Below are 144,179 nucleotides of genomic sequence, written 5' to 3'. Positions count from 1 at the left end.
CTTTCTTTGCATATGAGCGAAAGAAATTGATTCGTCGAGCGAAGAGGGCTTCAAAGTGTTGATTTTTGCTTGTATACCACATTGAAGACCATCTTCGTATTTACGTTGAAGTGAAGCTTCATGCACATCTTTGAGCATGCGAAGGAGTAAGAGGCGTTGCCAAAAACTCTTAGTATATTGATTCACATTTTTACCTTCAATCCATGAGAATTTTAACCATGTAGGATGTGCATGAAGATGAAACTAAGGTGGTAAGAATGATTCTTTGACCTTCTCTTGGAATGAGTCCCAATTGGTAGGGCGATCAATGCTATTGCGGAGAATGTTCCACCATAAAGCAGCTTTATCATTCATGTGGTTGGTAGCGCACTTGCTTTTGTCATGCTCGAAAAAAATTTCTTCGACAAGTAGTCATCAACCATGATAAAACAATTTTTCCATCTTTGCAACCATCAGAGTGAAAAAGTAAAGGAGCGATGACTTATCTTTTGTTCATTGTGGGTTTGTTTTTTTGAGTGTCGAATGCGGCTCGCAAAATTTTAGCAATTCGGTCATCCTCAGTGTCCGAGTCCCACAGTCACTTATCGTGGTCTTATAATTGGTATTCAACATCTTGAAGTTGTTGTTGTAATATTGTTCCAAAGTAGCTTTAGGTAAAGGGCTATACCCATGTTGGAGTTGTGTTGCAACAACGAGGTGTCGCTTGAAGATGGCATGTGGATGTAGACGTTGGACGAGATACTCCTTGTTCTCCAATTTTCCTTTCGAATAAAGAAGAGAGAGAGAGATAATATACCTCTCCTCTCCGTAGCTGTATAAAGAAGAGAGAGATATATATACGTCTCTGGGCGTTTAAAAAAAAGAATATATATATATATATATATTTCTTTTTTTATTTTTTTTCTTCTCTTTTTTTTCTTTAAAAAAAATATGGGCTGCCAGCTATGTTGTAGAAAACGGCTATGTCTCTTCTTGTGTGGGAAAGAGACACACTCTCCTTGTGATGAGCTTGACAGGCTGTCGTGCTAAGGCTTTGTTTGCAAAAAACGGTGCTGGCCCGAGCCCTCGATGTCCTTTATGGATCTTCTAAGCCGTGATGTTGTATGCTAGTTGTGGTTGCTGTGCACCATTTATACGCCTCGTCTACACTGTGGCACACCTTCTCTTTGTTGTTTGTTGTGGTTGTACTTGGTGCACGACGCTGGCACCAGTTACACACTTACTCTCCTCATGCAGCTTTTAATTACCGATCGTTGTTTGTGACTCTACGTTGGTTGTTGTGATAACTATTGCACACATGGGCCATGGATTGCCCACCACTGGTTATTAATAGCTTGTACTTGAGGGTAGAGGAAGAGACCACTCTATCATGGGCATGAGAGTCTTTGTACAATGTGACAAGCTAGCCAATAGAATCTAAGCTCTTATACCAATGCCGTTAATTATCTTCCATATCCATAGCATCCAGGCTTTGTAAATAGACAAGAAGAAGATAAATAAAACAAACTATACACAACAAAGAGAGTGGGTTCAATCTCCCCCATGCATGAGTGAGCACGCTTCCTCATGCATGTATTTATGTATTAGCAAAAAGCAAGTGCTTAAAAATAGCTTGATACATTCCACTTTGGGCCATTAATATCAAAAAGTAACTTGGTCCCCAAGCTTGGCTCTTTACATTCAAATTGTAGCAATTTAATTAAATAAAACTATGGGCGGGCAATCATTGGCGCACACCAAAATCTGATGGCCGTGCACCGGCCAAAATCCATCACACCCACGCTACTTCGTGCACTGATTTGCTCACCAAAAACACAAGACACATTAAATCTCGCTTATCCGCCCAACACAATGCGACCACTGCTCCACGCTCTTGCGCATAGCCATTCACGACCGTGTGGCAAATGAGCATACCATAAATATCACATAGAATATTAATTAATTCCACAATTCACATTTCCATAACAATAGTAGTAGAAGAAATAACTTAAGCATTATGGGCGCGAGAGGATAGAATTATAGAGACTATGTAGTACAGACCGAGCAGAGGTAAGACTTCCCTCTACTTCAGATCCAATAAGGGAATGACATCTAGCATCCATTGGAACTAGAACAATTAATAAGCAAGAACTAGTGCCTATAGAGAAAGAACCGTAACATGGACCCTAATCACAAGCCTATCAGACCTACTCATTTAGAATGGGAAACTACAAGAGCGAAGAGTAAAAAACATAGATCTGAAAGCATACCAGTAATTCACAGAGTGCCGGTATATGGGCATCCCATGACATATACAAGCTTTGTGCCTTCCAAGCAACTAACAGAAACGTCTTATAGAGTACTAGCTTATGGGAACCCATGAGCCTCTTAGAGTTAAGCCAAGATATGCAATTGATATGGCTCTCAAGCCAATAGCAGAACTCATTGAAACAAGGGCTTGGGCTCACATAACTTTTAAAACAAGAAGACTTAGTGACACTATACCGACGGTCAAACCAACAAGATGAATGAGAGAGGAAGTAGAACATAGCTATCCTAGAATCAAACCTTCTCTCATAGCCAAGCTAATTTTGATGGTTGACAGAAGTAGAAATCTCTACAACCACTTTAAGCAAATCTATACCACAAAAAGGGTGACGATCCTCAAACCAAGATTGATGATTTTGGATTGATCCTAGAAAACAATGCTTTGCTTTGGTTTCCAATGCTAAAGGACTATGGAGGATTTAGAACTAGCATTCACAATTGAATTCTCCAAAATGGGTGTCAAATATAGCTCTATGACCCAACTATACCAATTTAAGCAGCTTGAACAAAAAACCATGAGAGATTCCATCAATCACCTTAAGGACTTGAATAGCAGATATCTTACTCTGAAGAGAAACCTAGCCAAACTAGGTCGATATCCTTGTTCTTGGAGGGATTGAGGAGCAAGCAATTGCATGATGCTTAATGCCAAGAGATATAAAAAAATTGGTAGATTGCTCCCTAGATGCCATAGACTTTGACAACTACTTTACGGGCATCCCTAACATGGAATACCTAAGGCTAGATCCATTGGGCAAGAACAAAGACTATTGTCAAAAGCCATGACTCAAAGAGGTCTAAGAGGCCAAAAGAACTAAGGACATATTCGAGGGATCAAAGGGCGTGAAGGAGTATTAAAAGCCACTTCGAGTGAAGTGGGCCATCCCCATTTTGCTCTTAGATGCAAAATGACGTGGTGTGTTATTTGTAGGAGCAACCACACTGATCATAAATGTCCAATTCACGGCTATAATTGATCGATGGTGTGGATATTGTAAACTTATGGAAATTATGAATCATCTAATTGCTACCATGCCCAATGAATGATGAGAATGCAAAGAGTGCCAACTCTACGACAACTCCTCACCATAAGCTTTAACAACACCACCTGACGGAATGGAAACTGCTATAGTTAGGAACCCAATTATTGCTAAGGAGATGGAGGTTCCACCTCCAGTGTTACCTCCTCAACCAGACCTACCAAGAACCACTCTTACAAGGTTGGTTGAGATAGAGCCAAGCATATAAGAATCCCCTAGCACACCAAACTTCTATGTGGAATACCATGGTTCCAGCTATAGGAGGTCCACCAAAAAGAAGTGAGTACCAAGTAGCATAAGCACGACATTTGATGCTAGATACTCACCAATTAACCACCTTAATGAAAATTGTAGTAGAAGCCTATTGACGAGTAAGATACATCAACCCACGAAGGCAAACTTTAGACGCCAAGGACCTCACCGGATAGCTCAATGCCCAATGAAATCTAGTTTTGAATCAATAACTACTAATCCACTCCCATTGGATAGATGGTGTATAAAGAGTGGCATTGATCATCTAGTGAGTGACTGCCCTTTTAAGCCAACAATGCCAAATCTAGCAATTAACATGCCAACACCCTCAGCAAGGTTGGGAATCATCAATGTTACATATCCATCTTCTTCTGATGAAGAGGAGGAAGTATTGTCGATGAATGTTGTGATGACAAGGGCTCAACAAAAACAATTGCAAAATCAAGAAGACATGTTTGCAACTTCTTCTACATCAGAATCTCTTAGAAGTAACAAAGGAAAAAGACTTTATCAAGGGAAAGGCTAAAGAACTCTCAAAAGAGTAAAAATTTGAACCAATTAAACCAAGGACTTCCCAATGTCCTGAAAAGGCTAAGGAAATTAGAGAGAAGGATCCCAAGGACCTTCTAGGATATTTTAAGGTTGAGGATATTCCAAATTCCTCCACTCAAAATCACTTTAGAAGGAGAATGAGGGTTAGACAACCTTGATGGGCCCATCCTTACAAACCAAACAAAAGAATAAAGGGAGAAAGCTAGGAGAGCTTCGCAAGCCCATAGGGATGAGAGATGTAAACAAAACATAGATCCTAGAGATAGTTTGTTTGAAGACATCATGGAACCTCCAATTCAAATCACTCTTGATGAAGAACAAGGTAAGAAAATCAATGATGAATCTATCTTGGTAGCCATGAAGGATGAACTCTTGGAAATGGCCAAGAAAGCAGTGGAAGGACGAACTCTTGGAGATGGCCAAGAAGGCAGTGGAAGGATAAACTCTTGGAAATGACCAAGAAAGCAGTGGAAGGACGTTACAAACCAAGACCGAAGTATGAAAAACCTCTTCTAAGGAAACTACAAGAATACCCTAACCCAAGAGAGGAGACCGTGAGACTAAACAAGGCACAAGAAGTGGTGCAACAAATAGCTAGAAATAGAAGGATCTATTGGGCCAATCTCCTTTGCTTTCACCAAAGATTCTAGAATAAATACCATTAGAGCTGATCTTAGAAGCATCCCATAAAGAAAGCGTCTCTAGTGAGGGACTATGAAATTATCTACCACACTAAAGTGACCACTCAAGTGAACCACTAAAAACTCAAGAAGCACTAAAAGAAAAAGAAATTGAGAAGGAAATCCATGACAAGCCTTTACAATCGGAATGCGATGAACGTGAGAGCACTACATAACCATATCGTAAGGGAGCAAATAATTTACGAGAGGCAACTTACACTCAAAGAATCCATGATGGGAGAATATTTAGAGGGGACTAATGCATGGGTGTCACAAAATTCAAAAGATAACTCCTTATAGACCATGCCTTTATACATCGATTCTAATGACAAGTCGATGACCATAGCGAATGTGCCTTCAATAAGGCCCGAACATAAGGAAGAAGTGGGAGCCTTGAGATTAATTCTCTCGACTCTTGTGACTATCACAATGGTTAAATACTTAACATGGAAGCTAGAAAAGCATGGAAGGATGTCCACCAGCAGATGAGAAAATAGTTCAAGCCATTAGGAGACACTAATGAGAATGACCAAGATGATGAAGAGAACCCACGAAAGATGTAAACGGATGTACCAGTCAGTGTAGTGGGGAAGTACTTCAAAGGTGACGACATGAATGCCACCATTCTAATAATCAAATTGGATGCCATGACCACTACTACAATCCTTTACGGGGGAGCAAGAGTGAGCATAGCTACCAATAGTGTGGGAAAGACGGGGAAGCAAGCCCCTAAAACCTTTAAATATTGTCTTAAAACTTGCAAACGGTAATCTAGGAACAACAATAGGAATCTTGAAAGAGGTAGAAGTAATGTCGTGTGGCCTAGCCTATGAGCACACCTTTGCCACTGTTGATTTTGGAAGGCCCACCAATTATGATGTGATTCTCGAATCCCCATTCATGTGTCAAATGATGCTAATCCATGATTGGGAGAGAGATGACATCTACCACTGTTGATAAGATGATTGCACCATCAAGATGAACTTAAAGAACCACTCATATAAAGTTGTAACCACCAGGACACCTATCAAGATGAACCAAGGTTGGATAGTACAACACATTTAAAAGTCATAAAAATGTGCCATATAAATGGGCATAGCTATAAGGGGTTCAAGGAGTAGGAGTATGAAACTTCATTGCTTGAATCGAGGAGGACGAAAACTGGATGCAGTTATTGGTTGGCTACTATGGACGAAAACTAGATGCAGTTATTGGCTACTATGGACACTTGTCCAAGGGCCGCAATTTTGTGACAAAAATGGTAACAACATTGCTTGAATTGAGGAGGAGGAAAATTGGATGCAGTTATTGGCTACTATGGACACTTGTCCAAGGGCCCCAGTTTTGTGACAAAAATGGTAAGAACATTGTTCCTATTAGAATTGTACTCATAAAACCAAAAGGTGTTGAATGGATTGAGAACTACAAAGAAAAATCCCTAAGAAATACATCATTACACCACTCATCAAAGGTTTCAGTGTAAGCCTTGAGCTGAGCTTCACCTCAGAGTTAGTTGATGATGATGAGAAAAGGATGAGGAGAACAACATCAAGCACTCCTTAGAGAGTTCCTTGAAAGTCAAGAAGCTTCTCTAAAGAAGCTAAAATAACTAATGCTGGGCCAGCAGAGTTTGAGAGTAGCACTGGTCAAGATGCTTGAGACACTGATTCCGTTGATGCTGATGTGCATGTGAACTTGCCACAAGCAAGTTTTATTTCTATGTCTGGGCCAGCAGAGTCTGAGAGTAGCACTATACGTCCATGGTCAGGATGCTTGAGACATGAGAGTGTGCACTGGGAGTAGTGCTGTGGATAAAGGAAAAAAGAAGGTTGAAGGAATTGGCATTACAAGTTCTGAGTCGTCAAGTTTAGAAAGTTTGGATGAGGAACTTGGCATACCAGTTTTACACACACCAACAAGTGCAAGGCAGGATAGATATGTGCCTCCACATGCTAGAGTGACAGGTGTTCATAGTGATCCGCATGCATTGCAGAGATCCAAAAGGGTCAGGTATCCAGTTGACAGGTTGACATATCGTGACTTTGCTATGCATTACACATATATGACCTCTTTGGTGAAGATCCCAAAGGGTCAGGTATCTAGTTGACAGGTTGACATATCGTGACTTTGCTATGCATTACGCATATATGACCTCTTTGGTGAAGCATGTGGAACGTACATGCTATACAGAAGCTATTGGGAAGCATGTATGGGAGAAGGCAATGGATATTGAGATGGACGCATTGGTTCATGAGATGAAACTTGGGATTTGGTTGCCTTATCCCACAAGGCAAAAATGTCATTGGTTGCAAATGGGTTTATAAGGTGAAATGCAAATCAGATGGTTCCATTGAGCACCATAAAGCGTGGTTGGTAGCTAAGGGTTATGCACAAACCCAAGGCTTGGACTATGATGAAACATTTAGTCCAGTTGCAAAGATGGGAACAGTGAGAGCAGTCATTTTGCTATGGCTGCAGCAAATGGTGGGGAAATGCATTAAATGGATGTGAAAAATGCATTTCTAAATGGTGATTTACAAGAGGAAGTTTATATGGCACAGCCAGAAGGATATGTACACGCGAGGTACCCCACTCATGTATGCATATTAAAGAAAGCATTATATGGTTTAAAGCGAGCACCTTGTGCTTGGAGTGATAAGATAAGCCGATATCTTATCTCCCTTGGATTTCAGGTTTCTTCAGTAGATTCTTCACTCTATGTGAAGAAAACAGATCATGGGATTGTCTTGCTTGTCATCTATGTAGATGACTTGATTGTCACAGGAGATCATGCTACAGATGTTATGCATGTCAAGAAGGCATTGAATGGGCAGTTTGATATGAAAGATGTGTGAATTGGGATATTTTCTTGGGATTGAAGTGATCAAAGACCATGCAGGGACATGGTTTAGTGCAATGCCAATATGCATTGAATATGTTGGCAAAATATGGGATGCAGGGTGTAAGTCAATGAGTACACCTTTGGAGTAGAATGTGAAGCTGCGGGGGGGCTGATTTTGGTGAAGAGTTGGATGATCCATCTATGTATAGAAAGATGGTTAACAGTCTTATTTACACGACTATCACACGACCGGATCTCAGTTATGCTATAGGGCTAGTAAGCCAATTTATGCAAAGCCCCAGAAAACCTCATTTGGATGCAGTGAGACGCATTATGCGCTATGTAAAGACCACTGCACATTATGATCTTCTTTATGAGCATGGTAAAGGCTTGGATGTACACGGCTATGCAGACGCAGATTGGGCAGGTAGCTCGTATGACAGGAGGTCTACTAGTGGTTATGCCTTTACATTTGGAAGTGCAGTGGTGAGTTGGAGCAGCAAGAAGCAACCTACTATTGCTTTATCTAGTACAGAGGCTGAATACAGGGGTGCAGCCATTACTACATGTGAAGGAGTATGGTTAAAGAGTCTCTTGGCTGATTTGGGTGAGCATATTAATGGCAAGGTTATCATTCATTGTGACAACATGAGCAGCATACAGTTGGCTAGGAATCCAGTTTTTCATGCACGGACCAAACACATAGAGATCCACTATCATTTTGTCAGAGAGAAAGTGTTGGATGGTACAGTGGATTTGCAGTATGTGAAGATTGAAGAGCAGGTGGCGGACATCTTTACAAAGCCACTTAGCAGGGACAAGTTTGAGTACTTTCGTACTATGTTGGGAGTACATGGGATGATCTTGAGGGGGAGTGTTGAGGGCTTTGATAGCCCAAGCTCATCTACATCTTCATCTATGGCAGTACATCATGAGCTTGAAAGGGGCTATTGAGATTCAAGCTCGATGTCAGCTTATGCCAGTTGCACTATGTGCTGGCATGTTAGGTAGTAACATGTGTGAGATATAAATGACCGCGTCCAGCTAGTCATAGTGTGTGGACATTAGTTAGGGTTAGCAGTGTGTGGATACAACACATGTAGTGTGTTGTAGATTATGGATTATGGCTTTCTGCATTGTGTGAGAAGGGAGATGGCTTCCCTCTATGGTTAGGGTTTGATAATACATTAGGGTTTGCTCCTGTGTGTGTGTCTCCTCTCCCTCTACCTGTTTTTCATCATGGGGTACTATAGGATATTCATCTTCATGTATGTGGAAATCGTAAGCCCTATTGATATGCTTTGTTTGGATAGAAGAATGCAAGGAAGCATTCCACAAGCTAAAACAAGCCTTAATCATCTTAGCTCTAATTTTGAGAGCACTAATATGGGATGTGATCTTCCATGTGCATATTGATGCATCTGCCTATGTCATAGGATGCATATTAGCTCAATGAGGAGAAAAGAACATGGACTTTCCTATTTGCTATGCTAGTAGACAATTAAATGAACCCACAGAGAGAAAAGGACTATCGATGGTCTATGCAATGAAGAAGTTTTACCATTACGTAGTAAAGGATACCTTAGAGGATGCAATCTAGCAACTCACCGCAGAAAGAACCGAAGACAAGGATCAAGGAGGCAGCCATGTCTACCCATAAGGTAGCCCTCTTGGAGGATCATCTTACAAGTTATTACAAAAAATCCAGTAACTCAAGAAAGAACTAGAGATAAGGAACAAGGAGGCGGCCATGTCTGCCCATAAGGTAGCCCTCTTGGAGGATCACCTTACAAGTTATTACCAAAAAAAAAAAAGATTATATCCAAATGCAGTATAGACTTACATGAAGCACGCTAACAAAACGAAAATAAAGGTAGAGCATATACAAAGAGCCCTTGAGCAGAATCCACATGATGATAAGAAAAAGCAGATGCAAGTTAAGGATGACCACATCAAGACTCTAAAGGTAGAGTTGCATGCCCTCAAGGAGAGCAAAAGAAGGACCTAGGGTCATCTACACCTAACACTCTTGCAGATAGCCAAGAGGAGAGGGATGATGTCTTATGGGATGTGGCTTTAGTGCAAGCCCTTGTAGCAATTGAAGAAGCAACCAAAGCCCTCACCACATTCCATGAGGAGTATAACCAAGATATGGCCAGGTGGGAAACTCAAGAAGCAACCTACCAAGAGCTCCTCCACCATAAAGAAGCCCTCTATCACCAGCTTGAGAAGTAGACTACCAAGAGCTCCTCCACACCATAAAGAAGTCCTCATCACCTAGGCACACACCAAAACCCATAAGCTAGAAACCATTGCCTTGGATGATACCCCTTTGGAAGTGTGTGACCAAAAGAATTTTCATTCCATGTTACCCTAGATTCCCTTGAGTATGACGTCATCCTTGGTGGAACTTGGATATGTGACTCATTGTATTCAATAGATGAATCCATGCAAATAGTCACCTTGAACACTCTTCAGGAAGTATACAATTGCTATGATGGGAGGAAGAGACCTTGGAGGAGCTAGAACTTGGATATGTGACTCATTGTATTCAATAGATGAATCCATGCAAATAGTCACCTTGAACACTCTTCAGGAAATATACAATTGCTATTATGGGAGGAAGAGACCTTGGAGGAGCTGGAACTTCCAACATAGCTTACTAAAAAGATCCCTAGGATTATGGTTGGATTGGAAATTTCAAATAAAATCACCACAGCTCAAGCACGAGAACACAATCTCATGACCCTCGAGTTATAGGATTTGTTAGGTCAATCAACACCCACGACTAATCCTAAAAGAATTCCCTTTACACAAGACTTGAACATGCCATGTTTGGAGTACTTTAAACATACAATGTATATTGCAACTAATCCCCTTACTTGCAAGTTTTTTGTGGTTAAGTATTGTGAGATCCCTGTTCCCACCGCGCAACGGATTCGGGGTACTAGCAGCGGAAGTAGCACTTCTTACGCGAGGCAGGGTCCCACACTCGGGGCCTCGTCCACGGATATCCGGACAAAAGACTAATCCGTCGGTTTTTCCAAAACCAGACCCGGAAAAACTTCCCTTATCCGGAAAGCACGGGCGATTCCACCAGGATAATTTTTACTCTAACGTAGTCAAAACCCTTACTGATCAAACAGATTCGACTGCATCTATAAAGATACTTGGTCAGATCAAGGAAGAAACTTGCACTTGGATCATTGGGATCAACGCTTTTTTCCCCACCAAGGAGGCACAGCCGTTGATTCCTATCCATAGAACAATTACTATCCGGGATTTACTTTATCTATCGTAATAACAAAAATTGAGTCTCGATTTACGGATCCATCAGTCCAGCCTAACCCCATCCGATCCCATGGGTTAGCCAACCGCCCAACCACTGTAGTGATGGGATCCAATTTGGAATTTGGTTAGGTTTTGTCCCGGGTACCAAGGAAAAGAGTTCCAAGGCCCCCTAGCCGGAATTTCATGCAAACATAAAACTAGCCACACCACTTACACACCCAATATGAAAATTGCCTTTTTCTTAGCATCAGCTAACTTTAAAACAATCCTTTAATGAAACCATAGTACCACTGATCACAATCTCCCAATTTATCCAGTTGATTCATAATTTCCCATCATTCCTTCATCAGAGTATCTATGGCATCATTGGCAACTAGAACGCTCACCACCTGTCCACACAGGGGCCTTTTCAATAGTTCCTAGTCCATGATACTCGGCAATATAATCACTTATAAAAATCAAGATGGACTCTCGTTGAAGATCAGCAAGATCAACCAACAGATCCATATAAAGAGCCATGGACTCATCCATTGAAGACCAGCAAGGTCAATCAACCAGATCCATGCCCGGTTTCACAAAACAACTCTTACTCCTTGTTCCAATATCTTCCTCGACGCACGCGTGGGTATCCTGGGCGACCCAGAGCCCGACCACCGTATGGTCAGCACCCTCTAGGATCCTTCGCAGGTGACCTAGCGCTTCACTCATAGGCCGCTTCCTTGGTCCCTCATCCACCGTACCGGAAGCTCACCATTTAAATCGAACCGAGGCTGGTCAAGACCTCGGTCGACCTTGCTACGCGAGACGTCCTCCATTGACTCTCCGTCAGCAGTTGCAACTTTAACAGTTAGGTCTTCATGACCTTAATCCACAAGATGGTCAAAATGCTTCCCCAGCATTCTTGACATAAAACAGTCATTTACAAACAGTCACAAAATACAGTTTCTAAATCAAACTCTTGTCTTTCCACATTATCCCTCCTTAGTCCACATTACTTATTCCACATTCCATTCAATGTGTACTCATTCTCATCCATTTCCTCATATCGACGACACATTAATTCACATTCACATTCATACATCCACATTTACATGGATACATCCATTTTCACATCCTCATTTATACATCCACATCCCATATCCACATTCATACATACACATCCATATCCACATCCATACATCCACATTCACATCCACATTCACATCCTCATTTATACATCCACATCCACATCCATATTCACATCCATACATCCACATCTACATGCATACCTCCATTTTCACATCCTCATTTATACATCCACATCCCTTATCTACATTCATACATACACATCCATATCCACATCCATACATCCACATCCACATCCACATTCATATTCACATCCATATATCCACATCTACATGCATACATCCATTATCACGTCCTCATTCATACATCCACATCCACATACATACATACATCCACATCCACATACATACATACATCCACATCCACATTCCCATTCACATCTATACATCCACATCTACATCCACATACATACATACATCCACATCCACATTCCCATTCATGTAACCCCATATGTCTTCACATCTAATCTTTTACATCACATCCATTCTCGCCCTATCACAACCCATATACATCCTATTCTATCACATACACTTCTTACCTCATCCCATACACATCTTATCACATCTTAATTCATCTTATCACCTCTTATCACCTCTTATACACCTCTTATCACATCCTATCACATCTCATATCTTATTTATAGAATACAAGAGAATTCTTATATTTGATATAAGATTTCTTTACACATTTACTTATGCATAAATTCCATTTAAGGAGATTAATACTTCCGAAGAAAAATCAATCTTTTATGCATCTTCCTATGCATAAATTCATGAAAATGACACTTTTGAATTAAAATTCAATCTTTTATGCATCTTCCTATGCATAAATTCAATTTAGATGAGAATGACACTTTTGAATTAAAAATCAATTTATTTATTTTTATATACATCTTCTTATGCATAAAGTCAATTTGGTAGGAATTACACTTTTAGAATAAAAGAATTTCTCTTATGCATCTAAGTTATGCATAAAATCCATTTATGATGAAAATCACACTTTTAGTATAAAAAGAATATCTTTTATGCATACCTCCATGCATGAAATCCAATTATGATAAAAGTAACACTTTTATAATAAAATAATCAACTTTTATGCATACCTCTATGCATGAAATTCAATTATGATAAAAGTCACACTTTTATATAAAAATTTTCCTTTATGCATACTTCTATGCATGAAAATTAAAAATGATAAAAGTAACACTTTTGATATAAAAATTTTCCTTTATGCATACTTCTATGCATGAAAATTAAAAATGATAAAAGTAACACTTTTGATATAAAAATTTTCCTTTATGCATACTTCTATGCATGAAAATTAAAAATGATAAAAGTAACACTTTTGATATAAAAATTTTTCTTTTATGCATACTTCTATGCATGAAAATTAAAAATGATAAAAGTAACACTTTTGATATAAAAATTTTTCTTTTATGCATACTTCTATGCATGAAATAAAAATGGTAAAAATAACACTTTTGATATAAAAATTTATCCATTATGCATACTTCTATGCATGAAATAAAAATGGTAAAAATAACACTTTTGATATAAAAATCTATCCATTATGCATACTTCTATGCATGAAATAAAAATGGTAAAAATAACACTTTTGATATAAAAACTTATCCTTTATGCATGATATTAAAATTCAATTTTTCCATGATTGTAATGAAATTCTTTCAATTAATCTAGGATGATAATTCCTAGAATATGGTAGGAAGTCCTCTTTTTATGCTTTGAATGAGATTATTTTATGCATAATTTTTATAAAAATTTTGCCATAGCTCCGCTGCTATGACTGATAAATCTCAATTTTTCTAAGGGATAATGCTTATCATTAAGGAAATAATTAAAATAATCTCTAATTGGATTATTAATCCATAATGGATTGAATCATTAATATACATAAACTAAAAGCATAGAAAAAAGCCATTAATTTGGCCTCAAGCATAGCTTAATCTTGGGTTAAGGAAAAGCTTTATGAAAAGCTTGATTTGGATTGAGAATGAGTCATGAGTATGACCATTTCTTGAGTGAGAGAGAGAATTTACATAAAAATCATTAGAATTTAAACATAAATGAAAATTAACTTCAATAGCATTATGTAACTCTTCACTACTATTCAAACTTCAATAGCATTTAAAAAAAACCATACCAATTAAACTTCTCAAGCTTGAGAGGGGTTGAGAAGAGAGAAACATTGAGAAGTTATAGAAAGATCAATATTCACTAATTACCTTACAACTTGCTTGATTCTTTGTTCACGGTAGAGGCCCCCAACCAATCAATTGGTTAAGTATGTTGATGGAACCACTAATGGATTGAAGAAAGAGGGAAGCTCCAAAAACTAGTGAATTATTAAATGAATTCACAGTTCTTGGCTTAGGTGGAGTAGAGTAACGATGCATAAACACTATATATTTTTCAACAAGGGGGAGGCTTCTATTTATAGGAAAAATTGAGCTCCTAACCAAACAAACTGATTCTAGAATTTTCTAAATCAGTTTGGTCAATATTTGACCATTTTTTGATCAGTTAAGCTAACTTTTTGGAACTAGACTTGAATGAGGAGAGAGGAGAGATGAAATATCTCAATTTTTATGAGTTTAAAACTCATTCAAGCATGTGAAATATGCACCTCCTTTAAAGAACTCCCCTTCCTTACATATGTGTCATAATGGAATCATTTTAATATTGCTCATAGTTTTTTTACTAATAAACCTTGTACATTTTCAACTCTTCATCTTATGTGAAATATGCACCTCCTTTAAAGAATTCCCCTTCCTTACATATGTGTCATAATGGAATCATTTTAATATTGCTCATAGTTTTTTACTAATAAACCTTGTACATTTTCAACTCTTCATCTTATGTGAAATATGCACCTCCTTTAAAGAATTCCCCTTCCTTACATATGTGTCATAATGGCATCATTTTAATAGTGCTCATAGTTTTTTTTACTAATAAACCTTGTACATTTTCAACTCTTCATCTTATGTGAGCATTTACTCATTTTTGGATACCCAAAATATCTCATATTTTTAATATTGCTCATAGTTTTTTACTAATAAGCCTTGTACATTTTCAACTCTTCACCTTATGTGAGCATTTACTCATTTTTGGGTATCTTCTTTTTACAAATTTGGATTTATCTCTTCCCTACACATGGATTGATGCTATTGGCCCATAGGAACTTAATTGGACCATAGTCTAAAGATTTCTGAAAATGTAGACCCTTAGACTAAGGTTCTTTATACCTATTTCCAATTAATTCCAATTGCACATTGGAAAATTCTTTTTGAATTTCTGTTTCAGGGGAACTCATCTGAATTATAAGAGATATTTTTCTATCCAAAAATATTCAAAATCTGAATATTCTCTCTCTAGAATATTTTCTCTCTCTAGGCTAAAATAGTTAGAAACAAGGTCTTTATATTTCTGAAGAGGGGTTGATTATAGGGGAAGATACTAGACATCAAAAAGGGGTTGGGAGAGGAATCTTACATTCTACCCCACTTAAAAAACGCGAGATGCCTTCATCTCGCAAACTGGGGGTAATTTCGCAAGATGCACAAGTATGAGACTGAGACAAATTTTTTTTAAAATTAAGATTAACCACCAATTTAAAAAAAAAGTCTCAAGAGAGCAAGATTCAAGATAAGAACAAGATTTAAACTTTATTCATTCTCGGAACTTATACAGTAAAGATAGAAGAACTCTTTACACTTCCATAAGCCCGTCCATCATATGATCACAAAAGCAGTCCTCACAAGCTGCACAAGTATAAGGTAACTCATCTATGGGAATAATTCTGTTGGTTATTGCTGCACCTATCTCAGTGGTATGAGGTGATCTAACAAAAGGACCTCTGAGAGGCAAGCCAAAAACGGGGTAAAGGCATATCTTCTCATGAGGAAGAAAACACGCCAGTAAGAAGACCCGCTCAGAAACCCAAGATGTCTTGATCTCATGACGTAGTAGTATCGAGGACCCAAACCCAAGGCTTCGATAACCATGGCCAAGCGGACATTGTTACGAAAGTGCTGCTGACCCCAGGGTGTTACCCTAGTTATGTTTTGATAGGTCCGCCATTTGGTTTGCGCTACAGAAGTTCCTAGGTGAGGAAAAAGTGAGCGCTCATACTGTTCTATAAAATCCTTCTTCACAGACTCACTTGCGTCTTGAAGATGAGGAATCATTATGGATAAAACTAATTCTTGTTGCCAAGCCATGAAGGAGATTAAGAAAGAAAGGAGATCGATGGGAGTAAGATTACTGTGAACGACAAGTAAAAGTTACGACTTATATAAAGGAAGGAGCTAGCGTAACTTAGAAGCCAATGGTATCTTGCCACTGAAGTTTTACCATCTTTCCATGATTTGGGTTTGGCACATATTTCTATGAAATACATTAAGAACTTTGAGATGAGGAGATAAAAGAAGCTCGTAAGCTAAGTCACTTACTTTCTTTGAATTCAGATAAGGCTCACAATATCTGGGGGATAACTTCTTAAACTCCCCAATAGATAAAGAACTTCTTTTGGGCCGTACTCGAATGAAGACCAAAACCTTGGTATCCAAAACACCGATTTTTACTTCTGAACTCATTGTTCTGAATCCTTAAAACAGTTGGAACTCCTGAGAAGTATTCTAGGGAAAGGGTCTTCCTTTTTTAAACAGAATCTTTCTTTTATTTTAGAGAGGGAATAATTATAAGATCAAAAAGGGAGATTCTTACTCCTGTATACCTCGAAGGTTGGGGAGGAATCTTACATTCTATCCCACTTAAAAAAGTGCGAGATGTCCTCATCTCGCCAAGTAGAGGACAACTCTTTTTCTTAAGATCCAATTTATTCTAGGGTTCCTTATATTCTGGTCAACCCAACAGAATACGGGGATAAATATCCCTTAGAACTCATCAACAATTCATTCAAATCATATCATTCATATCTTTAACATGATAATGGTCCATTAGATCGAAAAATTTCCTCATCACAGGGATTCATCCCATTCATCCTCATTAAGGTTTCGCTCAGCTTATTACATTTCAACCAAATTTCAAGGATCATCATTTTTCAATCAGAATCCAATTCAATTCATCAATTCTCAAACAGAATTAAAAATCATATCAACCACATTCAAAATCATCCTCTGGATAGCATTAACGCTTATAATTTCAAGTCTTAGATTTACTCATATATACTGTCAATAAAGAGCTGCAGTATACTCTCGGTATATACGGGTAGTCACGGCCCTTGGAATTATAAGGTAAATACCATCATGTCTAGGCCTCAAGCAAGTCAGGGATTCTATATAATTATGGTACTTCCATCTGAAGACCCAATTACCAAATTACGAATTTCAGTTTGAATATCAAATTGTATGAATTATATCACACAATTACAACCTTTTTGTGCTTCTTGATAAATTTTTGACATATTTGGCTTCTCAGTTGATCTTTATTAACCAATTCGCTCTGATACCAACTGTGAGATCCCTGTTCCCACCGCGCAACGGATTCGGGGTACTAGCAGCGGAAGTAGCACTTCTTACGCGAGGCAGGGTCCCACACTCGGGGCCTCGTCCACGGATATCCGGACAAAAGACTAATCCGTCGGTTTTTCCAAAACCAGACCCGGAAAAACTTCCCTTATCCGGAAAGCACGGGCGATTCCACCAGGATAATTTTTACTCTAACGTAGTCAAAACCCTTACTGATCAAACAGATTCGACTGCATCTATAAAGATACTTGGTCAGATCAAGGAAGAAACTTGCACTTGGATCATTGGGATCAACGCTTTTTTCCCCACCAAGGAGGCACAGCCGTTGATTCCTATCCATAGAACAATTACTATCCGGGATTTACTTTATCTATCGTAATAACAAAAATTGAGTCTCGATTTACGGATCCATCAGTCCAGCCTAACCCCATCCGATCCCATGGGTTAGCCAACCGCCCAACCACTGTAGTGATGGGATCCAATTTGGAATTTGGTTAGGTTTTGTCCCGGGTACCAAGGAAAAGAGTTCCAAGGCCCCCTAGCCGGAATTTCATGCAAACATAAAACTAGCCACACCACTTACACACCCAATATGAAAATTGCCTTTTTCTTAGCATCAGCTAACTTTAAAACAATCCTTTAATGAAACCATAGTACCACTGATCACAATCTCCCAATTTATCCAGTTGATTCATAATTTCCCATCATTCCTTCATCAGAGTATCTATGGCATCATTGGCAACTAGAACGCTCACCACCTGTCCACACAGGGGCCTTTTCAATAGTTCCTAGTCCATGATACTCGGCAATATAATCACTTATAAAAATCAAGATGGACTCTCGTTGAAGATCAGCAAGATCAACCAACAGATCCATATAAAGAGCCATGGACTCATCCATTGAAGACCAGCAAGGTCAATCAACCAGATCCATGCCCGGTTTCACAAAACAACTCTTACTCCTTGTTCCAATATCTTCCTCGACGCACGCGTGGGTATCCTGGGCGACCCAGAGCCCGACCACCGTATGGTCAGCACCCTCTAGGATCCTTCGCAGGTGACCTAGCGCTTCACTCATAGGCCGCTTCCTTGGTCCCTCATCCACCGTACCGGAAGCTCACCATTTAAATCGAACCGAGGCTGGTCAAGACCTCGGTCGACCTTGCTACGCGAGACGTCCTCCATTGACTCTCCGTCAGCAGTTGCAACTTTAACAGTTAGGTCTTCATGACCTTAATCCACAAGATGGTCAAAATGCTTCCCCAGCATTCTTGACATAAAACAGTCATTTACAAACAGTCACAAAATACAGTTTCTAAATCAAACTCTTGTCTTTCCACATTATCCCTCCTTAGTCCACATTACTTATTCCACATTCCATTCAATGTGTACTCATTCTCATCCATTTCCTCATATCGACGACACATTAATTCACATTCACATTCATACATCCACATTTACATGGATACATCCATTTTCACATCCTCATTTATACATCCACATCCCATATCCACATTCATACATACACATCCATATCCACATCCATACATCCACATTCACATCCACATTCACATCCTCATTTATACATCCACATCCACATCCATATTCACATCCATACATCCACATCTACATGCATACCTCCATTTTCACATCCTCATTTATACATCCACATCCCTTATCTACATTCATACATACACATCCATATCCACATCCATACATCCACATCCACATCCACATTCATATTCACATCCATATATCCACATCTACATGCATACATTCATTATCACGTCCTCATTCATACATCCACATCCACATACATACATACATCCACATCCACATACATACATACATCCACATCCACATTCCCATTCACATCTATACATCCACATCTACATCCACATACATACATACATCCACATCCACATTCCCATTCATGTAACCCCATATGTCTTCACATCTAATCTTTTACATCACATCCATTCTCGCCCTATCACAACCCATATACATCCTATTCTATCACATACACTTCTTACCTCATCCCATACACATCTTATCACATCTTAATTCATCTTATCACCTCTTATCACCTCTTATACACCTCTTATCACATCCTATCACATCTCATATCTTATTTATAGAATACAAGAGAATTCTTATATTTGATATAAGATTTCTTTACACATTTACTTATGCATAAATTCCATTTAAGGAGATTAATACTTCCGAAGAAAAATCAATCTTTTATGCATCTTCTTATGCATAAATTCATGAAAATGACACTTTTGAATTAAAATTCAATCTTTTATGCATCTTCCTATGCATAAATTCAATTTAGATGAGAATGACACTTTTGAATTAAAAATCAATTTATTTATTTTTATATGCATCTTCTTATGCATAAAGTCAATTTGGTAGGAATTACACTTTTAGAATAAAAGAATTTCTCTTATGCATCTAAGTTATGCATAAAATCCATTTATGATAAAAATCACACTTTTAGTATAAAAAGAATATCTTTTATGCATACCTCCATGCATGAAATCCAATTATGATAAAAGTAACACTTTTATAATAAAATAATCAACTTTTATGCATACCTCTATGCATGAAATTCAATTATGATAAAAGTCACACTTTTATATAAAAATTTTCCTTTATGCATACTTCTATGCATGAAAATTAAAAATGATAAAAGTAACACTTTTGATATAAAAATTTTCCTTTATGCATACTTCTATGCATGAAAATTAAAAATGATAAAAGTAACACTTTTGATATAAAAATTTTCCTTTATGCATACTTCTATGCATGAAAATTAAAAATGATAAAAGTAACACTTTTGATATAAAAATTTTTCTTTTATGCATACTTCTATGCATGAAAATTAAAAATGATAAAAGTAACACTTTTGATATAAAAATTTTTCTTTTATGCATACTTCTATGCATGAAATAAAAATGGTAAAAATAACACTTTTGATATAAAAATTTATCCATTATGCATACTTCTATGCATGAAATAAAAATGGTAAAAATAACACTTTTGATATAAAAATCTATCCATTATGCATACTTTTATGCATGAAATAAAAATGGTAAAAATAACACTTTTGATATAAAAACTTATCCTTTATGCATGATATTAAAATTCAATTTCTCCATGATTGTAATGAAATTCTTTCAATTAATCTAGGATGATAATTCCTAGAATATGGTAGGAAGTCCTCTTTTTATGCTTTGAATGAGATTATTTTATGCATAATTTTTATAAAAATTTTGCCATAGCTCCGCTGCTATGACTGATAAATCTCAATTTTTCTAAGGGATAATGCTTATCATTAAGGAAATAATTAAAATAATCTCTAATTGGATTATTAATCCATAATGGATTGAATCATTAATATACATAAACTAAAAGCATAGAAAAAAGCCATTAATTTGGCCTCAAGCATAGCTTAATCTTGGGTTAAGGAAAAGCTTTATGAAAAGCTTGATTTGGATTGAGAATGAGTCATGAGTATGACCATTTCTTGAGTGAGAGAGAGAATTTACATAAAAATCATTAGAATTTAAACATAAATGAAAATTAACTTCAATAGCATTATGTAACTCTTCACTACTATTCAAACTTCAATAGCATTTAAAAAAAACCATACCAATTAAACTTCTCAAGCTTGAGAGGGGTTGAGAAGAGAGAAACATTGAGAAGTTATAGAAAGATCAATATTCACTAATTACCTTACAACTTGCTTGATTCTTTGTTCACGGTAGAGGCCCCCAACCAATCAATTGGTTAAGTATGTTGATGGAACCACTAATGGATTGAAGAAAGAGGGAAGCTCCAAAAACTAGTGAATTATTAAATGAATTCACAGTTCTTGGCTTAGGTGGAGTAGAGTAACGATGCATAAACACTATATATTTTTCAACAAGGGGGAGGCTTCTATTTATAGGAAAAATTGAGCTCCTAACCAAACAAACTGATTCTAGAATTTTCTAAATCAGTTTGGTCAATATTTGACCATTTTTTGATCAGTTAAGCTAACTTTTTGGAACTAGACTTGAATGAGGAGAGAGGAGAGATGAAATATCTCAATTTTTATGAGTTTAAAACTCATTCAAGCATGTGAAATATGCACCTCCTTTAAAGAACTCCCCTTCCTTACATATGTGTCATAATGGAATCATTTTAATATTGCTCATAGTTTTTTTACTAATAAACCTTGTACATTTTCAACTCTTCATCTTATGTGAAATATGCACCTCCTTTAAAGAATTCCCCTTCCTTACATATGTGTCATAATGGAATCATTTTAATATTGCTCATAGTTTTTTACTAATAAACCTTGTACATTTTCAACTCTTCATCTTATGTGAAATATGCACCTCCTTTAAAGAATTCCCCTTCCTTACATATGTGTCATAATGGCATCATTTTAATAGTGCTCATAGTTTTTTTTACTAATAAACCTTGTACATTTTCAACTCTTCATCTTATGTGAGCATTTACTCATTTTTGGATACCCAAAATATCTCATATTTTTAATATTGCTCATAGTTTTTTACTAATAAGCCTTGTACATTTTCAACTCTTCACCTTATGTGAGCATTTACTCATTTTTGGGTATCTTCTTTTTACAAATTTGGATTTATCTCTTCCCTACACATGGATTGATGCTATTGGCCCATAGGAACTTAATTGGACCATAGTCTAAAGATTTCTGAAAATGTAGACCCTTAGACTAAGGTTCTTTATACCTATTTCCAATTAATTCCAATTGCACATTGGAAAATTCTTTTTGAATTTCTGTTTCAGGGGAACTCATCTGAATTATAAGAGATATTTTTCTATCCAAAAATATTCAAAATCTGAATATTCTCTCTCTAGAATATTTTCTCTCTCTAGGCTAAAATAGTTAGAAACAAGGTCTTTATATTTCTGAAGAGGGGTTGATTATAGGGGAAGATACTAGACATCAAAAAGGGGTTGGGAGAGGAATCTTACAAGTATGTGTTGAAAGCAGATTTGTTGATTTTGGGACATAAATGGACTATTGCTACCCAAGCACCACTGTGCTTTGCTTAGCGATAGAGTCATCATGATGTTCGACCACAAAAAGTTGACAATACCATATTGCAAGGAAGAGGATCCAACCTTAATGGATTTCTATGATGTTTAATGCAAAAGGTTACAAGCCTCTTCCACACAAGCCCTTCTACATAATGATCTACCATCTGCGTCAATGACCAACTCCAATAAAGCATATACTCCTTCAATCCCATTCTCACCAATGCAGTTAGATGCCAATACCTCGCAATCAACCTATTCCTGAAGAAGTTCCCACAGCGCAACCATCTATCTCTAATAAGGAACTCAAAGCAAAAACCCCAGAGCCTATGCATCTTCATCGACAAACCCCACCAAATAAGACAACCGCATGCTTGAAAGCCTCATCATCGACAGCCACTCCACAAGAGACTCTAGCCTCATCATCGTCAACAATGCCTATGAGTTTCAAACCTATAGCCTCAGTGCCCCAACCAAAGTCAAGAAGGGCCCCAAACCTTCCACATCACATCAACCCAAAAGAAAACTCTACCAAGAAAACCACAATCAAGGTATCTTAAAAGTATCAAGATGTAGGTGGAAAAGTAGCTAGTTGTAGCTCAAGGCTACTATGAATTTGCCAATCAAATTTGGGTGCCTCAAACAGTCAAAGCCTCTTCCTCAACGTAGTACTCAAAGGCCAAAGAAAAAGACAAATACTCTACCAAGAAAACCACAATCAAGGTATCTTAAAAGTATCAAGATGTGGGTGGAAAAGTAGCTAGTTAAAGCTCAAGGCTACTATGAATTTGCCAATCAAATTTGGGTGCCTCAAACAGTCAAAGCCTCTTCCTTAACGTAATACTCCACAACACCATCCACAAAAGCCTATGCGAGTTCTTCAAAGAACACCACCAAGTCAACAAGTGTGGGTACCAAAAGCACTAATGATGCAAGCACAAGGGTACTACCAAAGTAATACCAAAGCTTGGATTCCCAAGCGCATCACAAATTCCCCTAAGCTTGCATAAAGAAGGAAGCCTCAGCACCAAGCACACCAGTTTATAATGTTCATCAAAGATGGGTGCCTATGTAGGTGCTTCAACAACAAGGATACTATGATGGTAATCCCATCATATGGTTGCCAAAATTGAACAACGTGAAGAAAACCTCACCACGGACTTCAACCCCAATAGCTTCACCTAAAGTTCGACAAGAATGGAGGCCCAAAAAACACCAACCAAGTCACTTAACCACTCTCGTGCACTCAGCACCTACACAAGGGCTTGTGTGTTCAAGCAACCAACCAGCAGTCTTACTTACCGTTCAACAACATTTAAGCCAAAAATTCAAGAATCAATTCCCACGTCTGCAAAAGGGAGACTTATGAGCGCATCAAAGACAAACTCACAATGCTCTTGTCACCCCTCTAAATGTGAAACATTAGTGCACAAGAACTTGCTGCTCGCACGTCATGCCCTTGCTGACCTATAGAATCATTTCAAATGAAAAACCATCGAGGTCAAAACCTGCAACTTCGGGTCAAAACCTATAATTTCATGGAATTACCCTTCACGTAATTCCATTTCACGAAATTACCCTTCACGGAATTCCATTTTACGAAACTACTTTCATGGGTTTACCCCATTCACGAAATTTCATTTCACAGAATTACCCTTCACAGACTTCCATTTTATGGAACTAACTTTCACAGGTTTACCCCATTTCACGGAATTCCATTTTATGGAATTTTCATGGGTTTACCCCATTTCACGAAATTACCCTTCACGCGAAATTCCATTTCATTCACAAAATTCCATTTCACATAACTAACTTTCACGGGTTTATCCCATTTCACAAAATTACCCTTCATGTAATTCCATTTCACGGAACTAACTTTCATGTGTTTACCCCATTTCACATAATTCCATTTCACGGAGTTAACCCATCTCACGGGATTAGGCCATTTCACGGAGTTAACCCATCTCACGGGATTAGGCCATTTCACGGAATATCCCTTCACGGCCAAAAACCTGCAATCTCACGAGTTCAGGTCTCTCACGAATTAATAGTCTCACGGCTTAAGAACCTACACTTTCACGATTTAAGCCATATCCCGGATTGAGCCATCTCACGCATTAACACTTTCCCAATGATCTTCAATAGCCATTATATATTTGTTAAGCTTATAGCTTACTATTCTTTTGGCTAAATTAATGAAGCAGCTGCTCCATGAGTACATATCCATACTCATGCACTGGAGAATATTTACACCGAAGCCTCATCATTGACTACTTCTAGGTACATCTCTAGATGGGGGGAGCCATGGTGGGCCAAAGCCTGGTCAATGGTACAACCCATCGCCTGGAATTTTATTTCAAATTATAAACCTCTCCAAACAACAAACCCATCTTCACAAATCAATGATCTTCAATCCTTATTGAAGATATCTATATAAGCCTCGCAAGTCAATGTAATTATTTCAATTCTCACCAAGTGGCCACTTCAACACAGAGCAATTTAATAATAGTCTATATATGACTCAATTCTTGTACTTCATGTATATCTGCTTCATAAGAGAACTTAAATATACATAAAAACATAAAAAGCACATGGGTAGAAGAAAGCGAAATAGGTTCTACTCAACAACATTTGATAAGAATCTTGCCACACAAAGGGGTCACATCATCAAAGGCCAATTTATTCAAATGATGAATGTCGCTTCAATGAATCAAATGAGGAACTGAGAATCACCATCTCGTTTTGATGATTAAGTCTACGTTCCTCTGGATCCTTCCCTATCTTCTCTCCCATTATTAACATCTCTTAGCATTCCCACTAACACAAATCACATGTAACATTACTTATGATTTCCAAAAACAAAGTGAGAAAAAAGCCCCCCCAAAAAAAACATGCTCACACAAATATAAAAATGCAATCATTCACAAAAAACCCCACTCCCCACCCGGTTAGGAATTCCCAATAAACCACTAACCTTTTCATTCACTAACTAGATTTTCTTATTCCTTTTGGAGGGACAAAGACCATTGAGCGGCGTCAATCAACTTCAAAGCCATCGACAAAGCTTGTCCATTCTCCCCACATAAAGGTCTTCAACGTAATAACGAGGACGTGATCGCCATCAGGAAGGGAGGAATGTTAACCCAATTATAGGGTTAACAAGATCTACCGCCATTATCTTACATCAAGGAGTCACGATAGATACACCAAAGGGTCATACATTCAAGATATAAAGCAATAGTTTCCAAAGCTACAACTTGTACGGGCACCCATAATGGTGTGACGGAGTATTTATTGCGATTCCCGCTTCAAGAGCGTGTAGTAGCGATAGTATGAAGTCCTAAGTGATGTACTTCATGGATATGTTATGAGAGTAGTCAGTGTAATAGCATTAGGCCTCTTATGAGCCTAAAGTGCATGGCTGGCCACAGTTTAAGTGAGTGTAAACACTTATGGCCATGTATATAAGTGAATATCTCTCATAATACAACACACTCTCCCATTGTGCAATTGAGTCTTGCTCTTGCTAATCTCTCTCCCCTACTGCATGCTAGTGAGTGTGAGAGGAGGGACGAGTACCCATAGTGCAACGCGGCAATGTGACAATGCTCACGCAGGAGGCGCGGTGGAATTGCTTCTCAAGGAGTTGTAGAGCTTGGAAACCTCAAGGGTTACGATCTCGGCCATTGGAAAGCTCTTGAGAGTTGCGGTTCACTAGGTTTTCTCTTTTTGGATATGTTTCAAGGAGGGTTAGGGTGAGCCATAATGACAAGGTGGGTGGGTCGGTGGGTTTGTTGAGCTTCATAAACTCGTGGAGGTCTATGACTTCTGTAGGAGATATATCAGGATATTCAATATGTATTTTATCAAAGTTATAGACAACTGTTGGTCAGCATGGCTTCTAGATGTTTATGTAGAGATACAGTTTAAGAATGACATAGGGATGGTAGAGGGTAGATTCACAGAGGTTTAAATGTTGATGCATATTATATACTTCTAGCCACCCGTGAGACTGATTATCTACTAATAACTTCTAGCTATAACCTCGTAATTGGCTAGTGTAATAGGAACATCATCTGGTACAAACAAGTCAAGTTTATCGACACTGTTGTCCAAGATGTCCAAATTTTGCATTACCCGATACCTTACCCGATACCAATTATGTAGGTTGAGAACAATAGGGTGTAATGGATAAAAGAATACATCCTTGGGATCGATTAGTACTAGGTCCCCCCAGAAAATACCCATAATAATGGTAGGATCAACATCATCTTCTGTATTTTGTTTAATTAGTGTCAAATCTCCTACGCTTAAATCTTCAGATAGATTTATTTCATATTGAAGTAAAGAGAGCGTTAGTGTAGACAAAAAGAGAGTAAGAGTTTGAGGAGGGGCCCAAGGAGTCACCAGCCACCAATGAACCTATTTTCAAAGCTTACTCAAGAAGTAAGCGCAACTCGTCGTCGGTAGGCTCCCGTCTTTCACTTCATTCCCGGATCGCTAGTTGTTGCTCGAATTTTTGTATCCTTGAATCTTTGGTGGTTAGAAGTTCTGAAATGGTTGTTTCTCTAACCATCCTTGCTACATCTAATTCCTCAAACCTTCTCGTGGCAGCTTCTCGTGCTCGTCTAGTTGAGGCTTCCAACTCTTGAGTCTATGCAATCTTCTGAAGCCTTTCAGCTGTGCCAATGTTTGGATGGCTTGGAGTTTCTGGGTAATGTGTAGCATTTCTTGTTTGTGGGTTTTCATCAGTTTCTCCATCTCCAAGGATTTGGCATTGATGGTCTCATTCAGGGTCTGTACTTTCTCTACATTGGCTTTGTTTATTTGTTCCCTTTCTGTTTGAAGTTGGAGCACTTTGTGATCAACATCCTTGAGAGTTGCGGATATTGATGTCAAGTTCTTTTGTAATTCCTCCTCCTTGGCCTGGAATGTATTGTGGACCTCCTGAAGCTGTTGAGAATGGATGCTAGCTTGTTCCTTATTGTGTGCAACTTCTCTTTGCATTTGTTCGTTAGCTTGCTCCATTTATGCCTTTAGGTCTATATTTTCTTTAATTCTTTGTAGCAGTGTCTGGTTGAGAACGAGATTATTGCTTTCTCGTGTTTGATACCTTACTTCTTGCTCTTTGGTAGCCTTTAAGCTTGTTGAGATCACATCTCGATGGGTTGCTTCTGCTGCTTGTAAGTGCTCCTGGAGTGTTTGAACTTGGTTTGTGGCGTCCTGGACCTGTTTCCATAGTGTTGCATGTCTGTCTTGAAGCATGTGAGTGGTCAGTATATGGTAATGCCACACCCGCTTCTCTTGTTCCCAAATAGAGGCACTGGTTACAGCCGCTCCTTCCAATTCATAGTGTGGTAACTATAATAGACTGTCTAGGCCCTCTACAGTCTCATTGAGAAACTTCTCGTAATCCAGATTATGTAAGAAAGACTTTTTTGGAATTCTTTCTGCATCATCCAGCGTTGTCGTTTGCTAGGGCTAGTTGCTTCTTCACTTCTCTTTCTCTTTCTTGTATCCAGTCTTTCTTCGGGGACTTCTACCTGTATTGAGGTTGCCTCTTTGTGGCTTTGGTTCCCTTCTTCTCGCAACTTCTCTTGTTCTATGGCTTTTTCTATACCCAATTCAGCGGATGCATGTGTATCTGATATGATGGAATTTCGAAGAGGGAAAAGGTTTTTGAAAATAATTTGTGCTGGGCTAGGAGGTGGGGTTTATTGAAGTATTTCTATTGCTGTGCCAACTGGAGTTTCTGATAAACTTAATCTTTTTGCTTCCTTGTTTCTCTAGCACATCCTAATAAGATGCTATCTCCTGGGCTAGTTCTGCTTCTAGTCGATGTGATTCCTCCGCTACACCAAGCATTATTCCTCGCATCTTCCTGACGATTTTCTTCTTTTAACTCTTCTTGAGCTCCTTCATGATTTCCTTGGTGTCTTTTAATAATGCTTGTCCTTCTTGCAGCTCTCCAGCGGTAAGTAATGGTGGTTCTAGCTGTGCTGCTTGCTGCATCTATTCTTCGTGTGTATTGGATTTGGAAGAGTCAGCTGTGCTACATGATTCAACACATTTGTTAATAAAGTACGGATTGTAGACCTTTGACTAGCACCTTTAGATAGTTTTCCATCTCCCTACTATAAATGTACCATGCCCAATCATCTTCTTTTTCTTCATGCACTTTGGTGATTCTGTTAAGGGAAACCCTGTTGGAGCGATCTACTAGTTTCACCTACATTATAAGGGACACGACTCTATAAGATTTCTCTATCACCTCATCTCTGATATTGTCATATTCAGCCCTGTTGGAGTTGTAAGAGTTTTTCTTCAACATGGCATCTAGGGGCATCTTCTCGAAGCTGTAAGAGTGGATTTTGATAGGTGGTAATTGTAGAGCTTCCCATATAAAGTCCTTTGAGAGTAGGACTTGATAGGTGGTGGTAACTGTAGAGCTTCTCGTATCAAGTCCTCTAAGAGCAGGACCTGTTCTGTTGTTCCATCTGCTTTGGTCACATTTCCTCTCTTAGTGGCCTTGTCATAGGACTTTAGGTACTTTGCACACAATTCTGGATTGATTATACGGGGGAGACGTTCTGCCATTCATCCTAGGCCGACTTTTTCAAGTTTGTCTTTGACTTCCGATTCATCCAATATCGGCAAGCACTCCGGGCTATGGTACTACAGAGCTATCTTCCCATGCTTAGTATGGACATCCTTGCTTATGAGATTGATCCATGGAATGCTTGTGCATATTGTCCCAAATAGCTTAATTTTGGACCATGTGTTGGTCTCTTCTTCCTGCTTATTGGGTGACCCAGTTACACTGGCTTGTGTTCTTGTCGGAGTCTCCTCAACGTTCGGTTCAGAAGTAGCTGAGGTCGACATCTATAATAATGATAAGAAGGTCAATCCTACCACTGGTGAAAGCATGTGCCCATCATTTTTTTCCATCTTCTTTTTCTTCTTTTTAAAAATTTGGGAATGTGTGTAAGTGTTATATTTGATGAGAAGTGTGTTAGTGGTGTGAGCAATAACAAGGTATGAGTTTACAGGCAAGAAGGCACACATCGTGAGAGTGCAGGTTTATGCATGGTGAGATGGCATGGTATGAAACCCGTGAGATGGGTTGAAACCATGAAATAGTTAAAAACGTGAAGCAATTAATATGTGAGATGGGTTGAAACCATGAAGCAGTTAATCCGTGAGATGGGTTGAAACTGTGAAACACTTAATCCGTGAGTTGGGTTGAAACTGTGAAACGGTTAGAACCGTGAGATGGGTTGAAACTGTGAAACGGTTAGAACCATGAGATGGGTTGAAACTGTGAAAGAGTTAATCCGTGAGTTGGGTTGAAACTGTGAAACAGTTAATCCGTGAGTTGGGTTGAAACTGTGAAACAGTTAGAACTGTGAGGTGGTTAATCCATGAGATGGGTTGAAACCATGAAAAGGTTAGAACCGTGAGGTAGTTAATCCATGAGATGGGTTGAAACCGTGAAACGGTTAGAACCGTGAGATAGTAGGGTACGAAACCCGTGAGATAACAGGTACACGCACCAAGTTTTTTGTATTTTTTGATGAGTTAAATTGTGATCGCAGGGTTTCGTGAAATGGTTAGAGCTGTGAGAGTGCAGGTTTATGCACCGTGAGATAGCATGGTACAAAACCCGTGAAACGGTTAAAACCATGAGAGTGTAGGATACGAAACCCGATGGCAAGTGCACAAACCCATATTTTTTATATTTTTTAATGAGTTAAATTGTGATTGCAGGGTTTGATGAAATCGTTAGAACCATGAGAGTGAATGTTTATGTCTTAAGTGTAGAACAAGGGATCAAACACGCGCATGCAGCAATCATAATTTGGGTTTTTTGCAATAATTAATCATAACATGCAATTTGATTCTGTAAAAGAAGGAAAGAAACAAAAATTTGAAAAAGACACAAAGGCAAGGCACAAGCTTCTGCCTTAACTCGAAGATGCCGATTACGCAGGCAGACGATCAGTTCAAAATTGAGAGCGGGGAGATGCAATGCTTAGTGATGACAGGGGGTACGAACATAAAGCATGAACAATTCATCATATAGCCTTTCACAAGGCTAGGTCCTCACCCCCCCCCCCCGAAGGCCTATAAAAAAGAGGGAAAATATACTTCTAGGGGGGATTTCCTCACCCCTCTTAGCAACTCGAAGGCCTATACAAAGAGTGAAAATGTACTTCTAGTGGCTAGCACACATTTACTTGGGTAAGAGTCATTAAGATCCCCAACACTCACCATGTGACATTTGGCCTCATTTTATATTGATAACACTAGGAGGGAGCCTCGTATGTCCAAATATAGTCATCTAGATGTTGTCTTGTAGGCCACTTTGGCCTTTAATAAACATTAATAAACATTTTTACAAGCGCCCAAGCTCATTCACACTATTTCGCTAAAATTATGAAATACAAATAACGTAATGCATGCAAGTAACACAATAGTAACCACCATGAGTGGCCATATAGGATAGGGCCAGGGACCTGGGTGTAGGGGAACCAAGCATTGCTTGGGCACCTCCTCAAGGATAAGAACGATAAACTGGAAGAATTGGCATGTGACCATATAGGATCGGGGACCTTGGTGTAGTAGAGGTCATTAAAATTCTTCATTTGGAGCCACATCTCTATGAGTGTGTTTTTTCAGGGAGCTTTTGCTAGCAACCCTTCTCTCTTAAAGATGTGAACATTCTCTCTCTAGTCCCTCCACCACTAGCTCCTCCTGTCTCCTCCCATTACCTCCACCACCACCTCTCAATCCAACCCACTTTCTCCCCTCTAGCCCACCTTACCTCCTCCCTTTCCTCTCTCTACCTCTACTCTCTCTCTCTCTCTCTCTCCCTCACTTCATCTTACTCTCTCTCTCTCTCTCTCTCTCTCTCTCTCTCTCTCTCTCTCTCTCACTCACTTCCCTCCTCTTCCCTCTTTCCCTCTTCTCTCTTTGTTAATCCCTCTTCTCTCTTTGTTAATCCCAGTTAGGATTAACAATTATGCTCCTCCATTTGAGGACATTAATAAGTGTCATGCAAAGGCACTATGAAAGTTGTAACATTATGAGAGACTGGCTACCCAAGGCCTTAGTTAGTAAGTTTTGGGCACCCAAGTGTGAATAAGGGCCAATTGTACATAAGGTATTTTCTCATAATGAAGAGATAAATCCCCCTCTATGGTATGAGAGTTCTTGCTTTGTCTTGAGAGAGAGTGTGTGAGAGAATACTCTAGCACATGTGCCTTCTCTATACTTGTATGCTTGCATGCTTGTGTGGAGAAGTGTGTGTGTGTGTGTGTGTGTGTGTGTGTTTGTGTGATGAGAGAGAGAGAGAGAGAGAGAGAGAGAGAGATTGCCTTGTGTGGTGGTGTGAGCAACTCTACGTTGATAGCGTAGCTGTGAAGCTTGGAGGATTAAAGCTTCTCAAGTGAGCTTGGAGACCTCAAGGGACACAAGTTCAAAGCATTGGTAAGTTCTCTACGATAGTTGTGTTCTATTGCTTCTTCCAAATGTAAATGCATACAGTTTCTTCTTGGAGGTGTGGTAGCCCATAATATTTTGGCACTGCTGTCAGGGAAACACCTTTGTTTCTTCCATCCTCTTTGAGTTTCAGCTCTGATTACACAAGTTTCATGATTGCCTTTGCATTTTGGAAGTCCATTGTGTATGGAATGAATGGATAGGGTTTGAGTGGAAGTGAAGGTTTGTAAGAAATTGGTTGTTTTTGTTGTGTGGGTGAGTACTGGGGTGACCCTAAAGGAAAGCTACAACATTTTTTCCTTTCAATTTTGATATTTGTATCACCAAATTTGTGAATGTGAACGAGCAGGGTGATACTTTGTTTTTGTTTCTTCAAAAAAATCCCAAAAAATCATAAAAATAAGGAGCCATTGGTTGTGTTTTGAACTTGCATTACATTCCTTATGTCTAGCACAATCATTTTAGAGCATCTGGATAGGTAATTTGCACCAAATTCCTCTCTGTCGATTATGCAGAAACTTCACACGTGAAAGTGTAGGAAAACAGTTCACGACGTGAACTACTTCTTGCTATCTCACGGCGTGAACCAATCCCGCAAATCAGTGCCTCAAATCACAGGATTACCTTGCTAAAAATAGGTCGTCTTATCTTGATATCTCTGACACAACGGGTCCGACAAAATTGTAATCCGTGAACTAGCAGAGAATGCTTCACGACGTGAAACATTATATAGTTCACAGCGTGAACGATTTAGATCTCACGCCGTGAACGATTCTTAGACATCTCACGGCGTGAACCAATTAGATCTTATGACATGAACGGCGTAGCTTTTCACGGTGTGAACTGTTTACCATTTCATGACGGTGAACTGTTATCTGTAGTTTCACGACATAACTAGATTTAGTTCACGTGCTCCAATGATTACTGCCAATGATCAAGGTAACGTTGACTTGTAAATTGGAAGTAATCATTGGAGCACGTGAGAGTGCAGAAACTAGTTTATGACATGAACTACTTACCATTTCACGACGTGAACGATTTAGATCTCACGACATCATGAACTGTTATCTGTAGTCTCATGGTGGCCACATAAAACAAAGCAAAATCAAATTGAAAATACCTTACCAAAATTCATTTGGGGTAGCAAATTAGCTTATCAAATCACATTCACATGCACTTGAGGTATGGAAAACTCATCAAAGACGACCTCACTCCCATGGACGATAGTGCATCGAACCACCCAGCATCTTTCTATCAAAAGAGTGTTGGTTCAGGCCACTCAATGAGCACTCTCAGTGAGCACAATAGAGTGTCTTAAGGAATCTAACCACCATCGAGACAAGTAGTGAAGAATCCATGGAGGAAGGGCTGTGATTCTCTAGGTTTGGAGAAGAGGAGAAACCACCGTCCCCTACAAGATCTAGTGGTATCATTGATATAACCCAGGATTTTTTGGTCTCCAAACCAGCAACGATGAGGAAGCGCAATCTGCCGAGCACGGGCCCGTCAACTAGCGCGCTGGACTAGGTCCAAGGCAAGAATTACCAATCCTAGCCCTTCGAGTATTGAGCTCTTGTTTTCTTTAGCTTAATTCTCATAGTTGCCATTTTACCTCAACCCTTTTCAAGTCTAATTCCACTTCCTCTGAGGTTGGCAAGAATACCTATCATGGCTGTGCTTTCCAAGTCTCTTCTCATTCTGGGGGTGGGACTGAGGGAGACATTCCAAATTTAGAGCCCATTAATGAAGAGCCAAGAGCAGAGGAAGGGTTTGTTACCCAGGATGAAGGGGATAACCTACCGAGGGAAACTGGTGAAGTATGTTGGAAACATGAAGGTGCTAACTCTAGGTGCAGAAAGGAAAGATGGCAAACATAATGAAATGGAAATGAAAGCAATGAACAAGTACTTACATGTAGACCAAGATAGCTTGACTTGATTGATTTGACACACAAGAAAGTATATCACTCTTATAGAGTGAGCACACACACTCAAGTACCATATGCTGCAATTGTTTTAACTCCGTGTGAGAGTGCTTGATCTTTCCTTCCATCCAATTGAAGAGTGCCTCTACTGAATTTTGTTGATTGGGATTTGTCTCTGTCTCCATTGGTTGCACCTTTTCTTTTTTCTTTTCAATAACATTGCCCAACTCTTCTATTTTGGTGGGTGCAGTTGGCGAGAGTGCTATCTTCAGTTTATCCTATTGAATTGGCTTCTTTGTCGACACCAATGTTTGTGCTTTCCTAGCATTTGTTTTAGTTGGGAATTGTCTTTGGTTGCTCTTACTGTCCCTTCCTGTGTTTTTGAAGGTATTTGCAGCAATGAATTTTGGGTGAGATTTTGGCACCCATATTGTTGTATTGTCCTAGTAATAGCCTTGTGCAGCTAGCAAATCCCTTTGAACCTATTGCTTATGGTGAGTGCCTTGTGGATTGCAGCTTTGTTTGAAACACTGATGGCTAACATTTGAAGGCCACTGGTTTCGAAGTTGATCCTCCTTAGGCACTCACTGCTGAGTACCTAGTGATTTTGGCTGTTTTTTGCATATGGATTGTGGGGTTGATGTTTTCTCTGGTAGCGAGTTGCTTTTACTGCCCTTGGTGTTTCCATACCATCAATCATAGCTTGCTTCCCCTTGTTTATTGGGCTCCATAAGGGCATGGTAATGACATTTTTGCCCTCGTCCAATTGTGTCATCCTCTTTTCCCATTGGATATTACAATTACTGGCACAAATCCAAGATTGTCCAAGGATCATTTATTCCTCCATAGATCCTGCAGGCATAACAAACACCTTTCCAACCAAGGGATTATTTCTTATGGAAATATTAACACTTAGAAATCCCACAGCTTTGGTAGTTGACAAGTGCACACTTCGTACTTGTGCATTGGTGGTCTCAAGGTGTGGTTTGTCTAGAGCTTCCTATATTTCATAAGAGATCAGATTATGACTTGATCCCGTATCTATTAGTGCAATGCTCATTGCATGACTTTTAGTTGTAGAGACTTTCACCCTAAGTTGTGTTGGCTCAATGTCTAGGTCATCCTCACATCAAGGAGGGTTAGTGAAACCATGTTCACATGCAATACTCTCTTTTGGAGTATTTTTCTGGCCTTGGCTTCTCTTGCCTCTTCTTGAGCTTGCTTAATTTTTTCCTTGGCTGGTTCTTTCTGATGTTTTAATAGATGCTCTTGCACGAGCATCTCTTGGGTTAGTGGTCCGTAATATTTTTTTAAGCTTGCTATTCCTAAGTGTGCTTCATCTAATATTGTGACAAACATTCTGTGGTGGTATAATTCACCTCTACATCATTCAATTGGCGACTAGCTAAGCAGATTGGGTAGTCCAGTTCGAACTCACCAGGCTGTGCCAATACACATCTTATAGCAAAGTTTGATACATTGATATGCATATGGAATATAAGATCCCAATTGGGTGGTCTAAGAATTGGTGCACTGCCCAGTGCTTGCTTCAATTTATCATATGCTTCTTGGCATTCTTCAGTCCATTCCAAAGACAACAAGTAACCTATATAATGGTATGGCAATTTTAGTATAAAATACTATGAAGCGGTGATAGTGCCCAACATGGCCCATAAACCTTGTACACCTTTGTAATTAGTGGGTGGGGGCAATTCTAAAATCAATTTGACTTTGCCTTCGCCCATGGAGATACTATTCTTAGAGACAATGTGTCCCAAGATCACACCATGTTTGACCCAAAATTGGCATTTTAAAGGGTTTAAGGATATACGATACAATCCACATCTCTTAAACACCTTTCTCAAGCAGGCCAAATGGTCTGACCATCGGGAGTGTGCACATAGATCATCAATGAATACCTCCAACCACTTTTGCAAGTAGTATCTGAAGACTATGCACATTAACCATTAGAACGTTGCTAGGGCATTGGTGAGACCGAAAGACATAACTTTGTAAGTAAACGTTCCCCATATTGTATTGAAGGCCATTTTATGCTGGTCCTCGGGTGCTATATACACATGGTTGTAACCTAAAAATCCATCTAAGAAGTTGTAAGCTTCTTCACCAACTACTCTCTCCAAAACGTGTCCCGTATAAGGCAATGGATAATAGTCCTTCCTAGTAGCTGCATTAACCTTTTTGAGATCGACACAAACCCTAAGTTTCCCATTCTTCTTTGGCACTATCACGATTGGTGATAACCACTCCGTATGTTCTATCTCGTAGATGAAGCCTGTAGCAATGAGTTTATCAATTTCTTCCTTTACAATTGTTGCATATTTAGGATTCATTTGGTATGATTTTTGCCTGGTTGGTCTTGATATGTCCACTATTCCAAGTGGTATTGAGGCATTTCTTGTTTGTATCTATTGCAATACTCCACTTTTGTTTCAAGCTTGTTTATGAGGATAAGATTTGTTGGTTCTTCTATTTGTGCCCAATCAATGATACCAATGTATATGTCGTTGTTGCCATATATATAGGCAGTGATGTGTGTGAACACACTTAGGACCGCCGGGGCACTTTTTCCCTCTTTAGGAGGTTTTTTCCCCCGGCTTGTATATATGCCCATCATTCTAGGGCTAACGTATCTTTGTACATTGACACAATCTAATACACTTTGTGTTGTGTGCATTCTTGCTTCTTCTTCTCCAAGCTTTGTGTGCTTTCCTGCAACCCTAATTCCAACAATTGGTATCAGAGCAGGCATCGGCTCCTAGGGCTACGCCGCCAGCACCCTCCGACTCACGTTCTCCGATTGAGGTGAGTTTTCACGAGCGCTTGCAGGTCCCTATACTCTGCAAATAAGCCCGTAGAGCTTAGCGTTCTCAAAAATCGCATCTGAGGTCGTTTCAGGCTCCGTTTTTGCATTTCAAGTTCTGCACAGGTGTTTTCGTCATTTTTTGCAGAAATTTCGACAGTGCAGTTTTCTGCAAAACAGGCATACGTATTCTATTGTGGACCATGCTACATAGCACGAGTTGTTTTCTATTCAGTCTTTGCTTCATTACAGGTAACTTTTGCATCAGTTTCAGTTAGTGGCCATGGCTGATAACAGCAATGATGTATTTCGCATGTTGTCTTCTGAAGACAAACTGGATGGAGACAGCAACTACCCACTTTGGGCATACATGATGCAGCATGTTTTGGTTACAAAAGGAGTGTGGAACATTGTGCAGGGTATGGATGTACGTCCAGGTTCTGTGGATGTAGGATCTGTTGAGGATGTTGTAGGATCTAGCAGCTCTACTGTTGCTGCTGTTTTACCCACTGCTGAACAAGCTCGTTGGGATGGTAAAGATGCGCAGGCTCATGCCTTGATTGCACTTTCTGTCAAACGTAACATCACCCCACATATTCGTTCAACTAAAACAGCAAAACAGGCTTGGGATATTCCAGCTGGTTTGTATGCAGGTCGTAACGAGGCAAAAATCGCTTACCTGCGTAAAGAGCTAGAATTGAAGATTATGCAAGAAGATGATGACATGAATGTTTTTCTTGCTGAGATTAAAGATCTCAAAGAACAGTTGATTTCTGCAGGTGAGATTATTCCTGATCATTCTCTTGTGCAGACTGTTCTTGATGCTTTACCTGAGACATATCAGACTTTTGCTTCCACGTGGAGACTTCTTAATGATGAGGACAGACCTGATGCTGTCAAGTATGATACTTTAGTCAACAAGCTCTTGCAAGAAGCGCAGTCTAGGCAAAACAGGGCTAGGCAGCGTGCAATTCATCAAGCATTTATTGCTGCCCAGCAGCAGAGAAGAAGTGGTAAGGCAGCCCCTTCCACTGTTTCTTCTCCTATTAGTAGGTCTGCAACTTCTTCTCCTTCCACAGGTAGCAATAATAAGTCTGAGAAGGCTCTTGATAAAGGCAAGAAAAAGACCAGGTGCAACTATTGTAAGGCAAATGATCATGTCATTAAGAATTGCCCTAAGCTAAAGGCTAAAGAGGCAAAGAAAAAAGAGTCAAATGCAGCCACAATAGCGGATGCTTCTACAAATGCAGATTCTGCAAATGTTGTGCAGGATACAGAATGGGCATTTAGCGTGTATTGCCAGTATGACCCATCTGTACATGATGCATGTTTGGCAGTTTCTGTTGACTCTAATGTATGGTATTTTGACAGTGGTGCTACAAAGCACATTACCTCGTATCGTGATATATTCACTTGTCTTGAGGCTGTCTCTAATGGGAATACTGTCACATGTGCCAATAATGCTTTTACCCAGTGAAGGGCATTGGTAAAATTATGCTTACTGCTGCAAATGGCAGTGCTTTCACACTTTCAGATGCTTTGTATGTGCCAGGGATAAAGAAGAATCTATTGTCTGTCTCTGCGCTTGCTAGACTTGGATTTGTAGTCAAATTTGTGGATGACAGATGTACTGTTCATGATTTGACTTCTGGTGATACGATTATTGCATCTAGCACCTTGTTTCATGGGCTGTATAGGCTCAATTCTTATGACAAGTGTGTGGAAGATTCAGCAAATGCAGTTTCTGATGAAAAGGCAGTTTCAGATGCAAAACTATGGCATGCTCGTTTTGGTCATCTGAACTTTGCTAGTTTGCTGCGTTTGCAGAAATTTGATATAGTTGCTTCATTGCCCCCTCTTGAGGCACCATTGAAACATGTTTGTGAAGGCTGTATTTTGGGCAAAATGCAGCGTTCTGCGTTTCCAAAGGATGGTTCTATGCGGGCCACTCGCAAATTGTAACTTGTACATAGTGATGTATGTGGGCCTATGCAAACTCTGTCATTTGGTAAACACTTGTACTTCGTGACTTTCATTGATCATTACTCAAGGCATGCATGGGTATATCCACTGAAGGCAAAGTCCGAAGTGTTTTTGTGCTTCAAACAGTTTTTTCTTATGGTTGAAAATGTATCCAATTGTACTGTGGGCACCCTCCGTTCTGATCGAGGGGGGGAGTACATGTCTAAAGAGTTTGATGCATTTCTGGCTAGTCGTGGGATAAAACACCAATGTATAGTGCCGTATACCCCTCAGCAAAATGGTGTTGCTGAGAGAAAAAACAGGTCACTTATGGAGATGGCACGATGTATGGTCAAGAGCCAAGCTTTGCCACATGCATTTTGGCTTGAGGCTGTCATGTGTGCTGCATATATACTCAACAGGTGTCCCACTAAGGCCTTGCAGTCTATTACTCCATACGAAGCTTGGCATGGCACGAAGCCTTCTATTAGTCACTTACGTGTCTTTGGTTGCTTGGCCTATGCTTTAGTGCCTGTGCAACAACGCAGAAAATTGGATGATAAGGCTGTCAAATGCATTTTTGTTGGTTACAATGCTGAGAGCAAGGGTTATAGATTGTATCATCCACAGTCAAAGCGTATCTTGATTAGTCGAGATGTTGTTTTTGTGGAAGATGCTGTGCAGCCTTTGTTATCATGTACCAAAGAGACAGGTGTGAGCTCACGAGATGTATTTGACACATTGTTGCCTCTGTTTACAGGTGGGAATTCAAATGTAAGTCCTAATGAGGCAAATATTCAGCCTATGCAGATTTCAAACGACATCATAGATCAGCCTATTTCTGATGCAGATTTACAGGATGTAATTCATGAGGATAGGGCTGAAAATGAGCAGGCTAGAGGTATGCCAAAATGGCTGGTGCAAACCTTGCGTGATAGTAAGATTGATGCACCTATGACTAGTCGTACTCGTTCTGGTTTTCAGCATGCCTCTTATACATCAGATTGTTATGCTTTGGCTGTGTCTAGTATGTGTGAAGAGGAAGAACCTCTTTCATTTGATGAGGCACAAAATTTAGAAAATTGGTTGGCTGCAATGCAAAGTGAATATGATGCTATAATGAAGAATGGTACATGGTCTTTGTGTGATTTGCCTATTGGTAAAAAGGCCATTGGGGATGTAAGTGGGTTTTTAAGTTGAAACGAAAGCCAGATGGCAGTGTTGATCGCTATAAGGCTAGGCTTGTTGCAAAGGGTTATGCTCAAGAAAAGGGCATTGATTTTGAGGAGACCTTTGCTCCCACTTGTCGTATGACTACCATTCGTAGCATTTGTGCATTGGCAGCTCATAATGGTTGGAATGTACATCAGCTGGACATAAAGACTACATTCTTGAATGGAGATTTGCATGAGGAGGTGTATGTATCACAGCCTCGTGGTTTTGTTCAAAGAGGGTAGGAAAACAAAGTGTGCAGGTTGAAAAAGGCTTTATATGGTTTAAAGCAAGCTCCACGAGCTTGGTATGAAAAGATACATGCATATTTGACTGCACATGGGTTTCAGAATAGTCCAACAGAAAGCACTTTGTATGTTAAACGTGTGGATGGTGTACATCTAATCATTGCTCTCTATGTCGATGACATGCTGCTCACAGGACCAAATGAGAGTCATATTGCTGATTTTAAGGCTGATTTGAATGCCTCTTTTGAGATGTCAGATTTGGGGCATTTGCATCATTATTTGGGGATACAATTTAAGCAGTGTGATGGAGGTATTGCTTTATGTCAGACAAAGTATATTGAGACATTGTTGTGGAGATTTGGCCTTGAAGACTGCAAGCCTATTACTACTCCAATGGAGACAGGTTTGAAGTTGAGTCTTCATGATGCTGGAGATCACTTTGATGTCACACTCTATCATACAGCTGTTGGTTGCCTCATTTATGTATGCATTATGAGGCCGGACATTCAGTTTGCAGTCTCGCAGGTGAGCAGGTTTATGCATAGCCCAGGGTCTCAGCATTGGAAGGCAGTTAAACGCATCTTTCGCTACTTGAGTGGCACCATACATCTTGGGTTGTTTTATCCCAAGGGGGGATCGTTGCCGCCAGATTTGCATGCTTTTTCGGGCTCAGATTGGGCTGGTTGCTATGACACAAGAGTGTCCACAAGTGGTTTTTGTTTCATGCTCGGTAGCTCATGCATATCTTGGTTGAGCAAGAAGCAACCTACTGTGGCCACTTCTAGTTGTGAAGCTGAGTACAGGGCAGCTTTCACAGCTACGGTTGAGTGTGTGTGGCTCAGACGGCTTATGGTGGCTGACTTGGGTGTTGGACAGGAGTCTGCCACCTCTATCTTCACTGACAGTCAGAGCGCATTGGCAGTTGCGAGAAACCCAGTTTTTCATGCTCGCACAAAGCACATTGAGGTGCATTATCACTATGTCAGGGAGAGACTCTCAGCAGGAGAGATCAGCTTGGCCTATGTGCCAACACAGGACAACCTTGCCGATCTTTTCACAAAGGCGCTTCCTCGCGAGAAGTTTGAAGCTTTCCGCAAAGCTTTGGGCTTGCTCCCCTTTGTGGATTGATCTACTTCGGGCATGGCACTCCCCTATACATGAGTGCCAGCTCTCGTTCACACCATCACTCCCAGGGGGGATTTGTTGCCATATATATAGGCAGTGATGTGTGTGAACACACTTAGGACCGTCGGGGCACTTTTTCTCTCTTTAGGAGGTTTTTTCCCCCGGCTTGTATATACGCCCATCATTCTAGGGCTAACTTATCTTTGTACATTGACACAATCTAATACACTTTGTGTTGTGTGCATTCTTGCTTCTTCTTCTCCAAGCTTTGTGTGCTTTCCTGCAACCCTAATTCCAACAGTCGTTAGATTTATCTAAAAACTATCACATAAGTAAGAAACTCCTTTTTCATGCACAAAATGCATTGTCGTCACAAAACCATGAATGATTTGAAATATGTTTCTTTGAACTTTGATCTTTTAGCCCTTTTTGTTTTACGAAGCTCGATGAAGTCAATAGTAGGAGGTGCTTAACAAGAGCCATCCCACCATGGTAGAATGTTCTAGTGTTATATTATATCGATCCATTTTAAACTTTATAAATCATCATTGGCTCATTCAGTCAACAAAGAACTATGAGTGGGCTAACAACTCCAAGGTGACAAAATTGAGGCATGTAGACTTAATGGCTACATATATATTTGGAGATTACATACCTTGTAATGCCATTTCCCCCCACATCGATAACAAGTTATATTAGATCTTTCCCTTAGAGGACCTCTTCTTTTTCCTCCTCTTTGTTGTGTCTCAAGGAGCCAAACAGATAATTAGTCAAATTTAGAAGCAAGCATGGCTACTACTTGTTATCCTAGAGCAAAAGATTGGGGTGGTATTTCATGGGTTGGAAAAGTTTGAGGGATAGGAAGAATGCCTAAAGAATTTGGAAAAGTTATAGGATCTTGAAAGTTACGTAAGGAGGTCGATATTACTAGACGATTAGAGAGGATGAAGGTAATTCCATTGTTGGTGCTTCTGGATCAACTTCCAGTACCTTTTCCCATCTTAATGCTTGAGCCTTGCTGATATCCAAATTCCCTTAATCTTCAAACTTTAATCGCCTTTTTATGGGCTTTAAGAGGCCATTTATAAAGCTCTTCATTACCAATGGTTCCACTACATCAACATGAACTGTGAGGTTTTCACTAACATTTTCAAAAGTGTGGTAGTCTGATCAACATAAGACATCAAATTTTCTCCCATGAGTTGTTTCAAATTGACCACTACATTCATTACATCATCATAGTTTTCCACAATTTGAAACTCTCTAACAGACCTTCCAGTTAAAGCTTCCCAAGTTCATTTGCTTTCTTTATTTATCCCTTCATACCAAGTAAGTGTTGGGCCTTCAAAGAATTATGGAAGTAGCTCAAGCCATTGTACCTTTGTCTTAGCCCCTATGAGTCTTGTAGTACCTTTTAGGAAGCCCTAAGGTACTCCTCGAGATCTTGTTCCTCCCTCCTAGTGAAGATGGATAGGCTTGTCATGGTGCTTAATCCTTATTTGATTTCTCCAAAACGTTGCACAACCTTATGAAACTTTAACAAATAGTTTAATGATACCTTATTGTCAAGGGTGATGTGGTTGTGCTCTTCTTCTCATTAGATTGCTGAGACGGGTCCAGTGTCTCCTTTTGATTCTTGTGAGCATGTGCCACTTTGTGCATTCGATTTTGTTCTGAGCGGTGGATGAGGAAGAAGGGAGCATGGATTCCCTTACAAGCTTAAGAGGAGGTTGTGGAGCCCATAGCTCTCTCGATATGCTTACCAAATGTGGGGGTAGAGATTGTCTAAGCAAGCAAGCATTGGAGCCTATTGAATGTTCGTGATATCACCTATGTATCTTGGAATACGAGGGAATCATCAATGCTTCCTTCAAATTACAAGGTAAGAAGGTAAGGGTTGTTTGCTCTTTAAACAAATGTATTTTCTCATAACTATCATAGTTCACTTACAATGAGATGTGTTTGGATAGGTTGGAGCGGTATGTGCATTTTTTTGGTTTCTGTGAAAGAAGAAATCAAGGAGTTGGAGGCTTGGTTGAAGGTCTCTTTTTCAAGTCACATCAAGCACATATGCAAGGGGTAAAGACTTTACCCAAAGCTTTAAACAAGGCATAATACTAAGCTTAAGACAAAGCTTAAGCAAAGCTTAAAGCTTAGCTTAAAACAAAGCAAAGCAGTACATTACTTTCCTCGCAAGGAGTCACAAGGATGCCCATATGATCATGAGGAACTGTAACACTATCTACCGAATCCCTTCCCACCTTTGTTTGTAAAACCATGCCTCTACCCTACTTCTACTGCATTGTAAGACCCAAAATACAATCCCTCTATAGCCCTTAATCCACTTGACCAATTTGCATCATTGATATAAAAAAATCACCAATACAAGGATATAAGCAAATAATACTTTGAATCTGTTATATTGCTTTCTAAAGTAAGTTACAAGATGGACCACATGTCCATGATAATTACTGCTAAAGCATGAAGTCATGAGAGATGGTTTTCATAGCTTATCCCAAAAAGAGAGCATGGATGAAAATTAGAGATTGTTTTGAGTAAGACACTTAAGGCACACTTATTGACAATATAAGTGAACAATAGATTAGAGGTTAATATTGTCATGAATAAATCATAAATTATTAAAAATTTAATTTTTAATGAAATTTTAAAATATTTATGTAATTTAATTTTTAAAAATTACACTTTTTTATTTAAAATATATAAATAGATTATAAAATTTATTAAATATATATATAATCACAATAACTAGGTATTAATACCATAGATCAATATTAGATTATATACATAAATAAAATCATTAAAAATTTGATATAAAATTGTAAGTAATTTATTTTTTATAAATATATAATTTATATAAAAATAATCATAATTTATACACAAATATGATTTATTTATTTTTTATATTTTAACATATAATTGTGGTAATAAATTATTTATTTAATTTATATGATACATTATTATTAATAAATAAAAATTATGAATATTATTTTTAATTCTATAAAAATTTATAACTTATGTTTAATAAATTTATATAAACTATCGTATAAATTATATAAATGATTAATATTTAAATATTATATTATATTATTATTATATATTTTACTAAAATATTAAATTTATTATATATAGTAATATATATATATTATTAATAAATAAAATTTTAAAATTGTATATAGTAATATATATATATATATATGATTTTATTATATATTAAAAAGTATATTTATTGTTAATAAAATAAAAAATGATGGCCCGAAAGAGGGCGTTATTATGGGTCCTCCCGCCCCTACCTCCACCACCCTCGCCTCTTGCCTTGCCCCCATCCCCTCCACTGCCCCTGCTTCGCTGCTCCTATCTCCTCCTATACATGTCGCTTCCTACCCTCCTACAACTGCCCTCCACCCTCGTCGCCTCCTGCTCGTCGCCATCGCCCTTACCTCCTTCTCCTCCTCGTCCTCCTCCTACCTCACCCCTATCCGTGCTCTTCTTAGAATAAGTGGAGAAGGTGAAGATGAGGAAAAGAGAGAGAGAGAGAGAGAGAGAGAGAGAGAGAGAGAGAGAGAGAGAGAGAGAGAGAGAGGAAGGAAAGAACATGCTTGGGAGAGTAAAAAAGTAAAGTCTAAAACACCAAAGGACTATATAGAGATGTTAAATAAATTTAATAACTATTTGAAGTCCATAATTGAAATATTATAAATAATTATTTATATTTAAAAATTAAAAATTTAAAAGATTTTTTTATTTCTTTCTCTCCCCCCTAATAAGGTCGTCAAGATTCTTTGTTAAAAACAAATTGAGGACTCTTATAATGATGATGTCATTATCAATAATGATTACTACTAGGACTAGGTTCTAAGAGAGGGGGAGAGGGAGAAAGGGAGAGATAGAGATAAAGACGGGGGATATGGAGTGAGTAAAATAGAGAGGAAGGATTGGAGAGAGGGATGGGAGGGGGGATTAGAGATGGTGGAGAGAGAGAGAGAGAGAGAGAGAGAGAGAGGTAGCTAATATGGTAGAGAAAGAGAGAATGTGCGATGAAAGAGGGGGTGAGAGATGGGGGATGTGATGGAGAGAGAGAGATGTTGAATTCAAGCTCGATGTCAGCTTATGCCAGTTGCACTATGTGTTGGCATGTTAGGTAGTAACATGTGTGAGATATAAATGATCGCATCCAGCTGGTCATAGTGTGTAGACATTAGCTAGGATTAGCAGTGTGTGGACACAACACATGTAGTGTGTTGTAGATTATGGATTATGGCTTTATGCATTGTGTGAGAAGGGAGATGGCTTCCCTCTATGGTTAGGGTTTGCTTAATACATTAGGGTTTGCTCCTGTGTGTGTGTCTCCTCTCCCTCTACCTGTTTTTCATCATGGTATCAGAGCCTGGTGCTCTCTATTAGGGTTTATGATGAGTGAGTGAGAGAAGAGGGAGAAGAAGCTGTGAAGAAAAGCTGTGGAGCTTGCCATTGGAGTTGTGAAGCTTGGAGCACATCGATTTTCATCAAATCTGAGAGGTTGGCCTACCGGGTAAGGACTACTAAGCGGATTGCAGGTGCAAAAACACAAACAACACCAGATTTGAGTTGCCCAAAGCAAAGAAAAATTTCTGTTTTGCAAGTTCTCCATTGAAGCTTGAGTGTGGTGAATGTATGAGGCAAATGGTTGTAAATCTGATAAAGAATCATGTATTTGGCAAATGGGAATGTATTGGCAACTCATATACAAGCCCTACATTGAATTTGGACCAAAGTTGATGCATTTAAGTGCGTGGAAATTCACTATTTTGAAGCCCTCACAAAAACAGAGAAGAGATGTTCATTGTGGATGAAATTGGAGCTGGTTTTTTACAAAAATCACTATATTGATGGATTGGCTACATACCTAGGAGTGTTAGGGACTCAATCTACCTTCAATTACCACAACAAATCACCCAATTCTCCTCAGGAGCAGGCGGCGCAGACTGTAGGGAAAGAAACAGTGCACAATTTTCAATACTATGCTAGGTGGAGGCCAAATTCAAGTCTTGTGATTGTTAATCCCAAAATCTCCTTAGCAATTTTGTGGTACACACACTTGAGAAGGTTGCTATGTGGTTGGTTGGAACAATTATGCATTATGGAGCTGATTATGAGCTGATTAAACAGGCTGTCTATAGTGATTAGTAAAACAGAGGGTCATTAATCTACTAATTACCCTCTCAACTTAAACAATTGGTCTAATTCTTTTTACATGGAGTTAGTCTACAATGATTAGTGAAATAGAGGGTCATTAATTGGCTAATTACTCTCTCAACTTAAACAATTGGTCTAATTCTTTTTACATGGAGTTAGTAGACATCATTGCTAAGCTAATGACTGGTCTCTCAATTTGGACAAGAATCAAAGGAATTAGAGCATTTTTACTACTAGTTTTTACTGGTTTTACTCGTTTTTCTCAAAACAGAGAAGGGGATTTTATATTTTTGGTATGTAACATTGATATGCAACATTGAGCTTGTTTAGGTGTCGATGCAAGTTATTCACACTTGATTGAACCACTACATTGCAATTTGAAGCCTTGGAAAGCACGCCAAAACAGGATACTTTGGACTGCGTATGCCAGTTCAATTTGAATGCAATCAAGTTGATTTTTTACATCAACAGTGAAGTTCGTTGAGTACTTTAGAGTATCTGGAATGTTGCCATATATATATAGGTAGTGATGTGTGTGAACACACTTAGGACCGCCGGGGCACTTTTTCCCTCTTTAGGAGGTTTTTTCCCCCGGCTTGTATATACGCCCATCCTTCTAGGGCTAACTTATCTTTTGTACATTGACATAATCTAATACACTTTGTGTTGTGTGCATTCTTGCTTCTTCTTATCCAAGCTTTGTGTGCTTTCCTGCAACCCTAATTCCAACAATTGGTATCAGAGCAGGCATCGACTCCCAGGGCTATGCCGCCAGCACCCTTCGACTCACGTTCTCCGATTGAGGTGAGCTTTCACGATCGTTCTCAGAAATCGCATCTGAGGTCGTTTCGGGCTCCGTTTTTGCATTGCAAGTTGTGCACAGACTGGCCTCTCCCTTTGTTTGTACATTATTTAATCTATTTTGCAAAGTTATACTCAAATTAGGTATATTTTTCTCTTCATTTAAAAATTGTTCGAAATTAATCAAGTGTGATGAAAACATTAAAATTTTTAAAGCTTTTGAATAGCTTTTAGATTGTTGAATGTAATCACCAGTTATTGAAGTATATTTGTGATTAACTTGACCTGAGGGGTTGCAAGGCCAAAAGTTGCAAGGCCAAATGGGTTGACCTAGCTCGAATGAATCTTAAAAACATAGTTTTTACATTGTGAGGTGGAATTTGACAACCAACCACATTTACAACCAATGCTACATAAATGTTCTTTGATATATGTTGCTACATGAAATAAAAAAACTTTAACAAAGAAGCTTCAAATATATATGTCTACATTTTGCACTATTATATAAAGCTTCATGAGGTGGATTTTGACAACCATCCAGCTTGTTCTACGACCATATTCTGATAAGTTTTGAGCAAGTTATGACCATTTTAAGTTTTGGGCATGGGGGCCTAGATAAGCAAAAAACTCATCGAAATATGGTTGTGTTTATACTCAAATTGACCGAAACAAGCCTCGACATTGGCTTGTCTAGCTCCCCAGGCCCAAAATTAAAAATGGCATAACTTCCTCAAAACTCATTGGAATATGGTCATGTAATAGACTTGAATCGATTGGAAAATTTATGCACGTTTATTTTTTAATTGTTTTAAATAAAAGACATGCCATTTTAAGTTTTGGATGGGCCCCAGGCCCAAAACTTAAAATGGCCTTAAGTTTTGGATGGGCCCTAGGCCCAAAACTTAAAATGGCCATAACTTGCTCGAAACTCATCGAAATACGGTCATGCTTATAATTGATCGGAAAGGGCATAACGAGACTATTTAACATGTTGAAATTGTAAAATTCTACACTTTTAAATGATTTTATATATAAAAAAGATTCTTTTAGGATTATAGGCCCATCAACCCCACATTAAAAAAAAGATAAATAATGTAATCTTTCTTTTGGAATTCAAGTAAAATTTAAAAATGGAATTAATTTTCTTAAAGTCAGATTTAGTCCATCTAGCATGTCAAACTTATAAAATTTTACACCTACTTTTTTTTTCTAGGAGGTTAGAAAAAATTTAATTATATAAAAAATAACTTTGAAATGTCCTTCTATGTAAGTTTTCAAGTCATTCTGTATTCATTTATTTTGGGTGAGCTTAGCATAATACTACATGATGTGTATAAGCATTAAAACTTAAAAAATTGTGAGTTTCCAAATATCACCCTTGGTGGAAAAAAAAGGACAAGTCAAAAAGTGCACCATTTTCTCTTGGAAGCTCACTGCAAAAGCTCACAAAACTTAATCTCGACGATTTCCTAAACATTACTAATCGCCGAGCTAAATTTGCAATGAGACTACCCTAAGGTGGCTCTAATACTATGATATAATTCATAATGGAGGGAGGATTTTTGCTCCAAAAAATTAAATAGGTACTTTTAGAAAATTAATATGTATGTGAGAAAAATTAATTGTGTATTCCACAAATGATGTCTACTCCAAAAAATGAATTAGGTACTTTAGGAAATTAAAATGCATGTGAGAAAAATTAATTGTGTATTCAACAAATTATTTAACAAAACCTTAGGCAGCTACACATTTACATTTACATTTACATTTTTAACATGATAGGATTCTGAACATAGGAATAAAACAAGATAAGAGAGCTTTAGTTTGCGAGACTCGTAGGGGCGTCCATGGCTGCCTTGCTGAGCTTCTCCTCGTTGCACACCGCGGCAACGGCATCAACGAAGCTTTCCATGGAAGCTCTCAGGAGCTCTAGCAAAGGTTAGCATGCTCTGGTCCTTTCATATAAACGTGCTCTCAATTTCTCGCATTTATATATATATATTTTCGCCTTATTTTTCAGGATGCCCTCAGACATGCCTTGCCTTCCCATGGCGCCCCTGCGGTCCTCACATGCAGTCTCGCTCGCTTGTTTGCAGAGCTGAAGAGAAAGGCAAGCCATCAAGCTCTCTCCATTTCATTCCAATGTTGTTTCTTTTTCCCCTAGTGGTGTTAACTTGATTTCCGTGCCCTTGTTTGCAGATAAAGTTGAGGCCGCCAGACAGATCCAGACAAGCGCCACAGACCTCTTGGCTCAACTCATGAAGGCCGAAAACGCGGAACTCTTCGCCCGGGAACATGCACAATCCCTAACCCAAGAATTCTTCATGATTGCATCCACTTATTTATCCATGGTAAGTTTCATTTATTGACAGTGAGATCGACATTGAAAAATGTATTCAAATCCACATTCATGTGCTTCATGTCATCAGAGAATCAGGCAATGTGGATCGGATATCTTATGCAGTCTGAGGTATCTTCCAATTGACTATCGCGGCCACCTTGACTGAGTCAAGTCGGATGCCCTTGGCACTGAGTATGCATCCAAGGTAGTGAACCTCGAAGACTAAAATTCTGACTTCTTCTCATTGACATAGAGCTCGTTGCTTGCTAGCAACTTCAAAACTTTCTCCACAGCAATGTCATGCTACCCAACCGTAGTCGAAAATTTGCTGACAATTCTTAGCACAAGTGAGCATTCCCGGCATCAAGCACATGTAGGACAACTATGGACAGCCCATAGCACTCCCACATCAGCCCGGGATCAACATCTTCATCTTCTTCTTGTCTGGCTCATAGGGCAAGTCGACCAGCCCTCAAAGGCTGTTTTCAGCAGTCAACCAGTCCTCAGTAGCCACAGAAGAAAGCGACTAGCAGTTGTGCACAAGCCTGCAAACCTCCAGTCGGAAGGAAAACTGTCTAGAAGCCCACGACCAGCTCTTCCTTACTGTTTTTAACCTCTGTCCAGCCTCCATTCAAGCTGTAAATCCACCGGCTAGCAGTGGAGAATGTGTACTCACTTATAAGTTGTCCAGTCACTTATAAGTGAGTGTGAATTGGCACCCATAATTATTAACATGTGAACTCATAAAGCTGTAAATTGAGTTTTTTGGAATACTTACCACCTGCAAAACACATGTAGACCACGTGTTAGTCCCAAACAGGTGTGCACATACACGTCCACAGGGTGCCTAGGCGTCCCCGGCCCCATGGACAACACAGGCAGAAATCTCAGGCATTGTTTAGGCAAACAAGACAAGTCATCCAAAGATAAAATCAAAGTCCAGCACACACATGAGTGCAATTATATTGAAAGAAACACCCATCTGCTCAGTTGTATCCGATAAAATGTCCAGGGCTCATGATCCTTCTAGAACCTTCCCAGAACATAAATACACAATATCTCCAAGATAGCTAGTCCCAGAGACTTTCATCATGTCAGGCTCCATGGCCATACATGTACACCATGTTAGGCCCCACAAGCCACACATGTACTATCATGTCAGCCTACACCAGCCATACATGTATTGTCATGTCAGGCTCCATATGCCACACAGACACACCATGTTAGGCTACACCAGCCATACTTGTATGTCATGTCAGGCTCCACATGCCACACATGAACAATGGATGTCATGTGCAAGACATGTGCAGACTAATTCTCAGGGCTGATCCTTGAAGGGCAACATATAAAGACAAGGTTTTGGATCTAATTCAAGAATTGCAGTAGCTAGGTAAGAGCAGGGAAAACATTGGAGGCTGTTAGCCAACTTTAATGGAGATTTATCGGAGTCGGTTGCAACATGTGAAGGTGGTTTGTCCTGGGACCTTGCTGACAACAGGTTGGCCAGTCCAGATGGGTTTTCATGGCTATAAATAGCATCTTGTCGAATTCTTGTGATTCATTCAGTCCACTAGGGGGCTGAGTCATAGAATAGGAATTAGATTAGGTTTTCTACCTTTTGATGGGGTAGCCAATGGCTAGCCAAGATTTTGTACACCTTTTTGTACTAAAAGAATATATTGAAACTCAGCTTTCTCTCTCCTCTCCCATCTTCTATATGTGTTTTGCATCAAGCATGTTCGAGGATGGTGTTTAGGACTATGAACTAGCTTGCATACCAACGTGAAGATCTCAAGGGAGGCGATTTGTTGCTCTGCGAGGAGTTGGAGGTCCACTTTAGAAAAAGATGGGCAATGAGGGGCGGCCTCGATCGGGGTTAGCAGAGCTTCTGCCATGGAGTCCTCCTGAGGGAAAAGACCAAAGGCGGCGACACCGTGCCACAAAGGGAAAAAACCAAGCCCTTGCCTACACGGGAGGTGCACAAACTGGGGGGTAGGAGGGGTAGGAGGCGGAGCGGGAGCTTTGAATTGTGAGGAGGGGGGCCTGACAAAAGGAAAGGCCAGGGTAGGGGCATCGTGGGAGGTGCGAAAAGGAGTAAGAGGGTGGCGAGGGAAAGGAGACTAAGGCGGAAGGAAGAAACTGACAGAAGCAAGAGGGTGGGTGGAAAGAGCAGGGGCGCTGAAGGAGGCGGAAGGCGAGGGACAGGTGGCAGTGGGGGAAGGATGGCAAGAGAAGAAGGGGTATGGCAGCCGTAGGAGGCGGGTACAACAGCCGTACAGGGAGGCAGATCAGCCGTCGTATAGGGAGGCGGGTACATTAGCCGTAGGGTACCCGCCTCCAACCTACCCGCTTGTACCTGCTACTGTGCAGTACTGGCCTATTTTTTACTGCCTGTGTACTTGCTGTACCACCTGACTAGAATCTGCTGTACCTGCAACTGTTGGCTGTCCATGTGTACCTGCTGGCTGTCCATGTGTACCTGCTGGCTGCCCACGTGTACTTAACCAGTACCTGTTGTACCTACAACTGTTGGCTGTCCACGTGTACCTGTTGGTTGCCTATATGTACCTGTTGTACTTGACTGTACCTGCATGCTGAACTCAGTGTACCAAACAGTACCTGCCTACTAAACTCATTGTACAAACAATACCTATTGTACCTGCACACATGTGAAGTTCTTGACGTGCTTGATTGTACCTGCTACAAATTGTACCGGTTGTATCTAGATTGTACTCACGGTACTAGGTGCTCTCATATTTTTCTCATTTGTATAAATTTAAAATTTGAAAATTTAAATTCAGAGAATGCTTTAAGTTGTGTAGTGCAGGAGCATGGCATGTATATGCTGACCATGTTCAGGGAATTCTTCCTGGTGTGGTTAGTATATTTCCCTGTGTGGTGTTGTTAACCGTGCTCTCAGAGCTTCTGAGAGCCAGTGAAGGTTAGACTCACCAGGGAATTTGGGAGCAAAGCTCATTGGGGAGAACCAGGCCACGTTCCCTCTGCGGTGTACCCCTTGGCTTGCGTTAGTACGGGCGTGCCTGTTGGTGCACGGTCTCGGAAGACCAGTGAAAGGTAGGTGTCCACCCAGTGAAGGTGGGAATGAGCTTGTGATTTGGGCTACTCCAACCAACATCTCTTCATCGACTTGAACCAATTTTATTTGGTTGTTTTCACTCCCTTGTGGAGAAATCTGGCCTGTCAGGCCCGTGACACTTGCACAAATATGAATACTCCAAGAAATACAAAAAGTATTGAGGGGGGGGACCGGCCCTTTCCGGCCCCAGTGCTGGTGTCATTTGTATTTTCAGTATTTCCAGTATTTGTGTTGCTGATGTTGTTTCCATTGTTTAATAATAGTTAAATTAAGTGTTCTAAATATGTGTATATTGTCTTCCGATCTGTAGGCCTCCTGTAGGGAGCGGTCACAGGTGCAGGCTATAGCGAGGGGGGAAGCGACGGAGGAGGTGACTGACGGAAGCAGGGCAGCCTGGGGGGGTGTGTGGGGGGGTGTTGCAACATAGGACGCCGAAGAAGGTGGCAGAGGCTGTCAGAATATGCAGCGGAGATGATGACCAGATCTGGGAACACGAGCAAAACGCATGCAGAAAAAATACAGCACAAGAGAGAGAGAAATAGGCGTGTAACTCTACTCTATATACACAAGAAGATCCCGGGTATGATACACAAATGGTATGGGGACTGTGTTGGGTTTTATGCTATGTATGCACCCAGAGGAGTGCTAGTGATCATCAGTAGATTACTGGGGCACTTTTTACTTCAGTTAGTGGAGGTGTTTTCCCCCAGATTAGCTTAGTTACACTTATAAACAGTTTATAAGTGTTTTGGTCCACCCGGCACATTTTATGGCCGGACATGTGAACACACATCTTTTTAGGTCACTTTATTATGTGGCTATTGTACTTCACTTCATTATCTGAATACACAAGAGTCGTGTTCTCTCTCTCTGCTTCCCACGCTTGTACTTGCAGCACCTCCAAACCCTAACCCTAACACCCCAAAGGCCTTCATTTGGTATCAGAGCATCGAAGGCCTGTCCTTGCCCTGCCCGTACACTGCCGCCTTCAGGTTCTGTCCAACCCGTACATCAGTACCTGCCCATACACAGTCAGCGCCGCCTTCAGCGGGTACACTGCAGCTTCCGTACCAGTTCGCCGACAGTAGCCATCAGTACCGTACTGCACCTGTCTGCACCGTCTACAGTACCGTGTCGATTGCACCTACCTACGACGTGTACCAGCTGTACCTGGTCACCCTGCTCCGTACTGTGCTCAGTACAGTCAACGTACCTGCACAGTACCTACTACGCATATCTGTCTACAGCCGCCTTCTGTTCCGTACTGCACCTGCACGCCCAGCTTCAGTACCGCTTCCGTACAGTACCAGTCGACTGTACCTGCACAGTACAGTCAACTGTACTTTACACTACAACTACCACAACCTACTCAGAACATTACAACTGTGGTAAGCATTACAAGTTTTGAATACTGGGCATTTTTATTTTCTCTGTGAAAATCTACAGGCACTACAGGCAGACTTTCTTGCAAAGAAATCTACAAGTTTTTTGCAAGGTTTTGGGTGCAGTAATTTTGGGCATTTTTGGGGCATTTTGGCATTGTGTAAGCCATTTTTGCTGCTCTACTCAGTCATTGGTGCATTGAGCTGCACATTCAGAGGATTGAGAGTGCAGGCATATTTGGGTGAACTGTATTCAGTGGAGTACAGTTGCTTTCAGGGTTCTTGCTATTGGGTTTTTTGATACACAGGTACAACATTGTGCATAGGCATAATGGCAAATCAACAGCAGAGTGATGTATTCACGTATTTGTCTAAGGAAGACAAATTGGACGGCACGAACTACTCCTTGTGGAGTTTTATGCTGAAAAATGTGCTTTTGGCAAAAGGTCTTTGGGATTTTGTTAGTGGTGATGAACCACGTCCAGGTCCATTGGCTCCAGAGACTCCTCCCCAAGGGGGTGCTCGTGGACGAGGACAACAGGTACAGGCTCCAGGGCAGCCATTGCTTGTTCAAAGAACAAATGCTCAGAAGACATGGGATGCCAGGGATGCACAAGCTTTGTCACTCATTGCATTGTCAGTACAGAGGTCTATTATACCTCATATTCGTTCAGCTGGCTCTTCACAGAGTGCATGGGTGACTTTGGAGCAGATGTATGCTGCTCATAATGAGGCTCGGATCTCATTTTTGAAAAGAGAGCTGGAAAATCAGAAAATGCATGAAGGAGATGATATGTCTAGCCACTTAAACAAGCTGCAGGATTTGAGAGAGCAACTCATCAATGTGGATGAGATTATTCCTGAGACACAGCTTGTGTCCACCATCTTGCACTCTTTGCCAAGATCTTACTTGGCTTTTCATACCTCTTTGAACCTCAGCATGAGGAATGCTGCTGAACCCCTTAAGTATCAGGAACTTGTTGCTCTCTTGCTACAAGAAGAGCAAATGAGGAAGAATATGAATATGAACACAAGTGCTGAACAAGCATTTACTACAGGTCAAAAGGGGAAAGGAAAAACTCAGCCAAAGAGTTCAAATCAGAATTTAGGTGATGGTGGTTCATCTCAGGATACCAAGAAAGGTGATGGACAGCCCAAGAAGAAGGGCAAATGTCATTACTGTAAGAAGCCAGGTCACTACATCACAGAGTGTAGAAAGAGGATTGCCAAAGAGAAGGCAAAGGAAGCTGGGATGTCTATAAATGATGCCTCTAAAGCTCCTCCAGAGACTGCTTCTTTTGTTGAGGACAGGGATTACTGTTTCTATACATGCAGCTATGATGCCTCTTGGTCTTCACAGGCACTCAGTATGACAGAGCATGCATGTACTTGGTATTTTGATAGTGGTGCCTCAAAGCATATCACATCTCGCAGGGATTTGTTTTGTCACGTTGGCCCTGCCCCTGTTGGCAAAACTGTTCAGTGTGCCAACAATGCTTCATATCCAGTTCGTGGCATTGGGGAGATTTAGCTCACAGCCATTGATGGCTCCATTCTTCGCCTTACAGATGCCTTATATGTACCAGGGATAAAGAAGAATTTGTTGTCCATTTCTTCTTTGGCACATTGTGGTATGCAAGTCCACTTTGATGATGATAAATGCATGGTTAGAGACACAGCTAATGCTTTGACCTTGATGCTTACTGGTACATTATGTCATGGACTTTATCAGTTGGATGCATTTCAGCCAGTGGATCAGTCTGCTTATAATGCATTCACTCTTACTCCAGCTATGGTTGATGCGGAGTTATGGCATGCTCGCATGGGGCATGTAAATTTTGGTAGTCTTATGCTTATACAGCGACATAGCATGTTTACAGATCTACCTCTCATGGAGAAGCCTCCAGATCACATTTGTGAAGGATGTATTTTGGGAAAAATGCATAGGTTTTCCTTCCCACGTGATCAGGCTCTACGAGCAACTGCAAAGTTGCAGCTTATACACAGTGATCTTTGTGGTCCCATGCAGACGAAGTCCTTAGGTGGTTGCTTCTATTTTGCAACATTTATTGATGACTTCTCTCATATATGTTGGGTCTATCCTTTGACACAGAAATCACAGGTATATGATGCATTTTTGGCCTTTGTAGCACTTGCTGAGACAGAGTCAGGATGCAAGGTTAAGACTCTCCGTTTTGACCGAGGGGGGGAATATATGTCACACATGTTGAATTCCTTTCTTGAGAGTAGAGGTATAAAACATCAGTATACTACTCCTTATACTCCATAGCAGAATGGGATTGCAGAAAGGAAGAATCGGTCACTCATGGAGATGGCCAGATGTATGCTAAAGGCAAAGAGGCTACCACATATCTTTTCGGTGGAAGCTGTCATGTGTGCTTGTCATATTTTGAATCGATGTCCCACAAAGGCATTGGTTTCCATTACTCCTTTTGAGGCTTGGCATGGCCGCAAGCCTTCTGTATCACATTTTCGTATCTTTGGGTGTCTTGCATATGCACACATACCCAAAGAGTTGAGGAGGAAGTTGGATGATAAAGCCACAAAATGCATTTTTGTTGGGTATAGCCGTGAGAGCAAGGGCTACCGGTTATATGACCCACTATCCAGGAAGATATTCACTAGTCGGGATATGATTTTTGATGAAAAATCAGAAATATCCATGGCTGGTTATGATGCAAATCAGGCTGAAAATGATGTGTTTGAAGGTCTACTACCTATGGAGTTTCATTCCACAGTTGGTGATCCAACTCATGAGGGTACAGGACAGCCAGCAAATGATGAAGGTGGTGCAGAAATTCAGCAGCAAATTGAGCCAAAAGCTGAACCAAATATGGGGCAGCAGGCACCACAGGTCAGACACATACCTAGATGGTATTTGAGGACATTACAGGACAGCCATTTAGAGGGTCCTCTTGCTGGTCGTACTCGTAGGGAGACACGGACCAATGAGCATGCACACATCATGGATTTGAATCTGGTTATGGCAGCCAGTTTACAGGATGATGATGAGCCTGATTCATTTGTGGATGCACGAGACAATGTGCATTGGAACAAAGCCATGCAGGATGAGCTTGATTCTATTAAAAGGAATCAAACATGGGATTTGGTTGATCTGTCCAAAGGCAAGAAAGCAATTGGTACTAAGTGGGTCTATAAGTTGAAAAGACATGCAGATGGATCCATTGACAGGTACAAAGCCCGTCTAGTTGCAAAGGGCTATGCACAGAAGAAGGGCATTGATTATGAGGAGACATTTGCTCCTACATCCCGTATGTCGACACTTAGGTGTGTCATTGCATTGGCTGCACATCGTGGTTGGGTTGTTCACCAGTTGGACATAAAGACTGCATTCCTACATGGGGACCTTGAGGAGGAAGTTTATGTATATCAGCCCATGGGTTTCGCAGAACATGGTCATGAAGGGAAAGTATGCAGGCTGAAACAGGCCTTGTATGGTTTGAAACAAGCTCCACGAGCTTGGTATGCAAAGATAGATGCTTTCCTACTCACTCAAGGATTTGTGAACAGTCCATCAGAAGCCACCTTGTATGTAAAGAAAGAAGAGACAGATCTGCTGGTCATCAGTCTTTATGTAGATGATCTCTTGCTCATGGGATCAAATGATGACGAAATTGCAGCTTTTAAAGAGATACTGCAACAACAGACATTTGACATGTCTGATTTGGGGCTTGTACATTACTATTTGGGCATACAGTTTGTGCATGATAACAGAGGCATTGGGTTATTGCAATCTCGGTATGTTTCTAAACTTCTGGAGAAGTTTAAATTTCAGGATTGCAAGCCTATTAGCACTCCTATGGAGCCTGGGATGAAACTGTCACTACAAGATGACAGTATTTCCTTTGATGCCACTACATATGCTCAGGCTGTTGGGTGCCTTATTTACTTGTGTACTACACGGCCAGATATTCAGTATGCAGTTTCTCAGTTGAGCAGATTCATGCACAACCCGCGGTTGTCACATTGGCAAGCTGTGAAGCGTGTATTCCGATATTTGCAGGGTACCTTGTCTCTTGGATTGCTTTATCCTGAGGGGGGTGACATGCAGTTATACGCTTACAGTGATTCAGATTGGGCTGGTGATTTTGATACCAGACATTCCACTAGTGGAAATTGTTTCTTTCTTGGTTCTTCCTGCATTCCTTGGCTAAGCAAGAAACAGACCACAGTGGCCACTTCGTCTTGTGAGGCAAAATACAGAGCAGCCTACACTACTACTGTTGAGTGTGTTTGGCTGCGTCGTCTCATGACTGATATGGATATTTCAGTGGAGGAGCCTACACCTATCTATACTGATAATCAGAGTGCCATTGCTGTGGCCAGGAATCCTGTGTTTCATGCTCGCACGAAACACATTGAGATTCACTATCATTTTGTTCGGGAGAGACTCCAGGCAGGAGATATCAGTCTGATCTACTGTCCTACAGATCAGAATGTGGCAGACATCTTCACCAAGGCATTACCACGTCCGAAATTCGAAGCATTCCGCACTGCTTTGAATTTGTTTCCTTTTGGTGGATGATGTACAGTGATCACATATCACTCCAGGGGGGTTTGTTGGGTTTTATGCTGTGTATGCACCCAGAGTGCTAGTGATCATCAGTAGATTACTGGGGCACTTTTTACTTCAGTTAGTGGAGGTTTTTTCCCCCAGATTAGCTTAGTTACACTTATAAACAGTTTATAAGTGTTTTGGTCCACCCGGCACATTTTATGGCTAGACATGTGAACACACATCTTTTTAGGTCACTTTATTATGTGGCTATTGTACTTCACTTCATTATCTGAATACACAAGAGTCGTGTTCTCTCTCTCTGCTTCCCACGCTTGTACTTGCAGCACCTCCAAACCCTAACCCTAACGCCCCAAAGGCCTTCAGGCTGGGGGCCTATTTATATGCCCCCATATGAGCAGTCGGCCTGCTGAAAAAGGCACTCCACGATTGCATCATTAGTCGGCCAGCAATAAATGAGGCCCACGACTGCATACATCCAGTCGGCCAGCAGTACAGAGGTCCACGACTGCTGTTGGGCAGTCGGCCAGTCACATGTCTGCTGATGGGCCAGTCGGCCAGCCACTCAGTGCTCCTGCCAACCTCTGGCATCCCTCCACACCACTGGAAAATGGGAAAAAATAGGGGAAAAATGCGGAGAGTGGGGAAAAATGATAAAACACCTCATAAGGGCGGGCACACCCACAACAAAGGCCCTGGTGTATAAAAGTAGACAGGAGATGACTTCTAACACCCCCTCTCAGCTCCTGGCTGTGAAACCAACCACAGGGAGCTGGGGTGCCGCCTGAGCAAATCCTGAGATAGCGACTTCGTGAAGAGGTCCACCGTACTGTCCTCCGTCGAATAGAACTCTAGCAAGATGTCATCAGCAACGATCTGTTCACGATCAAAGTGCCTCTGGATGACCATGGGTTCCTCCAGTGGAAGCCCAAACTTGCAATGCAACCTCTGCATCCTCACCACCTCACAAGCAGCATCATAAGCAGCCCGGTACTCTGCCTCTGTGCTCGACAAGGCAAAAGATGACTGCTTCTTACTGCTCCATAAAACTGCTCCTGGGCCTGAAGCAGATCTCCTCGTGTCCGGATCTCCTCCCCAAATTGAGTCACTCCAACCGTGGAGTCGGACTCCATCCAACAATCCCCCTCCTGTGTACAAGAGTCCATGATCCTTCGCATGCCGCAGAAACCACAGGAAACGCAATCCTGCCTCCCAAAGAGTCATTTGCAACCATGAGCTCAACTGCCTCATCAGGAAGCTCCCGTCCAATCTGGTGTCCATCAATCAGATCAATGAACCATACAGCTTCTGAGTCAAAAAGGCATCACACTGCTCACACGGATCAACACCTGTTACGTTGCACAAACAAGTCCTGGAAACCTGCTGAAGACCACGCAAGGCCTTCTGAAACTTGTCAAACCCCCCCTCTGAATCCGGAACCACAAAGCCTGGAGTATGCGCCTCCTTCTGCAAGTAATCAACTGCCACCTGCTTGGCTTTCCGAAAGGTCCCCGTGGAAAGAACATCCTCATCTACTGGAGGTTCTTTGTCCCGAATACTACGAGACATCAGAGCATAAGTTACCTGTTCAGTTTCCTCTGACTGACGAACACAAGAACTACCAACATCAGTACTGGAAAGTTCCTGCCAAGTGCTGTCATCAATTGGTAAGCTATCCACCATCTGGTCCCGGAAAGCCTGTACCTGCAGCGTATCCACACACAAGTGGCCATTACCAGACTGCCACTCATCACAAACCTGAGGACCTGGGAGAGAGAGTGCTGAAAGCTTGTAAACTCCATTCTCCACTCCGCCTTCCCAAACCACTTGGCCTGTTGCTTTGTCCTGGAGAGCAACAAAATGCTCATCAAACTCCACCCGTACGCCAGTCTTGCAAACCTGATGCACTGACAACAGATGAAAACCAAGTGACGGAACATACAACACCTGGGAGGAATGCTTCCCCCCTCTGCCATCGGGAACTATCTCCATCCTGCCCTCACTGTGAACTGGGATAGTGGATGTATCCCCAGTAAGAATGTGACCAGAAAGCCTGCAGAGATCCTGTAAACCGGAACGGGAAGGAGTCATGTGCCTGGAAGCACCACTGTCTAGAATCCACTCCCGAGTATCCGTTGTGGAGAATCCTCCAATCTCCTCCCTGCCTGAAGAAAATGAAACATCGGTGTCCATCACCTCCAGGTGCACAAAAGCCGAAGTCTTCATGATTGCTGCTGAGGAATCTTCACCCTTCTCGGTCTTCCGCTTGGGACACTGCCTCCAATAGTGGCCTTTCTCGCCACAATCATTACAGGTCCTATGCGCCTTTAGTTTCTCGCGGTCAGTAACGGACTTCTTCTCAGAAGACTTCTCCGACGAAGCCTTCTCTTTGCCCGTGTTACGGCCTTTCGACCGTTGGCCAGTTAAGGCCTCCGAACCTCCACCCTGAGGAGGGTTCGTGTGCTGAGTACGAAGAGGGAAAATGTGACAGCAACGTTATGGCCATGTCTTCTGACGATATCTCCTTCCCAGCCTGAAGAACTTCCTGCTGAAGAGCCTGCAGCTTGTTAATATGCTCCTGCATCGTCGACGACTTTGCAGGGCTCATAACCCGCATCTGTACTTCCAAGGAAATCCTCTTCATGGGTGATACCCTGTTGTAAAGAGAGGCCAAATGCTGCCATATACCTCTGGCCAGCGTCATATGCTTTACATGATTGATTACTTGCGGTGTGTAGTTGAGAAAGATAAACGAACGAACCCTGGCGTTGACACGATCCCACATCTGTGTCTGAGCCTCCCGGTCCTATCGGATCGACGGTAACTCCCCTTTCTCTACTTCCGGCCGTGGAACCCCAACGACGACGAAATCAGCGAGGTCGTAAGACTCCAGAACAGATTCCATCATAACCTTCCATATGCCGTAGTTGCTCCCGTCCAACTGACGGTTCACCGGGAACGTGGGGAGTGTCGGGATCTTCACATGCCTCTCGGCCATCTCAAACAGATCTGCCATTGCGGGGATGTACTCTGAAAAGGGTGGGTGGGTGGGAACAAAGAAGAACTAAAACCTGCAAGTGGCTGTCCAGCAAATCAGCCCGCCGTCCTCTTGCTTCTCCTCTTCCCGAACAGTCCCAAACAGTCCACCAATCAGCCACACAACAGTCCCCCTCTTGCTCACACAAATCCCAAGAACTATCTAGAGCCTAGGGCTCTGATACCATGTCATAATGCGCAGCGGAGATGATGACCAGATCTGGGAACACGAGCAAAACGCATGCAGAAAAAATACAGCACAAGAGAGAGAGAGAAATAGGCGTGTAACTCTGCTCTATATACACAAGAAGATCCTGGGTATGATACACAAATGGTATGGGGGCTGGGGGCCTATTTATATGCCCCCATATGAGCAGTCGGCCTGCTGAAAAAGGCACTCCACGACTGCATCATCAGTCGGCCAGCAATAAATGAGGCCCACGACTGCATACATCCAGTCGGCAAGCAGTACAGAGGTCCACGACTGCTGTTGGGCAGTCGGCCAGTCACATGTCTGCTGATGGGCCAGTCGGCCAGCCACTCAGTGCTCCTGCCAACCTCTGGCATCCCTCCACACCACTGGAAAATGGGAAAAAATAGGGGAAAAATGCGGAGAGTGGGGAAAAATGATAAAACACCTCATAAGGGCGGGCACACCCACAACAAAGGCCCTGGTGTATAAAAGTAGACAGGAGATGACTTCTGACAGAGGCAAGGGCTAGGTGGCAGCAGGGGATGGAGAGAAGGGATTGGGGGGGGTGCACAAACGCAGGCAGAGGGCTGGGTCTCCAGCTCAAGCGCCAGTCCGTCACCATTGGCATGTACTTTCCATCGGTCAAAGACATGCTTTTAACATACTTCTTTTCAAATGCAAGGCTTTTACAATGTTTTTAGTCACTTTCAGTATTCTTAAAAAATGCTAATTTGCTAGATACATGATTTTTAATTTTTTTTTTCTCAGAACTCCTACCATCTATATATGCATGCCAATTAAGTGTACTTAAGTACTTTTGTGGCTTTTTGCGTGTAATTGCCCATCATGAGCCATTTTTCTGCCTGAAGTGAAGCCTCTTTAATGGCTCAATTATAGGACCTAAAAATATGGACTTCCACCCCCATTCTTCGTCATCATTTCTGCTTGCCTCAGCTTTGCTGTTCCAGCCCCCCAGCACGCTAGCAGCCCTTAATGTGGAGGCAAACAGCAGCACAATTATTGCCAAAATCAGCAGCTGGGAATCACCCTCAGACAGTTTGGATCAACGTGGGGTTGACATTGGATGGTTTTTCCCTGGAATACAGGCTCCAGGCTGACTTGGGTTGACAATCTCAGCCTTCAACCAACTTTGGGTACGCTTGTACATGGAGCTTTTGCTCTCAGAAATAGTACAGTACACAATACTTTAGATATCTGTGTATGCAAGTGAATCTCGTCAAGTCTTCCCTCTCTATTAGACAGATGCTCCTAACATTTGGTATCAGAGCTGAGGGTTTGTCAAATTTTTCTTTGCAAGTGAATCTTTGGTGTTGCTTGCCTGATTACGTGAGTCAAGAGGGCACTGTTTGGCGGGAAAAGGTCCTTTTTTGCACCCTAGCTTCCTTTCAGCATATATGCCTTCTACTTCTAGTACAGTTTGCTGTTGTTGCCACTGATCAGGAAAACCACCTGACTGCCCTTGCCACAAATCTGTGAACATCTCTTATAAAAGAGCCTTAGCCTGAAAAGGATTTGGACTTGGCTTCTACTGCTGGCTGTGTATATGTTTGCACAAGTAATCTACTACTTTTTTCTTGACATTGTGCTTTGCTTGTTCATGGTAGAAAGGCTAAGAAGGAAGGGAATGCGGAAGTTGTGAATCAGCTTGAATCCACACTGAAAATAGCTATGCAAGAGAGGGAGAAGATACTTCGACCAGAGATCCAATTGTTGAATCAGGTGACTGATATATTTTTGATGTATGTTTTACCATGCAGAGGTTTTGATTTCAAGTCTATGGAGGGTTGTAGATTAACCTTCTGCCCATCAAATGTGGGAGTCCTGCCTGTCTGTAGAGCTTGGATGGGCAATCTTCAGTCCCAAGTTGCTGCTCGTCAGATGGGAGGGGGATAGCGTCTGTAAAGACACTATGTATGAAATGCATGTATTTTACGAACAAATGTCAATACATGCAAGCGCATACCTGATTGAGATATGTTGTGTTTCGAGCAGCTGCTGAGAGACAAAGGAGCCCCAGAGCGTGCAAAAACCATGGACAAGTTTTTGGATTATCTCAAGTCAGACAGTTATTTCTTTCAACTTCTGAACAGGATGATTCTGGATGTTGAGAAGCAGCCAACCAGCCGGAGCAATCCAGAGCAGATGAAGCTACTGTCTCAACTCCGTGCTATCAACAAAGAAGCCAGAGTTGTCTCCAAAGGCTTGAAGCATGCTGCAAGGGATTAAATTAACAAGCTAGGGTGGAAATGCAGGGGCAGTTCTGAGCTGTCTATTGCAGGTTATTGTTTTTTGTGCATTTCTTTTGTTATGTGATCTATGAAGTTATTGTTTGAGCCGAGCACAGAGCCTCTTTTGTTGAAGCTTGAGTGGAGACGCAAATAATAAGGTCTTTCAGAGTTAAACAGCAAGCTTAGTGAGTTTGATTGCTTGGCAACATTTGAGATCCACAGAGTTGGAAGAGGTAGCACATACACATTCAATCTTATCAAAAGGAAGGCTACCAAATTTAGTCAAGACTAACGGAGGCTTTTCTTAATTTAAGTCAAACAGTGAGAGAAGGCATGCAATGGTAACCTTTTGTACTAATTGATAGAACGGCATATCAGCTCAAAAGGCTAAGTTGGAAGGATTACTGTTGGGACTCTCTGAGATCCAAATCTTAAAAAGTTGTAGACTCTTATCTTCATGTGTAAATGATTGCAAAGAAGGGGTCGTTATGTTTCAGGTTTTCCTTTTTTACATTTCTACTTATTTTGATCATACCATAAGGACCTTTACTGGTTAAGCTTTTATTTCTGGTAAAGCCTCTCTCTCTCTCTCTCTCTCTCTCTCTCTCTCTCTCTCTCTTACACACACACACACACACACACGCTTGCGCTCGCGTACACACTTTTACATTCTGGCTTATTTTGATCATATCAAAAAGACCTAACTGTTTAAGCTTGTATTCCTAGTATAGCCCCTCTGTGCGCCCGTACACACATTTTTACACACTTTTACATTCTGGCTTATTTTGATCATATCAAAAAGACCTAACTGTTTAAGCTTGTATTCCTAGTATAGCCCCTCTGTGCGCCCGTACACACATTTTTACATTTTGGCTTATTTTGATCATAGCAAAAAGACCTAACTGTTTAAGCTTGTATTCCTAGTATAGCCTCTCTCACTCTCTCTCACACACACACACACACACTAGTAGGAGCCAATAAAGTGGTATAACGCATGTATTCCTAGTATAGGCTCTCTCTCTCTCTCTCTCTCACACACACACACACACACACACACTAGTAGGAGCCAATAAAGTGGTATAACGCATGGAATGTAAGTTCCGTGATCAAAATTGAACACACCTCCGAGGAGGGCCTCAAGGAGTTTCCCTACCTTGACCAGTTGATGAGTTAGTGAGAGAATAGGATTGCACATTGGGAAGGTTAAGTGCTGATTTTGAGTTGCAAAGCGGTGATGATCATGGGATAGGGGTGCTAGTTGAGTGTTAGCTTTATCATCTGGTCATATGAGCTATGGGAGTGGGAGCTAGAGAATAAACATACATAGTTCTATGGTTGGGAGGTCAATAAAACAGCTTTATGTGTGTGTGGTTGTCCATAAGATTAATCAGAGTGAAGATCTCAATGTATTGTTAAGCCTAACAACCAATTCACTTTCTAAGGTGGTGGATAAGTTTTGGGTACCTCTATATTAACATACGAACGTGAAATTTTAAATTGTGGATGAAGTGCTTCAAGTTCTTGTTGGTCTTCTAGAAGGTCAAGGGTTTCATGTGGAGGAGAAGGAAGTGCGGGACAAGTATAAAAGATATGTTTCTCTAATAGTACATGTATGTGCTAAAGCTCAATTTGACTAGTCTTTGCTAGTTGAGGAGCTAGAGAATGCCCTTAAGGTCATGGAAGAAGGTAAATATTTTGGTCTTGATAGGCTTACTTTGAATGGTTTTTTGGGCTTGGGACATTTCCAAGGCATTGGCTATTATTAGACCTAGGGGTGAATAAAAGACACCATTGGGAAAGAGCCAAAGGGATTCATTGAGGAGAGGTACATTTTAGGTTCTATCATTACTATTTCGGAAGGTTGGCAAAGAAAGAAGAAGAAAGCATTTTCCTCTAGGTGGATTTGGACAATGGTTGTGATAGGATGAATTGGAATCTCATTTTCTTCATGCTTGAGTTTGATAGATTTGAGGAGAAGTGGCTTGGTGAGAATGTTGCTACACTATGCTAAATCTTCAATGGATGTTAATAAGCAATGGGCTTATCCCCTACTTTAACCAAGAGTTTTAGGTAAAACCTTTGATACTTCCATTAATAGTTTAGCTCGGAATTTGTGGAGGAAACAAGACAAATAAATAATTTGTGGAGGAAACAAGACATATAAATAATTTGAAGGTTTGTTTGTCCTTTAGGGAAAAGACGTTTCTTAAGACTCTTTGTTGATGATACAACTCTCACCTCTCTAGGGACATGAATAAATTTCAAAATGCTTAGGCTGCCTAGCTCTCACTCTTTGATGATGTGATCAAATCCCATTGTTCAAGTCAAGAGCTTAAATTAGCCTTGTCGAAGCATGTGTCATTGGGTCTTGGCTTAGAGCCACAAGCTGTAACTTTCCATGTGGGTGTGCTAGCTTGTCCGTCGCGTCCTCACTTTGTTGTCACACTAGAATGCTCTTTGTCAGAGGGGTGGGGTGAAGGGAGAGCTCTCGACGCCTAGATGGAGGCAAGAAGAGATGGTACTTTGTGATGGTCCTCTCTCACAATAGGTGGGGAAAGAAGAAGCTAATCGAAGAGGAAAGCCTACAATCAACCTACTCAAGCCTGCATCCATCAAGCAAGCATGAATTCAAAAGTATACAGCAAGTAAGAAGATGGAAAAAGGAGAGCTCACAAGTATACTATTGCAAGGGAATGATTGTGCATTGCTTATTGTCAAGAATGACTTGTATAATATACAAGTGAGTAGTTTTCACGTTAGACCGGTCAAACTTAAAAATGGTCCGTCCTCTATTACTAGTCTTAAGCAACCATGACACTAAGTCCATAGACTTTCCCTATTTGATATTAAGCTCATGGTAAGGCTGCATTATATGTTTCAGTGCCATCTTACAGGGTGTTGATGGTCCTAAATACACCATGGAGTTAGCGGCCGAGTTTAAGTGGGTGGTTAGGAACCGATCAGCCCCGATGACAGAGGCAGGCTATCGAGGCGCTACATGGAAAGTGACAGGTGATGTAGAGGTTTTTCATCCTTTGGGGTCTCTGTTGGTTGTGAACATGAGGTAGTTGGTAGAAGTAGTCTGCACCCTGTGCTTGACGGAATGAGGGCTAGGACCCATCAAAGGATGAGCATGGATAGATGGAGGTCCGGAACGTCTTGGGCAGCACGACAGGGTATTAAGCTTGGATCTCATAGCACGCATGATGCCTAGAGATGGAGCGTTTACTAGATACCCTCTCTCATGGTGAAAGGGGAAAACTGGGGAGAACAAAGCTTGAAGAGATTTAGGGTTTGTAGGGGAACTTGGTGACCAAATCTAACCCTATCTGCACCAATCGAGAAATGGGTGACCTCTAGGCAGATTGGCGCTTAGGAGCCTTTGCTCCTCTCTCTCTCTCTCTCTCTTTCTCTCCAGCAAGCGACTGTGGCAAGGCTCTCACTTCATAGGCATCAAGGGCACAAGCCTTGCTTCCCTTTGCGTGCCCTGCTTCTCCTCTGCCCGGTGCGGCAGCCAAGGCACATGAGCCTTTCCCACTCTATGCTCCGCTCAGTGGCCAAGGGCATGGCTTGTTTCTCTCCTCACTTAGCTTTGTAGGCACGCAAGGCACAAGAGCCACCTTGCTTCTCCTTGAAAAAGCTCTGGAAGTGCCCTCCCTTCTTTGTATCTCCAAGGCTGAGGCACGAGACATGGAGGCAAACCACGAAGGCAATCTAGGTGCCACATCACGATCCAAGAACCGTGATCCTACGATCACACTTCCATGATGATTTAACATCTTTGATCTCGGTGATCTCACTTCTACAATTACGATCTAACCTCACCGATCTCACATCTTTGATCTTGCTGATCTCACTTCTACAATTACGATCTAACCTCACCGATCTCACATCTTTGATTGGTCGATTCTTGGATCATGGTGATTTGACTCCTGGATGATCCCACTTTCCAAACGTTTCAAAATCTTTGATCGTTGACGATCGTGATTTGACCTCACCGATCTCACATCTTGAATCGATATTTAGATTGTAGAGCGATCTGACTCTTGGATGATCCCACTTTCCAGGTGATTCAACATCCTTAATTGTCAGTCTTAGATCATTTGGCGATCCTACCCCAACGATTTTACATTTTTGAGCATCGCTTCTTGGATTGTGGTGATCAGACTCCTACTTTCCACATGATTTTATATCCTTAATCGATGGTCTTGGATCGTGGCATGATCCTACTTCTCAAGTTGCGATGCGACCTCACCAATTTCACATCTTTGATTGTTATCATTGATTGACTTGAAAATTTGCCAGAGCTACCAAATCATCGTGATCCGACCCATGTCAATCCGACTTTAGATTACCAATCTGGTGATTGAACTTTTGTGGTCGTTGATTTGGGTGATCGAACTTTTGTGATCTCTGATTTTTTTTACGATTCTTGATATGTTTTTGTGTTTTTGTGTTCTTTAGCATTCTCAATGAAGGTAGCGACTATACACTTGAGCAAGGAGAGTTATGTTACATATGTACAGGTGGGCTAGGGGATTCAAGGCTTACTGTGAGCATGCTTAGTGGGTGAGGGTGGAGAATCGCTTACTCATCCACCATAATGAAGGCTTGGATGCCACCATGGTTGACTTTGTTGGTGCGCTTGATTGAGTTGTGTCTTTCCAATTCTAGCTTGCAAGATGGTGTGGCGTTGTGGCGCACATAGGTGTTTTTGGTGTTGTGGTGATCCTTTTGAGCCCTAGGGTTGCTCAATGGTGCCCCATAAGTGTTTGTATGGTTATCTTTAACGTTCAGCACCATGGGTGTGGGGGTTTCCTTCGTGGAATCCTTGTGCTTCTAGTAGTTTGGTTGAGATCCAATGAGACGATTTGTGGGGTGGTATTGGATACTAAGTCCTTTGTGCTTGAATCTTTTTCTAGGGTTATCTGGATGGTGAGGTTTTGGGGTTGGATGGGATCACTATCCCTTCGTAGTAGAAGCCCTAATCCTCTAGCAACTTGACAGGGATCTAGCAGGGCGGCTCAGGGTTTGGGTGAAACTCCATTGGGGCACCCACAATTGGGCTTTGGGTCGAATGGTGGTTGCTAGGTCCATGCATATGGGTGTCATACTTACCCTGGCTAGCCAAGGTATGCATGGGTGCCCACTCCTTCTTGGTGTTTCCCTTAAGGGTTGCTGAGGTTAAAGTTTGGGAGGTGGTCTTTGGCATGGCAAGGTTTAGGATCTCGAAAATGGTTTGAGAGGGTGGCTGCCCGCCGACGCAGCAAGGCGAGATGGTTGTTTAGTGTCAGAGGTTATCCTAAGGTGGTGGTTTTTGTAAGTAAAGGACAAGGCTTAGGGTGCCCTCATCCACCAAGGGTACGGTGACCATCTCGAAGGGGAGCTCAAGCATCACGGTCCTTCGCCACCTCTAACGATGCAATGTGTGGCCACGATCCATCCCCTCCTAAGGATGCTTTCTTTCAAATAGACCTGCAAGGGTCACATAAAACTTGCATGACACAGATTTAGATCTAATTAGAAACTCCGCTTCAAAACAACCAAGGATTATAGATTTGGGAATTAATTATTGCAAAAATGGTTATTGTGGATGGTGGGAGGGGTGGGTGGCCTAATGAGATCCACATCTCCGAAGATAACATGCTGTTGGTGGGTGGCTGCGGGATCTCACCTAAGAAGATGAGCCACATACCTAGGTGGCCTTTTTGGGGGGACTCTAACTCAAGGTGAGCTACTTCTACTGTTGGTTCTGCCTGCATCAAGCACGAACATGGATGTGATTTTGACACCATCCAATCGTGTAAACCTTGTCCCAAGCTTCTATGGAAGTGTCCATGGTTGCAAGGACATGAATCCAATCCTCAAAGGTGGCAGATTCCAGGATGGGTTCATATTCCTACTCCTCATTTTCACCATCCAGTATCTTGTCACAAGCTCTGGGATGAGTCTTTCCTATTTTTTAGTTTATCTTTAAGGAAAGGTTACCCTTGCATATGTAAATGTGGTTGGTTTTTCCCAACCGCCGTGAACCAGGTAAGGCCTTCTTTGAAAATCCATCACCACAAATGTGTGGTGGAAACTTAGATCGAAGGTCTTACTTTTTGCATCATGTAGGACACTTAAGGGTTTAGCTTGTTCCCATTGGCAAGTTTGACCACCACCTCGAAGCTTATGCATATGAGTGGTGGGCTTCCCCAGGCCTCCCAATAATCCATGGTGATTATGCTAGCACTAGCACCAGCATCCAAGATTGAGACCCTCATTCCTTTATAAACGACAAGAAAAACAGGCCGTTCATTTCATCCCTTTTGAAGTAGTGTCCGAGCTTGCTCATATGCACTTTTGGCTATCCTTTTGTCTTGTATATGAAGGCTACAAAACTGGCTCTTTTTGGCTATCCTTTTGTCTTGTATATGAAGGCTACAAAACTGGCTCTTTTTGGTAACCTCTTGAGAATGGTTACAGTCTTGGTCAAGGCCTTTGGCTGGCACTGAGGTTTCCCTCATTGGTTCTATGATTGGCTCTAGGATGGGGTCACTCGGGTAGGGTCAAAGGTTCGTACTCGACCACTTGCTCAACTACCCTACCAACTCTTGTTTAGCCTTCACCTTCCTCACAAGCTCTTAGGCTTGCTTCATTCGATCTTTCTCCAACACAATAAAATGAAGGAGGGCTCAGTGGGAGGTAAAAGTTGGCCTTCCAAGGATTATCACATTCACCATAATATTTTCTAGTAATGCAAAATCTGGTCAGATTTGTTCTAGAGGTAGAGGCTCCAAAATTGGCTCTTTTTAGGGCTCTTAAGAATGGTTACAATCTCGATCAAGGCTTTTGGCTAGCATTGCCTCGTTGGTTCTATCATTGGCTTTGGGATGGGATTAGGGATCAGCTCAAGTATTGGCTCTAATTCAGGCTACATCGTCCTCACAAGATCTTGGGCTTGCTTCATTTTTTCTCTTTCTCCAACATGGGGTTGGGGTACTCCTTCAGTTTCATTAGAAGGTTTTCATAGTCAATCAATGTCATTTGTTTAGGAAGAGCTAGTATTAATGGGAGATCACTTGTTGTCTCATGAGGGAGGCAACTTTGGAGCTCTCGGAACACTTTCAATGGTCACGACACCATTACCCTTGACAGCTGATCATGGATTGCACTTTCGTGAGCTCTTTGAGGTCTTCTTCTAGACCTTTGGGTTTTGTGCATTATTCTTTTTAGGGATTGTTGGGGCTTGCACCTCTAGCTATTAGGCTGTTGGCTTTGAGGTCGAAGCTTGAGCTTTCTGCTTCTTGATTGCCTTGGATGTTCCCTTGGCAACTACACCCTCGACTTGCTTTGGAGCCTTGTGATGGCATTAAGGGGGACTTTATGAATAAGTCCACCTTGTGTACAGTTAACAAGTTAAGGCTTGTTGAAGTGGTTGATGCTTCAGCCATTAGGGTGATTGTCACTCTATTGGGATAATCCTTGAAGGCATGTTGAAATTCACACTTGTAACACTTGTCCCTGTAAATTCGAGTTTGACATTGGATTTCGGGATAGATTTGGGACACTAGGTGCGATGGTTCTATGTGACACTTAGTAACACGGTATGGGCCTTTGAAATGAAAACATTGAAGAGGTAGTTTGCATGTCATATTGTTGAGATCCCTCACTCTTTGTTACACCATTGTTTTGAACAGAGAGCTATAGTCAATGGCCAGGGGTTGCTCTAGATATCCATATGAATCATACTGCTCATATGACTCATAGCTTTCCTCTTTTGGACTCTTGAAGTCCACTGGAAATGTCACTAGGTGTACTGTTATATTGGTGCAGTTCTAGGAGGAACCGATTGGGGTGGTAATACTAAAGGTGGGTATGGCATTGGTGCAAGTTTGTACATAACTCTCAGTACGGGGTTTTGATATGTAGGCCCTGGAGCTTGTGCTTGTTGAGAAGCATTTGGTATGGGCGGTAGCGCTAGTGGCTGCTTTGGCACCGCGGGAGCATAGGTTATGGTTCCACGTTTCCCTAGTACCAATAATGAGCTATGTCATGGTTCTCGTGGCACTGACAATGAGTGCAAAATTGTTGTTGTCTACACCTCAACAACAGACACTTTGTGCTGGTGATTCTTGTGGAAAATTGCACACCAAACCATATCTCTTTATGGGAATAGATGTGGGTTTCCTGCTTGAGTTGTTGGTTGGGGTTAGCTTTGAGGTTTTACCCTTGGGGATGGCCTTGCCACATTGCTGGCCTAACCAGTTTAGTAGATTCTTTGCCAACTAATCCATGATCATGTCCTTGACTAGGACTCTAACTGGTGCTAGTGTGGTGCCATGATGATGAGGCTTTAGCTGATACGTCTACTATCTCTTGGTTTAGGTGGACGACTTTTACATCTTTGTCTTGCATGTTATCTACTAGGTCTATTGCCTTAGCAACACTCATCAAAGATGTAGTGCCTAGACCTATAGAGATGGCCTGAGTGCTCTTGCTCTTAAAACCCATCATAAATCGATGTCGAGATACTTGGTTCTAGAAATGTAATCTCCCATGGTTTCTGCCTCTTCCTGCTTCATGTTATATATCTGTGCAATTGGGCTCCATTTGGCTCCATTGGGTGAGAATCCCACAATGAATGTGAACTCAAGACCTCATAGTTAGCCTTTTCCTGTGGATTTAGAGACATGAACCAGTCGTGTACTTTGCCTCTTCAAGGCAAAGACCAAATGAGAAGATCTTGGTGGGATTATCAATCTGTCCCATGGACTCACAAATTTGATCGAACTTCTATTGAATGGGATCTCCGGTTCCATGAAATTTGATCAGCATCCTTGAGATGTGGATTGGCTTGGTTTTGCCCAACTCTGAGCCTCTAGGTACTATGTTGGTTACAAAGCCCCTTTCCATTTCGAATGCAATACTTAGCATATCTTCTACATATTCACGTGAATGGAACATAAGGAGGTGGTTGCCGAGACCCTCTATTTCAAGGTAGGAGATCTCTTGCCCTATGGGTTTGGGTTGCAACGTTTCCAAAGGAATTTGTCCTCCACATCAGCCTGCAAGTGGCCTTGAGGCTGTAGGCTCACTGCACGATTGAGGACACATTTTGTGAATGCCCTTTGGATCCATTTGTGTGATAAGGTACTCCCTAACATTGGCTCTTTACTTGTCCATTTATTCCATGTTCCTTGTCCAAACGGAGAAGAATTGGAACTTGGCTCCACGGTAAGGCACTTTAATAGTGAGCTCCTACTTCTTGTGTTGTGTGTGCTTCTTGCTATTGGGTGTATTGTGGAACACTTGTCCCTAAATATGGTATAGCAAACAAGACATATCCAAATTGCCGTAAACTACGATTGTTGGATTGCTTGTTGGTCATGGTTATCTTGGGAGAACCTAGCTCAGGATGATTGACACCAAACATTGTGGCGTCTGCCATGATTTGACCAATTCTTATGGGAGCGAACCTTGAGGTTCCAACCTGCTCCCACTCCATTGCAGCTTCGCCCAAAGATAGGGGTTAGACACCTTCTTTATAAAATTTTAAGGCACTATTTATAGAGCCAATTGGTGAATTCGGAGTTCGAAGGTGGTTCTTGCTTCTAAGTGTTCCACTTTTCATCCATGTCTATGTTTCATTGGCTCATTTCTTCCCAAAGCTCCTTGCTTCTGAAGGAGCCTTCTTAACAAGGGAACACTCAGTTGATCGAAGGGTTGGTGGGTTTGAGAACATGTGGTTTGATGCACTGCAGTTGATTGTATTATCATTTCCAACAATCTGTCTGGATCAGGTTTGCATGAAAGGTCCGAGGTGCTTCTGGATCAAGACTGAGAATGGTTTTAAATAAGGTTTTTTTTAATAGTTGATTTTGTTTAATAAAAGTTGCTAGGCTCACGTGTCTAGGTTCACGTCTCTAGGCTCATGTCGTAGGCTTATGTGTCTACGTTCATGTCTCTAGACTCATGTCTCTAGGCTTACATCTACTACAAGCTCGTGTTGTGTCTAGGTTCACACCTCTAGATTCATGTCTCTAGGCTCATGTGTCTACTGGCTCACGTCTCTGCAAGTTCACATCTCTAGGCTCATATGACTAGATTCATACCTCTAGACTCACGTCTCTTGGGTCACGTATATAGATTCACATGTGTAGACTCACGTCTCTTTGCTCACACATGTAGATTCACTTACGCAGGCTCATGCATGTAGGTTCATGCCCTTTTTTTTGTATAAACTTGACTCATGTACTTCCCTAGTATGAAATAGGCCAAATTGGGGCATCAAGTTCATACAAAAAAAAAGCTCGTCTTTTTTTATGAACTCGACGCATATAGTTCCCTGGTATGAAATAGACTTGATTGGGGCACGAAAATCTAGGAACAGGGTCTATGACAGGGTTCGTGTGCATAGGTAATGTGTACTTAATTCTCTAATAATCATGAAGGACAAGAATTTTTCTTCTCAATTAAGGATTGTGATACAACTAATTAAGTGGTTTTTAATTATTTTTAGATGATTTTGCATGCCTCTACTCTACCAATTCAACAATGTAAGAATAAGTTATGAAATGCATGAATAAAAATTGACAACTTCACTCTAATCCAACCTAGAGGAGCTCAATGCTCATGTTTTTAGAGTGGATTCCACTCCTAATCACAATTGTTAATCCAATTCTTTGATCAAAGTAATGAAATCTAAGCCTCTTAGGCTCCAATTTCATGCGAACCACAAAAAAAATCAGGGTTTTACCTTACCACTAATAGATGAAATATAATGCCCTACTGTAAAATAATCTTCAAATCAAAATCAAATACAATAAACAAACACATCCAATAATCTAAAACTGTTTGTTTTTTTAGGTATACTTCCCAATCAACACTAGGAAATATTGAGTGATCCCAATAGCTTGGAATGGATGAAAAATATAGCTAAGCTCTAGGCTACTCACCATATAGTGCCAAATATGTTTAAGTCAAGAGCTTACCTTAGGCTTGTTGAAGCATGTGTCGTTGGGTGTTATCTTCTTACGACTGCAACCTGTAACTTTCCATATGGGTGCGCTAGCTCGACCATGTCACATCCTCACTTCGTTTGTCACACCGAAATGCTCCTTGCCAAAGGGGTAAAGGGGGAGCTCTCAATGCCTAGATGGAGGCAAGAAGAGATATCCCTTTGTGATGGTTCTCTCTCACAATAGGTGAGGGAAAAAGAAGCTAATCGAAGAGGAAAGCCTACAATTAGACCTATTCAAGCATGCATCCATGAAGCAAGCATGAATTCAAAAGCATACAAGTAGGCAAGAAGAGGGAAGAAGGAGAGCTCACAAGTAAACTATTGCAAGGGAATGATTGTGTATCTCTCATTGTCGAAATTGGCTTCTATACAAGTGACTACATTTTACGCTAGGCTGACTAAACTAAAAAATGGTCCAGTCTCTATTACTAGTCTTAAGCAACTATGTACACTAAGTCCAATCTCTATTACTAGTCTTAAGCAACTATGTACACTAAGTCCAGTCTCTATTACTAGTCTTAAGAAACTATGTACACTAGGTCCATAGACTTTCCCTATTTGACATTAATCTCATGGTAAGGCTTCTTTATATATTCCAGTACCATCTTTGTTAACCAATGGAGTGGTTAACAACCATCCTCTCTCAAGATGTAATCAATTTCAAAAGGCTTTAGATCCTATAACTAGTCTTGTGTAGTCTCATGTGTGGGTGCGTGGGTGGGGGGGAGTGAGTGTGTGTGTGTGTGTGTGTGTTTTTTAATGTAGCCTCACATGTGGGTGGGTGGGTGTGTGTGTGTTTTTTTAATGTCTTCATGCACACCTATGGGGGGGCGGGGCGGAGAGAGAGAGAGAGAGAGAGAGAGAGAGAGAGAGAGAGAGAGAGAGAGAGAGAGAGATTGGGGCCATGAACAAAACGCTGATGAGTTGCACATTTGGCATCAAGTTTTTTAAAGATGGTCGGATTCTTAGGATAATAGGTAGGGGAATAAATTGACATTGGACCAAAGATTCAAATTAGGAGGACAAAAATATTAAGTAAAAATTTTAGTGCACGCCTAATGTTGCAAAAGGTTTTGAGTATCATTAATATCATACAAATCAGTAGTGAAGTGGATGGTGCGAGCACTATATTGCAAAGAGGAAGCTTGGGCTGAACTTATAATTCTAGTGATTCTCCTCCTTTTTAAGCCAATAAATATTAAAAGGGCTTTATTCATGCATTTCATATTTTTTTATGCATTGTTAGAATAGGTAGCTTAGAAGCATGACATTTTTCTTTTTTTTAAATTTATTTGCTTAGTTTTCTTAAAATAAAAAAATAAAAAAGATACAAGGGGGGTTAGTAAAAAAAGGAGAATATACACAAAAAGTGTTAGTAAGGTGGAGAATAAACACAGTAAGTAAAAAAGAATAGTTTAGAAAAGGTTAGACGGGAAGGGGAGAAAGGAGATCACTAGAAAATTAAAAAAAATACTTAGCGATTTTTTTGCATATAGATTTTGGAAGATAAAAAGAAAAAGAAATGCAAGGCGGTGGGTTGTTAGGTAGAAAAATAGAAGGGGGAGAGAGGGGTTAGTTTAATTAAGAACATATATATATTTGTTTTGGAATTTTTTAAAACAAAATAAACGGGGTTGGGGGTTAGTTATATATATATATATATATATATATATATATATATATATATATATATATATATATATGATATATTGTTTGAAAAATAAAATGAGGGTGGGGGTGTTTCTATATGGAGTGGAATTAATGCCGTTTAGGGGAGAAGATTATTTTTTATTCTTTTTAAAAGAGTACCAATTGTCTGTGTGATCGGTGTGGCTATGGCGCCCTATCTGCGTCCCTCAGGACGACTAAGTTCCACGAGGTCTTAAAGACCCTTGTCAGGTGATATCAATGGATGGCATTGATCAAAAACCGTGAGACCTTTTTTGGGCCATTGGATAAAGTAAACTAGGGTCAGTAAACTAGGCTACTAAGCGATCCTAGTTTACTTTCTAGTTTACTAAACGGGTATAGTTTACTTTTTAGTTTACTAAACGATCCTAGTTTACTTTTTAGTTTACTAAGTGGGCATAGTTTACTTCTTAGTTTACATCATGGAATGAGGGTAAATTTGGATTTAGGACTTAGAAATTTTTGGAGCAAAATATTATGTGTAAAAGAGGATTTGAATTCGAGACCTCGGGTCACCATTAGAAACATCTTACCACTACACTATACCTTCAAGCAACAAAACCATGTGGTTTCAAGCCATTATATTCTATGTTTTTCACCCCTAGTTTATTGGCCCTAGTTTACTTTATCCGATGGTCCAAAAAAATCCAAAAAAACGTAGTGATTTTGATCAATACCATCCATTGCTATCACCTGAGAAGGGTCTTTAAGACTAGTGGCACTTAATCCTGGGGTCTTTAAGACCCGTGGCACTTCATCCTGAGGGTTTGCGCCCCTCCTTCGTTGCCTTCTAGAGAGCTGCCGCTACAAGGCCGCCTTCTTCGCCTGCCCTCCTCCTTTTGCTTTCCATGTCGGCCACCTTCCCTGACTTCTGATCAGGGACTGTGAAGTTGAGAACAGCCTTTAAGCCAGGTGTAGGCTGCTCATCCACCGTGACAGTTGCAAATATCTGGCCTTCCGCCTCCAGAACCGCCTCTCACGCCTTCACCTCGATGTGTTGCAACGCCGGACATCACTCCTCCTTTACTTTCAGCGCTTCAGCCGCCCAGCGACAGAGCCACCACACGGCTGGCCCGTTACCTCCACCTTTTGCTGTGCCACCTCTCGACTGGGCGCCTCCCTTTATTGCAGCGCTGCCACCTGCGCTCCGCCACCACAGCCACCCCCGGTTGCTTTCTTGCTACAGGCGCACCCTCCCGCCGACTGGGCGCATTTCCTTGTTCTTATATGCTATGGACTTTTAATGCTCCTTTAAAAAGTCTTGGCCAAAAAAACTACTACTTTTTATTGTTTCCTTGCTCCTTTTCAAGAAGATAAAGAAATTAATCACATAGAAATGCAAAGGAAAACCCACAACTTACAAATAAAACTTGGCCGGCAATGATCTTTCTGTTGATGTAGCCAATTGCTTTGTTGATGATGGTTCCTTCTTCGATGATAGTGCCTCTCCTTGTGAACGGGTCTCTTCTTCATGTTGCCTCCTTGCGAATTTGTCTTGACACAACGGAACTATTGTGAAGTCACTGCATCGAGATGCTCTCTAGTCCACGCATTCATAGTTCAATGGAATAGCTATGGCAGGCCATCAAAAGCTTGTCTCTAACCCAAACCCTCAGACAAAGAATAATAAAATAAAGAATAAAGAATATGCTAATCTCTATTTGTAAACTAGTTGAATAGGCTAATCTAATGGAAATAAGAAGAAGAGGGTAACAAAAAGAAATGGACCTAATCTTAAAGAAAAAGGAAAGCAATACTACACACTCACGTCCACACCAACTCACCTCCACACCATACTCACCTCCCACTCACAAGCCTAAACGCAAGCAAATGACAAGCACATGGCAATGAGAAGATGGCACTCAAGAGTACGCAAGCCATGCCGAAAAGAACACATCCCTAGTTCTCTCATAAGTAAGAAGAAGACTTAACTCAATCCTAAGAAAACCCTAAAAGGAAATACCTCAACCTCTAAGTTGAGACAGGGGAGCACAAGACTAAGACTACTCAAAAGGAAAGAACACAAGATGGACTTCACAACTTAGGCTAGAGAGGAATGAGATCTCTCTCACCCATACTCTTTATATATAGCAAAATATAGGGCCATCCCATATCTACACGTGCCACATGACAAGCATAGGTGAGTCCAAAAGATATACACATGAAGCTCAATGTCACCCTAATATTCTATGGCGACAAACAATATAGGATAGGTGCACCAAAGTGATATGCATATACATGTGCATGTACACCATCATGTGGAGAGGGTATGTAGTGCTAGGTTATGGTGTTTGGAAAGGGATTAACATGGATCAATAGCACAACATGGCTTGAAGGTCCTAGAATTCAATATTTGGGATGTTATATAGGAATTAAGTGCTAAACCATCCAATATTTGGGATATTATATAGGAATTAAGTGCTTATATTTATATGTATTAAAAGATTGCTTTTCAAAAAGATAACCCCAAAAACAAAAGCTCAAGTGATTCTGAGTTTTGAGCGTAAAAGCTCTTACAAAAATATAGCAAACTATAAATGAGCCTACTAAAATATGTACAAGGTTTGAGGTGTTAACCTTACAAAAATATTAATGCCAAAAATATGAAACCATAATAGGTGCTCATATGTTTTTCAAAATATCTCATAGTGATCCAACACATGTTCCACCCGTGATTAACACATAATCTACCACTCAATCATCGCCTATATTCAAAATAATATTAGTCAGTACACATTGCCAATTAAACACATTAATCCTGACTATATTATACTAGTGCACACAGTTTCTCTATGATACGACACAAAGCATGAAGCGTGCATATATGCACATTGGAAAGAGGAATCTCAAACACTGGTTTAAAGTTCTCATCCAAAATTTGTCTGTTCGGTGGTCGTCTCCACTACTTAGAGTCCATCACCCTTGCAGAGTCCATGCAATAAAGGCATGGAGACTTTGCATTAGCCGCTTTGCTGCAATAAATAAGCACTTGAGAGTCTTCAAATCACCCCTGCAAAATGCCATTGGACTTGAAATTCCCCCCGTTTCTCTACATGGAGCATTTTGTTTGCATTCATTTGTTCTTTGATGAGATTGGGAACATGTGTCTGATGAAATACCCAAAACAAGGATTCATGGTTCTCTTTCTTCACCTCAAATGAACCTAGCCACCAGATGTTCATCTCGGACTGCACACTAAAATACTTTGGATCATCCCTACTACAATTATAAAGAGCCCTATTCATAAGTGTTATTGTGACCCTTTCCATCTTTTTCTCCTTGATAATCTCGCACTCATCAAGCTTGATGACAAACTACCTCCTCAAATGTAATATCATAGAACTCCACCATTCTCTTTTGCAAGAGCTCCAAGTCCATGAATATATTGTTGTGTTCATTGTAGAATAAACTGCCACCTTCTCCCTTAAACTCTTGTACAATGTGGTATGAGTGACCAACATAGTGAAGCTGTTCTGTGTTTAATTCCTCCCTATATCTCCAAACTTTTGTAGGTGTTGGAAGTAGCTTTGCTTTAATGCCTTTGGCCTCAAGGAGGGATGACACTGACTTCTGGATGGCACTATAACCCTTATGACTGACTCTACTTGAATCCATGGCGGATTGAATATCCGCAGCTGAAACTATATTGTTAGTTACAAATTCATCGACTATATCTCATTGAACCACCTTGAACTTTTTCTCTTTTATCATTTCTCTTGCCATTCTCGATGTCACGAATGGTTTTAGCTGCTTTGCTGCTGGATTAAGATTGGGATTAATATTCTCTTTGTCTCAGGATGTATGACAACCCTACGAATACAGCGAAGCTGATTAAACATATTAATCCTAAAAAATGATATAAATAAAAGGCATATCCAAAATAAAATATCCCCGAAAGTAATGGGCTTAGCTTTACAAAAATATTAATACCAAAATATGAAACCATAATAGATATCACATGTCTTTCAAAATATCTCATAGTGGTTTAACACACGTTCCACCCGCGATTAACACATAATCCGCCACTACATTCAAAATAATATTAGTAAGAGCACACAGCCGATTAAACACATTAATCTTAACTATATTATACAAGTGCACACATCTGATTAAACACATTCTTCCTCGAAGATGATATAGATAAAAAGCGTATCCAAAATAAAATATTCCCAAAAATAATAGACGCCCACATAGAGGTTATGACTAACAATTACGATAAAGAGTCACATTTCTCAGCTAGGATATGGCTCAAGAAAAAAACATAGAGGGTCATAAACTTAAGTTTTTTTTTTTTGGGTAGAAACTTTGATTTAAATTAGAAGAAAAGAAAAGTTACAGCTACAGCAGAGATAAAGGCTCTGCGAGGGGCACAACTGCTTACATAGTCTTGCATAGGAACATCTGAGGGCTTTCTAACAAAATAACAAGATTCTTGTACTATGAGGAAAGGATTCCATCAATCATTGACAGTCGATCTCTTGAGTAGATCTTCATGAGCCTAGACTTCCAAGTCTGCCATCTTCCAAGCTTGACTTCTTGGAAAGTCTTTTGAAAATCTTCCACTGCATCCTTCATCTCCCCCATAACCTGCACAGCAACTTTAGAAATGTGAGCTTTTAAAGCCCAGATATGGTTCCTCCCTCCATTAGAGAAGACATAATCATTTCTTTCTTTCCAGATTTCATGGAGGAACAGACATCTGATCATATGCCACAATGGGGGATCAAGGTGCATACATTCACCCAAAAGAACCTCTTTAGGAGAAAATGGGTTGGGGTGAATACTCTTAAAACAGGTATACAGAAGGTTTAAAAACTTAGCATTGTACCTGCAATGAAAAAACATGTGAGGAATGTCTTCAATGTCAGCATTACACCGGGGGCACAAACCATTACCTTTACCAATCTTGGCAGCACGAGCACCTGTCCAGATCCCCTTATGGAGGATGAGCCAGAGAAAGCAAGAATGCTTAACAGAAGGGGAGAAGGCCCAAATAGACTTAAACCTGTAGCTCCATTGGCTAGTACTCCACTTAAGGTTCCACTTATCATTGAGCAAGAGGATAAGTTTAGAGTTATCTCTGCACAGGTTCGGGACAGGCAGAGAGAGCTACTGTTGTTCCAGCAGACCAATTGGGTAATAGGCTGAGGAGGGGTAGGAATCAACAAAGGGAAGATGGAAGATATAAGTGTTAACCTTTCCATTAAAAGATTAAGACAAGCAGGAGAGACAGTAGCAATGCTAAGGATGTCATACTGGTCAGCCCAGTGATTAGATACCCAGAGGTCCTTCCAACTACAAAAGCCAAGTTTGTACAACTTGTGACCTCTACGTAGTTGAGAATCAGAGATAGGCTGCACAAATTTACTGAACCATATAGAATCATAGGGCAGGTAGAGGAGCTCTTTCTTGTCCTTTAAGCTCACCAAACTCTTATACTTAAACCAAGCATTCCCATACTGGTTAGCAAGAGTAGTACCCTTAGCCTTAAATGGAGCATTGGACATAAATATCTCATTGGGGGAAAATTTGTCCCAGGCCTTAAGATTCCTATGATGAAACCGCCCACAGTTTCTGTGAATGAAAAAAGTCCAGAAGTCTCTAGTGGAGACACTTCTAACTATCCATTTGCAAGCCAGTTTATCAGCCATGGTTCTGATGTCCAGAAGCCCAAGACCTCCTTGATCTTTAGGCAGGGTACACTTCTCTAATGCCACCTTATGGATTTTATTATCGGTGGCACTGTTACCCCAAAGAAAGTCAGCAGTGAGCCTGTCAAGCTCTCTAAGGTGTGTCTCAGGAGGCCTCCAACAAGCAAGGAAGTATATGACAGTAGGAAGGATATAGTGGTTCAAAACAAAGAGTCTAGAGGCTAGGGTAGAGTTATAATCATTCCAATGCTTGAACTTGGCTTTGACTTTTTCCATAACCCAGGACCATCTACTCTTGATGGAGCAGCCAAAACCCATAGGAATCCCTAGTAACCTGAAAATGGTCCCAGAGAGGACTTGGGTACAACCAGCATTAGAGATAGAGTCAGGAATGTTACCTTTAGAGGCCCATACTCCAGTCTTGGAGTGATTAATAATAGAACCACTGGCTTCACAGAAGATGTCAAGGCAGTTCCAAAAATAGAACCACTGGCTTCACAGAAGATGTCAAGGCAGTTCCAAAAATTTTTAACACTTAAGTCATCATTGGCAATAAAGGAATTAGAGTCATCAGCAAACTGTTGCAGACATAGATCATGATCAAAACCAGGGACATGAATACCTTTGATCTCACCTTTATCAAGAGAATCCTTGACCAGCCAACCTAAAGCATCAGCCACAATAACAAACAAAAGAGGAGCAATGGGGCAGCCCTGCCTGATAGATCTCCTAAGAGTGATAGGCTCTGTAAGAGATCCATTAAGAGAGACAATAGCTTTAGCATTACCAAGTAGCACATGAACATATTTAATAAAATTTTTCCCAAAGCCAATGTCAGACAAGGATTGTAGAACAAAGTCCCATTCAACTCTATCATATGCTTTATCAAAATCAATTTTGAAGAAAAGAAAATCAAGCCCAATGTCTTGGGCAAACTCACACCCTTCCCAAATGTTGATAATGGCATCAAGGATATATCTGCCCTTAATAAAGCCTTTTTGCTCCTGTAGAATGATATCATCCATTAAAGGGCTGAGCCTCCTAGCAAGGGTAAGGGCAAAAACCTTATAGGTAGAGGTAAGACAGGTAATGGGTCTCCAGTTGTCAAGCAAGTCCTTTCTCCCCCTTTTATGAATGAGCTTAATGACCCCAGTGTTAACAGAGATAGGGAGGGCACCATAGCTGAGAGTCTCAAACCAAACTTTCAAAAGATAGGGAGCAATCCATTCCTTATACGCCTGAAAGAATTCATTGGGCAAACCATCCATCCCAGGAGTTTTACCTTTAGCCATGTGCTCTATACTTTCTTTCACCTCATCTTCGGTCAGAGGGGCCTCAAGCTGAGACTTCATGAAAGGGGTGACAGTCTTTTTCCTGCACATAGCTATATTAGCTCTAGCATTAGTGGTCCCCTCTGACCTGATGGGCATCTCAGAAAAAATTTTAGCATAAAAATTAGCAACAAAGTTAAGGTTATCCTCCTGGGAGTGGAGAATTTGCCCACTTGAATGGTGCAAGGGAGGCACAAGATCTTGAATTTTCTTTTTTTTAAAAGCAGATTAAACATATGTTTATTGGGTTTATCAAATTTCCCTGCCCAAACCTGTCTAGTAAAAACAAGCGCTCTTTCAGCCTCTTTCATCTCTTCTTGCCTCATTACATCCATGAGACCATTAAGCTCATCAATATGGGAGGAGGTAGGACTGCAATGCATTTCTAGTTGCTGGATTCTGTCAGAAATGGTCTGTCTCCTATTCTTACGTATCTGAGTAGCCTTACTCTTGTAGATGCTCAAAGTTTTCTGAGTAAGCTTAACAGCATGCATCCAGGCTTTAGCAGGAGAAACATACAGATCAAAAGCAGAGTCAAAGTGATCTTTAATAAGTTTAGAGACAACCTTTGAGGAAAAGAGAGTAGCATCTGCATGAAACCAACCACTTTGCTTTTGATTCACCTGGTTGTTGGCCTCTAGAAGGACTGGTTTATGATCAGAGACACAAATGGAGCCAACAGCTCTACATTGGATATTACAGAAGTCATTAAGAATAGGAGTAGAAACATAGTACCTGTCCAGTCTGGCTGACCTGAAATGCTCCTTTTTCTGAGCATTATCCCAAGTGAAACCAGACTCACCTGACACATCCTGAAGGTTGAAGTGACTGACCAGCTTTTCCCAAAGATTTTTTTCCCTGTCACAAAGAATTTTCCCTTTCTTCTTCCATCTGTCTCTAAGAGAAGTCACCATATTGAAATCCCCAAATAGAATGACATTACCTGTGATTTGGAGCAGCTCAGACCACACCTGCATTCTTAGATTAACATCACAGGGGGCATACACAGCAATGAGGTTAGCTTGAAAGGGCCCCCAATTTGGGCACTCACCCAGCTCTAGTTACTAGTATACTGTGTCATCTCTTTAGAAAGGGAATCATTGATACCAAGAGCCAGTCCCCCTTTACCATTAGGATGAGTAGAGGTAAGCCAAGTAAAGTTTTTACTAACTCTGGCCAAATTAGTTTGGAGAAGAAAATCAGTACACTTAACTTCATTAACACACATAAAATTAAAGCTGAGCTTACAGTCATTAATCCAAGTCTAGATAGCCTTAGCTTTAACTGGATCAGTTAACCCCTTGCAATTATAGGTACATCCTTTCAGATTATGAGCACTCATCATTTTCTGGAGTTTTTGGGGGGTTTACTGAGGACAACAGAAGCTCTGTTAACATCATTGGTTTTTTCTTTTTTCCTTTTGTATTTAGGGACCTTAGGGGAGGAACTAGAGATAGGGCCAGCTTTGGTTTTCTGAGGGGAAGTTTCAATAGAACCAATAAGGGTGTCTTGAGAGTCAACCTCATTAATTTCCATCTCAAATTCCTTATCTATGGGAAGGGAGGAATCTATAAACTCCTCATCAGAGTCTTCCTCAGAGGTGGGGACATTATGGGAAGAGTTGCCTAGATTATCCACCCTAGCCTTATCTTCCTCAAGACTAGGAGGGGTAACCTGCTCTTTATCAGGGACAAAGTTGGGCAAAACTTCATCAGACCCACCAAGAAGGGGACCCTCAACATCAACAAGCAAAGGAGCAAACTTATTAATGTTTCTGTTACTAGTTTTAGCAATCTTAGGTTTAAAATTATTCTTTTTTCCCACAGCAGTGAAGCCCTCTGTGTCAGTTTCAGCTCCCTTCACCTTGATATTGTCTGGGCAATCCTTTATTAAGTGCCCTTGTTTGTGGCATTTAAAACAAGCATTAGGGAGATTCTTGTATACAATAGCTTGTGTGTGTATGACACAACCTTCCTGGTCATGAATATCTATGCTATACTTGAGCTCTTGGGAGATGTCCACTTCAATCAGGATCTGAGGGTCCCATTTAGGGTTAATCTCTGGTTGGGGCCTTTGCCCAATAACCTTCCCTAGTTTATTACCCATCACTTTAATCCACGGGTAAAAGCAGAGCGGAAGGTCAGGAAGGTCAACCCAGACAGGGGTAATATGTGTCTTTTGCTTGGGATCAAATCATCTATTCCATTTAGTAAAGACTAGAGGAGTGTTCCTAATGAGCCAAGTACCCTGGGCTAAGATGTCTCAGGGCTTTCAAAAAAGAACAGATAATGACTGTTGGGGAGATACTGGACATAGGGAATCTTAATATTTCTAGGCCCCCAATTTTGTCTCATCCAGGCTTTAAGGGTGTCCATGGGAGGTCTGGGCCCATGACAAGTACCAACCAAAGTCTTGCTCTCAAGATTAGCACACCACGAATGAAGCTCCTGAGTGTTACACACAATGTGGTCAGAGACAAGACCAGGATTTTTAGGTTGCTCAGTATTAGTAGGGGTCGGCTGAAAACTCTCAGAGAAAATAGGGTTAGAGTTAACCCTAATAGTATTTTGTTGAGGCTGTTTAGCCCCCCCACTAGAGCCAACTAGATTATTACCAGACGATACTCCAAGGTAGGCAGACCTGTAGAGAATCCTATAACAGAGCTAGGCAACGGGCAGGAGAATCCATGCAAGAAAGGTCTAATCTCAGACTCAGAACCTGAAAACATATTATACTCCTGAGGGTAATAGGGTCTTGGGTGGTCAGGCCCTACATGCAGGGGATTCCTCATGAAATCAACAGAAAAGGAGGGAGGAACCATACCTGAACTGAAGTACTAGTCCAACTGGGGTGGGACAAATCCTCTATGGGGGTAGAAGAGAGGCGGTTGAAGGTTGAGAGCGGCTCCCATCAAGGTACTCCTCCCGGGCTGCAGATGTTCAGCTTCTTTGCCAGAGCCGGAGTCGAGGACTGCAGCATAGGAGGTGGTAATGGTTGTAGCTGATGGTCCATTCCCTTGTACAGAAGCAGCAGGGGTTGGGTCTTTGAGGAGAGGACTCACAGCAGAGCTGGAGCTTCCTGCCATACTGGCGGAAGCCCTAGAGGGGCGACGTGGCGAGACCCTCACGGCTGAAGCGCGCAGAGAGTGGCGAGAATAGGTTTGGTGCAGAGCACTGGGGCATGCAGTGAGTTGAGCAGGCGAAGAAAGGGCTATGGCGACCACACAGAACGGTCACCGCCTTCCACTTTGTATAACAATCGTCATAAACTTAAGTTACTATCAACAACCATTGGATTTGCAAGTCACACAAGATTCGATATGCTTATCTCTGCTGTAGCTGTAACTTTTCTTTTCTTCTAATTTAAATCAAAGTTTCTACCCAAAAAAAAAAGTCACACAAGATTCTTTTACCATGGAGTGTGAAGGGAAGAGAAGCCATTTTGTATAAATGTCAACCACAATTAAGCACAAAGCAAGTTATTAATGCATTGCTAAATAAAAGAAAAATAAGAATGAAATATAAAGTACTTATATTGCAATTGAACGACAAAGTACTAAAACTAAATTGGTTGATTGAACCAGACAACAATCAAGGATGAGATAATATAAGCATCCAAAAATGTAATATCAAAAAAATGGCAAACTTATCTTAAAGCCTTTGGAAAACAACGTGGTGAGATTTTTTTCTTAACTACAAAAGTTGGCAATGCTTAGAAGCAAGCAACCAGCTTTATGTGACACTTGTTGTAGCTTGATTTCACAATCTTTGGACTGTATTCGAGACAACAAGAAAGACCTCAATCGTTTGGCAAGCTTCTAGTGACCATTTCTCTACAACTTAATGAAAAAGATATAGAAATATAATTGTATGTTGGAGCAATGAACAAGATTAATTTACCATGTTACTAAGAGAGGCAATCCATGCGGGTGAAGACATATTAGAAAAGAAGCTTGCTTGGCTTAATTAAAAGGGAGAGAATTAAATGAATATATACAAGGGTATGATTACAATTTCTACGATTAGTCTAAGTTAGTGACTTATAATTCCCATAAAAGAAATTCCAAAGTGTATAAAGATGATGCAAGCAAAAGTCAAAAAGCTACAAAACCTGGATTCCATCAATAAGTTACAAGCACATCAATTTATCGTCTTAAAAGTACACCTTAAGGAGGCCATTGTGCATTCAAGGCCTTTCATCGAGGATATCTTAGATATTATATTGTAGATGAATGGGTGGAACATTGTGCCCTTTGATCCCATGGACCACCATAAGATGCTTGTGCAAGGATCCATGCCGACATCATTCAAGCTTGTGCAATACACCAACAAACAACTCTGAAAACCTAACTCAAAAAAGCTTTTAAACAATAGTCAAGGTTTTCACTATGTATGACCAAATATTTGAATTGAAACTTTAAAGTGGAAAATTTCAATGATGGACGATTTGAGTGTAAGATTCACATAAGAAAGAGCAATAGTAGACGACTTGTACAGAACGCCGAATTATGAAGATCACATAACATTAAATGTCGACGACTACACATTGCTTTTGGAAATGTGCATGTAAAATTGAAATTGTGCTATTCAGAATGTACAATTCAAATTTTGCTATTCAAAATGTACCATTTTTCATAATGGATTGCATACATTGTGAAATACTAATGGTGTGTAGGACCTAGCCCTGATTTGTTACCTTTCCAAGCCTTCAAAATAGCACACCTAAAAATTGACTCCATGGAAAAAAGGGTGACTGAAATTAAGATGGATGGAATGGTTTACTGTTTGCGGTAAATCAATGAGATGGTTAAGGGCTAATTAAAGACACAAGGGTAAAAGTTAAGGGATAAATGAAGATGTCAGCAATATGTGGATCACTCCTCTATATCTAAAAATTTTGAAGATCACTTTACACAAAAAGCTTTGAAATTGGTGGTCTTCTCTACTAGTCCTTTTGGCTTGACCCCTTCCAATGCTCTACTTCACACCAAGTGGTTAACCAAAAAAATGGTCAACAAGCCTTGGGGTCAACCAATCAGCACAACAGTAGGGTCAAATTGAACTATGATCACTTGGTCAAAGAAAGCACTGAATGGTATTGAGCATTCTGCTTAGTCACAGCACTGCATAGTATTTGGTGGCCACAATGCTCCACGCCTTGTAATGCCCTATGCTCCATGCCAAATACTCACATAGGCCCACAAGGTCTGCATGAAACCAAATAATAGTTCCTGTTTCAACCCAAAAGATAATTCCTGGAAGGCTGGAGAAAGGGTAAGCTTTGGGATAACACATCCTGGGCCAGAACAGTAAAATGTGCACCTAGCCTTCATCTCAGTAGGAAGAATAACCAAATTATTCAAATAGGCATCCATCATCTACACACTGCCAAATGCCCATGCAAGGACCACTCTCTAGGGATCTGGATTTCCATTAGACATATCAAAGTCCTTAGCACCCAACAAAAAATAACTTCATGCTGTACATCAGCTTTGTAATAGCAATGAGATGGACAGTGAGGAGCACTATTACTTCGCACATGTTATCTCCTATGAGATATAAGGACAATTCTACTATGAGATACAAGGTCAGTGCCACCACTGACTACCGGAAACAAAGCCTGTCTCAATGCCACAAATGTATAAAACCACTTTTGTCTGCACTGGCCAATGGTTTTCCGACATCACTCCAAGCACAAGCTAATACTGAAGCTGAGTGCCCAGTCAGGGTGCTCTCTAGCTCATTCTTCCTCGTGCTCCACACCAAAACTGAACCATTCTCAGAACCAGCAGCAACATAGTTTTCATCAGCACTTATGCATGACCTATTCCAGTTGCTTGACACTCTGTGACCTTGAGCTTTAAACGTCGCACATATTTCCATGGTACGAACATCAAACAGATTATGCTGATTGTCTCTACCACTTGTCAGGACTGTCCGGCCGCTCCTCGAAACTGAAACTGAAGTTATGACCTGTCCATGAGCTGCTATTTCATTGGCCGACTTCCCTGTACGCATGTCCCAGAAGCGTAGGGTACCATCCATGTGGCCAGAACAAAACAAGGATGCATCTGATGTTAAACACAAGGCATTACAATTGCTATGACAAACAACAGTGCTCATACCATAACCTCTCTGTAGGTCCCAAAGCTTCATTGTCCTGTCATGAGCTCCACTGATGGCTGTTCTATTTGAAACTTTGCTGACATCCACCGTGCAAACCTTCTCTGTGTGCCCTGTTAGAAGATGGCGGATTCTCCCAGAGTGGATGTCCCACAAGTAGAGCTTGTGATCGCTACTAGCTCCAAGGACAAACTTGTTGTCAGCAGGAAGTGCCAAGTCCAGTACAGAACCTAAGCAGCCCGAAAGAGTGCTGATTACAGCACCTGACTTTGTATTCCAAATCTTGACAAGTCGGTCATTTCCACCGCTCACCAAAACATCACTGTTATGCTGAAAAACAGCTGCAGTGCAGCCTTTTTCATGCCCCTGTAGGGTAAGCCTCAAGCCTGTCGGGTTCTTCAGTTCAACGTAATCTTCAGCCCCTGATTCACTATGCCTTACAATGCCATCCACTTGCTGCCTTGCAAGTTCCTCCAACCTACCAGCTTTTAATCTCTCCAGAAGATCCTCATACATGGCATTTGCCTGCAAATGGCCACTTTGAACTTAAATGCATCTGACATTACCAAAGTTGCCTGAGAGAGTTTTATAACCGTCCCAAAGGGTCTATGAGACCAAAAAGTAGTACGTGTGTTCCACAAGCAGACGTAATGTCAAAATCAAAATATCGAAAAGCAAAAGAAATAAAGAGAGATCTATTAACATCTACTGAAGACCAAAAGCATCTATCTAAAAGGTTGTATATATGATCCATGTATAAACTAGAAGTCACAGTCTAAAGAACTTAAGAAGGGAAAATGCCTTCTGTCTAGAGAAAAAGGGCTTCGTACTATGCAGACTCTGTTTGTACAGTGAAACAAGCCAGTAGAATCATGTCATCCACTCTTGAGAGAGAGAGAGAGAGAGAGAGAGAGAAAGAGAGAGATTTAGCAACGTCCAGGAGAAGCCGAAATACCCCATGTGACCAATGATGACACAATATATGCTGTGGTGGGAGAAGCATAGAGCATCCCCTGAATCCTAAACAGAACACAATGCTATTTAAAATAAAGTGGAAATTCACAAGTCTGCCCAATACATAATGATGGTAGTCACTGAGAATGCCGTATGTCAAAACCTGGCAATATTACACAGCCATCTCAAGACCTCATTTGATAATGTACCAAAGGGGCCAAACTCGTGAATTGCCACAAGATAAAAATGGTCCTCTATCCTTGAGAACAAATAGCTCTCTAAGGGTAGCAACCGCAAGGGGGGGGGGGGATCCGGAGAAGAGACTCTTCACTCTCAACGCACGGACTCCCATGTAGCCTCGACCTCAGACTCTCCTTTCCATTTGATCAAGTACTCATAATAGGACGATTTGGTGACCCACGTATATACATGCACCAATGCTCCTAGTCGGTCAGCTGCACCCGATTGCCACGTCACAATCACTGCCACGTGGTAGTGCCACATGTCACTTGCATTGTCCGACTATGGTTGTCGACTGCTATCTGATGTCTGGCTCTGCCCTGCATACTCATAGGTGTGTCATGTTCTCCCATACTTGCATTGCAACTGTCCTCAATCGCAAAGTGTCCATATCAAGTGCCCTTCCATAAAAGGAAAAGATCCAAGCAAAGCTCATCCAAGATACCCAAGATCCCGAACACTGCATGTTGCATGCGCGGAAGTCTTGTTATACTGATCCATAGCCCTAAGCCTAATTAAGAACAAGATGCTGAAATAAACATGATTAAGACAGAGGAGAGAGAAGAGAGAGATTGGTGTCACGGTTTTCCTTGTATTTAATATTGTACAAAAAGTGGCTTACTGAATGTACATGGCTGATGCCCTTGGTCAGCCCCAAAGGGGTTGACCTCTGGCCCTACATGATATCTACCGATGACTAGACGTATGACTGAATGTTGAACTTGATGAAACTGAATGATTGACTGAATATGAACTTGATGCTTATATATATGTTGGGGAGCTGGTCGGCCAGATACATGCTGATGTCGACCTGTTTGTGGGACAAATAATCATAATATTTTCTATTAAATGCTACGCTTTGCTTCTGCCTTGCCCACACCTGCTGCCCTGCACCCTGGTACCTAGCCGCCTATTGCCTGAGCCACCTGCTAGCTGCCGACTGCATTATGCAGGCTGCGGACAAGGTGCTCAGCCCCTTCTTCATGCTCTTGCTGTTGATGTTGATGTTGTGGATGATGATGAAGATGATGACGCTAATGATCTGAATCTAATGGTAATGCTGCTATTATTGATGCTATTGTTGATACTGATGAAGATGACCTTAATGCTGACTTTAACGGATGATTAGTCAAGGATCAAGAACGTTCATGTGCAATTCCACTTTGAGAGAGAAGAGAAGAGAGAGAAAGTAGATAGTAGTTGACGCAATATTGGGTCCCAATTTACCCACTTAAGCCCCCCCCCCCCCCCCCCCCCCCCCCCTGCAATCAAGAGTATTTGCTTATATTTCTTTCAGAACTTTTACAAATGAATATGAATGATGACTGAGGACTATACTACATGCGCAGAAGCCTTGCTGTATTGATCCACAATCCTAAGCCTGACTAAGAACAAGATGCTGAAATAAGCATGATTAAGACAGAGGAGAGAGAAGGGAGAGATTGGTGTCAAGGTTTTTTCTTGTATTTGATATTGTACAAAAGGTGGCTTACTGAATGTACATGGCTGACGCCCTTGATCAGCCCCAAAGGGGTTGACCTCGGGCCCTACATGATATCTACTGATGACTAGACTTATGACTGAATGATGAACTTGATGACTGAATTGAATGATTGACTGAATATGAACTTGATGCTTTTATATATGTCGATGACTGAATTGAACTTGATGCTTATAAATATGTTGGGGAGCTGGTCTGCCAGATACATGCGGTCGATGATGATGCTGATGATCTGATGCTAATGGTAATGCTGCTATTACTGATGCTATTGTTGATACTGATGAAGAGTCAGGGATTAAGAATGTTCATGCCAAATATTAGCCATGGCACGCGCGTGCACGTGACACTGCGAGACCACTTTGTGTCCATTGCGAAGGCTTGCATTCCGTCCTCGCCGTGTCAGCATGAAGACCTGTAGAGAAACCGACAGATGACCGACTTCCACCTGGTCACACACTCTCCGTTTGTCCAACCGTCCATGAAAAAACATTGCAAATCTTTGAGAATCCTCCAATAGCCTACAAGAAGAACACTTAGAGAATGACTCTGCTATCCAAACTCCAACCACTAATGCATCGGCTCAGATGGAGCGCACAAGAATCAGTTGCACGGTCTCCAATGCACCCTGAAGAAGAAAGTAGAACCAAGAACCGTACTCAAGAACTTTGCACCAAATCTATATCCATCAATACTGCTCAGCACCTGTATGTCTAAACCACTCATCTCTTGTGGAACATACTCTCAAATAATACATATGCTGATACACCGAAGTCAAACCCCGGTTGTCGATATAGTCTCCAAGAAATCTGTGTACTGTGAAGATACACCAACGGGTCTATAGTCCCATGACAGACAAATCTAAGTACTGTGAAGATACACCACCAGGCCTATCCTCCCATGTGACGAAGACAAATCTAAGGACATGTCCTCCACTGGTGCCTCCATGACATCAAACACTGAATATGCTCCACCCAATGCAAACGGCAAGTAAGAAGAGTCCTCTTGAACAACCCCAAAAACTAAAACGACCGCCACTGAAACCAAAGATTCTTCACTAAGTACAAACGGCAACTATGAAGACTCTCCCTCATAGACCTGGCTGAAAACTTCCTTTGCTCTTACCTAATGGCCTGATGCAATGAAGCACCATGGGTGTGTTCTCATCCTGAGAAATGAAAAAAGCTGAGATGCGCACACATGCATCTCCTTCACACTCATCCTCCGGTTTTGAAGAAGCTGCCTCCTCGGGTTGCTCCTCTAGTTTTGAAGAAGCCACCTCCTTGGATTGCTCCTCCAAGGTCTTCGGACAATCCTTCATGATGTGCTCGGTGGAGTCACAATAAAAGCACTGTCCAACAGCCATCTTGGCGTGACGCTCTTCATGGGTGAGGAGAGTCACCAAGGCTCCCCCACTTGCCTTGTCCTTACCATCCTTAGCCTTGGACTTGCTACCCTGTCTTTGCCTTTCTGCTGCCCTTGTTGTTGAGTTTGAGACACAGAACTCTTCCACATCTCGAGATTTGTAGCATGACTAACCACATCTGAATGATCACGGGGCCGATGTGCACAAACGTTTGCATGCAAAGACAATTTCAAACCATCCACAAATCACTCAACATGCTCTGACCGCTAGACGGTCCTTGCGAGCATTAGCAAAAGCTTCCAAAAACGAGAGAGAGTCAGCTATTGATTCGCCATGTTTCTGCATAAAACACTTCCACCACTGTTTCTTCAATTCACACTCGTAATCTATGGGAATAGATTGCTTCATGACCGCCTTGTGGCAATCATCCCAACAAGTCACAGAGTGGTGCCTAAGCCACCTACTACTACCAACGTGGCATGAACTAGGGAGGCTTCAAAAGCTTCGTTAATTGAGATCATTCCTCAAGAGGCATGGAGGAAGAGCTTGGTAAAACCGGTAGTTCCCTGACGTTGCGCCAGTGAAATGAGCGGGAACTATCCGGGGAATCCGATGGAGAGGGACTGCACGAAGGAGACCGTCAGTAGCGTGAACAGCGTCTCTCTTGCTGATTACGCACAGCTATAGAATGATGACCAAAAAGTTTTGCCACTTGGTCCTCGAAATCATCCAATACTTGCTCCGAAGCACGGGCCCTCGTAGATTCTAGATCTAGAATACTAGGTGCGCGAGGTGCCGATTCCATCTTGTCGCGACCAAAAGATATAGAATCCAATTTAGCTGCCTACACGTCCATGGAAGCCTTCATGCTGAGAAGAAAAACAGTGAGTTGTGAATCCATGACAAATATCTAGTACGGGTGAGGGATTTCAGCCCTATGCGATGAAGCAAGGGTTTGGTGGGACAAGAAGTACAATATACCCCAAACAACCCAAGTACAGTGAAGAGCACCCAAATTGTTAGACATCATCCCCTTCTTGCTAGCTTCCTATTTGGTGTCCTATTTTAGCCTCTAGGGCTGACCATGTTAGCTAGTGGGGCTGGTCACCCCACATATGTTTTCCCATATTATTCCCCATTTTATGGAGTCTTGGGTATTTTTCCCAATCGTGGAGGAGTTTTTCCCTAGTCGGCTGCCTTCATATGGGCATATATATAGCTAGCTTGCCTCCCTCATTCTTCACTACTTGCTTAGCATTGTTTGCTGCAGTCCCTCACATACGAGATTTTCTCCCCTCTTGCTCGGGACACGTATTCCTTTGGATGATGATATTGAGAGCAGGTTCACCTGTGTTTCCTCTCCATCTTTCTCTCTCACTCTCTCTCCTGTGTTTCCACTTTCCCTTCTTCCGCTGCACATTCTATCATGGTATCAAAGCGACAGTGACCTTCAGTGTTGGATGCTCCCTCCTCTCCCTCTTGTGTTTTTGCGTTTTCAGCAAGGTGGACAGATCTTGCGTTTTTTTTCTCAGAATTGCTGCTGGTCGCCTGCCTGTTCCAGGCGTTTCTTCTCAGCAGCCCGTGGTCTTTCTTCTTCAGTTTGACCTCTGATAACCCCTTTTACACCTGTTTTCTGCACTGTTTTCAGGGCTGTAGCACCTAGTTTGTTGTGTTTTTCTACAGGTGGTTGTCATCAGCAGATTGCAGCAGTTCTCAGTATTCATACCCCCCCTGTAGTGCTGGCCGCTTGTTTTGTACAGGGCAGCAACAGCATGTTTGCTACGTTTTTTTCTTCTACGGGTTTCTAATGCTGCTTGCTAATCTGAGGACTTGATGGTACCATATATCTTCTACTTTTCCAGATTCAGCCCTATCTACTGCCCCGAATACCTCTGCGTTTTCAGATTTGCAGCCATAGTTGCTACGTTTTTCAAAATAGATCTTGCTGGTAGCGTTACCTTCACTTGGGCTTCATCTGTTGGACCCGAAGGTACCTTCTCTTCAGCGTTTTTCCTCATAGGAGGTGAGGACACTGGTTGGCCTGAATTTTCAGGTTTGTAGCCCTTGTTTGGCTGCGTTTTCTTCTCCAGTGAACACAGATCACTTGCAGAGGGGGTTTCTTGTTTGGATTGTGGCTTTGGAGGCAGTTTGGTACTCGAGGAGGATACTGAATTTTTGATTTCAGTCAGCGTTTTGCTGATTTTGGAGAATCTATACTTGTGTTTTGTTCCTGGCCTACACGGTTTCCCGGTTTCTTCATGTTCCTTGCCTTCTGTTGGTGGTGGAGTGCTGTTTTTTTGCTGGATAGAAGTGTTTTGGCTGCGTTTGGCTTCCCACAAGAGTTTTCTACACTTTGAGGGGGCCTATCTCCAACTACTTCACTTGAGGATCAGTTTCGGGAGCTGTTTTATTTCTGTGGAGACTTTCTTATGTGACAGGAGTTTATAGATTTTGGAGGAGAGCAGTGATCTTTTTTTTAGAGATCTTGGGTAGAGTTTTGTCCGAGCCTGTGTTCTTTGCAATGTTTGCAGAACAAGGAGGGTGTTTTTCCCTTGAGGTGTGATCCTCTCACATGGATCATTTATTTGTTGCTAATTCTTGGGATTTGATTCTACTTATGGAACAATCTTCTGCCATCTGTGATGCTTTTGAGGACTTTGTTACCACTGCAGTTTATATTCCTGCTTCCCTTCCTCATTGTGAGGGGTCTACCTCTGCCTCTCTTTGTGATGCTTCTGAGGATGCCCCTCCCCCTTCCACTTCTGCAGGTTTGTTGTTTTGGAGGATGGTTTTTTGGACCCAATGGGATGCTTTGGATCTGTGGTTGTTAACCGTGCGCCTGGGGCACGGTGGTACTTCCAGAGTTTTTTGGATTTGGATCAGAATCACGTTGGGCTTGTATCAGTCCGACGACATCAGTTTTTAGAGAGGGATGTGGAGTCCTTTCATCTTGCGATGCCCACCTCAGTGGCGTGTACTTATGTACAACATTGGGCAACTCATGGTACGGAGTTTGAGCAGATGGACCCCATCTTTTCTACAGAGTCTTTGCATCTTGCGATGCCGACCTTTTCCGAGGATGCTTTTGTACACTGTTTGGCTACTCTTGGTAGAGAGTTGGAGCAGATTGTGAGAAGCAGCTTGCTTCTCCCAGGATTGATCATATACAGGATCTAATCTTGGTTGGTTATGAGGTTTTTCATACCTTCTCCGGGCTGGATACACGACATTCGACTTCGGGGAGTGTTCTTACACTTGGGTTTGGAACCATTATTTGGAGCAGCACGTCGCAACCTACATGGTTGTTTTCTTCCAGAGGAGCGGTGTACCTGGTAGCTTGTTCTGTTGCTTTTGTAGATGAGTTGCTGAGGCGATTACTTGTGGAGCTTTCTTGCTACCTGTTTCTGCAGTCTTTCATCTTTGATCGAGGACGGCGTCTCTGGCTTCTTGGAGTTCACTTAGCATCCGGTGCTGAGAGGGGGTGTTAAGACATCATCCGCTTCTTGTTGGCTTCCTATTTGGTGTCCTATTTTAGCCTCTAGGGCCGACCAATGCATGGAAGCCTTGTTATACTATCCTAAGCCCTAAGCTTGATTAAGAACAAGATGTTGATTAATCATGATTAAGACAAAGGAGAGAGAAGAAGAGAGAGACAGTTGGTGTCAGGTTTTCTTGTATTTCATATGGTACAAAAAGGTGACTTTATGTCTATACATGGTTGAGCCCTTGGTCAACCCCAAATGGGTCAACCCTGGTCCCTACATATTCTTCTATTGACTTCTATGATAAATGACTTGATGAATGAACTTATGATTTATGAATGATGACTTCTTGGCTTATATATATGTGGAAGGGAACTAGGTGGCTAGCTGCAGGTGCTATCGGCCTATTATGGACAAAGCATATTTATTTGATGTTGCATAAAATGTTGCGCTTACTTTACTGGCTTGCCTATACTATGCTAGCCACTGCTAAGGACTTGGCCACCTGATGGCTCATGACAAGGTCCCATGCCTTCCCATGGTGATGATGGTGATGGTGATGGTGATGGTGATGGTGATGGTGATGGTGATGATGATGATGATGATGATGATGATGGTGATGATGGGATTGATAACTCATGCTTATGCTAATGCTAATTCTGCTAATGCTAATTCTGCTACTGCTAATGATGATTTTGATTTTGATTCTGATGATGTTGATGACCTAACTATTGTGGATTAATCAGGGATTAATACTATTCATGCTAAAGATTAGCCATGGCACAGGCATGCATGTGACATTCCCTCCTACTAAACTTGATGACGGAGTCTCTGCTTTGTAATACTAAATCACTTCTTCCTTCTACTCTTGATCTATATACCATTGTTGGCAAGCTTCAGGATAGGGCCATGAGAAATAAGACTAGCCAGGGTACTTCTGAGACCCTTCTTCAAGCTAAGGGCAAAAGCAAATGGTAGTCCAAGGTTTCCATGAGCACCAAAGGTGACTACAAACCTGCAAACAATCCCGCTCGTAAGGAGCTTATTTGTTCTTATTGTGGTCTCAAAGGTCACATTCAGCCTTATTGTCGCAAGAAGAAGAGAGAAGGTGGTTCTGCTAAGAAACCCCCCAATCAAACCTCTTCATCCACCAACCAAACTCAAAAATCCTCTTCCACCAAGGAGACTGTCTTCATCGGTATTGGGGAGCTTTCCTCTGACTCTCTTGTTCCTTCCACCTCAAGTCTTACGGATTAGGTGGTTGATAGTGGGTGTACTACTCACATGACTCCTAACAGGACCATTCTTCATCAGCTCTTCGACAGTGTCCATTGGTGATGCTTCCAACTTAGAGGCCTCTTCGGTTGGTAATTTACGACTTAACTCTTCCTCGAGCCAGCCTTCTACCATTCGGGATGTGCTTCATGTTCCCAAGCTCTCGAGAAACCTCCTCTCAGTTTTTCGGATTGCAGAGAAAGGATATGGTGTCTACTTTGACAATTCCATCCTTGAGATCATTGACACCAACACCTTGCAGATTGTTGCCACATGTATCCAAGAAGGTGGTCTTTATTGGTTGAAGGACTTTGGTGGCTCTTTGAATGAGTCCCAATCTCATCTGCTGCAACTTCTTCACAGCTATCATGCCTTGGTAGCTTATGTGGATATGGATTTGTGGCATTCTCGCTCTACAAGCATCTGAATTATACTTATCTGCAGGCTGTTGTCTTCTTAGCAGATGGTCAAGGGTCTTCCACCATCGAAACCCTCCCACTCCACTTATGTGGCTTGTCTTCATGGCAAGCAACACCGAGATGCCTTTCCTCACGAGGCTTCTCATATTCTAGAGCTCATTCATATGGACTTGTGTGGCCCCATGCAAACTACTACCCAGGGAGGAGCCAGGTACTTTATGCTTATTATTGATGATTACTCACGCAAAGTTTGGGTTTATCTCTTGGCAGAAAAATCTCAAGCTTTCTCCCGCTTCCAAGAGTGGGTGACTTTGGTCGAGATCGCGACCACACAGAAGGTTCGACAAGTCCGCTCAAACAATGAAGGAGAATTCATCTCCAAAACTTTCCATAATTTTTGCTCACAGAAAGGTATAAGCCATCAATTTTCTACACCTCACACTTATCAGCATAATGGTGTGGTTGAACGCAAGAACAGGACTGTTCAGCAAATCCCCATACCATGCTTTCTTCTAATCTTCCTCCTTCTTTCTAGGGAGAAGCTATGAGCGCTACTATTTACATCATCAACCATTCTCCAACAAAGGCGGTTTCTCATATGGCTCCAAAAGAGGCTTTTACTGGACAGAAACCTTCCGTCTCTCATTTCAGGGTTTTGGGTTGTGATGCCTATGTTCATATCCCTAATTTTGATAGATCCAAATTTGATTCCAAGTCCAAGAAGTGCAAATTCCTTGGATATAGCTCTCATTCCAAGCATACATATTATGGAATCCAGAGTCACGATCCTTGGTTATTTCTTGCGATGTTCACTTTATGGAATCCTCATCAGATGATTCTCGCCCTCATTCTGAGCTTACCATCGAGTTCCCTCCTCCTTCCTCGGCCACCCCAACTCCACCACCAGCTTCTACACCATCGACTTCTTTACCCCCTGCCTCTCCACCCTCACTTCCTCCTTCCCCGACTTCTCCTCCTCCTCCTATTGTGCAACAGAGGATTACCTCCAAGATTCCACGATGACTAGAAACCACTATTCATGATTCTCATCTCTCCGATATGGAACTTCATCAGTTTGTTGATTCTTCATCACAATCTTTGATACGGGCACAGAGATTACAGCAGCTTCGTCATTATTGTAACCTCGCCCTAATGAGTACAATGATACAGTCATATGAGCCTACTACAACTAAAGAGGCTCTTGCTCTTCCTGAGTGGTGGGCAGCCATGGAGGCTGAGATTGATTCCATTGAGAGGAATCGTACATGGGAGCTTGTGGACCGGCCTCTGCATCGACATGTCATTGGGATCAAGTGGGTCTTTAAGACCAAGTTTCATGCTGATGGATCTCAGGACAGTACACAATACGGAGGCTTGTTGACAATACGGAGACTTGTTGGTTCTCTTATTTATTTGACTTACACCAAGCCCGACATTTCTTACTGTGTCAATATTCTCAATCAGTTTTCTTCCACTCCTCGACATTCTCATTGGTAGGCTACTATGAGGATTCTCCGATACTTATCCGGTACCTTGGACTATGGTCTCTCTTTCAGAGGAGGCACTAAGCTTGTTGGATACTCTGATGTTGATTGGGCAAGTGATCACAATACTCAATGATCCACTTCTGGTTAGTGCTTCACTCGTGATTCCGGTCCTATTTGCCGGAGATCCAAGAAGCAGAATATAGTTTCATTATCTTCTACTTAGGCTAAGTACCATGCTTATCTGGATACTTGCTGTGAGCTTTTATGGTTGTTCCACATGTTAAGCAATCTTGATGTACTCTCGGATTCTCCGATCCATATTCTTACGAACAGCCAGAGTGCATTGGCATTGGTTCCAACTTCATCCTTCCATGGCACAACAAACATATTGAGGTCCACTTTCACTTCGTTCGTGAGCTCGTCGCCGACGGCATCATTACAGTGGAGTATTGGACATGTCATCTCCAGCTCTCTTTTACTCCATCTTATGCCTCTTTTTATCCAAATATTTATTTGATGTCATTAGGGATTTTTCCCATATTTTATATATTTTATAGTTTATTTTTAGGCATTTATCACTTTTGCTACAATCGTGTGCCTTTTGCTACTAGCCAACTGCTCTCCATGAGAATATAAGCATGGCCATTGTGCCTTCATATTTTTTTAATACTTCTAGTTCTTGGCTCAAGTGACCTCTCTTGGCTATCTCTACTCTCTCGTGTGATCTCTATTTGCTTCTGCTTCATATTCACATATTCTCACACTTTCTCTAGCTTCACCTGTTGTAAACCACTCCATCTGCTACCCTGCTGCATTTTTCTCTTGGATCTGTGCACCTCCTTGGGACTTGCTTAGTGACTGAGCTTGAATGCTTTGATACCAATGTTGCATGCGCGGAAGCTTTGTTGTACTGATCCACAGTCCTAAGCTTGATTAAGAACAAGATGCCAATTAAACATGATTAAGGCAAAGGAGAGAGAAGAAGAGAGAGATAGTTGGTGTCAGCTTTTCTTGTATTTCATATGGTACAAAGAGGTGACTTTATGTCTGTACATGGTTGAGCCCTTGGTCAGCCCCAAAGGGGTTGACCTCTGGCCCCTACATATGCTTCTATTGACTTCTATGATGAATGACTTGATGAATGAACTTATGATTTATGAATGATAACTCCTTAGCTTATATATATGTGGAAGGGAGCTGGTTGGCTAGCTACAAGTGCTGTCGGCTTGTTCTAGACAAAGCATATTTATTTGATGTTGCATAAAATGCTGCGCTTACTATACTAGCTTGCCCATACTATGCTGGCCACTCCTAAGGACCTGGCCGCCACCTGCATGGACAATTGCTGGCTGCCGACAGCAATCTATTGGCTGCCAACAGGGTCCCATGCCTTCCCATGGTGATGATTATGATGCTAATGATGATGATGATGGGACTGATGCTGATGCTAATGATGCTACTGATGGTAATGCTCCTACTGCTGATGATGATTCTGACGAAGATGATGTTGATGTCCTAACTGTTGTCTTGGCTGTAAGGATAAATACTGTTCATGCTGAAGATTAGCCATGGCACGGGCGTCCCATTTGGTCTCACACTTCTGCATCTGCTCGCTTGATCTCTTCTTGCCTCTAGCGCGCTTCTTGGGATTGCGCTGTGATTGATTGTCATGTGATGCTCCAAAATTACTTTGAGAGGTTTCAGCTCTTGTGAGATTTACCAGCAGGCTCACCATCCCTTTTATCAGCAAGGGTATCATCAAAGTTTTTGGCATAGGGGTATATGTCGTCCAATGAATGAATGTGATTCCATAGAATCTCATTATGATAGTCCAACAGAAAGCCAAACAAATAAAGCATATACACCAACACATGTGGCTTCTCAAGAGCTTTGCAGCGGTTCACTAAGTCTTTAAACTGCTGTGAATAGTTATGAAGACTCTTCTTCTGAAAGTTGTCGATCTTGTTGATAGAGACAAAAGACACCTTGATGATAAGCTGAAAATCAGCCTACGTCATCGGCTTTACAATGAGATCCTTCCACTATGCAAATGCTTTATGATGAAGCATAATATGTATATAGCTGATACATTGATCATCATTGTATGACCAATAGTGTACCCATATAGATCAAAGAAAGCATTCCACTTCCCGAGCCCACGAAGAAACACTACATGCCGCTAAGTATCCTCTAGTAACCCACCGGAGGAACACTCCAGAGCATGGCTTGGCAAAACTCCAGAGAATGGCTTGGAAGAAACACTACATGCTGCTAGGTATCCTCTAGTAACCCACCGGAAGAACACTCCAGAGAATGGCTTGGCAAAAATCTGGTATCCACACTCCCGACACTAACGCATCAGCTCAAATGGATCACAATTCTTGCTTGCACCAACTCCAATCTTGATAAAGTTGCACAATGCGGAAGGCTTTTACAATGGCAGCAAATGGTGTAGAACATGTGCCTGTCAAATAGGTTAGATGGATTACAAGTGAAAATGGGAGGCCCCTTTATATAGTGATGCAAGGGAGCTGGCCGACTACCCACGACCAACTAAAAAGGAAGAAAAATAGGATAAAACCCATAAATAGGCATTCCCCAAATACACTAAGATGCACAATTTCTAACACCCCCTCTGCAACTCATAGTGTGCAAGAGTGAAGATAAGCTGATGAAGATGCAACCATTGACCACTCCAATATTGTGCAATACCGGATACACCTCGGAAAGAGCATCTGCGACCCTGACTCCTTGAAACAAAATGCCACCCTGAACAACAAGGAACTTTGCTTGGCTCTGAATTCCCACACAAGTGTGTGGTGAACTCCAAGAATAAAATGATGAGATGTTGGGCACACCGCGCTCATAATCCCCACAACAGTGGCCTGTGAACACATCACGTCCCAAAAACCTCAAACAATAAACTTAGAACACATCCAATCCATAATCTCTGCTATACCAAGCAATAGACGTGGAACACATATAGTCCATAGTGTTAGAAGTCATCTCCTGTCTATTTTTATACACCAGGGCCTTTGTTGTGGGTGTGCCCGCCCTTATGAGGTGTTTTCTCATTTTTCCCCACACTCCGCATTTTTTCCCTATTTTTTCCCATTTTTCTGTGGCTTGGGAGGCAGCCCTGAGTTGGCAAGAGGATCCAGTTGCTGGCCGACTGCATCAGCATGTGTGTGTTCCCATTCTGGAGCTGGCCGACTGCTGTTGCAGGTCGTGGATGTCCAGTCGGCTGCCTCACAACCGGCCGACTGGCTGCATATGCTGGTCGTGGAGATTCAGGACCAGTCAGCTGCCTGTAGCACAGGCCGACTTATAAATAGGCCCCCAGCCCCCCATTCCATGTTGTATCATACTCCGAGATCTTCTTGTGTATATAGAGCGGAGTTACACGCCTCTATCTCTCTCTCTTGTGCTGTATTTTTTCTGCATGCGTTTTTGCTCGTGTCCCATATCTGGTCATCATCTCCGCTGCGTATTCTGACATGGTATCAGAGCCTAGGCTCTAGATAGTTCTTGGGATTTGTGTGAGCAAGAGGGGGACCGTTGTGTTGCTGATTGGTGGACCGTACGGGACTGTTCGGGAAGAGGAGAAGCAAGAGGACGGCGGGCTGATTTGCTGGACAGCCCCTTGCAGGTTTTAGTTCTTCTTTGTTCCCACCCACCCAGCCTTTTCAGAGTACATCCCCGCAATGGCAGATCTGTTTGAGATGGCCGAGAGGCATGTGAAGATCCCGACACTCCCCATGTTCCCGGTGGACCGTCAGTTGGACGGGAACAACTATGGCATATGGAAGGTTATGATGGAATCTGTTCTGGAGTCTTACGACCTCGCCGATTTCGTCGTCGTTGGTGTTCCACAGCCGGAAGTAGAGGAAGGGGAGTTACCGTCAATCCGAAAGGACTGGGAGGCTCAGACACAGATATGGGATCGTGTCAACGCCAGGGTCCGTTCATTTATCTTTCTCAACTACACACCGCAGGTAATCAATCATGTAAAGCATATGGCGCTGGCCAAAGGTATATGGCAGCATTTGGCCTCTCTTTACAACAGGGTATCGACCATGAAGAGGATTTCCTTGGAAGTACAAATGCGAGTTATGAACCTTGCAAAGTCGTCGACGATGCGGGAGCATATTAACAAGCTGCAGGCTCTTCAGCAGGAAGTTCTTCAGGCTGGGAAGGAGATATCGTTAGAGGACATGGCCATAACGTTGCTGTCACATTTGCCCTCTTCGTACTCAGCATTTTACTCGTCTTTGATTACCAGTGGCAGGCTCAGCACCATCACTTGGGAGAAGCTTGTGCCCATGGTCCTGGACCAGGAGGAACGATTCACGAACCCTCCTCAAGGTGGAGGTTCGGAGGCCTTAACTGGCCAACGGTCGAAAGGCCGTAACACGGGCAAAGGAAGGGCTTCGTCGGAGAAGTCTTCTGAGAAGAAGTCCGTTACTGACCGCGAGAAACTCAAGGCAGAGAGGACCTGTAATGATTGTGGCGAGAAAGGCCACTATTGGAGGCAATGTCCCAAGCGGAAGACCGAGAAGGGTGAAGATTCCTCAGCACCAATCATGAAGACTCCGGCTTTTGTGCACCTGGAGGTGGTGGACCCCGATGTTTCATTTTCTTCAGGCAGGGAGGAGATTGGAGGACTCTCCGCAACGGATACTCGGGAGTGGATTCTCGATAGTGGTGCTTCCAGGCACATGACTCCTTCCCGTTCCGGTTTACAGGATCTCTGCAGGTGTTCTGGTCACATTCTTACTGGGGATACATCCACTATCCCAGTTCACAGTGAGGGCAGGATGGAGATAGTTCCCGATGGCGAGGGGGGGAGCGTTCCTCCCAGGTGTTGTATGTTCCGTCACTTGGTTTTCATCTGTTGTCAGTGCATCAGGTTTGCAAGACTGGCGTACGGGTGGAGTTTGATGAGCATTTTGTTGCTCTCCAAGACAAAGCAACAGGCCAGGTGGTTTGGGAAGGCAGAGTGGAGAATGGAGTTTACAAGCTTTCAGCACTCTCTCTCCTAGGTTCTCAGGTTTGTGATGAGTGGCAGTCTGGTGATGGCCACTTAAGTGTGGATACGCTGCAGGTACAGGCTTTCTGGGACCAGATGGTGGATAGCTTGCCAGTAGATGGCAGCAGTTGGCAGGAACTGTCCAGTACTGATGTTGGTAGTTCTTGTGTTCGTCAGTCAGAGAAAACTGAACAGGTCACTTATGCTCTGATGTCTCGTCGTATTCGGGACAAAGAACCTCCAGTAGATGAGGATGTTCTTTGCACGGGGACCTTTCGGAAAGCCAGGCACGTGGCATTTGATTACTTGCAGAAGGAGGTGGTTTCTCCAGGCTTTGTGGTTCCGGATTCAGAGGGGGTGGTTGACAGGTTTCAGAAGGCCTTGCGTGGTCTTCATCGGGTTTCCAAGACTTGTTTTTGCACCGTAACAGGTGTTGATCCTTGTGGGCTGTGTGATGCCTCTTGGACTCAGAAGCAGAATGGTTCATTGATCTGGTTGATGGACACCAGAATGGACGGGAGCTTCCTGATGAGGCAGTTGAGCTCATGGTTGCAAATGACTCTTTAGGAGGCAGGATTGCGTTTCCTATGGTTTCAGCGGCATGCAAAGGATCATGGACTCTTTTACACAGGAGGGGGATTGTTGTATGGAGTCCGCCTCCACGGTTGGAGTGACTCAATTTGGGAAGGAGATCCGGACACGAGGAGATCTACTTCAGGCCCAGGAACAGTTTTACGGAGCAGTAAGAGGCAGTCATCTTTTGCCTTGTCGCAGACAGAGGCAGAGTACCGGGCTGTTTGTGATGCTGCTTGTGAGGTGGTGAGGATGCAGAGGTTGCATTGCAGGATTGGGCTTCCACCGGAGGAACCCATGGTCATCCAGAGGCACTTTGTTCGTGAACAGATCGTTTGCTAATGACATCTTGCTAGAGTTCTGTTCGACGGAGGACAGTACGGGTGGACCTCTTCACAAAGTCGCTATCTCAGGAGTTGCTCAGGCGGCACCCCAGCTCCCTGTGGTTGGTTTCACAGCCAGGAGCTGAGAGGGGGTGTTAGAAGTCATCTCCTGTCTATTTTTATACACCACGGCCTTTGTTGTGGGTGTGCCGCCCTTATGAGGTGTTTTCTCATTTTTCCCCACACTCTGCATTTTTTCCCTATTTTTTTCCATTTTTCTGTGGCTTGGGAGGCAACCCTGAGTTGGCAGGAGGATCCAGTTGCTGGCCGACTGCATCAGCATGTGTGTGTTCCCATTCTGGAGCTGGCCGACTGCTGTTGCAGGTCGTGGATGTCCAGTCGGCTGCCTCACAACAGTCGGCTGCCTCACAACTGGCCGACTGGCTGCATATGCTAGTCGTGGAGATTCAGGACCAATCGGCTGACTGTAGCACAGGCCGACTGGTATATGGGGCCATATAAATAGGCCCCCAGTCCCCCACTCCATGTTGTATCATACTCCGAGATCTTCTTGTGTATATAGAGCGGAGTTACACGCCTCTATCTCTCTCTCTTGTGCTGTATTTTTTCTGCATGCGTTTTTGCTCGTGTGTCCCAGATCTGGTCATCATCTCCGCTACGTATTCTGACACACAGCTCCAAAACGTGACCGTTGGACACACCGTGCCCATAATCCCCAACAATGGACTATGAACACATCACGTCCCAAAAATCTCAAACAATGAACTTAGAACACATCCAATCCATAAGCTCTGCTATACCAAGCAATAGACGTGGAACACATCTAGTCCATAGCTCCAAAATGAACTTGTCTCGCCAAATATTTTTAATGCTTGGAACTCTGACTCACGGATCCCATGCACCAGAAATCGAGCTACTAACAGCCCCCTCTCCTGCCCTCAAGCCTCCTTTGGCTGGAAGCACATGGAGGAGAACTATCTTAATAACTATAGAAGTTGACCATCCAAGTCCTCCCTGGCTTGTGCAGCCTTGGGGACACTAGAAGTATCAAAGTCATCCTCCTATATATGATCACTGCCCGTCTTTGAAAACTTGGTCTTGGCCTAGGCTGTACCTTTGGTCTTGCCATCCTTGGCCAAATGAACCTGCTCTCCAGAAGAGTAGTAGTGACACCGTCCTGTCAGTTGCACTATAGCAAGTGCCTAATCCTCTCCACTAGAAGGGAACCTAACCTGGTCTTGAGAAACAAGGATAGATGCCTCCTCCAAGAGGGAACCCATATCCACGGCAATAGCACACCTCTGAAAACAAGCCTTTGTGCCACTGATGATCTGAACACTCCACGACCAATCTCCAACACTTGTCCAACGGAGCAAGGTACAAGGAACAAGCAGCCTCCTCTCAAAACTGAGAGGGGCTGGACAGTAGCAAACAATCCACCAAAGCTTACGGAAAACACCCACAAAGTAGGTAGATTCATCAAAGAAGAGGCAGGCTGAAGATGCCACCAACTACTGTCCAAAGATCATCTCCAAACGCCAACACCATGAAAGCACAAGACTAACAGCCCCCTCTCAAGCGAAGGCAAGGCAGAAGCACACGGGAAGAACACCTCCGCTGCTGCCCAGGGCTGAAAACGCAGCCCACGCACCAACAACAACATTTTGTCGTTGTTGGTGTTCCACGGCCGGAAGTAGAGGAAGGGGAGTTACCGTCAACCCGAAAGGACCGGGAGGCCCAGACACAAATGTGGGATCGTGTCAACGCCAGGGTCCGTTCGTTTATTTTCCTCAACTGCACACCACAGGTAATTAATCATGTAAAGCACATAACGCTGGCCAGAGGTATATGGCAGCATTTGGCCTCACTTTACAACAGGGTATCGCCCACGAAGAGGATTTCCTTGGAAGTACAGATGCGGGTTATGAGCCCTGCAAAGTCGTCGACGATGCGGGAGCATATTAACAAGCTGCAGGCTCTTCAGAAAGCAGGAGGTTCTTCAGGCTGGGAAGGAGATATCGTCAGAGGACATGGCCATCACGTTGCTGTCACATTTGCCCTCTTCGTACTCAGCATTTTACTCCTCTTTGATTACCAGTGGCAGGCTCAGCACCATCACGTGGGAGGAGCTTGTGCCCATGGTCCTGGACCAGGAGGAACGATTCACGAACCCTCCTCAGAGTGGAGGTTCGGAGGCCTTTACTGGCCAACGGTCGAAAGGCCGTAACTCGGGCAAAGGGAAGGCTTCATCGGAGAAGTCTTCTGAGAAGAAGTCCGACACTGACCGCGAGAAACTAAAGGCAGAGAGGACCTGTAATGATTGTGGCGAGAAAGGCCACTACTGGAGGCAGTGTCCCAAGCGGAAGACCGAGAAGGGTGAAGACTCCTCAGCAATCATGAAGACTCCGGTGCTTCCAGGCACATGACTCCTTCCCGTTCCGGTTTACAGGATCTCTGCAGGCTTTCTGGTCATATTCTTACTGGGGATACGTCCACTATCCCAATTCACAGTGAGGGCAAGATGGAGATAGTTCCCGATGGCAGAGGGGGGAAGCGTTCCTCCCAGGTGTTGTATGTTCCGGCACTTGGTTTTCATCTGTTGTCAGTGCATCAGGTTTGCAAGATTGGCGTACGGGTGGAGTTTGATGAGCATTTTGTTGCTCTCCGGGATAAAGCAACAGGCCAAGTTGTTTGGGAAGGTGGAGTGGAGAATGGAGTTTACAGGCTTTCAGCACTCTTTCTCCCAAGTCCTCAGGTTTGTGATGAGTGGCAGTCTGGTAATGGCTACTCAAGTGTGGATACGCTGCAGGTGCGGGCTTTCCGAGACCAGGTGGTGGATAGCTTGCCAGTAGATGGCAGCAGTTGGTAGGAACTTTCCAGTACTGATGTTGGTAGTTCTTGTGTTCGTGAGTCAGAGGAAGCTGAACAGGTCACTGATGCTCTAATGTCTCGTCGTGTTCGGGACATAGAACTTCCAGTAGTTAAGGATGTTCTTTCCACGGGGACCTTTCGGAAAGCCAGGCAGGTGACAGGTGATTACTTGCAGAAGGAGGTGGTTTCTCCAGGCTTTGTGGTTCCGGAATCAGAGGGGGTGGTTGACAGGTTTCATCAGGTTTCCAGGACTTGCTTGTGCACCGTAACAGGTGTTGATCCTTGTGAGCTGTGATGTCTCGGTGACTCAGAAGCTGTATGGTTCATTGATCTGGTTGATGGACACCAGATTGGACGGGAGCTTCCTGATGAGGCGGTTAAGCTCATGGTTGCAGATGTCTCTTTGTGAGGCAGGATTGCGTTTCCTGTGGTTTCTGCAGCATGCGAAGGATCATGGACTCTTGTACACAGGAGGGGGATTGTCGGATGGAGTCCAACTCCGCGGTTGGAGTGACTCGGTTTGGGGAGGAGATCCGGACACGAGGAGATATACTTATGACCCAGGAGCAGTTTTACGGAGCAGGAGGAGGTTACATTGCAGGTTTGGGCTTCCACTGGAGGAACCCATGGTCATCTAGAGGCACTTTGTTCGTGAACAGATCGTTGCTGATGACATCTTGCTGGAGTTCTGTTCGACGGAGGACAATACGGTGGACCTCTTCACGAAGTCGCTCTCAGGATTTGCTCAGGCGGCACCCCAGCTCCCGGTGGTTGGTTACACAGCCAGGAGCTGAGAGGGGGTGTTAGAAGTCATCTCCTGTCCAGTTTTATACACCAGGGCCTTTGTTGTGGGTGTGCCCGCCCTTATGAGGTGTTTTCCCATTTTTCCCCACTCTCCGTATTTTTCCCCTATTTTTTCCCATTTTTCTGAGGCTTGGGAGGGCTGCCAGAGGGTGCCAAGAGCAGTACAGTGCTGGCCGACTGGATGTTTATCAGTCGTGGGCACTCTTGTTGCTGGCTGACTGGTTTTCATCAGTCATGGGCACCAGATTGCTGGCCGACTGCATTTATGCAGTCGTGGACCTTTTTATCAGTCGTGGGCTTTTCTTTATGCTGGCCGACTGCCCTCTAGGGAGGTATATATAGGTCCTCAGCCCCCATACCTCATTTGTATCATTCCTCGGGATCTTCTTGTGTATATAGAGCAGAGTTACACGCCTACATCTGTCTCTTGTGCTGTTTTTCTGCCTGCGTTTTTGCTCTTGTGTTCCCAGATTTGGTCATCATCTCCGCTGCATATTCTGACAACTCCTCCTGTTTTCCCCATGCAGCCTTCAACGTAGGTCAAGTACTTGCTTGGAAACTTCTACAATCACTCCCATCTCTTTTCATTTCTTCTCTTTTTCTTTTATCTCACAACATCTTCCCTCTTCGTGCCTTACCAGTTCCCCTCAAAAGTGTCATTTCTGTTTCTCTTACATTTTCCAATTCCCATGACCTATATAGCCTTTACCCTGACCAAGAAGTCTGAAAGACTTAGACATCAATTATGTTACCTCATTGAGACGCTCGGCATCTTGCATCTTCTGCGACATCCACCGATCAATCAACATCTTGTTTTCGTTCTCCAGTGCCCTTGATTGTTCTTCGAGCCTGTGCACCTGCTGGCGAAGCTCGTTATTCTCCGGAGTGATCAGATCAAGTGCACTTGACTTCTCCTCCAAAGCTGCTTGTAACCGCAACACTTCTTCCCTGCCAAAACCTGTTTAGCAACTTGGAACCACCATGAAAGTCGATTCCATCAAATGCTGCACACGTGATCAGAAGCAAGACCTGTTGGAATGAAGGTCTGCCTGGCAACGCTGTAAAGCCTCTGTTTTCTGGGACAACTCAGCCCTCAAAGTTTTTGAAGCCGCGACCTCTTCTAGAAGCTGCTCTGAGACCTGTGCTTGTGCACGGTAGCACTGCACCAGCTCATCCTGCAGGTCCTGTACCTTCTCTTGTAAACCTGTCCCCTGAAATAACAGGAAGGATAAAGCAGAGGGTCACATATCCAAGAGAAAGCATGCTGGTGACCAAAACCTGTGTTGGAGGGTAAATATAAATACCTGAGATTTGAGGGCGAGAGACAGCGCGTGTATGGCAGGTGCATGGGCGCCTTCCTCCAACAGGTGGCGGTGGCGCAAGGCCCAGCAAGCCTCCTGAATAGCCATAGCCATTCGCTCTTCTCTCACTGCCATTAGAAAAGAAGAGAACTTCCGGGAAAGAACCAAGCTTTTGACCCACGCACGCCCAACACAACCGTGAAGAATATCTATCTTGTCACACTATTACATGGCACCCCTCTTCATCCCATCATTCCACACATCAAACATTGTCTTGTGCATATCCTGCAATTAGTGTAGATGTCAACTTACTCTGCTTTTGTAACTACATGGTCGCGAGTTCTCACACACAAACACTCAGATGCTTCTCTCTCCCCTCTGCACTTACATAACACAATAATATCCCTTCTCTCTCTCTCTCTCTCTCTCTCTCTCTCTCTCTCTCTCTCTTTTCTTCAATGCTTCTTGAATACTATAGACAAGAATCATTTTACCACAGAGAGGAAAGAACTATAGTGTGTGTGTGCAAGTTCTCACACACAAACACTTAGATGCTTCTCTCTACCCTTTGCCTTGCACTTACATAACACAATAATCTCCCTTCTCTCTCTCTCTCTCTCTCTCTCTCTCTCTCTCTCTCTCTTCAACTGAGGAGATGAAGACATGGCTGAGGAATGCATCCCATGGAGGCAGGCCTTAATTTGTAGTCCGTCGAGCGCTTGTGCTGCTATTGCAAGCATTATTCATTTGATATGCATGTCCACCAAGGCATTTCCTTGACCTCCTCTTATTGGGCACATTGTGCAAATAATGCAGACCAAGCACTACATCGAGTGGGTAGACCCGTCTACAAAGGGATAAAAGTACACATGTTATTAGCCAGTAAAATGAGTACAAATATGTGGGTTTGGGCCTACTTGTCTACCACAGGAAAAAATGTGCACATGTGTATACATAGGAAGAAAACACACACACACACACACACACACATTATATTAGCTTTGGTCAAAAACAAAATCCTGATAGGTGTATCATCCACAAATAATTTGTGTCACCGCATCCACACCAACGGTCCAAAAACAAATACCAAATACCAAAACAAAAGCCTCAAATATTTTTTTATATTTTCGCCAACCAAACAGCTTTTTAAAAGAAAAAGAAAAACCCGACTTTAATATTGAGAAAAAAAGTATACCCGACTTTAATACTGAAAAAAGAAGTACTGCATTTGAACTCCCCAAGGACTATTTTGATAGCTCAAATGACGTTAAATTACTTAACTAAAATAACCCAAATAATATAATGTAATCTTTTTTTATTCCTTGATTACCTTAATATACTCGGCATGATTATCGAATTAGAACAATAATTACTCAATAATTATCAAAAGCATTGCTCGGTAGAACACCCAATTAGCGATGTGTTAAGATAGCACAAATTACACTCTTGCGATTGCCCAAGATCAGAAGGATGAGAGACCTGTTGTGATCACAACGTGTGGCCCGCCACAATTTGATGTTATCTTCGAGCTCGTGGAACTGATTCTGGAGCATGTCCACGCATTTCGTCTTGTGCTTCTCCTCCTTCCTCGGTTGGTCGGATGGCGACGGAGAAACCAAAATGCTCAGCTTTAAAAAATCTCTCTCTCTCTCTCTCTCTCTCTCTCTCTCTCTTTATACAATAAAAAAACAAAAATAAAAACAAACTAAAATGTGGCAATATTTTTCTATTTAACAAATCTAAAAAATCTCTCTCCATTAACATTCTCTATTTTTATTATTGTTAAACAAACTAAAATGGACAAAAAAAAGCTCTCTCTCTCGATTGAAAATTAAACAAACTTTAAGAAATAAAAAAGTCTCTCTCTCTCCACTAACATGTTTTGTTTTTTATTATTAAACAAATTAAAATTTTAAAAAAGTCTCTCTCTCTCTCTCTCTCTCCCCCCCCCCCACTAACTATTATATTTTTTAATTACTAAATAAATTTAAAAAATAAAAATCTCTCTCTCTCTCTCTCTCTCTCTTTGTTATTATTAAACAAACTAAGAAATAGAAAATATTATCTCTGATCACGACCAACCCCACGCAGTGCCATTTCCTTGCTTGTGACCTCAATATGCAGTACCTAAAATCATTCATTCATTAAAGGCACGGAGCTCAAACCCAGCAACATTTCTTCAAAGAAAAAATGACACGCAGTTGCCTCAGCTTCTCGGATTACTTTTGAGAGTGCAATGGTAATGCCAGCCATGGCAAACACGCGTGCCATATATGGTAAGGTGGCTTTCGCACGCAGGTGGAAGCGCCTTGCAAAGCTGAAGTCCGCCACCTTGGCAAAGAAATCGTCCTTGCACCCCTACGATCAACATGTCGCCCTGGAAGATTTGGGCCTCATACTCGAAGAAGTTGCCCTTGATAGTGAAGTCGGGGTAGTCGTCGTCGTTACAACGGCTAGGCAAGGACGACCTTTGAACAAGACGATGGAGGACTCGAAGAAGTTGCCCTTGATCAGTTCAAAGCTGAAGTTCGCCACCTTGGTGGAGAAATTGTCCTTGCGCCCCTATGATCAGCATGTTGCCCTATACTAAGATTGCGAGCGATTGTGGATCAGCTTCATATACATATAATGTTTGTAGACTATGAAAAGCGTGATAAGTTAGATTTTCGGTGCATAAGCACCGGACAATACATAATTTTTTGATTTGTTGTTTACAATTATGTCCAAACACCATTCTTCTCGAGAATTTATCCACCAAATGAGTTTTGTAAGGTTTTATCTTTACAGCCTTTATTTTCTTTAAAAATTATTTCTTTTAACAGCCAATATTATTATCTTATAAATATTTTTTGAATAGATGGAGACGAGGAGTATAGGCTTCCAAGGAGAGATAATCTGGTTGCCTGAAGATTGTTTTATAAAGGTTTGCCACATCAATTCTATTAGCGAGGTAAAGAGAAGTAAGTTGTGTGGTTCCTCTTAACTTATGAGCCAATTTATGTGCAGGTCAATGATGATGGTTCTACATGGGGCTTTTGATCTACTTATTTTTGTCACTCTTTTTGAGTTTTTTGTGTGTCATATGATAGAGGATTTTATTGGCTTTGTATTGGTTTATGGGTTGGACTCTACTTTTTTTGTTATCTTATCATGTACTCATATAATGAGAGTGAGAAGGCAACTAATATGAGACTATTTATAATCTTCTTTATTTTATTCATATTGTGGATTGTTTTGTCACCACCACGTATGTTAAGATTGTTCTTGCTAAAGTTTTAAGTGGTTGACAAAAGGGAGAAGGTATTCACCGTAGTCTTTTCTCATTTAATTTCATGGATTTCAATGATTTTGACCTGTGTGTGATTGGTGATATTGGTGTCTATTTATGTTTTTATGTTTCATTAGATGTATACTTTCCATCGAAGTCGGGACAAATCTCCTTGCATGTGGATATGTATGCAAAGTGAGGTGATCTCTTAGTGACAGAAGTTGCTGGAATGGGAATAACTAGACTGGGTTGGAATGTTCTCATGGATATGTATGCTAGTGCTTTCTTCAAAGAAAAGTAAATACTTGAGGAACTCCTTTGGTGGATATGTATGGCAAGCATGGTGTGTTCATATATAAGTACCCAAGTTTAGTGCTTCCTTAAAGGACCCAAGTTTAGTGCTTCCTTAAAGGACCCAAAATGGGCTTTAAATATAAGTACCCAAGTTTAGTAAGGACCCAAAATGGGCTTCAAATATAAGGCCCTTTCCTCTCTCATTAGGAAGACTATCTATATATATCTTATAGGGCTTCACTTACGGTGCTGCGTGGTGACCTTTTTTAGGCCTGATGGGGCTGAAGGAGAGCGCCAGAGAGCCGCTACCAATTACAAGTAGACAGCTAGGTTTGCTGACAGTGAAGCCGCACCTCATTATTACTCCCACTTGAGGTTTTGAATTTTGAAAATAGAGAAGCTTGCTCTTTTGCTTTTGCCACGAGCGCGCTCACTCTCTAGCAACCTCACCCACCTCATGGTTTCTAAGAGCGCGGTAGAGTCTCAGCAATGGCCAGCTCATCTTCAAACATGTTCTTCTTGATGCCTGCGGCGACCCCATCCTCTGCGCCCACAAGAAGGTGATTCACTAATTATTCATTTAGTGGCACCTTCATCTCAGTGATCACATCACAGTTGATCAAGGGCAATTGCCCTAAGTTCACCGTCAAGTTGTAAACGACGACTGCCCCCGATTTCACTGCTGTCAAGGGCAACTTCTTCGGCTGTGGATGTGGTTTCTTGTCCTTCCTAAGATAGAGAGTCTACAATTGAGAAATGAAAATTAAATATATTATGGTAAACAATGATAACCATATTATAGCAAATACTGAGACAAATACCTTTGATACCTTACCCATCTCCATAAATAAATGTAAATAATCTCCTTGCCATAGACATCCTAAGCAATGTTATCCGTTATATCAAATATAGTACTACCCTTCTCTAGTCAATTACACAAGATTTTGAGGACTCTCTCTCTCTCTCTCTCTCTCTCTCTCTCTCTCTCTCTCTCTCTCCCTGTGTGTGTGTGTGTGTGGAAGTTGAGTATTTCAAAACGAAAACAGAATAATAATGATACTCTAAATGAATAAATTTTCTTATCCTAAAATCAATAAATTTACATTCCCTTTGGAGAATAAATACCATCGCACATAACCAACACTAAACCCATCAAAGATCATACAGCTTTAGACATAGTGTTGGTCCTTGAAGTGTTTGTTGGAACACCAAATAGTCTGTATACACATGATATCTTCCTCCCAATTCTTTTTATTGAACTATGTTAATACTCGAGGCTTGCTACACCATTCAAAAAAAAGCACATCATTTTGTGATGTCAAAAAAGCTAATGTACCATTTCATTTTTTGGCATTGCTTCTTGATGACAATGGCCTTGTAGTTAAGAAGGTAAATCTAATATGCTCATAAACTCCACGGCCCCCAACTTGCCAGTCACGAAGAGGAGAGAGACCTAAGTACGTCACATGAAAATGAGATATTTGTTGTTGTCTATGAATCATCATAGCATTAATCAAGTAATACCCAAGGTAATTAATTAGCTGCTCATCATTGATTCTAAGCTCAAAGAGAGCCATAGCAAAAACCGATATGTTTAGTATATTTCTACAAACAACAAACTATAATATATTCCATGACAAAACCGAAGAATTATTCTAATGTTATAAAGAAAAATTTGAACTCACCATGCCCCTACAACCATCTAAAGAATTTGAACCACCCCTTGAGTAGAAACTAGGGCACTCCATACTTCTGAATTTACATGATGACTTCATTTCAATGTTAACAATGTAATCCGCATAATTTAAGTGCATTTGTATATATCAATTCAAACTTTTCTTCAACGGTAATGCCAGTGTGGTAGATAAATTGAAAGAAGTTTGCCATCCAACCCCTGTTTGACTTCACCTCTTCACATCACAGTCATTCTAAAAGAAATATCATAAACTTGAAAGTATGCACACTTGCTCAAAGACCACATAAATTGCACCTATCACATCTTTGCAAACGTTCTCCTTCCAATGTTTACTTGATTGATACAAAGATACCTATGAATGTAGTCTCTTGCATTTATAGGTTGTTGTATCAATAGCTCGTTCTCTACCTTTTGGGCATAGATTATATTTTATGTGTGTGTATGTGTGGGGGGGTGTGTGAGAGAGCATTTATTGATACTAAGTTCTACGCCCACTATTGGGAACTGATGACGTTAGTGGGGATGTTATAGTATCTAGTCCATATAATGCATGATGGAGTTGTGGTTTATTATCTTATGGATCACTACCATGAGGTTTCTGCATATGAGAAAATATGTATATAATTGAGTACTTGAATAGTTTGAACTTAGGTAGTGGTTACCCTCCTCATCGCGTACTTCTAAAGATGAATACTCCTATCATTTTGCTTTGTAATTTGGACCCTTGGCGGGTGTCGGGAGGCTGGAAAAAGAAGAAATGCCGCTATAGCTACCTACCCAGTAGCCTTGGAAGATATAATAAACACAAAGGGCACCACCAGCACACTGTTGGAAGCAGAAATTTCTCTAAATACCACACAGAGATACCCAAAGAAAGGCAGTTTCAACAGCTCACATATCTCATTATCAAAGTCTTTTATCTGTTAGCAAGGCTAAGCCACTCACATATCATCAACACAAACCCTATTGTCCATTTACAAGGGGTCATCCATCACACATAAATTTTATAAATTAACAAGGTTCAACCACTCTTCCTCGCACTCTCCTTTATCACACACTCACAGCAAACAACTCACACACACTGCCCAAAACTTCCTCTTGATCTCACACCAGGGGCCTCGAACCAAGGCAGCTACCACATCTCTTTCTCTGTTCCCAGTCTCGGTGTCGTCCAGCTTCTCTACAGCTGCCAGTTTCATCTGCACCACTAGCCCTACTGTCTCCCTCTGCAGCTATCACCAGGGTACTCTCCACAACGAGGCAGCCACCACCTTGTTAGCTTTCCACCATCACCCGATAGCGATCATGGTCCCTGGCTGTGCACCCTTCTCTTGCTGGCTGCAGCTCTTCACCAGCCCTTCACACCTACGACCCTTATCACCAGGCTCTCTCTCTCTCCAGAGTCACCCCTTGCATAGTCTGCAGTTACGCCCAAGAGTCCTCAACAGCTCTTCCACTGTCACAAGGCCGCCAGCACCCTCTCCGTTGGCTCTCCACAGTTCTTACAAAGCGGCCACCTTACAACTAGTCCACGCCTTCGGCGACCCGGCTCCTCACTCGCACAAGGCGGCTTCCTAGCTTACACTCGAGCGCCTCAGCTGTAGAACCACTTGAGAGCTACAAGCCTCTGTCGTTTCTCCAGCGCCTCAGCTAGCTCTCCACGCTTGCCCGCCAAGCCTCGAACCAAAGGTAGCAACACTTCTCCCACGCGTATGGGTCTGCGCAATCACCCGCCAGGCGGTAGCCCCTCTAGGCGTTGGCTCTCCACACCGTTTGCTGCTGCTCGACCACCCAAGTGATCTTCCACAACCAGGCGACGACCTTCACTATTGCGTCTCACAGCCCAGCTCGTCCACCAGCTTCGCAGGCGACCACCTTCTCTGCAACCCCGTCTCTGCAACAAGCGTCCTCTTCTTTTTTGCAACCCTCACCTACAAGGCGGCTTCTCTTTCCACTTCACGCCTTCGCCAGCTTCTAGACGTCTATGCTGGTTGCTACACCAAACCCACGTGGCCCCTTCTTTAGCTGGCCACATAATATATGTTATTATTATTATTTTTTTATAAAGCTTCAAGGATGGTCACCACTCCAACCTTAATACCTTTCACCACATAATATATGTTATTATTATTATTTTTTTATAAAGCTTCAAGGATGGTCACCACTCCAACCTTAATACCTTTCACCACCTTGATATACGGCGCCCATAACCTTTCCTAAACAAGAGCTATCCACAGCCTTCATCAGCATCATAATTACCAAACACGACATTTGCCCATACTCCGTCAACCTCAGCACACGCTTGCTAAAAATGGAGCACCCTCTCTGCATCCAGAATCATCACATCGAGGTTCCCGTAACACCTTCACGTGCAGGCATCACCATCAGCTCGTAAAAAAAATCGTAAAACCACCCGACCTGTACATTTGCCAGGGCATTCAGGGCAAAGTTTATTCGTAAACCATGCATCCCACATGTACACGGACTCAAAACACCTTTAAAGAAAAACGCCTGACAGCGGGGACTTTGTAATGGTACCAGATTGATATGTAAACATGTACAGGGTCTTTATTCCTAGGATAGCATTCATACCATCTATGTTTACCTTTTAACATGAGAAGGATACAACTTTCAGTGAAGCTAGCTTTTGGTATGTCAATAAATAAGTCCCAAGGACAAACATTGAGTGTGTTAGGACTTAATTTGGCCACTTAAATATTCACGCATAGACAATTATATGTTGTTATGCCATGTGTTAGATCATCAAATACAATGAAAGTGTGTAATAAAAGATATTGTCGACCACAAAGGTAGCATTGAGGGTACAAACAAAGTCTATACAACCAATGTTGTCTATAAAGAGGTATTGTAAATGGCATCTAGATGAATGTAAATATAACCTATATATACCTAGATGAATCCATGAACATGCCCAAATTCACCTTATAAGAAAGTGCAATTTATAGAAACAACCGAATCCGCACTAAGGTATTCTTTTTCAAGACCAGGTATGCACTCAAGGCTAGTTTATTGATCTCATCAACGTCTTGATTTTGTGGTGCAAGAATACCACAATCTTTGAAGAAGCATGCATAGTCCTCCACTCTTTGAAGATCTTTGTACACCTATTCTACCAAACTCTGCAAAGAGTTCCCATGGATCAGCATTTGCTCGAGAATTACCACTTTACCTTGATTATTTGAACTTTCTATAGAGCCATCTCCAATTTGTAAAATCCATTTGATAAATTCTTGTTATGTACCATCATAACCACTCTGAATGACCCGCATGTTTTGGGTAAGGTTTAAAATAATATCTCCAAATCAACAATATCCTCACATGATCCCTTTGCCACCACAATAGGTAAGATTTGCCTAAAGTCACCACCAAAGAGCATATTTTTATCTCCAAACACTCTATCACTTTGTGTTATGTCTTTTAATTTCCTGTCCAAAGCTTTATATGCATATCGATACATCATTAGAGCCTCATCTCAAATGATCAATCTTGCAAGCTTCAGCACCTCGGCCAATGGGCTATTCATACTACACGTGCTAGAAGCATTGAGAACTTTTGGAACAAAAGTGTGCAGTACGTCCATTTGAAAGTAACAATGTAGCTATTCTAGAAGATGCACATTCCAAAGCAACTTGATTCTCTCCATGTAATCGAGATAGAAAGGCATTATAGAGATATGTTTTACCTGATACACCTAGTCCATCAAGGAAAAAGACACCACCATTGTTCAAATAAATGGCCTTAAGGATGGTATCAAATGCTCTTGATGATTAGCCATTTTGACAATGATGTCTGAGACTTCTAGATGTGGCTTGGCCGTCTTCTCTCAATATTCCTTGGTGATTATGCTCACTCACGCACCACCATCTAAGACTTTCATTATTGTGATGCCCTTTGTGGGTGGTGATTGGTAGTAATGCATTGGACTCATCACCTTCAAAGTATTGTCCCAGTTTATTAAGTCAAATTTTATCCATAGATTTAGGATTTTCTTCTTCCACTAGGACTATTGATTCTTCATGTACAACTCAAGGTGTCTCCATTGTATAGTGGGGACATGTCTTATGCATATCAGCAAATGGTGGTAATCCTACATTGAGTTCTCCATTAAGGAGAGCACTCATTGCTTCAAAAAATTCAAGATCTCCACTCAATCGGGCAGTTATCATTGTACTTGTTTGTGAGGCCATAAAGTCTAACAATTTGGGGATGTTTAGTGGCACATTAATGACCTCCTTTCCATAAATAGGTGTCAATGAGACTGGAAAATCCATCTCAAGGTTTCCATATAGTAGTTGTCCCTTGAACCAATCAAGGATCAAACTATGTGAGGTTGAGGCCTCAGTCTCTTCCATGATGACACTCAGCACATCTAGAGGTTTCTAAATCTCAGTAATAGATGTTAAGGTACTAGGGTGTATAATGTATAAGACTCTTACTTGCTTAGGCTTTGGTTCAAGCTCCTCTTGTGTTTTCGCAACTAAATCACTAAATTTTTGGACTTGCTCAATCTCCTTCTGAGGGTTAGGATAAGAGCCAAATTTTGTCATGTGTGATCTAGTTTCAGGAATTACAGGTTCCCGTGGGGTCTCTTTCCCTGTGCTCTTGGTTTTGATGAAGGGTATTTCCCTACGAAGTTCAAAATTAGTCCTTTTGTCCAAGGAGTCCTAGTCCTCATCTAGGTCCCTAATAAAGACTAGCTCTTGAGGCATTGTCTTTTTGGTCTCCTTCGTTTTCCCATTCTTAATTGACTTTTTTCTCCAATGGCCCTTCTTCTTCTTAGACTTTGCTACCAAGGCCACAGATCCTTGCATGAAAACATGTTGGTTTTGGGCTTGTAGCAAAGTGATAGCATCCAAAGGTGTGTGATCTATATTTTTTAAGATCTGCCTTTGTAGCAAAGTAATGTTCTCCGAGGTGGTAAAATAACTCTAATGACCAAACCATTATGGATATCTTCATGTTTAAGCCCATGGATAAATCAATTAAGCAGTTGATTGTTGGAGAAGCACTTGTGTAGAGCATAGAAAGAGTTCAAATGCTTGAGACAACTAATAAAATCTATCTCACTGACTCATCTTTTTATTTCTTAACTTTATGCAATTGTGAAGCTACGCTTCACTCACACACAAAATGCTTTAGGAATAACCTTTGAAGCCCAATAAAGTTCAACTCTTAGTGGCTAATACCAATCACTAGCCTTGCCATCTAGTGTAAGACTAAAGATGTTGCTCTTTGCAAGCTCATTCCTCTCACTTAAGGCCTCACAAACTTGATCAAAGACCTCGAGATGTCTTTTAGGACGACCTCTCTATTGAACTTGTGCATGAGCTTTACAATTTGTGCAGCCTTCCCAAAGCTACTTCGTCCGTTATCTCTCATCATTAGTTGTATACTTTCGACCACTTCTCACACCAATGCTTCCACAAAGGCTACTGGATCAAGGGAGAGCTGTTACTACTGGAAGTACTAGTACAATAAAGGCAACATGTGGTATGAAAGGTGTTACCTATGGGCGTAATGGCATGAATCCTGAAGGAGTAACATGAGTCCGATAGGTGGGGGGTTATACAAGAATTCCCATAGATACCAATGACATATGAGCCACGGGTGCCATTAGTCTAGTCTTTAGTGATGTATCCCTTGCTATAGGGTGCATTGGCAAAGTAGAGGAAGACGCAAGGAATCAAGGATTTTGGGTGAAGGTTCCTTTTTTTGGCAAAAATGTCCGAGCTGTTTCCCTGGTCGTGGGGGTGTAGTCCATTCATCAATCGGACACTCGAATGTGCATTTATTAAGTTTTAAAGTTTATCGCCTTTTAACTGAAAATAACTAAAAATTTACATATAGGCTTAATCCAGTGTCCGTTTTGAGTGTTGTAAAATCCTATGCTAGGGTAAAATTGCATGCAAATTTCAAATTTGGACTCAAAATTTTAAGATTCCAAGTGGAAATAGCTCAATTATTACAATTGATGATTTTTACACCATAAAAAGACCATAAATTCATCTATTAAATGGACACATATTATTATTGAAGATGGGCATGTTACATCCTTCCCCCCTTAAAGAAATCGAGATGACCTCATCTTGTCATGTGAAAGATCCCTGTCCCCTCCGCGCAACGAATTCTGGGTTACTAACAGCGAAAGTAGCACTTCTTGCGTGGGACAGGGTCCCTCACTCAGGGCCTCGTCCACGTATATCCGGACAAGAGACTAATCCCTTAGTTCTTCCAAAACCGAACCCGAAAAAAGTTCCCTCGCCCGGAAAGCACAGATGGTTCCTCCAGGATATTTTTACTCTAACGTAGTCAAGAGCCTTAACTAATTGAATTGATCTGACCGAACTCGTAAGTCCCATAGTCAAATCAAGAAAAAGACTTGCACTTGGATCATAGAGACCAATGTTTTTTTCCTCATTGAGAGGCACATTCGTTGATTCTTTTCCATAGAATAATTTTTATCCAGGATTTACTTCATCTATCGTACCGTAACAGAATTGAGTCTCATTTTAGGGATCCATCAGTCTAGCCTAACCCCATCCAGTCCCGTGGGTTAGCCAATCACCCAACCACTGTACTGATGGGATCCATTTAAGAATTTGGTTAGGTTTTGTCCCAGGTACCAGGGAAAAGAGTTCCTAGGCCCCCTAGCCGGATATTCATGCAACTTAAAACTAGTCACACCACTTACACACCCAATATGAAATTGCCTTTTTCACAGATTCAGCCGTCTTAAAAACAATCTTTTAATAAAACTATAGTATCACTGATCATAATCCTCCAAAATATCCGATTGAATCCTAATTTCTAATTTTTTTCCTTCATCGGTGTACCTATGGCATCATTGGCAACCAGAACGCTCACCACCTGTCCACTCAGGGGCCTTTTTGATAGTTCCTACCTCATAGTACCCGGCAATATATTCACTTATAAAAATCAAAATGGAATCTCCGTTGAAGATCAGCAAGATCAACCAACAGATCCATATAAAAGAGCCATGGACTCATCCGTTGAGGATCAGCAAGGTCAATCAACCAGATCCATGCCCGAATTCAGAAAACAGCTCTTACTCCTTGATCCAATATTTTCCTCGACGCACGAGTGGGTATCTTTGGCGACCCAGAGCCCGAGCACCGTATGGTCAGCACCCTCTAGGATCCTTCGCAGGTCACCTAGCGCTTCACTCATAGGCCGCTTCCTTGGTCCCTCATCCACTGTACCAGAAGCTCACCATTTAAATCGAACCGAGGTTGGTCAAACTTTGCTATGCAAGATGTCCTCCATTGGCTCTCCGTCAGCTGTTGCAACATTATCAGACGACCTCATTCACAAGACGGTCAAAATGCTTCCCCAGCATTCTTGACATAAAACAGTCATTTAAAAACAGGTCATAAATACAGATTCTATAACAAACTCTCGTCTTTCCACATTGTTCCACATCAATCCACATTATTTAATCCACATCCATTTCATATGTATTCCCATTCTCATCCAATCACATCATTTTCATCTCATCACATCTTTCCTCATTTATCCTCATCAGATCTCATCCACTCGCATCTACCCATATCCACATCTCATCACATCACATTCATTCACAGTTCATCCATTCATATCTACCACCCGATCCACATCACATCACATCATATCCATTTCACATCACATCTCATTCATTCACATCCCGATTCACACCACATCCATTCACATCCCATATCATTCATTCACATCCCGATTCACATGACATCACATCTCATTCATTTACATCTCGATTCACATCACATCTCATTCACTCACAACTATCCATTTCACATCACATCACCTCCATCCATTCACATCCATCACATCACATTCATTCATATCCATCACATTCATTCTCATCACCATCCCATTCATTCATATCACATCACATCACATTCATTCTCATCACCATCCCATTCATTCACATCCATCCCATCACATACATTCTATCTACATAACATCACATCACATCTATCCACATCATATCTCATTCATACACATCTCATCTCATTCATCCACATCCATCTAATCGTTCACATGTACGACTGCCCACATCTATCCATACATTCATATCTATCACTTCACATCCACATATATTCATGATGTCACATCACATCTGTTAGATACCCGTAACGCCGCCTACGGGCGCTACCACAGGAGGGGACGGCCTCTGGCTCACCACCCAGCCATAGAGGAAGAATGAGGATTGCCCCTCATCCCCCAGGCTATATAGTGTGTGGCTTGCCGTCCACACTAGCCTGGCCGCCCATGACTCCGCATGGGCGTCCTCTTCCACTGAACCCCGAACATGGCCATCCGGTCTGCCGTTGGTCAGGCGTTACAGCCTACGTGACATTACCCCCCCTTAAGAAGAGTTTTCATCCTCGAAAACAAACTGGGGAAACCTTTTGGAAATTGCACTACGGCGTTCCCAGGTAGCTACCTCCTCATCCCTATCTGTCCATTTAACAAGTACCTCCTGGTAAACTTTATGTCGGGTTTGTCTATCATGATACTCTAGAATCTTTTCAGGTTCATGTGGTATCTTTGGTGGCTCTATCAAGTCCACCAAAATCTCTGGAGAAACTGCGTTCTCTAACCCGTGAACTGATTTCTTCAGTTTACTGACATGGAAGACAGGATGGACTTGAGAACTCTCCGGTAACTCAAGTTTATATGCTACATCCCTAATCTTCTTAAGAATTTTAAAAGGACCACAATATCTCGGAGAAAGTTTATCACACTTTCCCGTTTTCATGGTTTCTGACTGCGCAGGAACCTTGAGGAATACAAAGTCACCTTTTGCAAAGGTCACCTTTCTACATCCTTTATCTGCATAAGTTTTAGCGCGATCCTAAGCACTACGAATGCTCTCACGTGTGGCTCTGAGCATATCATTCATATCTTCAAGGAAATCCTTGACAGATTGAATTTTCTCCTTTTCTAGGCCTACAGCCATCGGAGATCTCGACTGGAATCCATACATTAACATGAATGGTGTCCAGTCGCGCTGAGTGTTTGGAGCTGTTATAGGCAAACTCCAATAAGGGCAAGTACTCTTTCCAAGTAGATTGCTTCTTACTAACATAAGAATGCAACATATCCTCTAGAATTTGGTTAACTCTTTCAGTTTGACCATCAGACTCCGGATGATCTGCCGTACTCATACTCAGAGTAGTATCCAACTTTTTGAAGACTTCCCTCCAAAAATGACTGTTTAACTTTCTATCTCTATCCGACGCTATATCTGCGGGCAGGCCATATAGCTTGTAGAGATGTTCAATAAAGAGTTTTGCCAACTCTGGCGTTTTAACAGTTTTCTTTGTGGCAATAAACTTTTGCCATTTTAGTTAACCTGTCCACTACCACCCACACCGAGTCATTCCCTCGACTCGTCTTAAACCGGTAATGAAATCCATGGAAATGATTTCCCATTTCCCTTGAGGAATCTCCAGCGGATGGAGTAGTCCTCCAACCTTAAGACGTTCATGTTTATTGACCTAGAACTTACTGCATTTTAGCACATAAGTCTGGACGTCCTTAAACAAACTAGGCTAATAAAACTGTCTTTTTACTAGTGCATAGGTCTTCTAAATCCCAGGATGTCCCGCACTTGGACTATCATGACTTTCTTTAAGAACATTTGCTCTTCTTTGCAAATAGTTTGTGCTTTCGCAACAACTCGAACACTAGACGCGAATGCTCTATGTGTTCTTTCTGTGTCTTACTATACACAAGAATATCATCTAGGAAAACTACTACGAATTTTCCCAGATATGGACGTAAAATGCTGTCCATCAGCATCATAAACGTCGCTGGAGCATTGGTTAGCCCAAATGGCATAACCAAAAACTCAAAATGCCCGAAACGGGTCTTAAATGCTGTCTTCGCAACATCTTCTTGTTTAACTCTAACCTGATGATATCCTGATCTCAGGTCTATTTTTGTAAAGTATCTCGATCCATAGAGTTGATCAAACAACTCATCCATGCGTGGCATCGGATACTTGTTCTTAATCGTTATTTGATTAAGAGCCCTATAGTCTATGCACATCCACATAGATTCGTCTTTCTTCTTTACCAGAAGAATAGGCGATGCCCACGAACTTGAACTAGGCCGAATAAAGCCTTTGTTCAAATATTCCATTAATTGTTTTTCCACCTCCTGTGCCTCGGAATGGCTTAATCTATAAGCAGGTTTGCTTATAGGTTTTGATCCTGGCATAACTTTGATGCCATGGTCTACTTCTCTAGATGGTGGTAAACCATCAGGTAAATCATCAAGAAAAACATCCTGAAATTCCTCTAATAAATTCATTAAAGTATCTACGTACTTTTTCTTTAATGTCTCATTCACCTTGGATTTTTTCTTGTTTGAATCACATGCATGCCAAACAGGGTTTTCAAACAGTGGGTCTCGTCCAAGGTTATCTTGTTTTCCTTGTTTGTCTACGCAAACATCATTTATCGTTTCATCTATGGAAACAGAATTCAAAAGAGGGTAACAAGCATATACCTCTGCTATCTGGTCTCTGCGGACCGCTGTACACAGCTCCATGGAGGAAATAAGTGGTGTGGCAGGGACAGTACGATCGCCCTGCAGGGTAATGACTCTACCTCCGTGCTCAAAACATAGCGTATTATGTAAGTAATTCCGAGCTAGACTAGGGCCCAAGCCGTACAGCCACTCCCTGCCTAGATATACATTTGCTCTGGCTAAGTGCATGACCTGAAAGTCAAGCGGAGCCTCGTAGTCCTGCATAGATAATGGGACCCCTAATACTACCGTATTCCATACCGTTTTTTCATACCGTTGGCTAGGCCAACAGTATACTCATGATCACTCCGGGTCTCAGTCAACCCCAACTTCTTGACTAACGAGTAGTTCAAGAAGTTGTGGCTAGCTCCATCATCAATAAAAACTGTGACTCTACGGCCACCTATGGTGCCATACATGCGCACCATGTCATGCAGACCTACAGTAGGCTGCCACATCGCTGGTGTCACTGAACAAGCGTGATGCTCATCACAATGACACATTGTCACGTCTTTGAACTCTGCGGAACTGAGAGGGAGTCTCTGCACTGTATGCAATTGCCTAGAAGATTTACCATATTTTTTGGGCTCGTTGCCACTCGTGCTGGCTTTAGGCTTTGGACACTCAGCCTTCGTGTGCCCTACATCATTGCAATTAAAGCAGCGATTTTCCTTTCGCGCTTTAATATACTGCTCTTTCTTTTGGATTTCGCTGTCTCTTTTCTTCCTGGATGGTCGCGGTTTTTTAGACCAATGACCACCCTGTCCTTCCTGGTTCGTCCTATCCCCTTGTTTATCACTGCGGAACCCTTTTCTTTTAAGGCCTGACCTCCTCTTTTCACTACCTTATTAACCCAAATTAGATTTATAGAACTCTAATATACACAATTTTCTAAATTCAAGAGAGTAAACAATAAGAAGAGTTTGATTTTTATGCATAGAAAGATGCATAAAGAAATTTTTTTATTATAAAAGTGTTATTCTTATTAAAATTGATTTCTATGCATAGAAAATTGCATAATGGATTTTTTTTTATAAAAGTGTTATTCTTATTAAATTGATTTCTATGCATAGAAAGATGCATAAAGGAATTTTTTTAACAAAAGCGTTATTCTTATAAAAAATGATTTTTATGCATAAATAGATGAATAAAGAAATTCTTTTTATTTTAAAAGTGTTATTCCTATTGAATTTGATTTTATGCATAATGTTAGAATTAGGGTTGCAGGAATGCACACACAACTTCAAGAAGATGAGGAAGCTTGAGCACAACACTGTAGTGTATTATGAGTGCCAAAAATAAAAGATAACCAACCCTAAAAGATAATGGGCGTATATACAATGCACGGGGGAAAAAACCTCCTAGTGAGGGAAAAAGTGCCCCGGCGGTCCTAAGTGTGTTCACACACATCACTACCATAATATGGTAACAAATCCCCCCTGGAGTGATGCGGTGAACAAGAGCTAGCACTCATGTATAGGGAAGTGTCTAGCTATGTGGACGAATCCACAAAAGGGAGTAAGCCCAAAGCTTTGCGAAAAGCTTCGAACTTTTCACGAGGCAGAGCCTTTGTGAAAAGGTCTGCAAGGTTATCCTGTGTTGGCACATAAGCCAAACTGATCTCTCCTGCAGAGAGTCTCTCCCTGACATAATGGTAGTGCACCTCAATGTGCTTCGTACGAGCATGGAACACTGGGTTCCGCGCAACTGCCAATGCGCTCTGACTGTCAGTGAAGATGGTGGTGGCAGATGGCTGCCCAACACCCAAATCAGCCATAAGGCGTCTGAGCCACACACACTCAACCGTAGCTGTGAAAGCTGCCCTGTACTCAGCTTCACAACTAGAAGTGGCCACAGTAGGCTGCTTCTTGCTCAACCATGATATGCATGAGCTTCCAAGCATGAAGCAAAAACCACTCGTGGACACGCGTGTGTCATAACAACCAGCCCAGTCAGAATCTGAAAAAACATGTAAATCTGGCGGCAATGATCCCCCCTTGGGATAAAACAACCCAAGATGCCGAGTACCACTCAAATAGCGAAAGATACGCTTCACTGCCTGCCAATGCTTAATGCCTGGGCTATGCATAAATCTGCTCACCTGTGAGACTGCAAACTGAATGTCTGGCCTCGTAATGCATACATAAATGAGGCAACCAACAGCTGTCTGATAGAGTGTGACATCAAAGTGATCTCCAGCATCATGAAGACTCAACTTCAAACCTGTCTCCATTGGAGTAGCAATAGGCTTGCAGTCTTCAAGGCCAAATCTCCGCAACAATGTTTCAATATACTTTGTCTGACACAAAGCAATACCTCCATCACACTGCTTAAATTGTATCCCCAAATAATGATGCAAATGCCCCAAATCTGACATCTCAAAAGAGGCATTCAAATCAGCCTTAAAATCAGCAATATGACTCTCATTTGGTCCTGTGAGCAGCATGTCATCGACATAGAGAGCAATGATTAGATGTACACCATCCACACGTTTAACATACAAAGTGCTTTCTGTTGGACTATTCTGAAACCCATGTGCAGTCAAATATGCATGTATTTTTTCATACCAAGCTCGTGGAGCTTGCTTTAAACCATATAAAGCCTTTTTTAACCTGCACACTTTGTTTTCCTGCCCTCTTTGAACAAAACCACGAGGCTGCGATACATACACCTCCTCATGCAAATCTCCATTTAAGAACGCAGTCTTTATGTCCAGCTGATGTACATTCCAACCATTATGAGCTGCTAATGCACAGATGCTACGAACAGTGGTCATACGACATGTGGGAGCAAAAGTCTCATCAAAATCAATGCCCTTCTCTTGAGCATAACCTTTTGCAACAAGCCTAGCCTTATGGCGATCCACTGTGCCATCAGGCTTACGCTTCAATTTGTATACCCACTTAGTGCCAATGGCCTTCTTGCCAGGGGGCAAGTCACATAAAGACCATGTACCATTCTTCATAATAGCATCGTATTCTGCTTGCATAGCAGCCATCCAATTTTCTGAACTTTGTGCCTCATCAAATGAAACAGGCTCACTTTCATCGCACATACTAGAAACAGCCAATGCATAACAATCTGACGCATAAGAGGCACCATGAGAGCCAGAACGAGTGCGACTAGACAAAGGGGCATCCAACTTGCTGTCACGCAAAGTCTGCACCAACCATCTAGGCATATTCCTAGAGCCCTCAATCTCTTGTCTCTCATCCTCAAGTGCATCATGCACATCTGCATCAGATATAGGCTGATCTGTGCCATCATTTAAAACCTGCATAGGCTGAAAAACTGCCTCATGAGGTATTGCACTTGACTGTGCACCACTGAAAAGAGGCAACAATGTATCATAGACATCACGTGAGCTGATATCTGTCTCCTTAGTACATGAAACCAAGGGCTGAACTGCATCTTCCACAAATACAACATCACGGCTAACCAAAATGCGCTTTGTCTGTGGATGATACAAACGATAGCCTTTGCTCTCAGCACTATATCCAACAAAAATACATTTGACAGCTTTGTCATCCAATTTTCTGCGATGTTGCACAGGCACTAATGCATATGCCAGGCAACCAAAAACACGTAAATGGCCAACAGATGGCTTGCGGCTATGCCAAGCCTCATATGGAGTGACAACCTGTAATGCTTTGGTGGGACACCTGTTTAGTACATAAGTGGCACACATGACAGCCTCAAGCCAAAAACCATGTGGTAGACTTTGACTCTTAACCATACATCTTGCCATTTCCATGAGAGACCTGTTTTTTCTCTCAGCCACACCATTTTGCTGTGGTGTATACGGCACTGTACATTGGTGTTTTATCCCACGCTCAGCCAGAAATGCATTAAATTCTGAAGACATATACTCCCCCCCTCGATCTGAACGGAGGGTGCCCATCTTACTTTCTGACACATTTTCAGCCATAACCAAAAACTGTTTGAAGCACAAAAACACTTCGGACTTTGCCTTCAAAGGATATACCCATGCATGCCTGGTAAAATCATCAATGAAAGTCACGAAGTAAAGGTAGTTTCCAAATGATGGAGTTTGCATGGGACCACAAACATCACTGTGAACAAGCTGCAATCTGCGTTCAGCTCTCACTGATCCATCTTTGGGAAAGGAAGCACGCTGCATTTTACCCAATATGCAGCCCTCACAAACATGCTTGACAGGTGCCTCAAGCTTAGGCAAAGAAGACACCATTTCAGATTTCTGCAGGCGCAGCAAACTTGCAAAATTCAGATGACCAAAACGTGCATGCCACAGTTTTGCATCTGAAATAGCCTGTGTATCCATAATAGCACATGCTGAATCCTCTACACATTTGCCATCCATATTGAGCTTATACAGCCCTCGACATAGTGAACCAGATGCTACAATGATGTCACCACAAGAGAGATCATGAACAGTACATCTGTCATCCACAAATTTTACAACCAAACCTGTTTTGGCAAATGCGGAGACTGACAGCAGATTCTTTTTGATCCCTGGCACATACAATGCATCAAAAAGTGTAAAGGTGTTGCCATTTGCAACATTCAGCACAATCTGTCCAACTCCTTCAACAGGATAAGAGGAGTTATTGGCACAAGTGACAGTATTCCCTGTGGGAGCAGACTCAAGGAAAGTGAATAAACTGCGCTGCGAGGTGATATGCTTAGTGGCACCACTGTCAAAGTACCATACATCTGAATCTACTGCAGACATACATGTGTCATGCAAAGATGGGTCATAACTGCACTGCGCATTGAATGCCCATTCTGTATCTAGCACAACATTAGCAGATTCATTGTTAGAAGGAGAGGCATCTGCAACAGCCATACCAGCCTCTTTCTTCTTAGCCTCTTTCGCAGCCAGCTTAGGACACGCTTTGATGACATGATCATTTCCCTTTCAGTACTTGCAAAATGTCTTCTGTTTGTCACCCTTCTTCTCATCTTTGTCTTCCTTCTTTGGTTGCGCAGCATTTGCAGATTTCTGCTTACTAGAAGAAAAGCCAGCTTTACCTTTCCCGCTTCTCTGACTAGCAACGAAAGCTTGATCTGCGACACGCATAATATTCCTGTTTTGCCTTGACTGGTCTTCTTGCAGCAAAACAGAAACTAACTCCTCAAATGATAAGGCATTGGGATTGCCTTTCATCATCAAGCGAAGAGTGGAAGCAAAACCCTGATAAGAATCTGGTAGACCATTCAAAACAGTCTGCACAAGTGAACTGTCTGACAGGATTTCATCTGCAGAAATGAGCTGCTCTTTGAAATCCTTGATCTTTGTCAAAAAGCTATCCATAGAATCACCTTCGTTCATATGCTCACTCTCCAACTGTTTTCGGAGATAAGCAACACGAGCCTCATTTCTTGCCTGATACAATGTGGCAAGTACATCCCAAGCATCCTTAGAAGTCCTGCAGGAGCGAATATGTGGGATAATGGTACGTTTGACAGACAGCGCAATCAAGGCATGAGCCTGCGCATCTCTACCATCCCAACGAATCTGCTCTGCTGAAAGTGGTGGTTCTCGAACAGCTGCTACAGCACTTGTGCCTGCACCATCATCAACAGTACCTGTTTCTGATGTGTTTGCAGCATTCCCAGCCACAATAGGACGTGCATCAATACCCTGCACAATGTTCCATAACCCCTTTGCTACCAATACATGTCGCATCATATATGCCCACAATGGATAGTTGGTGCCATGAGATGTGATGTGAATCAGATAGATGTGAATGAATGGATGAGATGCAATGTGATGTGAATCAGATAGATGTGAATGAATGTGGATGTGGATGTGTATGTGATGAAAATGGATGTGAATGTGTATGTGAAGAATGGATGTGGACGTGTATGTGAAGAATGGATGTGAATGTGTATGTGAAGAATGGATGCGGATGTGTATGTGAAGAATGGATGTGAATGTGTATGTGAAGAATGGATGTGGATGTGTATGTGAAAGAATGTGATGTGATGTGACATGAATATATGTGGATGTGAAGTGACAGATATGAATGTATGGATAAATGTGGGTAGTCGTACATGTGAACGATTGGATGGATGTGGATGAATGAGATGAGATGTGTATGAATGAGATATGATGTGGATAGATTTGTATGAATGAGATATGATGTGGATAGATGTGATGTGATGTTATGTGGATAGAATGTATGTGATGGGATGGTGATGAGAATAAATGTGATGGATATGAATGAATGTGATGTGATGGATGTGAATGGATGGAGGTGATGTGATGTGAAATGGATAGATGTGAGTGATGAATAAGATGTGATGTGAATGAATGAGATGTGATGTCATGTGAATTTGGGATATGAATGAATAATATGGGATGTGAATGGATGTGATGTGAATCGGGATATAAATGAATGAGAGGTGATGTGAAATGGATGTGATGTGATGTGGATCGGGGTAGATATGAATGGATGAGATGTGAATAAATGTGATGTGATTAGATGTAGATATGGGTAGAGGATGAGATCTAATGAGATATGAATGGATGAGATGTGAATGAATGTGATGTGATTAGATGTAGATATGGGTAGATGCGATTGGATGAGATCTAATGAGGATAAATTAGGAAAGATGTGATGAGATGAAAATGATGTGATTGGATGAGATTGGGAATACATATGAAATGGATGTGATTGGATGAGATTGGATGAGAATGGAAATACATATGAAATGGATGTGATTGGATGAGAATGGGAATACATATGAAATGGATGTGGATTAAATAATATGGATTGATGTGGAACAATGTGAAAAGACGAGAGTTCGTCATAGAAACTATATTTATGACCTGTTTTTAAATGACTGTTTTATGTCAAGAATGCTGGGGAAGCATTTTGACCGTCTTATGAATGAGGTCATGGAGACCTAATTGATAATGTTGCAACAGTTAACGGAGAGTCAATGGAGGACGTCTCGTGTAGCAAGGTCAACCGAGGTCTTGACCAGCCTCGGTTTGATTTAAATGGTGAGCTTCCGATATAGGATGAGGGACTAAGGAAGCGGCCTGAGTGACGTGCTAGGTGATATGCGAAGGATCCTAGAGGGTGTTGACCATACGGTGCTCGATCTCTGGGTCGCCAAAGATACCCACTCGTGCATTCAGGAAGATATTGGATCAAGGAGTAAGAGTTGTTTTCTGAATTCGGGCATGGATTTGGTTGATTGACCTTGCTGATCCTCAACGGATGAGTCCATGGCTCTTTTGTATGGATCTGTTGGTTGATCTTGCTGATCTTCAAAACTGAGATTCCATTTTGATTTATATAAGTGAATATATTGCCAGGTACTATGAGCTAGGAACTATGAAAAAGGCCCCTTAGTGGACAGGTGGTGAGCATTTTGGTTGCTAATGATGCCATAGGTACACCGATGAAGGAAAAAAATTGAAAATTAGGATTCAAGTGGATATTTTGGAGGATTATGATCAATGATACTATAGTTTCATTAAAATATTATTTTAAAGACAGCTAAATATGTGAAAAAGGCAATTTCATATTGGGTGTGTAAGTGGTGGTGTGACTAGTTTTAAGTTGCATGAATATCCGGCTAGGGAGCCTGAGAACTCTTTTCCCTGGTACCCGGGACAAAATCTAACCAAATTCTTAAATGGATCCCATCACTACAGTGGTTGGCTAACCCACGGGACTAGATGGGGTTATGCTGGACCTATGGATCCCTAAAATGAGACTCAATTCTGTTACGATACGATAGATGAAATAAATCTTGGATAAAAATTATTCTATGGAAAAGAATCAATGGCTGTACCTCTCAATAAGGAAAAAAGCGTTGGTCTCTATGATCTAAGTGCAAGTCTTTTTCTTGATCTGACTATGGGACTAATGGGTTCGGTCAGATCAATTCAGTTAGTTAAGGTACGTTAGAGTAAAAATATCCTGAAGGAATCGCCCGTGCTTTTCGGGCGAGAGAAGTTTTTCTGGGTTCAGTTTTGGAAGAACCGAGGGATTAGTCTCTTGTCCGGATATATGTGGACGAGGCCCCAAGTGAGGGACCCTGCCCCACGCAAGAAGTGCTACTTCCACTGCTGCTAGTAACCCAGAATTCGTTGCGTGGAGGGGATAGGGATCTTTCAGCTGGTATCAGAGCAAATTGGCTAAAGTCGATCAACCGAGAAACCAGAAATGTCAAAAATTTATGAAGTAGTAGTAAAAGGTTGTAATTGTGTGATGAAATTCATACAAATTGATATTCAGAATGAAATTCATACAAATTGATATTCAGAATGAAGATTCATAAATAGGTAATTGGGTCTTCATATGAAAGTACCGCAATTGCATGGAATCCCTGACTTGCTTGAGGCCTAGACATGATGGTATTTACCTTATAATTCCAAGGACCGTGACTATCCGTATATACCAAGGGTATAACTGTAGCTCTTTACTGGCAATATATACGAGTAAATCTAAGACCTTGAAATTATAAGCAAAAATGCTATCGAGATGATGAATTTGAATGTGGTTGATATGACTTTAAAATTTTTGGTTGAGAACTGATGAGTTGATTTGGATTCTGATTGAAAAATGATGATTCCTGAATTTTGGTTGAAAAGCGATAAGCTAAGCAAAACCACAATGTGGGACGAGTCCCTGTGATGATGTTCGTAGTTGGAATGACGATAATGACTTCAGCAAATCACTATGAGATTAGTGGATTGTGCTCATAGATTACTACTGTTAACTCTTGACCCAGTGGATCAAGTTAAGGGATGATAAATTAAAAACCTGTATAATTGAAATTCCCATGGAGGAATGTTCAGATGGAAATTTCGGTCTAATGGACCATTATTGTGTTAAGGATATGAATGATATGATCTAAATGAATTGTTATCTGATGATGAGTTCTATATAAGGGATCTTTATCCCAGGATTCTGTTGGGTTCACCAGACTATAAGGAACCCCAGAATCAGTTGGATCTTAAAGGAAATAGTTGTCCTCTAGTTTGCGAGATGAGGATATCTCACGTTTTTTAAGTGGGGTAGGATGTAAGATTCCTCCCTCCAGCTTTTGAGGTGTACAGGTGTAAGAACCTTCCCTTCTGATCTTATAATTATTTCCCTCTCTGAAATAAAAGAAAGATCCTATTTTACCTTGTTTTGGCCTGGAGAGAGAAAATGTCTAGAGGGAGTAAATTCAAATTTGAGATATTTTTGGATATTAAAATCCTCTTAGTGTCTAAAATGGTTTCCCCTAAAATAGAAATTCAAAAATAACTTTCCAATGTGCAATTGAAATTAATTGAAAATAGGTATAAAGGACCTTAGCCTAAGGGTCCAATTTTTTAATTTTTTTTTGGATTATGGTCTAATTAAGATTCCTATGGACTGATAAGATTAATCCAAATGTAGGGAGGAGATAAATTGAAGAATAAAAGAACCCCCCCCAAAAAAATGAGTAAATGCTCACATAAGATGAAGAGTGGACTAAGGACCAAAGAAAAGAATTAAAAAATTAAATTTTGACACCTCAGTGTGGGGATCTCCCCTCATGAAGTAGGTGCCTTTTTCTCATCATTACCCCCAATTTTTGATCAATAAAATGAGATATTTTCATCTCTCCTCTCTCCTTATTCAAAACTAGATCCAAAAAGTAAGCTATACTGACCCAAAAATGGTCAAAAATTGACCAAATTGATCTGGAAAATTCTAGAATCAGTTTGCTTGGTTAGAGGCTCACTTTTTCCTATAAATAGAAGCCGCCCCCTTTGTAAAAGCTTAATGGTGTTTATGTACTATTATTGCTCCTGCCAGCTACATTGAATGTTTTAATAATTCAATTATTTTTTGCTTAATCCTCTCCAAAGTGAATTGGTGGTCACTCTTGCTTCAAACAAGAGTAGAACCCTCAATCCCTCAAGCCAAAGGAGAGCTTACAAGCTCCATGTAAGCTAATTTTCTTACTTATTTAATGAAAAATCTATGGTTTTCTTAATTTTTATGTTTTGCAAATGTTGAATTAAATTCAAATGCTATGCCTTTGATAAAAAGGCCGCCCCCTTATCCTCTTTACATTCCAACCTTTCTCAATCCTAGAAAGATTAACTAAGGCTTTTGTAATAAAAGAAATTCCTTTATGCATCTTTCTATGCATAAAAATTAAATTTAATAAGAATAACACTTTTGTAATAAAAGAAATTAATCTGTATCTTTGTATGCATAAAATACAAATTTAATAAGTAATACTTTTGTAATAAAAAAATTTCCTATGTGCATCTTTCTATGCATAAAAATCAAATTTAATAAGAATAACACTTTTGTAATTAAAAAAATTCCTCTATGAATCTTTCTATACATACAAATCAAATTTAATAAGAATAACACTTTTGTATAGATCAGCAGAATCAACCAACGGATCCATATAAAAGAGCCATGGACTCATCCGTTGAGGACGAGCAAGGTCAATCAACCAGATCCATGCCCGAATTCAGAAAACAACTCTTACTCCTTGTTCCAATATCTTCCACGACGCACGTGTGGGTATCGTCGGACGACCCCAGAGCCCGAGCACCGTATGGTTAGCTCCCTCTAGGATCCTTCACAGGTGACCGAGCGCTTCACTCATAGGCCGCTTCCTTGGTCCCTCATCCACCGTATCGGAAGCTCACCATTTTAATCGAACCGAGGTTGGTCAAGACCTCGGCCGACCTTGCTACGCATGACATCCTCCATTGACTCTCCGTCAGCTGTTGCAACAACTATCAGATTAGGTCTCCAGGACCTCATTCACAAGACGGTCAAAATGCTTCTCCAACATTCTTGACATAAAACACTCATTTAAAAACAGTTCAAAAATAAAATTTCTATAACGAACTCTCCTCTTTCCAGACTGCTCCACATCAACCCACATTAATTAATTCCACAACCATTTCATAAGGATTCCTATTCTCATTCAATCACATCATTTTTCATCTCATCACATCTTTCCTCAATTTATCCTCATCAGATCTCATCCACTCACATCTACCCATATCCACATCTCATCACATCACATTCATTCTTATCTCATCCATTCAGACCACATCACATTCACTCACATCTCATCCATTCAGACCACATCACATTCATTCATATCCATCACATTCACATTCATATCCATCACATTCACATTCATTCATATCCATCACATTCATTCTCATCACCATTAAATCACATCACTTCTATCCACACACATCATATCTTATTCATACACATCTCATCTCATTCATCTACATCCATCCAATTGTTCACATGTTGTATGACTACTTGCATCTATCCATACATTCATATCTATCACTTCACATCCACACATATTCATGTCACATCTCATCTCTTTACATCGCATCACATTCTTTCACATACACATCTATATCCATTCTTTCACATGCATCCACATCCATTCTTTCACATATTCATTCACATCCATTCTTCGTATACACATTCACATCCATTCCTCACATACACATTCTTCGTATATTCATTCACATCCATTCTTCGTATACACATTCACATCCATTCCTCACATACACATTCACATCCTTTATCATCACATACATTCACTCACATCTCATATCATTCATTTACATTCCGATTCACATGACATCACATCTCATCCATTAATTCACATTTATCTGATTCGCATCACATCCCATCACATCTATTCATCTCATATTCTCATCACTTCTATTCACATCACATCTATCCAATCATCTATCTGATTTGCATCACATCTCATCACATCTTTTCATCTCATCACATCTCATCACATCTTTTCATCTCATCACATCTTTTCATCTCATATTCTCATCACTTCTATTCACATCACATCTATCCAATCATCTATCTGATTCGCATCACATCTCATCACATCTATTCATCTCATATTCTCATCACTATTCACATCACATCTATCCAATCATCTATCTGATTCGCATCACATCTCATCACATCTATTCATCTCATATTCTCATCACTTCTATTCACATCACATCTATCCAATCATCTATCTGATTCGCATCACATCTATTCATCTCATATTCTCATCACTTCTTTTCACAAAATTTAAAAGATTCTCTACGCATCTATTTATGCATAATTCAATTTTAAGGAAAATAACACTTCTGAAATAAAATTAAATCCTTTATGCATCTTTTTATGCAAAAATTTAATTTTAATGAGAATAACACTTTTGAAATAAAAATAAATTCCTTTATGCATCTTTCTATGCATAAAATCAAAATTAATGAGAATAACTCTTTTGAAATAAAAATAAATTTCTTTATGCATCTTTCTATGCATAAAACCAAAATTAATGGGAATAACACTTTTGAAATAAAAATAAATTCCTTTGTGCATCTTTCCATACATAAAATCAAAATTAATGGGAATAATACTTTTGAAAAAAAATAAATTCCTTTCTGCATCTTTCTATGCATAAAACCAAAATTAATGGGAATAACACTTTTGAAATAAAAATAAATTCCTTTATGCATCTTTCTATGCATAAAATTAAAATTAATGGGAATAACACTTTTGAAATAAAATAAATTCCTTTATGCATCTTTCTATGCATAAAATCAAAATTAATGGGAATAACACTTTTGAAATAATTTTTTTTTCCTTTATGCATCTTTCTATGCATAAAACCAAAATTAATGGGAATAACACTTTTGAAATAAAAATAAATTCCTTTGTGCATCTTTCCATACATAAAATCAAAATTAATGGGAATAAGACTTTTGAAAAAATAAATAAATTTCTTTCTACATCTTTCTATGCATAAAACCAAAATTAATGGGAATAACACTTTTGAAATAAAAATAAATTCCTTTATGCATCTTTTTATGCATAAAATTAAAATTAATGGGAATAACACTTTTGAAATAAAATAAATTCTTTTATGCATCTTTCTATGCATAAAATCAAAATTAATGGGAATAACACTTTTGAAATAAAATTTTTTTTCCTTTATGCATCTTTCTATGCATAAAATCAAAATTAATGAGAATAACACTTTTGAAATAAAAATAAATTTCTCTATGCATCTTTCTATGCATAAAATCAAAATTAATGGGAATAACTCTTTTGAAATAAAAATAAATTCCTCTATGCATCTTTCTATGCATAAAATCAAAATTAATGGGAATAACTCTTTTGAAATAAAAATAAATTCCTCTATGTATCTTTCTATGCATAAAATCAAAATTAATGAGAATAACACTTTTGAAATAAAAATAAATTCCTCTATGCATCTTTCTATGCATAAAATCAAAATTTATGAGGATAACACTTTTGAAATAAAATAAATCTTTTAGAATGCGAAAACGAAAGGAATTACTCTTTTAGAATAACCTAATGATAAACTTTAGTTCCACAAAATTTAAGAAAATTTTACCATAACCTCCTTTGTATGGCTGACCATTTCTCAATTTTAACATTCAATTTATGACTTGAATTAATCCAATTTGAATTCTAATATCTCTAATCTACTCCATTTTCTAAAAATTAAGAGAGTAAACATTGAAAAGAGTTTAATAAATCATTTAATTAAACTATCTAGGATTAAAAGAAGGACTGAATTGTAAAGAAGAGAAGGGGGTGGCCTTTCCATCAAGGCATAGCATTAGATTTTAATTCAAACATTTTCAAAGCATAAAATTTAAGAAAACCATAGATTTAAAATTCGCAATAAGTAAGAATTAAGCTTGCATGAAGTTTGTAAGCTTTGCTTTGGCTTGAGAGATTGAGGGTTCTACTCTTGTTTGCAAACAAGAGTGGCCACCAGTTCTTTTGGAGATAATTTAATAAAAAACAATTGAATTATCAAGTGAATTAAATGTATTTGACTCTGGGGAGGAGTAGAGTTATAGTGCATAAACACTATTAACCTTTTACAAGGGGGGAGGCTTCTATTTATAGAAAAAAGTGAGCCTCTAACCAAGCAAACTAATTCTAGAATTTTCTAGATTAGTTTGGTCACTTTTTGACCATTTTTAGGTCAGTTTAGCTTAAATTTTGGATCTAGTTGAAACAAGAGAGAGGAGAGATGAAAATATCTCATTGTGAGTTTAAAACTCATCCACACATGTGAAATAGGCACCTTCTTCATGAGGGGAATTCCCCACACTGAGGTGTAAAAAATGCATCATTTCCTCTAAATATCTATTCTTTTTTAACTAATAAACCTTGTCCTTAGTCAACTCTTCATCTTATGTGGGTATTTACTCATTTTTGGGAGATTTTTCTTTTATTCTTCAATTTATCTCCTCCCTACATTTGGATTAATCTTACTGGTCTATAGGAACCTTAATCCAAAATTTTCAGAAAATCTAGACCCTCAGGTTAAGGTCCTTTTTATCTATTTTTAATTTATTCCAATTGCACACTGGAAAGTTCTGTTTGAATTTTTGTTTCAAGAAAAATTATTTTAATAAGAAGGGATATTTTTCTATCCAAATATATCTAGAAATTAAATTATCTCTCTCTAGAATATTTTCTCTCTCTAGGGACCAAAACAAATAAAAACAAGATCTGTTATTATTCTCAAAAGGGGATTGATTACACGGAGAGAAATTGGACATCTTGAGGGGCTGGGGGAGGAATCTTACATCCTACCCCACTTAAAAAACGCGAGATGTCCTCATCTCGCAGGTGCAGGATCCCATACGTCACTATGAACTATCTCAAGTGGCCTGCTACTCATGTTGCCTTCTTTAAGAAATGGCAACCTTGCTTGCTTTCCAAACTGGCAAGCATCACAGACATGCATATTCCCATCATACTTGAATCTAGGCAGCCCACTAACAATGCCTCTTGCTGTCTGCATGTTCTTTAACGTTTGTATGTTCACATGTCCAATCCTTTTATGCCACATGTGTAAGATTCCTCCCCCATCCCCTTAAGATGTCCAGTTTCTCTCCCTATAATCAATCCCCTTTTCAAAATAATAACAGATCTTGTTTCTATCTGTTTTGGCCGAGAGAGAGAGAGAGAGAGAGAGAGAGAGAGAGAGAGAGAGAGAATATTCTAGAGAGAGATAATTCAGTTTCTAGATATCTTTGGATATAAAAATATCCCTTCTTATTAAAATGATTTGCCCTGAAACAGAAATTCAAAAAGAACTTTCCAGTGTGCAATTGGAATAAATTGAAAATAGGTAAAAAGGACCTTAGCCTGAGGGTCCAAATTTTCTGAAAATTTTGGATTAAGGTTCTTATGGACCAATAAGATTAATCCAAATGTAGGAAGAAGATAAATTGAAGAATAAAAGAACATTTTTCCAAAAATGAGTAAATACTCACATAAGATGAAGAGTTGACTAAGGAGGACAAGGTTTAATAGTTAAAAAAGAAGAGATATTTAAAGGAAATGATGCATTTTGACACCTCAGTGTGGGAAATTTTCCTCATGAAGGAGCGCCTATTTCACATGTGCGGATGAGTTTTAAACTCACAAATAATGAGATATTTTTATCTCTCCTCTCTCCTGTTTCAACTAGATCCAAAAAGTAAGCTAAATTGACCTAAAAATGGTCAAAAAGTGACCAAACTGATCTGAAAAATTCTAGAATCAATTTGCTTGGTTAGAGGCTCACTTTTTCCTATAAATAGAAGCCTCCCCCCTTGTAAAAGGTTAAAAGTGTTTATGCACTGTTACTCTACTCCTCCCCAGAGTCAAATACATTGAATTCACTTGATAATTCAATTGTTTTTTACTAAATCCTCTCCAAAAGAACTGGTGGCCACTCTTGTTTGCAAACAAGAGTAGAACCCTCAAGCCACAGGAAAGCTTACAAACTCCATGTAAGCTTAATTCTTACTTATTGTGAATTTTAAATCTATGGTTTTCTTAAATTTTATGCTTTGAAAATGTTTGAATAAAAATCTGATGCTATGCCTTGATGGAAAGGCCACCCCCTTCTCTTATTTACAATTCAGCCCTTCTTAATCCTAGAAAGTTTAATTAAATGATTGATTAAACTCTTTTCATTGTTTACTCTCTTAATTTTTAGAAAATAGAGTAGATTAGAGATATTAGAATTCAAATTGGATTAATTCAAGTCATAAATTGAATGTTAAAATTGAGAAATGGTCAGCCATACAAAGGAGGTTATGGCAAAACTTTCTTAAATTTTGTGAAACTAAAATTTATCATTAGGTTATTCTAAAAGAGTAATTCCTTCCGTTTATGCATTCTAAAAGATTTATTTTATTTCAAAAATGTTATTCTCATTAATTTTGATTTTATGCATACAAAGATGCATAAAGGAATTTATTTTTATTTCAAAAGTGTTATTCTCATTAATTTTGATTTTATGCATAGAAAGATGCATAAAGGAATTTATTTTTATTTCAAAAGAGTTATTCTCATTAATTTTGATTTTACGCATAGAAGGATGCATAGAGGAATTTAATTTTATTTCAAAAGAGTTATTCTAATTAATCTTGATTTTATGCATAAAAAGATGCATAGAGAAATTTATTTTTATTTCAAAAGAGTTATTCTCACTAATTTTGATTTTATGCATAAAAAGATGCATAGAGGAATTTATTCTTATTTCAAAAGTGTTATTCTCATTAATTT

At 41.2% G+C, this 144,179-nt stretch overlaps 2 protein-coding genes and 1 long non-coding RNA gene across 3 annotated transcripts; 1 reads left to right on the top strand and 2 right to left on the bottom strand.

Moving 5' to 3' along the window:
- The first annotated feature begins 49,230 nt into the window (after positions 1 to 49,230).
- Positions 49,231 to 64,798, top strand: LOC147610431 (uncharacterized). The gene is made up of 5 exons (XM_086786280.1): positions 49,231 to 49,386; positions 49,469 to 49,558; positions 49,648 to 49,799; positions 63,685 to 63,795; positions 64,069 to 64,798. Exons 1-5 carry the CDS (start codon positions 49,296 to 49,298, stop codon positions 64,300 to 64,302), a joined length of 678 nt encoding a protein of 225 aa, XP_086642406.1. The 5' UTR covers positions 49,231 to 49,295; the 3' UTR covers positions 64,303 to 64,798.
- A 16,571-nt stretch (positions 64,799 to 81,369) lies between these two features.
- On the bottom strand, positions 81,370 to 84,772 carry LOC147610430 (uncharacterized). The gene is made up of 3 exons (XR_015264107.1): positions 84,716 to 84,772; positions 84,547 to 84,569; positions 81,370 to 81,585 (listed from the first exon to the last, which is right to left on the bottom strand). It is a non-coding gene; the product is annotated as an uncharacterized LOC147610430 (long non-coding RNA).
- A 4,545-nt stretch (positions 84,773 to 89,317) lies between these two features.
- LOC147610429 (Transducin/WD40 repeat-like superfamily protein) lies at positions 89,318 to 112,099 on the bottom strand. Its single transcript, XM_086786092.1, has 4 exons — positions 111,749 to 112,099; positions 111,474 to 111,655; positions 111,197 to 111,392; positions 89,318 to 90,627 (listed from the first exon to the last, which is right to left on the bottom strand). Exons 1-4 carry the CDS (start codon positions 111,878 to 111,880, stop codon positions 89,605 to 89,607), a joined length of 1,533 nt encoding a protein of 510 aa, XP_086642218.1. The 5' UTR covers positions 111,881 to 112,099; the 3' UTR covers positions 89,318 to 89,604.
- Positions 112,100 to 144,179: the final 32,080 nt, after the last annotated feature.

The sequence above is a fragment of the Cibotium barometz genome, chromosome 49 (assembly GCF_041138505.1).
Source record: "Cibotium barometz isolate CiBa-2024 chromosome 49, ASM4113850v1, whole genome shotgun sequence".
Lineage (NCBI taxonomy): Eukaryota > Viridiplantae > Streptophyta > Polypodiopsida > Cyatheales > Cibotiaceae > Cibotium > Cibotium barometz.
This window is presented reverse-complemented; position numbering and strand designations above follow the sequence as displayed.

Coding starts and splice junctions, on each gene's coding strand:
- LOC147610431 (XM_086786280.1), top strand. CDS start 49,296: ATGGCTGCCTTGCTGAGCTTCTCCTCGTTGCACACCGCGGCAACGGCA. Junction 49,387..49,468: donor TCTCAGGAGCTCTAGCAAAG/GTTAGCATGCTC, acceptor CTTATTTTTCAG/GATGCCCTCAGACATGCCTT. Junction 63,796..64,068: donor AGATCCAATTGTTGAATCAG/GTGACTGATATA, acceptor TGTTTCGAGCAG/CTGCTGAGAGACAAAGGAGC.
- LOC147610429 (XM_086786092.1), bottom strand. CDS start 111,880: ATGGCAGTGAGAGAAGAGCGAATGGCTATGGCTATTCAGGAGGCTTGC. Junction 111,393..111,473: donor GCAGACCTTCATTCCAACAG/GTCTTGCTTCTG, acceptor AGGTTTTGGCAG/GGAAGAAGTGTTGCGGTTAC. Junction 90,628..111,196: donor ATGCCGAGCGTCTCAATGAG/GTAACATAATTG, acceptor GGCCATTTGCAG/GCAAATGCCATGTATGAGGA.